General features: G+C 41.3%; 3 protein-coding genes across 3 annotated transcripts; 1 reads left to right on the forward strand and 2 right to left on the reverse strand.

Annotated features, from left to right (window-relative positions):
- The first annotated feature begins 19997 nt into the window (after nt 1–19997).
- Nucleotides 19998–55216, forward strand: LOC110535213 (microtubule-associated protein 4). The gene is made up of 11 exons (XM_036934764.1): nt 19998–20356; nt 22717–22959; nt 26535–26688; nt 27016–27078; nt 30208–30482; nt 32369–32431; nt 45244–45336; nt 48049–48130; nt 48395–48507; nt 50566–50713; nt 51231–55216. The coding sequence occupies exons 2-11, from the start codon at nt 22846–22848 to the stop codon at nt 51233–51235; spliced, it is 1110 nt and encodes a 369-aa protein (XP_036790659.1). The 5' UTR covers nt 19998–20356; nt 22717–22845; the 3' UTR covers nt 51236–55216.
- Nucleotides 55217–67257: 12041 nt separating this feature from the next.
- On the reverse strand, nt 67258–91467 carry LOC110535214 (myosin-7). Its single transcript, XM_021620083.2, has 37 exons — nt 91259–91467; nt 89734–89877; nt 89486–89642; nt 89369–89396; nt 89178–89283; nt 86411–86503; nt 85963–86026; nt 85776–85874; nt 85240–85343; nt 84487–84625; nt 84268–84386; nt 83913–84062; nt 83651–83821; nt 83213–83522; nt 83043–83116; nt 82662–82867; nt 82439–82562; nt 81791–81927; nt 81446–81701; nt 80976–81218; nt 80712–80888; nt 80472–80617; nt 80300–80390; nt 79397–79786; nt 79165–79291; nt 78949–79067; nt 78666–78862; nt 76749–76932; nt 76219–76384; nt 72392–72516; nt 71996–72304; nt 71685–71888; nt 71287–71583; nt 71031–71135; nt 70836–70931; nt 70604–70738; nt 67258–67306 (listed from the first exon to the last, which is right to left on the reverse strand). Exons 1-37 carry the CDS (start codon nt 91457–91459, stop codon nt 67286–67288), a joined length of 5814 nt encoding a protein of 1937 aa, XP_021475758.2. The 5' UTR covers nt 91460–91467; the 3' UTR covers nt 67258–67285.
- Nucleotides 91468–103244: 11777 nt separating this feature from the next.
- Nucleotides 103245–117934, reverse strand: LOC100135901 (myosin-7). Its single transcript, XM_021620081.2, has 40 exons — nt 117844–117934; nt 117672–117713; nt 116449–116657; nt 115959–116102; nt 115711–115867; nt 115594–115621; nt 115398–115503; nt 115156–115248; nt 114708–114771; nt 114521–114619; nt 114006–114109; nt 113679–113817; nt 113460–113578; nt 113106–113255; nt 112844–113014; nt 112369–112678; nt 112199–112272; nt 111821–112026; nt 111598–111721; nt 110923–111059; nt 110578–110833; nt 110110–110352; nt 109846–110022; nt 109606–109751; nt 109440–109530; nt 108958–109347; nt 108724–108850; nt 108508–108626; nt 108226–108422; nt 107261–107444; nt 106438–106603; nt 106045–106169; nt 105654–105962; nt 105343–105546; nt 104945–105241; nt 104689–104793; nt 104494–104589; nt 104241–104375; nt 103865–103913; nt 103245–103371 (listed from the first exon to the last, which is right to left on the reverse strand). Exons 3-39 carry the CDS (start codon nt 116647–116649, stop codon nt 103893–103895), a joined length of 5814 nt encoding a protein of 1937 aa, XP_021475756.1. The 5' UTR covers nt 116650–116657; nt 117672–117713; nt 117844–117934; the 3' UTR covers nt 103245–103371; nt 103865–103892.
- Nucleotides 117935–144179: the final 26245 nt, after the last annotated feature.

Genomic DNA, 144179 nt, shown 5'->3' on the forward strand with positions numbered 1-144179 from the left:
CTACCCTCTTTAGTGCCTTGCGGTCAGAGGCCGAGCAATTGCCGTACCAGGCAGCGATGCAACCGGTCAGGATGCTCTCGATGGTGCAGCTGTAGAAACTTTTGAGGATCTGAGGACCCATGCCAAATCTTTTCAGTCTCCTGAGGGGGAACAGGTTTTGTCGTGCCCTCTTCATGACTGTCTTGGTGTGTTTGGACCATTCTAGTTTGTTGGTGATGTGGACACCAAGGAACTTGAAGCTCCCAACCTGCTCCACTACAGCCCGTTGATGAGAATGGGGGCGTGCTCGGTCCTTCTTTTCCTGTAGTCCACAATCATCTCCTTAGTCTTGGTTACGTTGAGGGATAGGTTGTTATTCTGGCATCACCCGGCCAGGTCTCTGACCTCCTCCCTATAGGCTGTCTCGTCGTTGTCGGTGATCAGGCCTACCACTGTTGTGTCGTCTGCAAACTTAATGATGGTGTTGGAGTCGTGCCTGGCCATGCAGTCATGGGTGAACAGGGAGTACAGGAGGGGACTGAGCACGCACCCCTGGGGAGCTCCAGTGTTGAGGATCAGTGTGGCAGATGTGTTGCTACCTACCCTCACGACCTCAGGGCGGCCCGTCAGGACGTCCAGGATCCAGTTGCAGAGGGAGGTGTTTAGTCCCAGGATCGAAGGTGCTCCTGTGTAATGATCTGTTTAAGTATCTTCTGGATATGCCACACCTGTCAGGTGGATGTGGATTATCTTGGAAAAGGGAAAATAATAACAAAGGGATGGAAACAAATTTGCGCACAACATTTGAGAGAAACAAGCTTTTTGTGCCCATTGAATATTTCTGGGTACTTTTTATTTCATCTCATGAAACATGGGACCAACACTTTCCATGTTGCGTTTATATTTTTGTTCAGTGTAGTTTGCTTCATTCACCAGTAGGCAGCCATTTTGTTTATGGTAGCTACTCGGCTTGTGATTAGCATCTGAATTGTTTGTGTCCCACTGATCTGATCTGTCTCATTGTGTTCCTGTCTCTCCTGTCAGAGCACCGTACTGAAGCTAGTGTAACACGGCCTCATTACTGCTGGGGCACTGGAATACTGGTCGAGCCCTGTGTGTTCGTGTGTGTGTTTCTGTTTGTTGGTGTTTTTGTGGTGAGCAGCGAACACATGTTTGGTGGGAGAGACTTGTTCCTTTGGTAACCGGGGGCGACGGTCGCGATGGCGACCGAGATGCCATCAGGGTCGTCTCTTAAACCAAAGATGAAGGCTGTACAGAAACAGTCTCTCTCTGTGGACAATCTGTCTATTTTGTTCGAAGCCACAGAAGCTTCACACAATCCAAGGACGGAAATTTGTTCCAGTCAGAACTGTCATTTTGGCTGTAACTGTCACTCTGTGGCGCTACTGACCTAACCTTAACCGACTGGTATCTAATGTTTACGGGTATACAAACACATAATGGTATGTGTTAAATCAGGAAGTGGACTGATGTTGTGTACCGTACTCCAGTTTCTCATTTTGCCTTTAGTAATGCCGCAGACTGAAATTGAACCAGAATTAACCACACACATACCTAAACACGCCTACACACAGACACGTACATTCATAAATCTCTCCCCCTCTCTCTCTCACTCTAGACTTTGGCACTGCTCAACAGAGGCCTCTGTCAGGGTACACTACTGTCTGTCTGGCTCAGAGATACACAGTGAGGGTGTGTAAGTTTCAAAGCGGGAAAGTGAGGTGGAAAGACACAGAAAGAGGTCAAATAGATGTTACCCAGATATGGATCACTTTGCTGTTCTAGGCTCATACTCCCCTAAAGCAGCCGCCCCAGACCTCACTCACATCTCCCTAGGTGTGTGTGCCATACCCCTCACTATCACTGTAAGCGCAGGTTGCCTAGGGAGGAGTATGGAAGAGGGGGAGAGAGGTGGAGTGGGGGGTAGAAAGGGAAAAAAAGAGAGAAAAAAGAGAGGAGGGGGATGAATGCTCCACTACAGGGGCAGGGAGCTGTGAGTCGGCAGCAGCCAATGAGCACCCACACTAGTCACATGACCAATAGCCATGCAAAAGACTGAGAGAGAGAGAGAGAGGAGGGAGAGGAGGGAGAGAGATGGAAAGGGTGGAGGGCGAGCGAGATGGAGATTGAGGAGGGAAAGAGAGAGAGAGTGAGGGAGGAGAGAGAGAAAGGGCAGCACATCCAGTTTACAGTCTCAGTCTCCTCTTCCTCCTGGTCGATTGAGAGCGAAGAAGCACACACAGAGAGGCTCCACCACACACACACGCTCGCTCTCATCACTGCCCCTATTGCAGCCGAGACAGAACCCACCTGTGCATCTAACCAGCAGGAACAACAGACCCACAGAGGAAAGGAAACAAAGAGAGGACAAAGAATCGTACCCTGAGGAAAAAATCAAGAGTGAGAAAGGAGGAAAAGCATGTCTTCTCTCTCCAACCAGCCGCCTAGTTCTCCGTTTTCGGAGTACAGCGAACTGTGTAAGGTCCCCTCCGTGGCCCCTGCCACCCAGGCCTGGGACTGGCAGCATGGAGACATGGGCCCCCCCAGGAGTTTCGGAGGGGCCACAGGACTCACAGATGAGGACAAGCTGTGCTTCTTTGACCCTCCAGCAGGCGGTGGCATGGATGCGGATCGTAAGGTACCCGGCAGGGGGGGCTTTCCTGGGTTAGACAGTGCCGGGGAGAGTCCAGAAAGCCCAGTGTCTTCCTCCCCCTCCCCCATGGGCTATGGGAACAACGGTGTCCTACTGCCCCCCGTACCTGGTTCCCCAGCCAGACGCATGGACATACCCTCGCCCTCTAGCTCGCTAAAACCAGGCCCAGACAGCACCGGAGCGTGGAACCCCGAGACCCTTCCACCCCAGAATACTGGCGTCACTAATTATTGTGTCATCGGGGTTGTCAATGACAACTACCTGGAGAGGGAAGACGAGGACAGCATGTCAGCACTAGGTGGCCGTCAAATGGCCGAGGGCTCCTCGGAGGAGAACGAGGAAGAAGAGGAGGAGGTGAAACTTGCGCCGTGTTTCATGGGACGTGCTGAACAGCAGCGGAAGGCCATGCGTCGGACCATGTCTGAGTGTTCCCACCTCTCAGTACCTTCTAGCCTGGAGCTGCCTGACCATTACCCTGGTGCTGGGCTGGACGAGCTGACATCGTCCATGGGCGCCCCGCGCCGCTCCCCCCACTCCACCATGAAGCGCTCAATGACGGTGGCGGACGACCAGGCACCCCCCACCCTGTCCGCTGCAGGTGCCACTCGCTCCGACCTGAGGCAGGACCAAGACCCCACCTTAAACCTCTTGCCCTTCCCCCCAATGAGAGACTGTGGGGGCACCTCGCCTCTAGAGGGCATCATGGAGGGGATGGGGGCAGACAAGGAGCAGGACGTGCTGCTGCCTGTACCCCTCAGCAGTCAGGCCTTGAACGGGACAGGCCCCGGCCTGGGCATGGACACAAACCTGGGCACCGGCTTTGGAGCAGACATGAGTAACAACTCGGGCACTGGCTTTGGGGCGGGTAAGAGCACCAACCTTGGCACCGGCTTTGGTGAAAGCATGGGTACCAACCCTTTCACCACATTGGAGGTTAGGTGATGCTGTCTGGCACTGCAGATTGCAGATGGCCCAGATTGTGTGACCGATAAATCGGTTGACCAATATTATCAGCCAATATTATTCTTTCTACGAAAAATGTGTATCGGTCTTTATTCCACAGATAAATCGGCGATATTATATACATAGAATCATAAATACGTCTGTTTACATGACCTTTGACTGTTGTTAAGCACTGTATCGAACCTACTCAAATGTTGACGCTGACATCTAGTGGTGGCATTACGAACTGCAAGTTACTCCATTTCACTGCATGCAGTAGGTTGCGTACTTGTCAACAGTGCAGTTTCATATTTACTTTCAGACAAAGTTGAATTCATTCAGCCCTTCTGGTTTATTAGTGTGCTTGTGGCGCTTCAGCACAGACACATCTGGATTCTTATCCACTGCCTTAGATAGACATCTTTAAGTTGTACCTAAGAAGATAAACTGAACAGGTGTTTTGTATTTATAGAGAATATAGTTTCTTGTTGGTGGTTATCATGTAAACCAGAAATAAAATGTTCTTAAATAATGTTAATTAAGAAATCATAATTTATAATATATGTTCATCATTTGGAGCATAATTAGTGTTCAAAAGGTCTGTTTTTCATTCCACCTTTAAAAAACATTATATCGGCACATATATCCTTAATCGGTGACTTTTGCCTCACTAAAATCAGTGTCAGACCCAAAAATCCCATTTAGGTCAGGCTCTAATAATGTGTATGAGGAGATGGTGCATCACTGTCTGATTCACAACTGAGCTGATACCACCAGTCTGTCTGATTCACAACTGAGCTGATACCACCAGTCTGTCTGATTCACAACTGAGCTGATACCACCAGTCTGTCTGATTCACAACTGAGCTGATACCACCAGTCTGTCTGATTCACAACTGAGCTGATACCACCAGTCTGTCTGATTCACAACTGAGCTGATACCATCAGTCTGTCTGATTCACAACTGAGCTGATACCACCAGTCTGTCTGATTCACAACTGAGCTGATACAACCAGTCTGTCTGATTCACAACTGAGCTGATACCACCAGTCTGTCTGATTCACAACTGAGCTGATACCACCAGTCTGTCTGATTCACAACTGAGCTGATACCACCAGTCTGTCTGATTCACAACTGAGCTGATACCACCAGTCTGTCTGATTCACAACTGAGCTGATACCACCAGTCTGTCTGATTCACAACTGAGCTGATACCACCAGTCTGTCTGATTCACAACTGAGCTGATACCACCAGTCTGTCTGATTCAGTGTGTGCGTGTTACCTTGATTGAGTGTGCGCTGGCTTGACAAGGACCTTTCAAAGGCAGTTTGCGCACATAGGGTATTCATGTGGCGCATGCACTTTCATGAATTCACGCACATGCAGGCCGGCTAGCTCTGTTCAGGTATTCACCTTGGCTCCCCAACGGCAGTGTAGGGAATATCAATTAGCAGATTTGCCCTGTCTGGTCCTATGGAGAGTGAAACATGTGTCTGGCCCAGTCTAAGCATCTGCCTAGATGTATTTGTACTGGCTCCCTTGGTTCCCTCTCCCTCTCCCTCTCCCTGTTTGGAGAGAGCGATTAGGCGACGAGGCTGGAGGAGAGACAAAGGAACTTAAACACAAACAGTCATTTTACATGCTGCTGTCATTTTGAATTACTTCAGTGTCTTTCTTCATGACTTGGAGTCATACTGGGATGTTTACCCCCAGAACGAAGCAGATAATTGTCGTACAATGTTCCACTCATTATCTTCTACTAAACAGAATAATGACTGTGTCTCCTAATGTTTTAGGGAGCGCTCTGTAGCGTTTTGTAAACGCTTCTGTGCAAGGCTTTTTCGTGTAGATGTGTTTTTGTAAACGCTTCTGTTTGTTTATTTCTGGTCTTGTGTGTTTGCCAGTGTTCATTTCGTCAACAAAAATAGTGACTAAAATATTAGTCACACCTATTTTTTCAGTGGCAATTGACGAGACTATGGCTGACTAAATAGTCCCTAAAAAAAACTATAACTTAATAAGGAAAATTATTATTGATTTCAGTTGACGGAGACGAGACTATATTATCTCTGTGACTAAATTCTGACTACTAAGTGGACTGACCAAGAGTCTTGAAAAGATTGAGAGCTTTTCAGTGATAAGCACAATTAATATTAGCAGCACAGATGTTCTGTTCAGCAGTGGGAAGGACACGCCACACCCGGAACGCCCAGCCTACATCAGCTTGTGAGCTGCGGGGGAGCAAGCGATGAGTGTGGGCAGAAAGGCTCTGCTCCGGCTCCACCTCCGATTACACATCACACAGGCGACTCTCTTGCTTCCTCGTAGCTAACCAGTCCCCACCAGTCTTCTAGTTAGATACCATTCGCCTGGTTAAGAAACACAAGCTGCTTTACGAAATTAAAAACAATAACGGAATTGAGTTTAATAGTAAAACAACAGTCTACTGTAGCTATATTTTTCTCTCCCTTGAGTATAGACAAGTGTATGAATTTGTAGTCTCGTTCAACCCTCGCACTTTTCTCCACTACATTTCATAGCCAGGTTATGTAACCAATGTACTAGCAAAGTCTCCCTCTTTTCCTCAGAGAAATCGTTGAAAATATACAGTTTTTACTTTCTATCATGCATTGGTGGACCACATTTTACATTAATAAAACGTATCGGACCGGACCATTAACAGTTTGTTTAGGATAAACCTTGTTCAGTCATGTTACCTCATTCGCTGACTGTAGCTAACAACCTTGGGGTGCATTCAACAGGAATCAATGTTTTGGAACGTTCTGATAGAAATATGCTATGTAGAACAAACATGCCTCTCTAACATGTTGAATAAGGAACAACTTTGGCTCTCTTCAGGGCATTTCTATCTGCAACATTCTAGAACGTTTTTCAACTGAACGTAGCCATGGTAACATTACCAATGGTCTATATGCAAACACTTGCTGGCACATAAAGAAAGGAAAATGGATAGTAAACAATTTATTGACTAAATCCTCTTGGCATTACACTATATCTGACTGGGTTAATAACTCCTCTATATCTGACTGGGTTAATAACTCCTCTATATCTGACTGGGTTAATAACTCCTCTATATCTGACTGGGTTAATAACTCCTCTATATCTGACTGGGTTAATAACTCCTCTATATCTGACTGGGTTAATAACTCCTCTATATCTGACTGGGTAAATAACTCCTCTATATCTGACTGGGTAAATAACTCCTCTATATCTGACTGGGTTAATAACTCCTCTATATCTGACTGGGTGAATAAATCCTCTATATCTGACTGGGTGAATAACTCATCTATATCTGACTGGGTAAATAACTCCTCTATATCTGACTGGGTTAATAACTCCTCTATATCTGACTGGGTAAATAACACCTCTATATCTGACTGGGTAAATAACTCCTCTATATCTGACTGGGTAAATAACTCCTCTATATCTGACTGGGTTAATAACTCCTCTATATCTGACTGGGTGAATAAATCCTCTATATCTGACTGGGTGAATAACTCATCTATATCTGACTGGGTAAATAACTCCTCTATATCTGACTGGGTTAATAACTCCTCTATATCTAACTGGGTAAATAACACCTCTATATCTGACTGGGTAAATAACTCCTCTATATCTGACTGGGTTAATAACTCCTCTATATCTGACTGGGTAAATAACACCTCTATATCTGACTGGGTAAATAACTCCTCTATATCTTACTGGGTGAATAAATCCTCTATATCTGACTGGGTGAATAACTCCTCTTGTCATTACACTATATCTGACTGGGTGAATAACTCATCTATATCTGACTGGGTAAATAACTCCTCTATATCTGACTGGGTTAATAACTCCTCTATATCTGACTGGGTAAATAACACCTCTATATCTGACTGGGTAAATAACTCCTCTATATCTGACTGGGTGAATAACTCCTCTATATCTGACTGGGTGAATAACTCCTCTTGTCATTACACTATATCTGACTGGTAAATAACTCCTCTATATCTGACTGGGTAAATAACTCTTCTATATCTGACTGGGTGAATAACTCCTCTTGTCATTACACTATATCTGACTGGTAAATAACTCCTCTATATCTGACTGGGTAAATAACTCCTCTATATCTGACTGGGTGAATAACTCCTCTTGTCATTACACTATATCTGACTGGTAAATAACTCCTCTATATCTGACTGGGTAAATAACTCCTCTATATCTGACTGGGTGAATAACTCCTCTTGTCATTACACTATATCTGACTGGTAAATAACTCCTCTATATCTGACTGGGTAAATAACTCCTCTATATCTGACTGGGTTAATAACTCCTCTATATCTGACTGGGTAAATAACTCCTCTATATCTGACTGGGTAAATAACTCCTCTATATCTGACTGGGTAAATAACTCCTCTATATCTGACTGGGTGAATAACTCCTCTATATCTGACTGGGTGAATAACTCCTCTTGTCATTACACTATATCTGACTGGGTTAATAACTCCTCTATATCTGACTGGGTTAATAACTCCTCTATATCTGACTGGGTTAATAACTCCTCTATATCTGACTGGGTGAATAACTCCTCTATATCTGACTGGGTGAATAACTCCTCTTGTCATTACACTATATCTGACTTTATTTTGAGTTAATATGTTCCCAGTGACTCAGAGCACTTGGACCAGGACTCGAGCACAGGGGCTCGGACTTCAGCCATATGGACTCGTGACTCGACTATTGATGACTCGGACTCGAGCACAGGGGACTTTTGACTCAAGGTTTTGTGACTTGACTACATCACTGAGCAGAACAGCCATCAGCTCCCATTCAAAGTTATTATTGTAAAACTTCTGTACATCAGAGTGGTGTCTATGGAACGTTGATAACAAAGACTTTGTCCCTCTCTCTCTCTCTCTCTTTCTCTCTGTGTCTCTCCGTCTCGCTCTCTCTCTCTGTCGCTCTCTCGCTGTCTCTCTCTCTCTCTCTCTGTGTGTCTCTCTGTCTCTGTCTCTCTCCGTCTCGCTCTCTGTCGCTCTCTCTCGTTCTCTCTCTAGACTACATTTTTTTAAAGAGTGCCAAAATGAATGCTGGTGTGTGTTTCACTGTGTCACAGTGTTCCTATGTGTGCACATGTCTATATGTCTGAACGGTGTGGATGCTTATGCGTAAGAATCCTGTTGCCCAGGGGGACATAGAGTTGTAGAACCCTCCCGATCTCATCAGCACAGCTCAAATGGTTTTCCTCCCCGTGCTTGGTCATGCTTAAGTTGAGCCTCTCTATATTTATTTTATTTATTTATTTATCCATTATTTTACCAGGTAAGTTGACTGAGAACACGTTCTCATTTGCAGCAACGACCTGGGGAATAGTTACAGGGGATGAATGAACCAATTGTAAACTGGGGATTATTAGGTGACCATGATGGTTTGAGGGCCAGATTGGGAATTTAGCCAGGACACCGAGGTTAACACCCCTACTCTTAAGATAAGTGCCATGGGATCTTTAATGACCTCAGAGAGTCAGGACACCTGTTTAGCATCCCATCCGAAAGACGGCACCCTACACAGGGCAGTGTCCCCAATCACTGCCCTGGGGCATTGGGATCTTTTTTAGACCAGAGGAAAGAGTGCCTCCTACTGGCCCTCCAACACCACTTACAGCAGCATCTGGTCTCCCATCCAGGAACTGACCAGGACCAACCCTGCTTAGCTTCAGAAGCAAGTCAGCAGTGGTATGTAGGGTGGTATGCTGCTGGCATATATGGTCTATATGCTGTTACCAAGGCCACAGTGTACTACTACTATATGAGGGTGGCAGGTAGCCTAGTGGTTAGAGCGTTGGACTAGTAACTGAAAGGTTGAAAGATCGAATCCCTTTTTAGCTCCACAGATAAATTATTAGACTGTATTAGTAATTGAAATACTTGGATGGCTCACAACTTCCTCCAGCTAAATCAAGACAAGGACTTGTTGTTGGAGCCAAAAAACCAACAATTTTTCATTTTTTACATGTTTTATTTGACCTTTATTTCACTAGGCTTGTAACCGTGTAGCGTGTTATGTTGCATTCATGCCTGAAAGGTGCTCTATGAAGCTTGATTTGATCTGATGGAGGCCTGGATGTAATAGAGACTTTAGGTTCATATGTTATCAACGCTTACAGTGCATTCGGAGAGTATTCAGACCCCTTCACTTTTTCCACATTTTGTTAAGTTACAACTTTATTATAAAATGTATTAAATTGTTTTTCCCCACATCAACCAACACACAATACCCCATACTGACAAAGCAAAAGCAGGTTTACAGAATTTTGAGCAAATGTATAAAATTAAAAATAAAAATAAAACACATTTAAATAAGTATTCAGACCCTTTGCTCAGTACTTTGTTGAAGCATCTTTGGCAGAGATTACAGCCTCGAGTCTTCTTGGGTATGACGCTACAAGCTTGGCACACCTGTAACGTAACAAAATGTGGAAAAGGGGATGGGGTCTAAATTATTTCTGAATGCTTTTATCAACACTTTCCTGACCTTTCCTGATGTCTGTCACATCGTAGATTAGAAAAGTCCTATGCAATGACCTGTCTTGCCATCAAGGATGCGGTGCAGTAACTGTGCTGTGTGTGTGTGTGTGTGTGTGTGTGTGTGTGTGTGTGTGTGTGTGCGTGCGTGCGTGCGTGTGTGTGTCAGAGAGATAAATAACTCCAATCCAGAGGGCAGAGGACCCAGTAAGTCAGTGTTCCCCAACTGGCGGCCCACTAGTTGTATTTGGACCTTGGGTGATTTTATTTGGCCCCCTAAGTTTTCTGAGCAAATTGTTTTATTTATTGGACATATAAAAAAATATATATGTAAAAACACCAGCCAATCAGCTCCATGTGATTTTAATTTGGGAAATCTGTTCCCAAAGTATTCCCACACCCAATAGAGAGACGTGATCGTATAAAAATTGAGTTTTGGAAGGATGATGTTTCAGTGAAACATTTCATCTGTTTGAGCATTGTTGCAGTCGATTTATTTTGTAATTATGTTCCCGGGCCCCTGACCGCTCCAGAAAAAAAAAAATCTGAATTTAGTTGATGACGCCTGCAGTAAGCGTTGCCATGATGAATGTGGATCATCCTTGTGTGTGTATGTCTAGTGTCATGCCAGTATACAGTGTTCAGTAGATGATGCCTAAGTCCTTCCAAAAGCTGACGGTCCAGCCTGACACCATATGGAATTACGTTTGATTAATTGCCTGGGTTTTTTATTTATTTCTGCCTTTTTGAAGTTGCCTTGTTGAATATAAGCCTTTGTGGTGATCAGATCCACACTTGAGTCACACACCAAATGAGCAGCTTTTAGCATGAACAAGAATGGCTCCTTTCTTCGACAGCTGAGTGCAATGAAACTCCATGGCGTCCACTCTCACTAAATCACTCCAGACATTCTATGGATGGCCAGCAGCTTCCTTGATGTGTCGCTGAGGGGGATCATTCCTTTGGAAGGCTTTCCAGGTGAGCTGGAGGTGTAATGACTGTCTTTTAATGGGACTATGTTTGCCTTGAGGATCGATCTAGTCATCTGAGGAACCAGAAAGAAATAGCCAAGAAAGTAGTCAGGATATTCATTGGTAGTTTTGAGTGTCAGTGTTGTAGCGGGTAGTCAAGGATCCCGGTTTTGGGTTTCCTCATAGTTAACGTTGACATTTTCTGGTGGCAAGTGGGGTTTCCTCATCTGATGCAATGATGGTACTTGAAGAAGCCAATGGGCTCAACATCCACGTGAAGATGTTAGTATCTCTCTGTCATGTTATCACCTCTCATAACAAAAATGCAAGGGTCAGAAGATGGATTATATGCTGTTTAGCCACCTTAATAGAGCTTGAGGTGTGTCTAAGGGCTATTTGACCAATAAGGAGAGTGATGGAGTGCTGCATCAGATGACCTGGCTTCCACAATCACCCGACCTCAACCCAATTGAGATGGTTTGGGATGAGTTAGACCACAGAGTGAAGGAAAAGCAACCAACAAGTGCTCAGCATATGTGGGAACTCCTTCAAGACTGTTGGAATAGCATTCCAGGTGAAGCTGGTTGAGAGAATGCCAAGAGTGTGCAAAGCTGTCATCAAGGCAAAGGGTGGCTACTTTGAAGAATCTAAAATCTAAAATATATTTTGATTTGTTTAATTATTTTTGTAGGTTACTACATGATTCCATATGTGTTATTTCATAGTGTTGATTTCTCCACTATTATTCTACAATGTATAAAATAATAAAAATATAGAACAACCCTTTTGACTGGCTTCACACGTGACCGCCACAATGTCATCACATCTCCAGATAATGACTTCCCTCACAATGATATCAGCCTCATAGACCCTAGGAGTGATGGATGATTCTAATCAGATGCCCTATTCATGATTTATTAACGTCCTTCTACTGAAGGGTTTCAAAATGGCTGCCTGTTTTACCTTTTTACCCTTGCTGTTCAGTGAATGGGGAGACTGAGACACAGAGCTGGCTGTTGAGGAGTGTGTTGGCTTCAGCGGATTTCTAGGTCCCAACGTTCTCGTAGTACTCCACAGATCACCTCTGACATGAAAATGGAGCACAGTTGATGAGGTTGTTTAGAGAGGTGAGGGTGAAAGGAGCACATTGGATATCAAATATCTTCGCTGAGTAAGATATCAAGTTTATATGTGATTTATTCAGACATGTTCTTTAAAGCTCATCGTTGTTTGTGCTGTGGACTATAGAGACGAAGCCTCAAGTCGTCCTGCCTTGTCTACTTCAATTCTCTTTGTCTTGTCGTGGGTGGCAGGTAGCCTAGCAGTGTGTTGGGACAGTTATCGAAAGGTTGCTAGTTCGAATCCCCAAGGTGAAAAAGATCTGTTGATGTGCCACACTTCCAATCCACACATGTATGTATATAATACACACTGGTACATGTGTGAAGTAGAACAAATTTAAGCACCCGCCAAATTACTATATTGTGTAGTCTCACTGGATTTGGGTCTTAATCTTGATACTAGCCATCACGGATCCGGGATCGTGAATACAGCCTCAAGCTCATTACCATAACGCAACGTTAACTATTCATGAAAATCGCAAATGAAATGAAATAAATATAATAGCTCTCAAGCTTAGCCTTTTGTTAACAACACTGTCATCTCAGATTTTCAAAATATGCTTTTCAACCATAGCAAAACAAGCATTTGTGTAACAGTATTGATAGCTAGCGTAGCATTTAGCGTAGCATTTAGCGTAGCATTCAGCAGGCAACATTTTCACAAAAACAAGAAAAGCATTCAAATAAAATAATTTACCTTTGAAGAACTTCGGATGTTTTCAATGAGGAGACTCTCAGTTAGATAGCAAATGTTCAGTTTTTCCAAAAAGATTCTTTGTGTAGGAGAAATCTCTCCGTTTTGTTCAAAACCGAAAAAAATAAATAAATAAATAATAAATAAATTCTGTCATCAAAACGCCAAACTTTTTTCCAAATTAACTCCATAATATCGATAATATGTTTTTCACATATCTCTTCGATGATATATAGTTCGTGGAAGTCTGCTTTCTCCTCTGAATCCCATGGAAGAATGCTTGCAGCTGAAGATTACGCACCAATTTCGACAAAGGACACCGGGCGGACACCTGGTAAATGTAGTCTCTTATGGCCAATCTTCCAATGATATGCCTACAAATACGTCACAATGCTGCAGACACCTTAGGGAAACGGCAGAAAGTGTAGGCTCGTTCCTGGCGCATTCACAGCCATATAAGGAGACAATGGAAAACAGCGCCTCAAAAATTTTGCTCACTTCCTGTTTGAAGTTTCATCTTGGTTTCGCCTGTAGCATCAGTTCTGGGGCACTCACAGACAATATCTTTGCAGATTTGGAAACGTCAGAGTGTTTTCTTTCCAAAGCTGTCAATTATATGCATAGCCGAGCATCTTTTCGTGACAAAATATTGCGCTTAAAACGGGCACGTTTTTTTATCCAATAATGAAATAGCGCCCCCATATTTTCAAGAGGTTAATTAATTAGTCCACCTATTGGTTTCTCTGTTTTTCCTCAGTTCTCCTCTTCTGAAGTTTGTGGAGCACCATATATGGTCATGTAAGGCGTCTCCGCTAGCAATAGGTTTTTCTGTTGACTCAACATGGGTCTCCTCCCCCTCTCTATCCCCCCTTGCTCCAAGATCCCCCACTTCAGACAGCCCGTTGCTCTCTAATTGCTCATTTGGGTGCTTCGACAAAACAATTGGAGACGTATTACCAAAGGTAGGGGTTTCAGGTGTGCAGTAATTGAAGTAGGGTCAGGTGGTAAGTGGACCGTCCTGCTTCCTCTCACACAAATCATCTGGGCTTTGCTCTGGCTGATTATACTGAGACTTTTCAAAATGGCTAATTTCAGATCTCATAACAGTGTATGGAGCTAATAGACTTTTAAGCAAATGGGGGGGGGGGGGTTATAGGATGGAAATATGACAGTCAACGATATCTCATCCATGGTATGTAGTGGATGAGCTGTTTTACTGGGTTGTAGCTGACACTGCACAGCTGAAATAGTATGGGGGGGGGGTTATAGGATGGAAATATGACAGTCAACGATATCTCATCCATGGTATGTAGTGGATGAGCTGTTTTACTGGGTTGTAGCTGACACTGCACAGCTGAAATAGTATGGGGGGGGGGTTATAGGATGGAAATATGACAGTCAACGATATCTCATCCATGGTATGTAGTGGATGAGCTGTTTTACTGGGTTGTAGCTGACACACTGCACAGCTGAAATAGTATGGGGGGGGGGGGGTTATAGGATGGAAATATGACAGTCAACGATATCTCATCCATGGTATGTAGTGGATGAGCTGTTTTACTGGGTTGTAGCTGACACACTGCACAGCTGAAATAGTATGCATTTCTGTATTACTCCACAAACCCCTGGAATCATATTGATTTAGTTGGTTATTTAGCCATGAAGATACGGATCTATTTAAACATGAAGGAGCTATTTGCTCTTTGCATTTTAGATTTCTTGGTGTATTGGTTCCATTAGGTCATTCTCCTGTCCAACTGTGTAATGTCATCAGCCCTTTAGCTCTGTATCCTCAGGTCAGTAAACATACGATACACTAACACATGGCCTTTCTGTCACCTACTGGCAGTAACTATTGTTAGTCCTACAGCTAGAGCCTGAGGCATTGTGGGAACCTTAGGGGAGGTTAGGGCCTGACACATTGTGGGAACATTACGGAACGTTAGGGTTCAGGGCCTGAGGCGTTGTGGGAACATTAGGGAATGTTAGGGTTCAGGGCCTGAGGCATTGTGGGAACATTAGGGAATGTTAGGGTTCAGGGCCTGAGGCATTGCGGGAACATTAGGGAACGTTAGGGCCTGACACATTGTGGGAACATTAGAGAACGTTAGGGTTCAGGGCCTGAGACGTTGTGGGAACATTAGTGTTCAGGGACTGAGGTGTTGTGGGAAATCTCGGGAACGTTAGGGTTTAGGGCCCGAGGCGTTGTGGAAACGCTAGGGCCTGAGGCCACTAATTTCTCCTCTGGTGTGGAGCGGGCCAGTACCCCAGATGGCCTGCCCTGTAATGAGGGTGGGTGAGGGATGGGACCCGCTTCTGGAGAGGGGGGCGTTGCCAGTCAGGGGGATGGAAGGGGGCAGAGCTTCAGGGATATGTCCAGGAAAAAAGAGTGGTAAATGTGAGTTTGTGTGTTTCACATACTGCACATTGCTAGAACATTCTGTTGAGTTTGTTAGATTTGGGATATGGTGATTGTGTGTCCTCTTGATGACCTATTTCACCCATATTCTACCCAAGGCTTAGTCGGGTCTTGTCCCTCCATTGAAAGTGTCAAGGCTGCAGAGCTTGTTTCAGCTGATGTGACAATGCTAATTAGGCTTTCTCTGGGTGACTGTGCCGCCATATCTCAGTGTGTCCAGCCCTGGGTCTAATGCAGAAGGACAGACAGACAGACCGGCCTGCCTGCTTCACGCTCACAGCCATATTTTACTAGAAGACCATACTTAATTAGACAAGCCATATTTTACTAGAAGACAATACTTAATTAGACAAGCCATATTTTACTAGAAGATCATACTTAATTAGACAAGCCATATTTTACTAGAAGACCATACTTAATTAGACAAGCCATATTTTACTAGAAGACAATACTTAATTAGACAAGCCATATTTTACTAGAAGACCATACTTAATTAGACAAGCCATATTTTACTAGAAGACCATACTTAATTAGACAAGCCATATTTTACTAGAAGACCATACTTAATTAGACAAGCCATATTTTACTAGAAGACCATACTTAATTAGACAAGCCATATTTTACTAGAAGACCATACTTAATTAGACAAGCCATATTTTACTAGAAGACCATACTTAATTAGACAAGCCATATTTTACTAGAAGACCATACTTAATTAGACAAGCCATATTTTACTAGAAGACCATACTTAATTAGACAAGCCATATTTTACTAGAAGACCATACTTAATTAGACAAGCCATATTTTACTAGAAGACCATACTTAATTAGACAAGCCATATTTTACTAGAAGACCATACTTAAAATTAGACAAGCCATATTTTACTAGAATACCATACTTAATTAGACAAGCCATATTTTACTAGAAGACCATACTTAATTAGACAAGCCATATTTTACTAGAAGACAATACTTAATTAGACAAGCCATATTTTACTAGAATACCATACTTAATTAGACAAGCCATATTTTACTAGAATACCATACTTAATTAGACAAGCCATATTTTACTAGAAGACCATACTTAATTAGGCAAGCCATATTTTACTAGAAGACCATACTTAATTAGACAAGCCATATTTTACTAGAAGACCATACTTAATTAGACAAGCCATATTTTACTAGAAGACCATACTTAATTAGACAAGCCATATTTTACTAGAAGACCATACTTAATTAGACAAGCCATATTTTACTAGAAGACCATACTTAATTAGACAAGCCATATTTTACTAGAAGACCATACTTAATTAGACAAGCCATATTTTACTAGAAGACCATACTTAATTAGACAAGCCATATTTTACTAGAAGACCATACTTAATTAGACAAGCCATATTTTACTAGAAGACCATACTTAAAATTAGACAAGCCATATTTTACTAGAATACCATACTTAATTAGACAAGCCATATTTTACTAGAAGACCATACTTAATTAGACAAGCCATATTTTACTAGAAGACAATACTTAATTAGACAAGCCATATTTTACTAGAATACCATACTTAATTAGACAAGCCATATTTTACTAGAATACCATACTTAATTAGACAAGCCATATTTTACTAGAAGACCATACTTAATTAGACAAGCCATATTTTACTAGAAGACCATACTTAATTAGACAAGCCATATTTTACTAGAAGACCATACTTAATTAGACAAGCCATATTTTACTAGAAGACCATACTTAATTAGACAAGCCATATTTTACTAGAAGACCATACTTAATTAGACAAGCCATATTTTACTAGAAGACCATACTTAATTAGACAAGCCATATTTTACTAGAATACCATACTTAATTAGACAAGCCACATTTTACTAGAAGACCATACTTAATTAGACAAGCCATATTTTACTAGAAGACCATACTTAATTAGACAAGCCATATTTTACTAGAAGACCATACTTAATTAGACAAGCCATATTTTACTAGAAGACCATACTTAATTAGACAAGCCATATTTTACTAGAAGACCATACTTAATTAGACAAGCCATATTTTACTAGAAGACCATACTTAATTAGACAAGCAGAGCATCATAAAACATTTGCAGTGACCAAAGGGTCTTTAAAAACCACTGCCACTTTTTCCCCTGTGAAGATAAAGATTTTGTTCTTTACTCAGAACAAGATACTGTATGGTTTGTAGAATGAAGGTGACACTATGTACTGTACTAGTGCAATATGTAGCCTAAATGAAATGGAAGTAGTTGTGTGTCTTCGTGTAGGCTGGTATATGTGTAACTGCGTAGGTTTGTGTTGGTGCATACATACATGTTTTAGGAACGCAATAATTGTGTGTGAATTTTTCTGTCTGTCTGGGAGTCTGTCTCTCTGTCCATGACAATATTGAGAGATGGACCTTAAGAGATGGTCATGGTCATTTTGGTTGTGGTTTTGCCTCAGCTCTGCTGATTGGTTTGATTGCACATGACACCACAGCATGGTATTAACACAACATGACAACAAAATGGTGGCAAAGTAACAGCACAAAGGCAAGAAGGTAGAGACAACAATAAATCACGTGAAGCAGCCACAACTGTCAGTAAGTGTCCATGATTGAGTCCTGATTAAAGGATATTGTGTGTGTGTGTATTGTGGTTAATCACTTAAAATGTTTGTCATCCGGTTTGGTCATCGGCCCTGTTCTGTGGTGGTACTTGAGGTCAATATTTGAGGTCAGCAAGGCATTTGATGATAACTTCTGTCGTGACGTGACTGTCATTAATCTGATGACTGCTATTTATCGAATAATTACCTACTACTTTTAATTATCACTCGATTGAATTAATCATGTAACAATCAACTCATTAGGAATTTGGGGCACCACGGGAAAAGTTGTTTAACGAGTTACTGTCTCCCGACTTAAACTCTAAAGATATACAGATCTCTTACATCAATAACAGTCAATGATTAATTATTACCTCATCAGTCTCATTCTGAACGTTGCGTAATTGTTGGATATCTGCACGAACCCTAACCTAAGTGGTGAATCAGCAATACACAAATTGGCTTAATTATTTCTTTACAAACTAACTAAATCATCACACAGAATATGTAAACACACAGCATAGGTTATTGATTACATGCATAATACAATGAAAACATGTCCCTAGTGGACTAAAAAAAGTATGACCGTTTGGTTACGCAATGGAAAGAGCGGGGTATGTAAGGAGAGGGAGAGACAAAGAGTCATCTTATCGTACATACATTTGGAAACTACGCTCACCGTAACCAGAATACTTACACCCTAACAACCGATTATTCGAATTAGAAATGCAATATATATTTACACATAGATGTCTTTCTCTGTTGAAACTACTCTATCCGTCTATGGGAAGTGGTTCGATATAAGTCTCTGGTTGTCTACCAGAGGTCACAATGTCCTTCTTAGTTGTAGCCTTCTTCTGTCTTGGGGTGTTCGTTATAAAAGCTATCTGTCAGCCATGTGCCGAGCTGATCTGGCACCTTTAATCCTGATCTGGCACCTTTAATCCTCAGCAAGGAGAGAGAGTCATGACACTTCATTGACATGATCGGTATGGTTCTAAAATATGTTGTGTTTTCTCTCTCTCTCTCTCTCTCTCTCTCTTTCTCCCTCTCTCTCTCTCTCTCTCTTTCTCTCTCTCACACAGTAAAATCCAATAAGATGGACAAACCAGAGAAAGAGGAGAAGATGGACAACTTCGAGAAGTTGGACCAATTTAAGATGCTCGATAAACTAGACAAAGTGGAGAAGAAGGATACGACTGCGAAGACTGAAGCGTCAGTGAAGGTGGAGTACGCAGTCCCACTGGACAAAGAAGAGAAGATAGATCAAATGGACAAGGCAGAGAAAACAGAAAAGCTGGAGCCAACAGATAAGGCAGAAAACACAGATGAAGAAGAGAAATCAGAGAAGATGGATAAAATGGACAAGGACAAGAAGACTGACATGGTAGAGAAGATGGATATGGTGCAAAAGACCGAAAAAGAAGAAAAAACTGAGAAGATGGATAAGGATGAGAAGACTGACAAGGTAGAGAAGATGGATAAGGTGGAAACACCTGAGAAGACAGAACAGAAAGAACAGAGTATTGAAAAAGTGGAGAAGACCCCAGAAAAACAGGAGACATTGGTGAAGTCGAACACATTTGACAAGATGGAAACACAGTCTGACGAGGAGAAGACAGCCCATGTTGGAAAGGTAACAGTAACAACTGAGAAACAAACAGACAGAGCAGAGAAGCCCACAGACAAAGTGGAGGAGGAGAAGACAGAGAAAACAGACAAGGTGTGGGAGGAGGAGAAGAAGAAGACAGAGAAAACAGACAAGGTGGAGGAGGAGAAGAAGACAGAGAAAACAGACAAGCTGGAGGAGGAGGAGGAGAAGAAGAAGAAGACAGAGAAAACAGACAAGGTGTTGGAGGAGGAGGAGAAGAAGAAAAAGACAGAGAAAACAGACAAGGTGGAGGAGGAGAAGAAGACAGATAAAACAGACAGGGAGGAGGAGGAGAAGAAGACAGAGAAAACAGACAAGGTGGTGGAGGAGAAGAAGACAGAGAAAACAGACAGGGAGGAGGAGGAGAAGAAGACAGAGAAAACAGACAAGGTGGAGGAGGAGGAGAAGAAGAAAAAGACAGAGAAAACAGACAAGGTGGAGGAGGAGAAGAAGACAGAGAAAACAGACAGGGAGGAGGAGGAGAAGAAGACAGAGAAAACAGACAAGGTGGTGGAGGAGGAGAATAAGAAAAAGACAGAGAAAACAGACAAGGTGGAGGAGGAGGAGAATAAGAAAAAGTCAGAGAAAACAGACAAGGTGGAGGATGAGAAATCCGAGAAAAAAGAGCTTAAAAGTCCTGAGAGGAAAACGGACAAGATAGCAGAGACAGCTGATAAGGCCAAAAAAACTGCAAGTAAACCTTCAACCAATGGGAGCGGTGCTGCACCAAGCCGGGACCTGCCAAGTCCAGACAAGAAGACCAAGGTAGGCCAGAGTCAAGGTTTAAAGTGGAACATTATCAAATCTTACATCATTCTTGCTGCTAACGCTGCTGCTTCTTCTTCTTTATTTGTCCATATAGTAGTGGGATAAGACTAAAAGTAGTCCATGGAACTCACTTTCATTTAAGTAATATCAGTCATAACATTATTATCAGAACAATAAAAAGATTTTGGTCCTTGTTGTTTTAGTGCAGATTTGAACTCGATGTAACTTCTTCATTGAGTGTTTGTTTTTGTCAGGCACACAGTTCCATTTGTTGGTATTCTGTTGATTATGGTTAGGGCTGCGTCTGCTGCTGTTATCCTGCTGCTGTTATTCTGCTGTTGTTATCCTGCTGCTGTTATCCTGCTGCTGTTATCCTGCTGCTGTTATTCTGCTGTTGTTATCCTGCTGCTGTTATCCTGCTGCTGTTATCCTGTTATCCTGCTGCTGTTATCCTGCTGCTGTTATCCTGCTGCTGTTATTCTGCTGCTGTTATCCTGCTGTTGTTATCCTGCTGCTGTTATCCTGTTATCCTGCTGCTGTTATTCTGCTGCTGTTATCCTGTCATCCTGCTGTTGTTATCCTGCTGCTGTTATCCTGCTGCTGTTATTCTGCTGCTGTTATTCTGCTGCTGTTATCCTGTTGCTGTTATCCTGTTATCCTGCTGCTGTTATCCTGTTGCTTTTAACCTGCTGCTGTTATCCTGTTGTTGTTATCCTGTTGCTGTTATCCTGCTGCTGTTATCCTGCTGCTGTTATCCTGTTGTTGTTATCCTGTTGCTGTTATCCTGCTGCTGTTATCCTGCTGCTGTTATCCTGTTGATGTTAACATGCTGCTGTTATCCTGTTGCTGTTATCCTGTTTCTATTATCCTGCTGCTGTTATCCTGCTTATGTTGCTTTCTCCTGCTGTTATCCTGCTGCTGTTATCCTGTTGCTTTTAACCTGCTGCTGTTATCCTGCTGCTGTTATCCTGTTGCTGTTATCCTGTTGCTGTTATCCTGTTGCTGTTATCCTGCTGCTGTTATCCTGTTACTGTTAACATGCTGATGTTATCCTGCTGCTGTTATCCTGTTATCCTGTTGCTGTTATCCTGTTTCTATTATCCTGCTGCTGTTATCCTGCTTATGTTGCTTTCTCCTGCTGTTATCCTGCTGCTGGTATCCTGCTGCTATTATCCTGTTTCTGTTATCCTGCTGCTGTTATCCTGTTATCCTGTTGCTGTTATCCTGCTGCTGTTAACCTGCTGCTGTTATCCTGTTGCTGTTATCCTGTTGCTGTTATCCTGTTATCCTGTTGCTCTTTATCCTGTAGCTGTTATCCTGTTTTTGTTATCCTGTTGCTGTTATCCTGTTATCCTGTTGCTGTTATCCTGTTTCTGCTATCCTGTTTCTGTTATCCTGTTTCTGTTATCCTGCTGCTGTTATCCTGCTGCTGTTAACCTACTACTCTTAACCTGCTACTCTTAACCTGCTACTGTTAACCTGCTACTGTTAACCTGCTGCTGTTATCCTGTTGCTGCTATCCTGTTTCTGGTATCCTGCTGCTGTTATTCTGTTACTGTTAACCTGCTACTGTTACCCTGCTGCTGTTATCCTGTTGCTGTTATCCTGTTTCTGTTAACCTGTTGCTGTTATCCTGCTGCTGTTATCCTCCTGCTGTTAACCTGTTGCTGTTATGCTGTTTCTGGTATCCTGCTGCTGTTATCCTGTTGCTGTTATCCTGCTACTGTTAACCTGTTGCTGTTATCCTGCTACTGTTAACCTGCTGCTGTTAACCTGTTGCTGTTAACCTGTTGCTGTTATCCTGTTTCTGTTATCCTGCTGCTGTTAACCTGCTGCTGGTATCCTGTTATCCTGTTTATGTTATCCTGCTGCTGCTAACCTGCTGCTGGTGTCCTGTTGCTGTTATCCTGTTTATGTTATACTGCTGCTGTTAACCTGCTGCTGGTATCCTGTTATCCTGTTTATGTTATCCTGCTGCTGTTAACCTGCTGCTGGTATCCTGCTGCTGTTATCCTGTTTATGTTGTCCTGCTGCTGTTATCCTGTTTCTGTTATCCTGTTGCTGTTATCCTGTTTATGTTATACTGCTGCTGTTAACCTGCTGCTGGTATCCTGTTATCCTGTTTATGTTATCCTGCTGCTGTTAACCTGCTGCTGGTATCCTGCTGCTGTTATCCTGTTTATGTTGTCCTGCTGCTGTTAACCTGTTTCTGTTATCCTGTTGCTGTTATCCTGTTGCTGTTATCCTGTTTCTGTTATCCTGCTGCTGTTATCATGTGTTTTTTGTTATTTTCTTTCTCGCTTTCTTTTGTTCTTTCTTTTGCTCTCCATTTGTCTGGTGTGCCGTCCATCGCGCAGCCTGTTGCTGGGGCAACCAAACCGAGCGCTGCTAAGCCGCAGCGGAGCTCGGCAGCATCCGTCAGTGCTGCCGTCCCCAAACGCCCCACCCATTCCTCCACCTCAGCCACACTCAGCAAAAAAACGCCCATGCCCAAGGCCCCCACCCCCACCACTGCCCACAAGCGACCCTTGTCCGCAGCCAACCTCTCCACATCTGCCGCCGCCACCTCCACCACTGCGCCCCGTGAAGTCAAGTCTAAGGTGAGTGCCCCTGCCCTGCTTTAGGGACAGCCGCAGTCCCCTCCACCTCAGATATTGGCACCTCCATACCTTACCACTGTGTGGTGTCGGTCTGTCTAGGCAAAACTACTATCTACTTCTACTCTCCTAGCCTGTCTTTCAATCTCCTTCTCATCATCTTGTTGATCAGAAGAATGGGCATGTTCAGTTCTGTTTAGCAGAAGTGTTAGCTTAGTTAGCTACTATGTACATTTTTACAGGAGTTGTAAATTAGACACTGACTTCTGTGGTGCTCAGAGCATAATCTGCCTGTAAGGTGATCCACCTTTTTAAACTTGGCTCCCAGTAAGCCCCATAGGCTCCCAGTAAGTCCCGAGTGCTAGTTAGTCAGAGCAGGGTTCATAGAGGGGAGGGGGCCAGAGGTGAGGGGTCAGAGGAGCGGCCACAAGGGCATCCTGCATTCATCACTCCTTCTCTGGCATTTACTAGAGAGACCTACGGACAACCATCAGGGACAACCATCAGTCGCTCAAGGCTTCCCTCACCACACCTAAGTCTCTCACCTTCAACAGTTAATTGTATCAGATATACACTACAATGTACATGATGTACAGCCACTTCTCTAAACTGCTGGTGTAACATATTTGCCTTTAACTACAGTACCAGTCAAAAGTTTGGACACACCTACTCATTCCAGGGTGTTTCTTTATTTTGACTATTTTCTACATTGTAGAATAAAAGTGAAGACATCAAAACGATGAAATAACACAATATGGAATCATGTAGTAACCAAAAAAACAAATAAACAAATCAAAATATGGTAAACCATCAAATGGTAAACAAATCAAAATATATTTTACATTCTTCAAAGTAGCCATCCTCTTGGCATTCTCTCATCCAGCTTCAGGTGAGGTAGTCACCTGTAAAGCATTTCAGTTAACAGGTGTGTCTTGTTAAAAGTTCATTTGTGGAATTTCTTTCCTTCTTAATGCATTTGAGCCAATCAGTTGTGTTGTGACAAGGTAGTGGTGGTATACAGAAGATAGCCCTATTTGGTAAAAGACCAAGTCCATATTATGTTAAGAACAGAACAAATAAGAAAAGAGAAATGACAGTCCATCATTACTTTAAGATATGAAGGTCAGTCAATCTGGAAAATTTAAAGAACTTTGAAAGTTTCTTCAAGTGCAGTCGCAAAAACCATCAAGTGCTTTGATGAAACTAGCTCTCATGAGGACCGCCACAGGAAAGGAAGACCCAGAGTTACCTCTAATGCAGAGGATAAGTTCATTAGAAACCACTACTAAAGGACACCAATAGAAGAAGACTCACTTGCTTGGGCCAAGAAACACAAGCAATGGACATTAGATCAGTGGAAATCTGTCCAAATTTGAGATATTTGGTTCCAACCGCTGTGTCTTTGTGTGATGCAGAGTAGGTGAACGGATTATCTCCACATGTGTGGTTTCCACAATGAAGCATGGAGGAGGAGGTATGATGTGTTGGGGTTCTTTGCTAGTGACACTGTCAGTGATTTATTTATAATTCAAAGCACAGTTAAACAGCATGGCTACCACAGAATTCTGCAGAGGTACGCCATCACATCTGGTTTGCGCTTAGTGGGACAATAATTTGTTTGCTGTGTAAGGGCTATTTGACCAAGAAGAAGAGTGATGGAGTGCTGCATCAGATGACATGGCCTCCACAATCACCAGACCTCAACCCAATTGAGTGGTTTGGGATGAGTTGGACTGCAGAGTGAAGGAAAAGCAGCATATATGGGAACTCCTTCAAGACTGTTGGAATAGCATTCCAGGTGAAGCTGGTTGAGAGAATGCCAAGAGTGTGCAAAGCTGTCATCAAGGCAAAAGGGTGGCTACTTTGAAGAATCTAAAATATATTTTGATTTGTTTACCATGTTTTTGGTTACTACATGACTCCATATTGTGTTATTTCATAGTTGTAATGTCTTCACTATTATTCTACAATGTAGAAAATAGTCAAAATGAAATAAAGACCCTTGAATGAGTAGGTGTGTCCAAACGTTTGACTGGTACTGTATGTATGACACTAATGTTTATTGTAGTACGGTAATGACGTCTAGGGCAAAAGGTCCGGCAGCTCAAAGTATCGCAAGACATGAATGACAGAGGAATGAATGAGGAGGCTGTGGGGAAAACAAGGCCGGTTTCCATGTAAAGCCTCCCTCGGGCGGTGTGTCCACGCGTGGGGAAATCAGACAGGCATTGGCCTTCTTTTAATATCCCTGGTTCCCAGTGCAATCCTTACGTCAGCACCAAGGCAACACACATCCTATTGTGAAACCAGAGACCTGCCAACACCTGCCTCTCCTGTGTATTGAGGATTCCGTCGCATGCCATTCGATTCCTCCCAGTTCCGATGCGACACATTCCAGATGCTTCCGTGACAAGATTGTCTGGAGAGGAATAGGACATAAATGAGCACTTCTTTCCTGAAATCTTGAACGTATTAATCTGACCTGTGCTCTCTGAGGTGATAGATGGTGTAAAGCAGGGCCATCTGTTACCGTAGACCGTATTCAGTAAAAGAAGTGTCCAATCTTCTCGACAGCGGGCCAGTGTGAGTCCAGGTTGTTGTTCCAGACAAGCCAAAGCACACCTGATTTAGTTTGACTCTTGATTAGTTGAATGAATCACCTGTGTTACTGCTTGGTTGGAGCGAAGGTCTGGACAAACACCAGCCCTCTCTGGATGATAGTGCCCGCTACTGCTGTGTATGATGGCCCATAATTGTAACTAAGTCTGAACTAGGAGTTCCACACATGCTCCAGACAGTAATTATCTGCAATTGTCCTTTAGTGGTGGCCTCTTTAACTAGGAACAGGGACATTATCACAACTTTGTCTGAAAAACATCCCAGGGGCATGAGGGGTGAGGCAATTTAACGTGCCCACTGTTGTGAAAATACCCCATAGAGCAGTGCATTGTGAAAATGCTTCGAAAAACACCATGGGACCTGGCCCTTGTTCTGCTCTGCTCTGATTGCAGAGGACAGAGGACAGATGGCAATAAGAGTGATATCATGAATAATCCTACAAGGTGCAATTACATTATAAGGATTGTGTTTATATTTTTGTTGTACATCAAATAGTACATATTTATGGTAAGTGTTTTTTACGAATATGTCATTATCCAATGGTTTTTATGAATGTAACATGATGCCACGAGGAGGTTCTTTCCCACAGCTTAAGTTTTTTAGAGTGCTACGTAATACATTCAACCTTTTATTTGTATTGAATTCCAGTACTCCATTATTTGTGACTGAAGAGTGGAGCTCCTTTCTTCCTTCCTTCCTTCCTTCCTTCCTTCCTTCCTTCCTTCCTTCCTTCCTTCCTTCCTTCCTTCCTTCCTTCCTTCCTTCCTTCCTTCCTTCCTTCCTTCCTTCCTTCCTTCCTTCCTTCCTTCCTTCCTTCCTTCCTTCCTTCCTTCCTTCCTTCCTTCCCTCCCTCCCTTCCTTCCTTCCTTCCTTCCATCCTTCCTTCCTTCCTTCCTTTTTCCTTTCTTCCTTCCTTCCTCTCTGTTTACCACACATTCCCTGTCTCTCTCTCCCTCCAGACCACAGAGAGACGTCCTCTAGTACCAAAGGCGACCACCACCTCCACGGCTCCAAATGCTGCCCCCAAAAACGTCTCTGCTACCACGGCAACCAGTAAACCAGCCATGGCGCCCCGCACCGCCACAAGCACACCCGCAACCAGACGCCCCCTGGGTGAGTCTCTATACCACACACTTACACATCTTTGAACACGCATACAGTACACACCCGCGCACACCCACGCACACACACATCCGCACACACCCGTGCACACCCACACACACACACACGCATACACACACCCGCGCGCACACACACACTGCCACCAATTATTTTGGTGACTCAAAGTGTCTGATGTCGAGCCAGCAGGGTACAAAACTGTTTCTGCATTCCACAACCTGACTTCACTGCTTTGCCAAACAAACTTTGGCAAGTTTGTTTGGAGGAACAGGAACAGGCTGAGCTCTGATCATGAACGATCTCTTCTGTTTTGCCTCTCAGCATCAAAGACTGACAGCAAGCCAGGAGAGGAAAACAAGCCCAGCACTCTGAAGTCAACAACAGGTACAGAAACACTCCTCTCTTCCACTCTCTCTCTCTCTCTCTCCTCCTTTTAAAGGCAGCACGAGGTCCCTCAGCCAGACAGTACTGTAACTCTAGCTGGGGGATTAGAGGCGGCTGTTGCACAGAGTGGGACAGAAATGAAGAGTGACACAGTGGTCACGCAGGAACACATAGATGACGCATGCAGGCCGTGACAAAGAGGTGGTGAAGTCTCAGAGAAAAAAAAAGGAAAATGTATTTCTAAAAGCCGAAGAGAGGAAAACCTTGACACAGCACTCTAGGGATTACTTTCCCCTGCTGACACTACATCTCAACACTCTAGAGATTACCTTCCCCTGCTGACACTACATCTCAACACTCTAGAGATTACCTTCCCCTGCTGACACTACATCTCAACACTCTAGAGATTACCTTCCCCTGCTGACACTACATCTCAACACTCTAGAGATTACCTTCCCCTGCTGACACTACATCTCAACACTCTAGGGATTACTTTCCCCTGCTGACACTACATCTCAACACTCTAGAGATTACCTTCCCCTGCTGACACTACATCTCAACACTCTAGAGATTACCTTCCCCTGCTGACACTACATCTCAACACTCTAGAGATTACCTTCCCCTGCTGACACTACATCTCAACACTCTAGAGATTACCTTCCCCTGCTGACACTACATCTCAACACTCTAGAGATTACCTTCCCCTGCTGACACTACATCTCCATACTCTAGGGATTACTTTCCCCTGCTGACACTACATCTCAACACTCTAGAGATTACCTTCCCCTGCTGACACTACATCTCAACACTCTAGAGATTACCTTCCCCTGCTGACACTACATCTCAACACTCTAGAGATTACCTTCCCCTGCTGACACTACATCTCAACACTCTAGAGATTACCTTTCCCTGCTGACACTACATCTCAACACTCTAGAGATTACCTTCCCCTGCTGACACTACATCTCAACACTCTAGGGATTACTTTCCCCTGCTGACACTACATCTCAACACTCTAGGGATTACTTTCCCCTGCTGACACTACATCTCAACACTCTAGGGATTACTTTCCCCTGCTGACACTACATCTCAACACTCTAGGGATTACTTTCCCCTGCTGACACTACATCTCAACACTCTAGGGATTACTTTCCCCTGCTGACACTACATCTCTATACTCTAGGGATTACTTTCCCCTGCTGACACTACATCTCTATACTCTAGGGATTACTTTCCCCTGCTGACACTACATCTCAACACTCTAGGGATTACTTTCCCCTGCTGACACTACATCTCAACACTCTAGGGATTACTTTCCCCTGCTGACACTACATCTCAACACTCTATGGATTACTTTCCCCTGCTGACACTACATCTCAACACTCTAGGGATTACTTTCCCCTGCTGACACTACATCTCAACACTCTAGGGATTACTTTCCCCTGCTGTTGACATGAGTTTGTCACCCTGCTGACACTGACACTACATCTCAACGTTGCATAACCAGCAACGTAGGCAGAAGCCGTTTCCATACGCGTAAAGAGTGATGATTTTTATAAACCGAGCATGTCTTTCTGCTCAGAAATAAGACTCTTTCAGGGAGGATGTAAGGTTTAAGTCTCGGCAGGCAGGGCACATGTAGTTCATCATGCGATAACAGTTAGATATGAAGTGGGATAATACATGTAGCAGTTCATACTGGGGTTTACAGTGGTCCTGCCTGATTTATACTGGGGTTTACTGTGGTCCTGCCTGATTTATACTGGGGTTTACTGTGGTCCTGTCTGATTTATACTGGGGTTTACTGTGGTCCTGCCTGATTTATACTGGGGTTTACTGTGGTCCTGCCTGATTTATACTGGGGTTTACTGTTGTCCTGCCTGATTTATACTGGGGTTTACTGTGGTCCTGCCTGATTTATACTGGGGTTTACTGTGGTCCTGTCTGATTTATACTGGGGTTTACTGTGGTCCTGTCTGGTTTATACTGGGGTTTACTGTGGTCCTGTCTGATTTATACTGGGGTTTACTGTGGTCCTGCCTGATTTATACTGGGGTTTACTGTGGTCCTGCCTGATTTATACTGGGGTTTACTGTGGTCCTGTCTGATTTATACTGGGGTTTACTGTGGTCCTGTCTGGTTTATACTGGGGTTTACTGTGGTCCTGTCTGATTTATACTGGGGTTTACAGTGGTCCTGCCCGATTTATACTGGGGTTTATGGTGACCCTGCCTGATTTATACTGGGGTTTACTGTGGTCCTCTCTGATTTATACTGGGGTTTACTGTGGTCCTGTCTGATTTATACTGGGGTTTACTGTGGTCCTGTCTGATTTATACTGGGGTTTATGGTGGTCCTGTCTGGTTTATACTGGGGTTTACGGTGGTCCTGCCTGATTTATATTGGGGTTTACGGTGGTCCTGCCTGATTTATACTGGGGTTTACTGTGGTCCTGTCTAGTTTAGTATGGGGTTTACGGTGCTCCTGTCTGGTTTATACTGGGGTTTACTGTGGTCCTGTCTGGTTTATACTGGGGTTTATGGTGCGCCTGTCTGGTTTATACTCTGAGCTGACCTACAGTGCCCTCTGTAATTATTGGGCTGACAGTGACACATGTTTTCTGGTTTTCAAATGGTACAATGACTATGAGGTTAAAGTGCAGACGGTCAGCTTTCATTTGAGAGTATTTTCATCCATGTCAGGTGAGCCGTTCCGAAATTAAAATTATTTTTTGGACCAGAAGTTTTGGGTCAAATTCACTTATGTGTATTAAAGTAGTCAGAAGTTTAGTAATTGGTCCCATATATCTAGCACGCAATGATTACATCGAGCTTGTGACTCTACAAACTTGTTGGATTCATTTGCAGTTTGTTTTGGGTTGTGTTTCAGATAATTTTTTGCCCAATAGAAATGAATGGTAAATAATGTATTGTGTCATTTTGCAGTCACTTTTATTGTAAATAAGAATAGAATATGTCTCTAAACACATAAATGTGGATTCTACCATGATTTCATTCTTCCTCCTTTCTCTCCTCCTCCTCCTCCTCTTCCTCCTCCTGCTCCTCCTCCTCCTCTTCCTCCTCTCTCTCCTCCTCCTCCCTCCTCTTCCTCCTCTTCCTCATCCTCTAGCTGACTCCACCCGGCCCCGGACCAGCACCACCAATGCCACCCCCCGTGTCCGCCCCACCACCACCAAACCAGCCCCCGCCCCCTCCTCCACAGTACCAGAGAAGAAGGCCCCTGGGCCCCGTGTCCCCCGTCCCACCTCTAACACCACCTGGGGCAATGTCAGCGCCTCAGGGACCACCTCCCACCCAAGCACAGCCCCCGCACCTGACATCCGCAACGTGCGCTCCAAGATCGGCTCCACGGACAACATGAAGTACCAGCCCGGAGGGGGGAAGGTAGGGAGTCGTGCATCAGTGATGGAGGGGGTGCTTTTGGGGATTGGGGGGAGGATACCATGTTGATGAGCCAGGTTGGGTTTTATACATTAGGTATTCTGTTTCACAGATGGCCTTGCTTTACAGACACTGTTGTTCTAATATTCTGTAGGGTTCTCCATGTTGAGTCTCAGTGTTGACCATCTAATGGCTTTACCTACTACAGCCAGATTATGTTCAGTAGATGATGCCCCAGTTAACACGCTATTTTCCCATAGTACCCTGCTCCTAACGCCACGTCCCACATCAGAGCTTTCCCAGTTAACAACCCCCTCCTGCTGGTTTCTTCTCCCACCTAGTAACTGGTCTCACCTAGCAACTGGCCCCACCTAGTAACTGGTCCCACCTAGTAACTGGTCTCACCTAGTAACTGGTCCCACCTAGTAACTGGTCTCACCTAGTAACTGGCCCCACCTAGTAACTGGTCTCACCTAGTAACTGGCCCCACCTAGTAACTGGTCCCACCTAGTAGCTGGTTCCACCTAGTAACTGGTCCCACCTAGTAACTGGTCCCACCTAGTAACTGGTCCCACCTAGTAACTGGTCTCACCTAGTAACTGGCCCCAACTAGTAACTGGTCCCATCTAGTAACTGGTTCCACCTAGTAACTGGTCCCACCTAGTAACTGGTCCCACCTAGTAACTGGTCCCACCTAGTAACTGGTCCCACCTAGTAACTGGCCCCAACTAGTAACTGGTCCCACCTAGTAACTGGTCCCATCTAGTAACTGGTCCCACCTAGTAACTGGTCCCATCTAGTAACTGGTCCCATCTAGTAACTGGTCCCACCTAGTAACTGGTCCCATCTAGTAACTGGTCCCACCTAGTAACTGGTCCCATCTAGTAACTGGTCCCATCTAGTAACTGGTCCCACCTAGTAACTGGTCCCACCTAGTAACTGGTCCCACCTAGTAACTGGTCCCATCTAGTAACTGGTCCCACCTAGTAACTGGTCCCATCTAGTAACTGGTCCCACCTAGTAACTGGTCCCACCTAGTAACTGGTCCCATCTAGTAACTGGTCCAATCTAGTAACTGGTCCCACCTAGTAACTGGTCCAATCTAGTAACTGGTCCCACCTAGTAACTGGTCCAATCTAGTAACTGGTCCCATCTAGTAACTGGTCCAATCTAGTAACTGGTCCCACCTAGTAACTGGTCCCACCTAGTAACTGGTCCCATCTAGTAACTGGTCCCATCTAGTAACTGGTCCCACCTAGTAACTGGTCCCACCTAGTAACTGGTCCCACCTAGTAACTGGTCCCACCTAGTAACTGGTCCCATCTAGTAACTGGTCCAATCTAGTAACTGGTCCCACCTAGTAACTGGTCCCACCTAGTAACTGGTTCAAGCTTGTCTTCTATTTTAATTCAAAATGTTTCCCAGTTAACCTCAGTTAACTCTGTGACTTTCGCCATAAATCTCCATTTGATTCCATTGACCATCTTGCATCCATCCTGACATCTCACCCCATTCTCTGAATCTAACCTCTGTACAACTTCACCTCTCACTTTCTTTTTCCTGTCTGTCCCCTTATACTATACCTTTCACTTCTACTGTCAAGTGTCAACATGATGGAATGTCCAAGTCCAATGTTGGACTAACCAATAACCAACGTTGATAGAAATATGGTTCCACATGTTGAGCTATGGACCCCAAACTGCATGTGCCCAGTAACACAGGCTTGCACGTTCTCTGAAATAAACATAGCCCTGCTGTTTTGGATACATCCTCAAATTAGAGGAGGTAGTCCTGCAGCCCCCTCTCCTCCCTCCCTCCCTTCCTCTCTCCACCCCTCCGTTGGTTTTCCTGTGTGTAGTATTGACCCAAGGTGGGCCTTGTCTCCCCAGGTCTCTGGCAGGAGCGACGCCCTGGGCCAAGGCTCCTCCTCCAAAGAGACCAGACAGGCCAAAGTGAGTTCACCCCCATCTCTCACCCCCATCTCTCTTACCCTCTTTTTTATGACTCTCTATTTACTACTCTCTGTTTACTACTCTCTCTCTTACTCTCTATTTACTACTCTCTGTTTACTACTCTCTCTCTTACTCTCTATTTACTACTCTCTGTTTAGTACTCTGTCTCTTACTCTCTATTTACTACTCTCTGTTTACTACTCTCTCTCTCTCTTACTCTCTATTTACTACTCTCTGTTTAGTACTCTCTCTCACTTTCTATTTATTACTCTCTGTTTACTACGACTCTCTGTTTGCTACGACTCTCTGTTTACTACGACTCTGTTTACTACTCTCTCTCTCTTACTCTCTATTTACTACTCTATGTTTAGTACTCTGTCTCTTACTATCTATTTACTACTCTCTGTTTACTACTCTCTCTCTCTTACTCTCTATTTACTACTCTCTGTTTACTACTCTCTCTCTTACTCTCTATTTACTACTCTCTGTTTACTACTCTCTCTCTCTTACTCTCTATTTACTACTCTCTGTTTACTACTCTCTCTCTCTTACTCTCTATTTACTACTCTCTGTTTACTACTCTCTCTCTCTTACTATCTATTTACTACTCTCTGTTTACTACTCTCTCTCACTTCCTATTTATTACTCTCTGTTTGCTACGACTCTCTGTTTACTACGACTCTGTTTACTACGACTCTCTGTTTACTACTCACTGTTTAATATTCTCTCTCTTACTCTCTGTTTACTATCCTCTGTTTACTATCCTCTGTTTACTACTCTCTGTTTACTACTCTGTTTACTACTCTCTGTTTACTACTCTGTTTACTACTCTCTGTTTAATAGTCTCTCTCTTACTCTCTGTTTACTACTCTCTGTTTAATATTCTCTCTCTTACTCTCTGTTTACTACTCTCTGTTTACTATCCTCTGTTTACTACTCTCTGTTTACTACTCTCTGTTTAATAGTCTCTCTCTTACTCTCTGTTTACTACTCTCTGTTTAATATTCTCTCTCTTACTCTCTGTTTACTACTCTCTGTTTACTATCCTCTGTTTACTACTGTCTGTTTACTACTCTCTGTTTAATAGTCTCTCTCTTGCTCTCTGTTTACTACTCTCTGTTTAATATTCTCTCTCTTACTCTCTGTTTACTATCCTCTGTTTACTACTCTCTATATACTACTATCTGTTTACTACTCTCTGTTTAATAGTCTCTCTCTTACTCTCTGTTTACTACTCTCTGTTTACTACTCTCTGTTTACTACTCTCTGTTTAATATTCTCTCTCTTACTCTCTGTTTACTACTCTCTGTTTACTACTCTCTGTTTAATATTCTCTCTCTTACCCTCTGTTTACTACTCTCTGTTTACTACTCTTTCTCTTATCCTCTGTTTACTACTCTCTGTTTACTACCCTCTGTTTACTACTCTCTCTCTCTTACTTTCTGTTTACTACTCTCTGTTTACTACTCTCTGTTTACTGCTCTCTGTTTAATATTATCTATCTTACTCTCTTTTTACTACTCTCGCTCTTACTCTCTGTTTACCACTCTCTGTTTAATAGTCTCTCTTTTACTCTCTGTTTACTACTCTCTGTTTAATAGTCTCTCTCTTACTCTCTGTTTACTACTCTCTGTTTAATAGTCTCTCTCTTACTCTCTGTTTACTACTCTCTGTTTAATATTCTCTCTCTTACTCTCTGTTTACTATCCTCTGTTTACTACTCTCTATATACTACTATCTGTTTACTACTCTCTGTTTAATAGTCTCTCTCTTACTCTCTGTTTACTACTCTCTGTTTACTACTCTCTGTTTACTACTCTCTGTTTACTACTCTCGCTCTTACTCTCTGTTTACTACGCTCTGTTTACTACTCTCGGTTTACTACTCTCTCTTACTCTCTGTTTACTACTCTCTGTTTACTACTCTCTGTCTTACGCTCTGTTTACTACTCTCTGTTTACTACTCTGTTTACTACTCTCTGTTTACTACTCTCTCTCTTACTCTCTGTTTACTACTCTCTGTTTACTATCCTCTGTTTACTACTGTCTGTTTACTACTCTCTGTTTAATAGTCTCTCTCTTGCTCTCTGTTTACTACTCTCTGTTTAATATTCTCTCTCTTACTCTCTGTTTACTATCCTCTGTTTACTACTCTCTATATACTACTATCTGTTTACTACTCTCTGTTTAATAGTCTCTCTCTTACTCTCTGTTTACTACTCTCTGTTTACTACTCTCTGTTTACTACTCTCGCTCTTACTCTCTGTTTACTACTCTCTGTTTACTACTCTGTTTACTACTCTCTGTTTACTACTCTCTCTCTTACCCTCTGTTTACTACCCTATGTTTACTACTCTCTCTCTTACCCTCTGTTTACTACCCTCTGTTTACTAATCTCTGTTTACTACCCTTTGTTTACTACTCTCTGTTTACTACTCTCTCTCTTATCCTCTGTTTACTACCCTCTGTTTACTACTCTCTCTCTTATCCTCTGTTTACTACTCTCTGTTTACTACTCTCTGTTTACTACTCTCTCTCTCTTATCCTCTGTTTACTACTCTCTGTTTACTACTCTCTGTTTACTACCCTCTCTCATCCTATGTTTACTACCTTCTGTTTACTACTCTCTGTTTACTACCATCTCTCTTATCCTCTGTTTACTACTCTCTGTTTACTACTCTCTCTCTTATCCTCTGTTTACTACTCTCTGTTTACTACTCTCTCTCTTATCCTCTGTTTACTACTCTCTGTTTACTACTCTTTCTCTTATCCTCTGTTTACTACCCTCAGTTTACTAATCTCTGTTTACTACTCTCTGTTTACTACTCTCTCTCTTATCCTCTGTTTACTACTCTCTGTTTACTACTCTCTCTATTATCCTCTGTTTACTACTCTCTGTTTACTACTCTCTCTCTTATCCTCTGTTTACTACTCTCAGTTTACTATTCTCTGTTTACTACTCTCTCTCTCTTATCCTCTGTTTACTACTCTCTGTTTACTACTCTCTGTTTACTACTCTCTCTCTTATCCTCTGTTTACTACTCTCTGTTTACTACTCTCTCTCTTATCCTCTGTTTACTACTCTCTGTTTACTACTCTCTCTCTTATCCTCTGTTTACTACTCTCTGTTTACTATTCTCTGTTTACTACTCTCTCTCTTATCCTCTGTTTACTACTCTCTGTTTACTACTCTCTCTCTTATCCTCTGTTTACTACTCTCTGTTTACTACTCTCTCTCTCTTATCCTCTGTTTACTACTCTCTGTTTACTACTCTTTCTCTTATCCTCTGTTTACTACCCTCAGTTTACTACTCTCTGTTTACTACTCTCTCTCTTATCCTCTGTTTACTACTCTCTGTTTACTACTCTCTCTCTTATCCTCTGTTTACTACTCTCTCTCTTACTCTCTGTTTACTACTCTCTGTTTACTACTCTCTCTCTTATCCTCTGTTTACTACTCTCTCTCTTACTCTCTGTTTACTACTCTCTGTTTACTACTCTCTGTTTACTACCCTCTGTTTACTACCCTCTGTTTACTACTCTCTCTCTTTATTTGTCTCTATCCTCTTGTCATTGTCTTCTAAAGTGTCTCTTCATATCTCCTCCATTCTTCCCCAAGCTGCTCATATCTCCGCCTTCTGTTTGTTAATGAAAACATTGCGGATTTACAGTTTTTTTGTGACACATTTCATTCTTCACACACGGAAACACATGCACTCACTCATTGTCTGATTGTCCCTCATTCACTGCATGGACTGACAGACTGCTGTCTAAAAGTAGATGAACAAGTGACTGACCGACCGACTGACACTCTTCCTGACTTTTCCATTGTGAGAATGAAGCCTGAAAAGAGAGTCATGATTCACTGGTGTGACCTCACAGTGGACTGTACACCAGTGTGTTTACAGCCAGACAGCGCTCACAGTGGACTGCACACCAGTGTGTTTACAGCCAGACAGCGCTCACAGTGGACTACACACCAGTGTGTTTACAGCCAGACAGCGCTCACAGTGGACTGCACACCAGTGTGTTTACAGCCAGACAGCCCTCACAGTGGACTGCACACCAGTGTGTTTACAGCCAGACAGCGCTCACAGTGGACTACACACCAGTGTGTTTACAGCCAGACAGCACTCACAGTGGACTGCACCCCGGAGTGTTTACAGTCAGACAGCACTCACAGTGGACCTCACACCAGTGTGTTTACAGCCAGACAGCCCTCACAGTGGACTACACACCAGTGTGTTTACAGCCAGACAGCACTCACAGTGGACCTCACACCAGTGTGTTTACAGCCAGACAGCGCTCACAGTGGACTGCACCCCGGAGTGTTTACAGTCAGACAGCACTCACAGTGGACCTCACACCAGTGTGTTTACAGCCAGACAGCCCTCACAGTGGACTACACACCAGTGTGTTTACAGCCAGACAGCCCTCACAGTGGACCTCACACCAGTGTGTTTACAGCCAGACAGCCCTCACAGTGGACCTCACACCAGTGTGTTTACAGCCAGACAGCCCTCACAGTGGACTGCACACCAGTGTGTTTACAGCCAGACAGCCCTCACAGTGGACCTCACACCAGTGTGTTTACAGCCAGACAGCCCTCACAGTGGACGACACACCAGTGTATTTACAGCCAGACAGCACTCACAGTGGACCTCACACCAGTGTGTTTACAGCCAGACAGCTCTCATCTCTCTGGAGTTTATCATCAATGTGAGATTTCGTGGCAGCGGACCACAGAAAAGAAACAAGCGTTTAAAATACAACCGTTCTGATTCATGTTGTATTTCAGGTTTCACCTCAAAAACACAGTGATTATTGAGATATGGAAGAATGGTAAATGGGATACCAGATCGGATGGCGTACTCCTCACAGGACCTCGTACAGTAACACAAGGCTCAAACCAGAGCCAGAGAGACGGGAGTCCATATTGACAATGTTGCTTGACAGCAGTACGAATATATACAGTATATCCTGACTGATGGTTTTAACATGGGCCTGCCTGCCATACCGCATAGTGTTAAATGCCCTGAGACAGAGTCATTGCTGAGGGCTGTTCTCAGTCATTAAGTCATTATGTGTTTCTGAGTTCTGCTCAGTCACACTCTCCTAAATCTCTATAATTACCACATTGATACCCACCAGTCTCCTATGGCTGTCAAAGATCTGAGCTTAAACCTCCTACTGCTTAGTGTGTGTTTTTGTTTAACTACCTTTGTTACGGACCAGAATTCCTCACTAGAATAGTAAAACAAGAAACATTTAGACAAGTGGGGACATTTTTCCGGTCCCCACGAGGCAAAAAAAAAGCTATTTTAGGCTTAGGGGTTAGGTTTAGTTACAGTTAAAGTAGGGTTAGAATTAAGGTTAGATTTAGGATTTACAGCTAGGTTTAGGGTTAGGGTCAGGTGTAGTTTTAGGGTTAGGTTTAGAGTTAGATTTAGGGTTAGGGTTAGAATCAAGATTAGGGCAAGGAGTTACAGTAAGGTATAGTTTTAGGTTTAGGGTTACAATTAAGGTTCGGGTTATAATTAAGGTTCGGGTTAGATTTAGGGTTACGGGTTAGGGAAAATAGGATTTTGGATGGGAATCAATTATTTGGTTCCCACAAGGATAGCTGTGTGTGTGTGTGTGTGTGTGTGTGTGTGTGTGTGTGTGTGTGTGTGTGTGTGTGTGTGTGTGTGTGTGTGTGTGTGTGTGTGTGTGTGTGTGTGTGTGTGTGTGTGGTTCCTTTACTTAACTGTCAACACAAGGGTGGGTGCAGTGATTTCTAACAAAAATGTCTCGTGAACAGTATGACGTTTTGTCACGTTCCTGTCTAAATCCAAGTAGTGGGTTTGTGGGTTCGTAGCACTAATTTCATATTGTCACACTGTGATTATCGGTCTATGTGCTAACAAGTACGAATGTCTCAATATGGCTGGATATCATCAGAGTGACTATTAAACTAACAGTGACTTACTCCATCCACTTAAGACCATTAAAAGGGCATATCAAATCAAATGAAATTGTATTTGTCACATACGCCGAATACAACAGGTGTAGACAAGCATTTTGCTACACCCGCAATAACATCTGCCAATCACGTGTATGTGACCAATAACATATGATTTGACCTTACCGTGAAACGCATACGTACAAGTCCTTAACCAACAATGCGGTGCATAGCAATATACATAGCAATATGCATAGCAATATACATAGCAAAATGCATAGCAATATACATAGCAGTATACATAGCAATATACATAGTAATATACATAGTAATATACATAGCAATATACATAGTAATATAACATCTGCCAATCACGTGTATGTGACCAATAACATATGATTTGACCTTACCGTGAAACGCATACGTACAAGTCCTTAACCAACAATGCGGTGCATAGCAATATACATAGCAATATGCATAGCAATATACATAGCAAAATGCATAGCAATATACATAGCAGTATACATAGCAATATACATAGTAATATACATAGCAATATACATAGCAATATACATAGTAATATACATAGCAATATACATAGTAATATACATAGCAATATACATAGCAATATACATAGCAATATGCAATATACATAGCAATATACATAGCAATATACATAGTAATATACATAGCAATATGCATAGCAATATACATAGCAATATACATAGAAATATACATAGCAATATACATAGCAATATACATAGCAATATACATAGCAATATACAATATACATAGCAATATACATAGCAATATACATAGCAATATACATAGCAATATACATAGCAATATACAATATACATAGCAATATACATAGCAATATACATAGCAATATACATAGCAATATACATAGCAATATACATAGCAATATGCATAGTAATATACATAGCAATATACATAGCAATATACATAGCAATATACATAGCAATATACATAGCAATATACATAGCAATATACAATATACATAGCAATATACATAGCAATATACATAGCAATATACATAGCAATATACAATATACATAGCAATATACATAGCAATATACATAGCAATATACATAGCAATATACATAGCAATATGCAATATACATAGCAATATACATAGTAATATACATAGTAATATACATAGCAATATACATAGCAATATACATAGCAATATACATAGTAATATACATAGTAATATACATAGCAATATGCATAGCAATATGCAATATACATAGCAATATACATAGCAATATACATAGCAATATGCATAGCAATATACATAGCAATATACAATATACATAGCAATATACATAGCAATATACATAGCAATATGCATAGCAATATACATAGCAATATGCATAGCAATATGCATAGCAATATACAATATACATAGCAATATACATAGCAATATACAATATACATAGCAATATACATAGCAATATACATAGCAATATGCATAGCAATATACATAGTAATATACATAGCAATATGCATAGCAATATGCAATATACATAGCAATATGCATAGCAATATGCAATATACATAGCAATATACATAGCAGTATACATAGCAATATACATAGTAATATACATAGCAATATACATAGCAATATACATAGTAATATACATAGCAATATACATAGTAATATACATAGCAATATACATAGCAATATACATAGCAATATGCAATATACATAGCAATATGCATAGCAATATGCATAGCAATATGCAATATACATAGCAATATACATAGCAATATACATAGCAATATACATAGCAATATGCAATATACATAGCAATATACATAGCAATATCAAATCAAATCAAATCAAATTTTATTTGTCACATACACATGGTTAGCAGATGTTAATGCGAGTGTAGCGAAATGCTTGTGCTTCTAGTTCCGACAATGCAGTAATAACAAGTAATCTAACTAACAATTCCAAAACTACTGTCTTGTACACAGTGTAAGGGGATAAAGAATATGTACATAAGGATATATGAATGAGTGATGGTACAGAGCAGCATAGGCAAGATACAGTAGATGGTATCGGGTACAGTATGTACAAATGAGATGAGTATGTAAACAAAGTGGCATAGTATAGTATAAAGTGGCTAGTGATACATGTATTACATAAGGATACCGTCGATGATATAGAGTACAGTATATACGTATGCATATGAGATGAATAATGTAGGGTAAGTAACATTTATATAAGGTAGCATTGTTTAAAGTGGCTAGTGATATATTTACATCATTTCCCATCAATTCCCATTATTAAAGTGGCTGGAGTTGAGTCAGTGTCAGTATGTTGGCAGCAGCCACTCAGTGTTAGTGGTGGCTGTTTAACAGTCTGATGGCCTTGAGATAGAAGCTGTTTTTCAGTCTCTCGGTCCCAGCTTTGATGCACCTGTACTGACCTCGCCTTCTGGATGATAGCGGGGTGAACAGGCAGTGGCTCGGGTGGTTGATGTCCTTGATGATCTTTATGGCCTTCCTGTGACATCGGGTGGTGTAGGTGTCCTGGAGGGCAGGTAGTTTGCCCCCGGTGATGCGTTGTGCAGACCTCACTACCCTCTGGAGAGCCTTACGGTTGAGGGCGGTGCAGTTGCCATACCAGGCGGTGATACAGCCCGCCAGGATGCTCTCGATTGTGCATCTGTAGAAGTTTGTGAGTGCTTTTGGTGACAAGCCGAATTTCTTCAGCCTCCTGAGGTTGAAGAGGCGCTGCTGCGCCTTCTTCACGATGCTGTCTGTGTGAGTGGACCAATTCAGTTTGTCTGTGATGTGTATGCCGAGGAACTTAAAACTTGCTACCCTCTCCACTACTGTTCCATCGATGTGGATAGGGGGGTGTTCCCTCTGCTGTTTCCTGAAGTCCACAATCATCTCCTTAGTTTTGTTGACGTTGAGTGTGAGGTTGTTTTCCTGACACCACACTCCGAGGGCCCTCACCTCCTCCCTGTAGGCCGTCTCATCGTTGTTGGTAATCAAGCCTACCACTGTTGTGTCGTCCGCAAACTTGATGATTGAGTTGGAGGCGTGCGTGGCCACGCAGTCGTGGGTGAACAGGGAGTACAGGAGAGGGCTCAGAACGCAACCTTGTGGGGCCCCAGTGTTGAGGATCAGCGGGGAGGAGATGTTGTTGCCTACCCTCACCACCTGGGGGCGGCCCGTCAGGAAGTCCAGTACCCAGTTGCACAGGGCGGGGTCGAGACCCAGGGTCTCGAGCTTGATGACGAGCTTGGAGGGTACTATGGTGTTGAATGCCGAGCTGTAGTCGATGAACAGCATTCTCACATAGGTATTCCTCTTGTCCAGATGGGTTAGGGCAGTGTGCAGTGTGGTTGAGATTGCATCGTCTGTGGACCTATTTGGGCGGTAAGCAAATTGGAGTGGGTCTAGGGTGTCAGGTAGGGTGGAGGTGATATGGTCCTTGACTAGTCTCTCAAAGCACTTCATGATGACGGATGTGAGTGCTACGGGGCGGTAGTCATTTAGCTCAGTTACCTTAGCTTTCTTGGGAACAGGAACAATGGTGGCCCTCTTGAAGCATGTGGGAACAGCAGACTGGTATAGGGATTGATTGAATATGTCCGTAAACACACCGGCCAGCTGGTCTGCGCATGCTCTGAGGGCGCGGCTGGGGATGCCATCTGGGCCTGCAGCCTTGCGAGGGTTAACACGTTTAAATGTCTTACTCACCTCGGCTGCAGTGAAGGAGAGACCGCATGTTTTCGTTGCAGGCCGTGTCAGTGGCACTGTATTGTCCTCAAAGCGGGCAAAAAAGTTATTTAGTCTGCCTGGGAGCAAGACATCCTGGTCCGTGACTGGGCTGGGTTTCTTCCTGTAGTCCGTGATTGACTGTAGACCCTGCCACATGCCTCTTGTGTCTGAGCCGTTGAATTGAGATTCTACTTTGTCTCTGTACTGGCGCTTAGCTTGTTTGATAGCCTTGCGGAGGGAATAGCTGCACTGTTTGTATTCGGTCATGTTACCAGACACCTTGCCCTGATTAAAAGCAGTGGTTCGCGCTTTCAGTTTCACACGAATGCTGCCATCAATCCACGGTTTCTGGTTAGGGAATGTTTTAATCGTTGCTATGGGAACGACATCTTCAACGCACGTTCTAATGAACTCGCACACCGAATCAGCGTATTCGTCAATGTTGTTATCTGACGCAATACGAAACATCTCCCAGTCCACGTGATGGAAGCAGTCTTGGAGTGTGGAGTCAGCTTGGTCGGACCAGCGTTGGACAGACCTCAGCGTGGGAGCCTCTTGTTTTAGTTTCTGTCTGTAGGCAGGGATCAACAAAATGGAGTCGTGGTCAGCTTTTCCGAAAGGGGGGCGGGGCAGGGCCTTATATGCGTCGCGGAAGTTAGAGTAACAATGGTCCAAGGTCTTTCCTCCCCTGGTTGCGCAATCGATATGCTGATAAAATTTGGGGAGTCTTGTTTTCAGATTAGCCTTGTTAAAATCCCCAGCTACAATGAATGCAGCCTCCGGATAAATTGTTTCCAGTTTGCAGAGAGTTAAATAAAGTTCGTTCAGAGCCATCGATGTGTCTGCTTGGGGGGGGATATATACGGCTGTGATTATAATCGAAGAGAATTCTCTTGGTAGATAATGCGGTCTACATTTGATTGTGAGGAATTCTAAATCAGGCGAACAGAAGGATTTGAGTTCCTGTATGTTTCTTTCATCGCACCATGTCACGTTAGTCATAAGGCATACGCCCCCGCCCCTCTTTTTACCAGAAAGATGTTTTTTCCTGTCTGCGCGATGCGTGGAGAAACCTGTTGGCTGCACCGCTTCGGATAGCGTCTCTCCAGTAAGCCACGTTTCCGTGAAGCAAAGAACGTTACAGTCTCTGATGTCCCTCTGGAATGCTACCCTTGCTCGGATTTCATCAACCTTGTTGTCAAGAGACTGGACATTGGCAAGAAGAATGCTAGGGAGTGGTGCACGCTGTGCCCGTCTCCGGAGTCTGACCAGAAGACCGCCTCGTTTCCCTCTCTTTCGGAGTCGTTTTTTTGGGTCGCTGCATAGGATCCACTCCGTTGTCCTGTTTGTAAGGCAGAACACAGGATCCGCGTCGCGAAAAACATATTCTTGGTCGTACTGATGGTGAGTTGATGCTGATCTTATATTCAGTAGTTCTTCTCGACTGTATGTAATGAAACCTAAGATGACCTGGGGTACTAATGTAAGAAATAACACGTAAAAAAACAAAAAACTGCATAGTTTCCTAGGAACGCGAAGCGAGGCGGCCATCTCTGTCGGCGCCGGAAGTACTATTGCTATGCAATATACATAGCAATATACATAGCAATATGCAATATACATAGCAATATACATAGTAATATACATAGCAATATACATAGCAATATACATAGCAATATGCAATATACATAGCAATATACATAGCAATATACATAGCAATATGCATAGCAATATATATACATAGCAATATACATAGCAATATACATAGCAATATATATATATAGCAATATACATAGTAATATACATAGCAATATACATAGCAATATACATAGTAATATACATAGCAATATACATAGCAATATACATAGTAATATACATAGCAATATGCAATATACATAGCAATATGCATAGTAATATACATAGCAATATACATAGTAATATACATAGCAATATACATAGCAATATACATAGTAATATACATAGCAATATACATAGTAATATACATAGCAATATGCAATATACATAGCAATATACATAGCAATATGTAATATACATAGCAATATACATAGCAATATACATAGTAATATACATAGCAATATACATAGCAATATACATAGTAATATACATAGCAATATGCAATATACATAGCAATATACATAGCAATATACATAGTAATATACATAGCAATATACATAGTAATATACATAGCAATATACATAGCAATATACATAGTAATATACATAGCAATATGCAATATACATAGCAATATACATAGCAATATGTAATATACATAGCAATATGCATAGTAATATACATAGCAATATACATAGTAATATACATAGCAATATACATAGTAATATACATAGCAATATACATAGCAATATACATAGCAATATACAATATGCATAGCAATATACATAGCAATATACATAGCAATATACATAGCAATATACAATATGCATAGCAATATACATAGCAATATACATAGCAATATACATAGCAATATACAATATGCATAGCAATATACATAGCAATATACATAGCAATATACATAGCAATATACAATATACATAGTAATATACATAGTAATATACATAGCAATATACATAGCAATATACAATATACATAGCAATATGCAATATACATAGCAATATACATAGCAATATACATAGCAATATACATAGTAATATACATAGCAATATACAATATACATAGCAATATACATAGCAATATGCATAGCAATATGCATAGTAATATGCATAGCAATATACATAGCAATATCACCACAGTTCTTGTAATTAGCACTCGTAACAACACAAGTATATTAGCAACAACATACAATACACAACAGGAGGAAGCATCACTATCATAATACAATCCCATTTAAAGAGGGGCCTGTTTCAATACGGCAGCAATTGAGCGTCCTCAAAGGGCAGGTGTGGATGTGGGACCCGCATGTGTGACTTAATACACCTCTCTGTCTGTGGCCTCTCGATGTTTCTGCACACTTCTCTTCCTTCCTTGTCACAGCACTATCCCAACCTTCTAACCTTAACCCCCACGGTGACCCTTACTCTTCCTCTCTGCCTGCTATGCTGTGTTTGTAGGTTCAGATAGTCTCCAAAAAGCTGGACTTCAGCCACGTCACCTCACGCTTGGGTTCCAAGGACAATATCAAGCATGTTCCTGGTGGAGGGAAGGTTAGTACCGGATTGCAGCTTAGCTTCAATGGCCCCCAACCCCATACGACCGACCGCACGTCATGACCAATAAATACCACGGGGGGTTTTATTTATTAGTCTACTGAAGCCTCCGCTGGAACAGGTTTGAGACAGGTTGAACTAGACTGATACAAAAAAGAATAACTCCCGCCCGTTTATTGGAGACTTTTCGGTTGGAGACCTTTTTCAAGAACCTGACTCGAATGATCTGAGTCACTGTCCTGCAATTTACAATTATTTTCAGGATTCTGTTCCAGTCTAGGAAATGCTACAGTGCTGCCCCCTTTTGGCACTGGCACGTCATTGCCTGAACGCAATTATATATTTATTTTTTCGATTAAATTTATATATACAGTGGGGCAAAAAAGTATTTAGTCAGCCACCAATTGTGCAAGTTCTCCCACTTAAAAAGATGAGAGAGGCTTGTAATTTTCATCATAGGTACACTTCAACTATGACAGACAAAATTAGAAAAAAATCCAGAATTTTTAATGAATTTATTTGCAAATTTATGGTGGAAAATAAGTATTTGGTCACCTACAAACAAGCAAGATTTCTGGCTCTCACAGACCTGTAACTTCTTCTTTAAGAGGCTCCTCTGTCCTCCGCTCGTTACCTGTATTAATGGCACCTGTTTGATCTTGTTATCAGTATAAAAGACACCTGTCCACAACCTCAAACAGTCACACTCCAAAGAGCTGTCAATGGACACCAGAAACAAAATTGTAGACCTGCACCAGGCTGGGAAGACTGAATCTGCAATAGGTAAGCAGCTTGGTTTGAAGAAATCAACTGTGGGAGCAATTATTAGGAAATGGAAGACATACAAGACCACAGATAATCTCCCTCGATCTGGGGCTCCACGCAAGATCTCACCCCGTGGGGTCAAAATGATCACAAGAACGGTGAGCAAAAATCCCAGAACCACACGCGGGGACCTAGTGAATGACTTGCAGAGAGCTGGGACCAAAGTAACAAAGCCTACCATCAGTAACACACTACGCCGCCAGGGACTCAAATCCTGCAGTGCCAGACGTGTCCTCCTGCTTAAGCCAGTACATGTCCAGGCCCGTCTGAAGTTTGCTAGAGAGCATTTGGATGATCCAGAAGAAGATTGGGAGAATGTCATATGGTCAGATTAAACCAAAATAGAACTTTTTGGTTAAAAACTCAACTCGTCGTGTTTGGAGGACAAAGAATGCTGAGTTGCATCCAAAGAACACCATACCTACTGTGAAGCATGGGGGTGGAAACATCATGCTTTGGGGCTGTTTTTCTGCAAAGGGACCAGGACGAATGATCCGTGTAAAGGAAAGAATGAATGGGGCCATGTATCGTGAGATTTTGAGTGAAAACCTCCTTCCATCAGCAAGGGCATTGAAGATGAAACATGGCTGGGTCTTTCAGCATGACAATGATCCCAAACACACCGCCCGGGCAACAAAGGAGTGGCTTCGTAAGAAGCATTTCAAGGTCCTGGAGTCGCCTAGCCAGTCTCCAGATCTCAACCCCATAGAAAATCTTTGGAGGGAGTTGAAAGTCCGTGTTGCCCAGCAACAGCCCCAAAACATCACTGCTCTAGAGGAGATCTGTATGGAGGAATGGGCCAAAATACCAGCAACAGTGTGTGAAAACCTTGTGAAGACTTACAGAAAACGTTTGACCTCTGTCATTGCCAACAAAGGGTATATAACAAAGTATTAAGATACACTTTTGTTGATGACCAAATACTTATTTTCCACCATAATTTGCAAATAAATTCATAAAAAATCCTACAATTTAATTTTCTGGATTTTTTTTCTCATTTTGTCTGTCATAGTTGAAGTGTACCTATGATGAAAATTACAGGCCTCTCTCATCTTTTTAAGTGGGAGAACTTGCACAATTGGTGGCTGACTAAATACTTTTTTGCCCCACTGTATTTTGGTGGCCCCAATTTTCAATCTTTCCTCACCGCTGCAACTCCCCAACGGGCTCAGGAGAGGCGAAGGTGGGGTCATGCGTCCTCCAAAACATGACCCACCTAACCACGCCCCTTAACATCCGCCAGCTTAACCTAGAAGCCAGCCGCACCAATGTGTCGGAGGAAACACCGTTCAACTGGCGACTCTCCCCTAACCCGAACAGCGCTGGGCCAATTGTGCTCCGTCCTACGGGACTCCCGGCCACGGCCGGTTGTGGCACAGCCCCGGAATGAACTCCCGGGTCTGTAGTAACGCCTTAGACTGCTGGTCCAAGCGAGAGGCCCAGCGACACGTCACTCAATCACAGTTTTTTTCTTTCTGTTGTTTTTGGACCTTGGCGACAAGAGGCTGTTGTGTGATATATTTTTTTCAGCCAGCATGGTAGCTCTAGATAACCCTCCTCCGTAGTGCCTGCTACTGCCCTTGGCTTAGACTTCCCCTGTCTATGTCTCTCTAACTCACTCAACACCAAACACCACCCTTCCCTGTCTGACCTCTGACCTGCACAGACCCTCAACTCTGATTGGCTCTCCATGTATACTTCCTCCTTTGATTGATTGTGCTCTTATTGCTACTGTATGCGCTGGACACATTGGTAGAAGGGGCAGTACAGAACAGATGGCTGATGATAAAGGTAAATAGATTCAACTGTACGGCGAAGAAGATGGCTGCCGTGGCTCTTTGACCTCTTCGGTGTGTGTAACTGGGTCTGTTGTACGGTTTGCAGGTTCAGATACTCAACAAAAAGGTGGACTTAAGCAAAGTGACATCAAAGTGTGGCTCCAAGGCCAACATCAAACACAAGCCTGGTAAGGTTTTCTTGGGTAGACCTGTTGAGTTGTCATCCTGTATGTACACAGTAATTCATGTATCTCTATGGGTTTGATTGACCACAGCACCTTACTGTCATTATATTCTCAACTCTATACAAGTATTGATAGATGAAATCCAAAAGTAATCAAGGAACATTCAAACATGACTACCAAAGATGATTATAAAGATTAAACAAAACATCCATAATCACCAACTGATATATTCCTCAGACCTATGCAGTGACTGTGTGTTTCCTGCAGGGGGCGGCGATGTGAAGATCGAGTCCCAGAAAGTGAACTTCAAGGATAAGGCTAAATCCAAAGTGGGTTCAATGGACAACCTGTGTCACGGGCCCGGCGGTGGCAACATCGAGGTGAGGTCACCAGACAGAGGAACCTCATACTGAGTAACTTTGTACTCCTATTTACATACACATTACAGTTTAGTCTGCTGCATGTCAGATGTTCAGCCTAGTTTAGTCTCGTAGGTTTACTGCATGTCAGATGTTCAGCCTGGTTTAGTCTCGTAGGTTTACTGCATGTCAGATGTTCAGCCTGGTTTAGTCTCGTAGGTTTACTGCATGTCAGATGTTCAGCCTGGTTTAGTCTCGTAGGTTTACTGCATGTCAGATGTTCAGCCTGGTTTAGTCTCGTAGGTTTACTGCATGTCAGATGTTCAGCCTGGTTTAGTCTCGTAGGTTTACTGCATGTCAGATGTTCAGCCTGTATCAAATGGCATAGTCGAGATAACAACTTGGAAATGTGATCAACACAATGATAGCATTCTGAAAAACATTTAAGGGAAGATAGCCAAGATAGCCAATGGCACAGGTACGGTAAGTACTATCTGGCCCTGTTTACTGACTGATAATCAAGTCACGTTATTACACTGTGGACAATATCGGCTGTGGAATGTGTCGCTCCCCACTATTTTGCTTGTTTGTGTGTGTGCGTATGTGTGTGTGTGTGTGATAGAGAGAGACAGAGAGACAAAGAGAGAGAGACAGAAAGAGAGAAACAGAGAGAGAAACAAAGAGAGACAGAGAGAGAGAACGTGAGAGAGAGAAACAGAGAGAGAGACAAAGAGAGACAGAGAAAGTGAGAGAGAGAGAGAGAGACAGAGGGAGAGAGAGAGAGAGATAAAGTGAGAGAGACAGAGAGAGAGAGACAGAGGGAGAGAGAGAGATAGATAAAGTGAGAGGCAGATAGAAAGTGAGAGAGACAGACACAGAGAGAGAGACAGAGGGAGAGAGAGAGATAAAGAGAGAGAGGGAGAGAGAGAGATAAAGTGAGAGAGACAGAGAGAGAGATAAAGTGAGAGAGACAGAGAGAGAGAGAGAGAGAGAGAGAGACAGAGGAGGGGAATGTGCACCCTTACAGTGGGGAGATGAGGGGGAATGAGGGTCAGACTGATTCCCCCATAAGAGGACATGTGTGAGGGGAGTGAGGATGACCAAGAGGAGAGGCTGGTAATACAGGAAGGAACTACTATGGTTCCTCTCCTAGGGACCCTCCATCTTTTTACAACCATCTAGGTGGGTAGGGGATGTCTGTGCATCAGCCAGTCCTATCTAGTGTGATGTCGCCTGTCCCCTCAGCCTATCACAGCCCATAATATAAGTCACATGACCACCATCTCAATGGCTGCACCATTCATCTCCTCTGACACTGGGAATGAACTTGATCTTTCTACAATGCATAGAGAGTACATAGTTGATCATAAACACACACGACGGGACATGTTCTCAGTTGGTCCTCCATCACATTCTTTAGGATTTCATCTCATCAATACTTGTATACAGTTGAGAATATAATGACAGTAATGTGCTATAGGTCTGTTTCAGAGATGTTGTAGTATGCCTACACATACCTATCATCTTACACAACACTTGACCAGTCCATGTTTACATCATAGTTGTTCTGGTACTCTCTATGGTTTCGGTAGGAACATTTCCTTTGAATGAAAATGGTCAAAAAAAAAACAAGGGTTTAATGGGTTTGAAATATATTGAAATACAAACACATTTACCAAACGATCTAAATTCCCCTGGATTTTGTCATTGATCTCTTCAATTGTAGTCTTTTTGTGAAATAGAGACACATGATTTATGGACCCTGACATACCGTACTCCTAAACCCCAGTCTAAAGATTCCGATTATAATTATTCCAATTGTTAAATATAGCTGAAAGTTATATTCCTCATCTAATATTTTTGATTTAATACATATTTTATTTTCCACATGATTTGATTTAAACCACTCACCCTGGTACTGTAATAGCTTTAATGAGTTTCTTACCATTTGAAGACAACGTCAGCGCCTGTTTTCTTTGAGTACTCTTTTTGTTATTATCCCACTTGTCCTACTGTACACACACTGAAACCCCTGTTCCATTGCCCCAACTGACACCCTGCCACTGTGTTTGTTTCTAGGCTGAGGGGGCCCAGGAGATAGCAGAGGGGAATGAGGTTCCCCCCAGTGATACCCCAGTTCCAGACCGGGAGAATGGGGTAAAGGAGGATGCCCCTTGCCAGGGCCTCCATGACCCACAGGGCCTGGACTCAAGCATCCCTGAGACAAGTAAGTAGAGAGTCTGGTCTGGAGAGGGGCCTATTGAAGTTGGGATACAAAGTCCCTGACCTCCACATTACCTTTGACTTCTTATTCTACAGGCTTCTAATTCTTCTTTGTGTTATCCCTCTACCCTCTTCATCTCAACATCTCCTGTCCCACACTCCTCTCTCCTTCTCTCCTCTCTCACCTTCTCTCGTCTCTCTCTTCTCTCTCTCCTTCTCTCCTCTCTTCTTCTCCTCTCCTCTCTCCTTCTCTCCTCTCTCATCTTCTCTCCTCTCTCTCTTCTCTCACTCCTCTCTCCTTCCCTCCTTTCTCACTTTCTCCCCTCTCTCTCTTCTCTCTCTCCTCTCTCTCCTCTCTCTCCTTCTCTCCTCTCTTCTTCTCCTCTCTATCCTTCTCTCCCCTTCTCTCCTCCCTCTCCTCTCTTCTTCTCCTCTCTATTCTTCTCTCCTCTCCATTTCTCTCCTTCTCTCCTCTATCCTTCTCTCAACTTCTCTCCTCTTTCCTTTTCTTCCTGCTACAGATTGAGTCTTTCAAGCTCAACTTCTGCTAGAACGCCTGCTCTCGCACGGATCACGGCGCCGACATCATAACCTGGCCAGCCCCAGACAACAGCCCCTCACACCTGCAACCCAGTGTCTCTCTCAATGACTTCCTGGCCTCTGCCGGCTACCCCCATCCCCCTCCCTCTTCCCCCCGCCAGGGCATGGGGCAACGGCACACTAGCAGGACTCGGATCATGACCCTCAACCCCACACCCCAGTTCCAAACACCTCACCCTTCCTATGATCTAATTCATGTATCATGTTATTACGCCTACCCTGCGCTACCTACCTACCGCTGTCCTGTTCCCATTGGCTGAGCTGACATTGTACATACAGTAGACCAAGCTTCAGGCAGGGTGGGATATCAATGGGAGGGTAACGGAGGCTTGCCATGTTCTCTCTGATTTGTCTGGTTGTGCTAATCTTGTATTAATGTGCTCGGAGGACTTTCCTAGGATCATGGTTTTCCGTTGGTCCCTCTGATCAGGTGATGGCTTTCTGACAACAGCACTCATTTTAGATCATGTTTCCTGGTCTCTACAAGAGCAGAACATGGCAGTCACAGTAGCAGACGCCAGTCATGTCCAGTATTACAGTACGTACTAGTGCCGTTTTAGTGAGAGCGTAATCTACCAGGCAACAGCGGCCTTGAACAAACCTGCTTGCTTCGTACAGACACCCCCATAGACACTACCCAATGGGAAACCCTCCTAGACTCACCTGTGGGTTACGTGCGGAGAGTAATATGTGTGTAGCACCCCTTTACTTGTGAGCATGTAGGGCTGCCGTGTGTTCCCAATAACCATTGATTATTCACTCAGTATTCACTAACCATCGACTCACTCACTGGTTCACCTCCTTCCTCTCTTCACTGTCCATCATCAGAGCATTTGAAACTGGTAGCCTGTTTGAACAGTAGGCTATTTAACTCTCTTTAATCTATGTGTTTGTGATGGTGTGTTTGAGTGAATTCTGCTGTTACAATGAGCTGTGGTGTTCTGTTCCGTTTACTCTCTCTCTCTCTCTCTCTCTCTCTCTCTCTCTCTCTCTCTCTCTCGACTTTGGTTTGTTTTCCTCATCTGTTTTGCTGTTTTGGTAGAAGGTTTTTCTCATCGTTTCCTTCTTTATTAGTATTCTTTCTCGTACAAGCAATACGCTGGATGGTCTATTTACCGTTAGGACTCAGAGAGCTTCTTGAATACACGCAAACGTTGTTATTTTTTTTTTTCTTGAAACAAAGGCTCACAGTCATGAAGACGCAACTCTGTTTAGGGCTTTGAGACCGAGGAAGCATGTTGGGAATGTGAGGAGGGACATAAAGACGGATAAGAACAGAGAGACAACGAACACTGAGGCTTAGTGAAAGACGTGTCCACTTCAGTGTGTTAAAACAACAATGTGATGGCAGTGGAACATTCGATGTTTAAAACAGTCTGCGTATATAATATGTACAAACTGTTCTGAACGTTGAATATTCCACTGTCAGAATAGTAGTCTGGGAAAGTTGAAGAAAGTAGAGTTTGGAAACTTTTATTTTGAATACAATACAAGGGACTTGTGTGAAGATTAGTTATTTGAAGGGAAGGGTCTTGGAAATTGGTGGAGCTGCGTGTCTTGTACGTGCCTCCTGTCCTGTTTACCTGAAACGGGGATGGAACTCGGGCTGGAAGCTCAAGTTGATGGGCCCTTGTCCCTGGAGAGTAACAGACCCGTAAAGCCGCCTGGTGGCTCTGTAGTCTGATTAGGATTTACAATAATTCTATTTTGTAACTAATCCTTGTTGTTGTTCCATTTCAGCTCTTTTCTGAGGGTTCTGTTTTTTGACAGTTATAAGTGGACTAGCTGAAGGACTTCTTTTGTCAGGCTATTGGCAGTGGAACATTCGATGTGGCTTATTGTACATGTAGTAATGTATCCAATGATTGCCTCCAATTGCTTAATTTTAGTGCATGGCCAGGTAATATCATGCCCAGAGCAGAAAGCCTATGTGCATTATGACTTGCAGTGTTGTGGTTCAATATATTTGTCCTTGGGGGGCAAATCATAGTCAGTGGTTTATCTTTCCTTATTATTGCATTATTTGCTTTAGACAGTGGGCAGGAAGAGAGTCAGAGGCTGTCATTTTGCCTGAAAATTATATTGCAGTTTGGTATATAAATCAGCTATACGTTCATCGGGTTCATTTGTGTTGTACTCAAAATGAGGACAGTACATCAAGTAATGTTTTTGAGTAATGATCTGTTCCCCCCCCCCCCCCCCCCCCCCCACGCCCCGCTAATTCAAGTCAAAATGTAGACCTCCTAAAAGTAGCACCAACACTCCAAAATGTGCAAGAATAATACAACTGACATTTTTAATATGCTCTTAAATCAGAGGTATGGAAACTATTAAAAGCACCTTAAAGGCTTGAATATATCAAAGAGGGTTCACCGTGATGGAAATGTGTATGTGATTGAAGCTATCCCTGGATATGTCTGCAATGCATAAGGGCCACTTAACAAACACTGTTAAGGAGCTTAGCACACTCCTGTACAGCATAGAACTGTGTTTCATCTTGATGGCCTCCCATTTTGCTCCTAGGACCACCATGAAATATTGTTTGAGGGTAACAATCTTTTGAGATGTGTGGAATAATCCCCAGAGCCAAATGTTTTAAGAAAATAGATTTTATTGTTATCGACAATATTTTAGTTTTAAATTCGATAGGTTTGTAGATATTGATATTTGAGAGGTTTGTCGTGCATCAGAGGAGCGCCTGCTGAGGTGGATCGTAGTATGGCCTCTGGTGCCACGTTCCTCGTCTGATGGGGACATGTCCTCCTTGTGCCTGTCCACAACCACTTTTACTATCACTTTCACCCCTGGTCTTCATGTACTCTTTGAGATCTCACGCGTTTTTTTTTTTTTTGAAATATAGATTTGGACTGTTTATACACTATTTCACCACAGCAACAACAACAATATGAAAACAACAATTGTGGGAGGTGGGGGGGGGGGGGGTGTAATAAGGATGTTAAGTATAGGTTTTATGTTCATCTACCTTTAACAGATTTAATGGTAATGAGTAATATTAATTATTATTATTATTGAGCAAGTCTACCTTTTTTCCAAGAAAAGGGCTGCTAAAGTGAAAGAATGTTCTGGAGATTTAGTGTACTAAAGAAACAACACTTTTTCTATGTGTATTTATCTTGTGTATTTATCTTGTGTTCCCATTGGTGTGTGGTTGTGTCAGTGGGGGGGAGTGTTAGAGGGCTTATGGAAGGCATAGTGGGATCTGGTCCAGTTTGTGCATTGCTGTCTATTGAACAGCCTTTCTTTCACAAATTGTAAGAGTTTTGTTAACTTTCACACAACCTTTGTCCATCCCCACAACCCCAGTCTTAAGAAATTTAAATACTGTTATTTACAGGAAGGTCTTTTTAGATGTGATTTTGACATTGTAGGATACAGTGGACGACCTCGCGTTGATTTGAAAACAAGATACATGTAACACGAAAGGGATTGAAACTAATATGTATGAATTGCACTGTATAACATACAAAATGCGTGGAAGAGGGATTAGAAATCAGAGTTTGTATCGGGTCATTTAGTAACATTGTTCTGCCCTGGAGTATCATGGAAAGCTCCACGTCCTAACACACCTTTGTGTAAGACTAACAGCAGCTGTCAGGTTTGGCTTGTGTTATACTTAGAGTTCTCCAGTGATGCAACAATGAGCTCCATAGATCTGCTTCTAGCTGTTAGCTCACACAAAGTGTACTGATAGAAAACACCTACTCAAGAGCAGAAACAATTGGGATGTGTTAGGATGACTTATGTCAATTTATTTTATTTTTGATTTTTGTTTTTTCATTCATTTAGAATTTATTTTTTTGGGTTTTGAAAGAAGTGTTTGTTGTGGTTAATTGTTCATTAGTGATGTGATGATTAAAAATGTAATAAAATACAAACGTTTAAGATATTGTGCTTGCCTTTTGATTAATTGCGTAATCCTCTCTGCCACAGATGAGCCATACGTACAGGATGTAGATTTACATTGCAAATAGAAAGCAGGAAACATTTTGACACATTCCCTTTGGAGAATTACTTCATGAGGCATGATAACATTGTTGATTATGACTGCAATTGATTAGTGAAGAGCAACGAAATGGTATTGTAGAAGTGAGTCCTATCTGTCGGAAGACAATCTCACATTAACTATTTGGGGGCTTGGTGCTGAGGAGTATTTTCCATGTTAATACAGGCGTAATAAAGGCCTAGTTCACAAATCACTATAACTTTTTTTTTAATCAGGGTGCTGCACCCTCAGCACCGCAACTTCCCGCGGCTATACATAAGAGGAATCAATTCAAGTCACGTAGTGACAGTGAACTGTAGATTTAAACAAGCTACACACATTTCATCACTTCCTGGTCCACTTCCTGATATTTACTGACCCTGGCCATGACCCCACTCTCTGAGGGTCTCAGGGGGAGTTGGGATATGCAACTAAATACATGTCCAATTCAAATGTGTCTAATACACACTTGTACAAGTGTGAAATAGGACAAATGTTTGCACCCACCAAAATGATTATTAGGCCAAATAGTTTGTGCAGAAGTCAAAGCATTGTCCATTCAGGGTGGACATGGGGAAATCTGCTTATTTAAAAAGAAATTGGACAGGCATTTTATAATCCCCATTGAGTGTATGCTAGTGCATGACAGAAATATTTGGAGTTGACTGGAGCTGATCAATCTTATTTTTGTGTGTGTCCGCAAAGAAACATTATTGGCTTTGGGTGGGAAACTGTTGGCCTATAATCGGCCAATAAATCTCAGCTATAGTCTCATATAGCCTACTCTTGTATTTTTGACAAGCAAATCTCCCTATGAGACAATAAATTATGAATTCACTCCTCCACCAAGCAACCTGGATGGCAACGAGGATGATGGGACTAGGCCTCACATGAGAAAAGTCTACCCTCTATTTCCTTTTATAAAAATCTGTCTGGTGCACATATAATAAGTCCTTTGTAGTTTTTCGCTTCGGTGTAAGCCTAACCCATACGGAAAAAATATTGGAATATATTTAAAAACAATTGAAACATATGTAAATATATTTGGTAATGTATTTATCAAATACATAAAGAAATTGACATTAAAATATGTGTGTAAAATACACAGTCACATCTTATAACCTTCTCTAACCTGATGGTAATGCTATTGACCTTTGGCATTAGGTTCACAAAGTGGGCGTTGCATGCAAAAGTTGGATCAGAAAGTGAATTACGTAGCTAGCCTATTATCATATTCCTTGAGGTATATCTGCTACTTATTAAACATAATGAGATGAACGAGACATGTGAATCTATAACATTTCTGTAAATATATTTTTCAGTGAGCTGTCAATCACAATTTCAAATTTTCCCAAGCCCTATGGAGCGAGACAAATTTCACGTAAATGTGAAATTTGTGAACATACTAACACCATGTTACAACAGTGGTAGGCCTGATCACCGACAACGACGAGACAGCCTATAGGGAGGAAGTCAGAGACCTGGCCGGGTGGTGCCAGAATAACAACCTATCCCTCAACGTAACCAAGACTAAGGAGATTATTGTGGACTACAGGAAAAGGAGGACCGAGCACCTACCTATTGTTCACCTAGTACCTTTTTTGCACTATTGGTTAGAGCCTGTAAGTAGGCATTTCACTGTAAGATCTACACCTGTTATATTCAGCGCACGTGACAAATAAACTTTGATTAGATTTTTAGTATCTTCCAGGAATAATTAATCATAACCAGTAGTATCTATCTTTGATAATGAATCATAATCAGCATTATCTACCAGGTAGCCTAGTGGTTAGGGCATTTGACTAGTAACCGAAAGGTGGCAATATCAAATCCCCGAGCTGTCAAGGTAAAAATCTGTCCTTCTGCCCCTGAACAAGGCCATTAACCCACTGTTCCTAGGCCGTCATTGAAAATAAGAATTTGTTCTTAACTGACTTGCCTAGTTAAATACATTTAAAAAAAATAATGAATCATAATCAGTATCTATCAAGAATAATGAAACAGAATAATAATAGATGTTTTGTGAATCTATTAATTATGACCACTTTTGTGTAGAATATTTAGACATTTCATTCCTCAAAATCTGGCCAATGCATATCCTGTAGGTTAATATGAATAAAAAATTATTTTACATTATTTATATGAATCGAGTCATGAACATATTGACTTTGAAATTAACAAGGGAGAGGTTAAACGTCGGCTAAATCTGGCATAAGCTCATTCCCACTCTTTACAATAACTCTGTTGCAGTGGTCTTAGGTAGTCTCCGTGTCGGCTCTTCCCTCCATCACGACACTGCTGCCCAGTTGAAGAGCTTGTGATCTCCATGCTGCACCGCGCATCTTCGGAAAAGCAGCCCTCAGAAGATGCCCTTCTGGAGGCATGCAGCCATATAGAGTCTTTATACCTTAATGTAGGCCTATTTGCCTACTAGCCAAATAAAGTGCAGGGCATGCATGACGCGTGCAACTCGTCATTCCAACATATTTGAACATTTAATTCATCATTCATTCAGTTCAGTCAGTCAGTATGGCATCCATTCAGTCATGTGTCTGAGTTGCAATAGGAACTAAATAAAAGACAATAGAACAGTCTTATCTAGTTGTTTATTTAAATCCATGTGTGTATTCAAAATTATCTAAACTCTCCAAAGTTCTTTAGCCTATCACTTGAATAATTCTGTGTTTAATTTAGGCCTATCCAAATTTTTAACAATAGGCCTTCAACTTGTAGGCATTGCAATTTAGACCATCATTCTGGGGACTGGTGTCTTGAGGAATAATTTCAAATTAAATGTAATTGTGTTTTATAACTGTTTTTATTATAGGGCTCCCATTAAAAAGAGACCCTAGCTCACAGTCTTCTAAATATCTTCTCTAAATAAATGTTAAACAAAATAGTTGTATATGTATTTATTATGGATCCCCATTAGCTGCTGAAAAGGCAGCTTCACAGTCCCCTCTGTTCCCTAAGGTGTTTATCTAATTTTACTGATGGCATCGGTTTCTTCATGTGGAATAGAGTTCCATGTAGTCATGGCTCTATATAGTACTGTGTGCCTCCCATAGTCTGTTCTGGACTTGTCATCTGCAATTATCCTCAGTAATTTTCCATCCAGATTGTCAGACCCCGGTGGCTTGTCATTGTTGATAGAGAACAATCAAATTATGCAATTATATGGCCTTTAAATAACGCACAACAGCATGGCATTTGTAGATGGCAGAATAGGCCTAGCCTAAATCACATTTACTTTCTATTTTGCAGCTCAGGTGGCTATTCTAGACAAGACTATTCTGTGTCTTTATCATTCTCACACAAGTCATTTGCTGAAGGCCCAAGCCTATACTAAGTCATCTACTGGTGTAACATTCTAAAATAAGCTCTAGACTTTTATTTTGGAAATTAAACCAGAAGCTGCAAAAATGACTCTAATATCTGAGCTAGAGTTGCTTGATTGACTAGCTAACTCCAACTAGCTACATTTGGTTCATGTCCACTGCAGACGCCACATTACCTACAAAAGTTTGTAGGTATAAAAAGTATCTATAACCGAGTAAAGGGTAAAGTAAGAAAAATAAAAAAAATCTCTCTCTCTCTCTCTCTCTCTCTCTCTCTCTCTCTCTATATATATATATATATATATATATATATATATATATATATATATATATATATATATATATATATATATATACCCCAAAAATGTAAATGACAAAAAATGGTACTTGTAAATGTTAAATTGTAGTCGTAATTTAAAGTTTACATTTCACGTTTCACATGGCTTCTCTTATGATCCTAACAATTTACACATGGATTTTATTACAATCCTAACGATAAGTACATTCAACCTTTTGGCAGCTATCTCCCTCCATAGAGGATCCCCATTAACTGACAGAGCGACCGTTACTATTTAGAAAAATAAAAAAAATACATCTGACGAAGGAGAAGACCAGTCATTACCAAAAGTTTTCTCATGGAAAATTACATTTTATTTAATTACATATGTATAACATTGATTTAAAATATATTTCCACCTGACAGAGGAAGAAAATAAATACATTCGGAACTGCTTGCAAGCAAGAGTTTTCATCGAGCTGGTAACGTTAATGTTAGTTAAAACAGCTAACGTTAGCTTTAGCTTGCCAGTTGCCACCAACTGCCACTTACTGACCAAGGTAAGAATAATTGTTCTGGAAATGTACGTGTTTAGTTAATATGATATAGGTAATAAATACAATGTAATTGTCAAAGCTAGCTAGTTCATGTTAAATGTTCTTGGTTTGCTAGTTAGTTAACGTTACATAACATACTGGCAGGACTATAGTGCCCAGGTGGGCCAGTAACGTTAACCGAAAGATTGCTAAATCAAATCCACGAGTTGACAAGGTAAAAATCTGTCTTTCTGCGGAAGACACATTTAAAAACATGTTTTCGCTTTGTCATTATGGGGTATTGTGTGTAGATTGATGAGGATTTTTTGTTTAAAAAAAGAAATCAATTTTAGAATGAGGCTGTAAGGTAACAAACTGTGGAAATAGTCAAGGGGACTGAGTACTTTCAGAAAGCACTGTATACGTTAATGAAGCAATTGTACAATCATACAATCAATTTGACTTTATTTTTTTTACCAATCTAACGCCATAACATCATAATGGTAATAAATTATTTGAATGGTATATCTCTATTGATAAACAGGGTAAATCAAGATGTAGCCTAGGCCTATTAACAGTACAGGTGAATGCATATGTGACCAGATGCCTCCATTCGGTTTAATGTAGCAACATTTTAAATAGTGTTTTTTACATTTGATAAAAGTAGAGACCCAGAACTAGAAAATGGTATATCATACACTGCAGTTGAGGAACAATGGGAAAGTAATTCTGCTATAAAAGTGTATTAACTTGTAACCCCACAGAAGAGCTACTGGAGAGCATTTGTGTGTCTACACCCATTCAGAATCAAAAACTGAAAGTGTCCAGATAAAAATATTTTATCAATATTTTATTATTATTAGATGATTCTTACCCAGACACACTTGTATGGGTAAATGTATGGGTCATGTGAAGGAAATGGTCACTTTTGTCTAGACATGTACACATGATCATGAAAAAAAATAGATGGCCTTAATCACTCTCAGACACACCAGGCTAACTTGATGGGTCATGTAATCATCAGGGATGGAAACTACTCACCTTTCAGCGAAATTTGGCGTTTTGATTCCAAAATAGGTGACCTACGTGATTCGTGTAGCTCCGATGAGAAAAGTTTAGGCGGGGGGGTCTTCGGATCACTACTGGTTGTATGCGAACAAGACAGCATCAGCGCGTGTTGAAAGGGCGGTGAGTGGAATGGCATGGCAGTTGACACCTATAGCAGCGCGTCCTCTGAGCAATAACGAAGAGGAAGGTGAGAAGCCTGACCACGGAGACAGGAGTGAGGAAGCGTACTTCATGAGCTGTAACCGAAAAACAACTGGCATTTGGAAAGTTTGAGGTGAGGGAGAAAGTGTGGTGGAACAAGTATTGTTAGCATTGTTAAGGATCTTGCCACAGTAGCTGGGTCGAATTCTCTGTTAGCTAGCCAGAGAAATGTTGAGCAACATTAGCCAATTTAACTGATCAAATAATTGAGTTTATGGTGTGAAAATGAGCAAACAGCTAACGTTAGTAACCTAACCATTCTCTAAAGTATTAACTGGTATACGACTCCTTGCCGTTCCTCAAGTTATGACGCGTTAGTTGCTTACTTGATCTGTGTGAAATGTTAACAAGTTAACAAACTAACTAGAGTACTATCGGTGAACTAATGTTTTCCCTCTACAGTATGTGGTTAATTTTCAGAATGAGAGAATTACGTGAAAATGAGGCGTTGCTCGTTAAACAAGTGGATTCAGGGATGAAGTGTAGCTGGAGCTGGGCCTGGCTTAAGCTGGATGCCACCATAGAGTTGAAAGGAGCACCACACACTTTCCTTCCTTCTCACTTTTTCAATACAGTGGATACAAAGGGGTATGTATGCCAGGTGTACTCTCTGCCTGAAAGAGATCAATTATGCCAACAAAGGGTATCATGCCCTGCTGGCACATTGTAGAACAGATGTCCACAGGCAGAACGTGAACGATGTAATAATGTGCAGAGTAGCCCAAGTATATTGTTTTTGTTAGGTTGAACTAGACAGTAACACGTGAGTGAGAGGGGATTATTACATTTTTTACTCTGTGAATGTTATTTTTGCACACATGTAGCATTGTGCACTTGATCTACATCTACTATAGTGGCCACTATAATAGAGCAAAAATAGAATGCCTGTTTGTTTCATTCTATTTCTACTTTAAGATGTTTATTTCACAAATGCAATATTTAGATGTGTGTGGTCACAAGCGTTCTATTATACAGGCTGTCATGGCTAACTGCAAAATTAGTGTATTGTTTTTTCTCAAGACTTGAGTGTCATTTGCAGGAAAGTCTAGGCAACAATTGGATTGCTTTCTTTACATTTTTTTTAGCTGTAAGTTAGGTTCACATTAACCACTTGTTATTTTACACATAGAGACTCATCATGTAGATCATATTCTTTGTTGTTTAATTAGTTAAAACCTGCATTTCCCCCTGGCGGGGATTTTCTTTGCATGTTTCAGTGCAAAACAAAAAGTGTCACTTTTTTGGGCCCTCACAAGTTTGCATCCCTGTATCATCTGGCGAAGTGGAGTCTTTTGTTTGGCCTTGTACCTATCCAGCAAAACAATGAACTGGCATAATCCCAACTCATACTACTACCAGTACAAACATTGTCATAGCTGTAATATGAATCTGCAGGTAGCTAAAGCTAACAACTAGGTCCAGTGTTAGCTAGCTAACATTAGGCTATACAGTGCCTTGCGAAAGTATTCGGCCCCCTTGAACTTTGCGACCTTTTGCCGGAGATTTGTCTTCCAACAAGACAATGATCCAAAACATAAAGCAAAATCTACAATGGAATGGTTCAAAAATAAACATATCCAGGTGTTAGAATGGCCAAGTCAAAGTCCAGACCTGAATCCAATCGAGAATCTGTGGAAAGAACTGAAAACTGCTGTTCACAAATGCTCTTCATCCAACCTCACTGAGCTCGAGCTGTTTTGCAAGTTGGAATGGGAAAAAATGTCAGTCTCTCGATATGCAAAACTGATAGAGACATACCCCAAGCGACTTACAGCTGTAATCGCAGCAAAAGGTGGCGCTACAAAGTATTAACTTAAGGGTGCTGAATAATTTTGCACGCCCAATTTTTCAGTTTTTGATTTGTTAAAAAAGTTTGAAATATCCAATAAATGTCGTTCCACTTCATGATTGTGTCCCACTTGTTGTTGATTCTTCACAAAAAAATACAGTTTTATATCTTTATGTTTGAAGCCTGAAATGTGGCAAAAGGTCGCAAAGTTCAAGGGGGCCGAATACTTTCGCAAGGCACTGTAACTAGCAATGCAAATGGACTTCTGATTCATACACGTAAATGTTAGCTAGCGAGCCAGCAATCTAACGTTCGCTAGCTAGTGAACAGTATGCTTTGACTTGCAATGAAAAGGACTTTCTGACCAAATTAGAAATTTTTAATATCTGCAAATGTAGCTAGACTCTTACCCGTACACATGGATGAACACTTCACAGCAGACTGAAACCATTTAACTGATTTTTTTTTGTAGCCAATTATTACATATTTTTTGGCCAGCGTTGTGTCAAGTCATCTGGTTCACACTGACCGTGGCTAGTGCAGAAGGTAGCCCGTCACTTTTTCCAACTGATCTAATGATAGCGCCTGATAATTTCAGGTTATCAATGTTGTTGAGAAAAGTAGCAAAACTTTTGTAGTTCTTGGTGGCTAATTTTATGTCTTTCAAAAACAGCGCGGTAGAAAGGTCTATCAACACATAACGAGCAAGCTCACGTTATAGACAGATGCTACAGACCAATCCAAATTCATCTCCAGACAAATCCAGCCCACCCATTATCTCACCCAATCATGGCTAGCGGGAAAATTCCTGGTTTTTGGTTCCTGGTGTCTAAACCAACTAGGCTCATAATTTAACTATTTTATTTGTATTTACAGATGGAATACAAGGTTGTTATTAAGGCACATGAAAGTCCACATGTTCCAGAAGGCATTTCTCCCAAAAAATGAATTTTGCTGAAAAAAAAAAAATGAAATGCCTCTCCTTTGAAGTAGTGACGTGTGACATATGCCTAGTTATCTGAAATGAGTCACATATTCAATAGGAGTGCATGCATGCATTGGGTTATTGAGCTTGTTTTGCTGATTTCACAGGGCAACAGATGATAACAACATTTGCGTTAAAGTAGCTTATTTGATTAAGAAGTGCGCTGTCTCTTGAACCTTTTTGGGATAGGGGGCAGCATTTTCACTTTTTGGATGAATAGCGTGCCCAGTGAACTGCCTCCTACTCTGGCCCAGATGCTAATATATGCATATTAGTATTATTATTGGATATAAAACACTCTGAAGTTTCTAAAACAGTTTGAATGATGTCTGTGAGTATAACAGAACTCATATGGCAGGCGAAAACCTGAAAAAAATCCAACCAGGAAGTGGGATATCTGAGGTTTGTAGTTTGTCAAAGCTTGGCCTACCGAATACACAGTGTTCATGGAGTCAAGTTGCACTTCCTACGGCTTCCACTAGATGTCAACCGCCTTTAGAAACTGGTTTGAGGATTCTACTATAAAGGAGGGGCTCATGAGACCTGTTTGAGTCAGTGGTCTGGCAGAGTGTCTCAGGCTCGTGACGCGTGCCCCCGACAGAGTTAGCTCTGGTTCCAGTGCTTTTCTTCAGACAAAGGAATTCTCCGGTTGGAAGCTTATTGATGTTTTATGTTAAAAACATCCTAAATATTGATTCCATACATCGTTTGACTTGTTTCTACGACTTGTAACGGAACTTTTCGAGTTTTTGTCTGGATGAAGTGCTCGCTCCTCATGAAGATGGATTACTGGGCTGAACACGCTAACAACAAGTGGCTATTTGGACATAAATGATGGACTTTATGGAACAAATCAGTCATTTATTGTCGAACTGGGATTCCTGGGAGTGCCTTCTGATGAAGATCATCAAAGGTAAGTGAATATTTATAGTGTTATTTCTAACTTCTGTTGACTCCAAAATGGCGGATATTTCTCTGGCTGGATTGGGCTCTGAGCGCCGTTCTCAGATTATGCTTTTTCCGTAAAGTTTTTTAAAATCTGACACAGCGGTTGCATTAACTTAAGGAGAAGTCTATCTTTAATTCTGTGAATAACAGTTGTATCTTTTATCAATGTTTATTATGAGTATTTCTGCAAAATCACCGGATGTTTTGGAATCAAAACATTACTGCACGTAACGCGCCAATGTAAACTGAGATTTTTGGCTATAAATATGCACATTATCGAACAAAACATACATGTATTGTGTAACATGATGTCCTATGAGTGTCATCTGGTGAAGATCATCAAAGGTTAGTGATTAATTTTAATAATATTTCTGCTTTTTGTGACTCCTATCTTTGGCTGGGAAAATGTCTGTGTGTTTTTTTGACTTGGCTATGACCTAATATAATCAATCATATGTTGTGCTTTCGCTGTTAAGCATTTTCGAAATCGGACACGATGGGTAGATTAACAAGAAGTGTATCTTTCATTTGCTGTATTGGACTTGTTAATGTGTGAAAGTTACATATTTATAAAAAATATTTTTTAATTTCGCGCACTGCCTTTTCAGCGGAATGTTGTTGAGGGGTTCCGCTAGAGGAACGCCTGCGCTAGAAAGGTTAAGTTAAAATAAGTGTTCATTCAGTATTGTTGTAATTGTCATTATTACAAATAAATAAATAAATAGAAATTGGCCGATTAATCGGTATCGGCTTCTTTGACCCTCCAATAATCGGTATCGGCGTTGAAAAATCATAATCGGTCGACCTCTAATGTGTAGTAGGAAACACTGTATACCAGGCGACCGTGTCAGTGTGCATGCGTCCGGCCCGCCACACGAGTCACTAGAACGCGATGGGACAAGGACATCCCTGCCTGGCCAAACAAAAAGTGTGGTTAAGAGAATGCCATGAGTGTGCAAAGCTGGCATCAAGGCAAAGGGTGGCTACTTTGAAGAATCTCAAATATAATACATTTGTATTTGTTTACACTTTTTTGGTTACTACATGATTCCATATGTGTTATTTCATAGTTTTGATGTCTTCACTATTATTCTACAATGTAAAAAATAGTAAAAATAAAGAAAAACCCTGGAATGAGTAGGTGTGTCCAAACTTTTGTTTGGTACTATATGTCAATAGATAGATAAACCATTTTTATATAATGTGAGTGCTAGTGGGAAAGTCACTTTCTGTCCAGCATGCCACTGGGCCATGTGATTAGAAGTCAATTTGAATTAAACAACCAAATTAGATTATAGAACGTACCAGAAATATTGAAATGGAATCAACACCAACCCTGACAGATGTCTATACCAGTGTCACGACTTCCACCGAAGTCGGCTCCTCTCCTTGTTCGGGCGGCGTTCGGCTATCGCTGTCACCGGCTTTCTAGCCATCGCCGATCCATTTCTCATATTCCATTGGTTTTGTCTTGTTCCATTACACACCTGGTTTTCATTCTATAATTACTGCATGTATTTATCCTCTGTTTTCCCTCCATGTCTTTGTGTGTATTGTTTGTTTGTGATGTGGATTATTGTCGGGCGCTTTACTTTTGCCATGTTCCGTGTTTTTGGCACGTTATTGTTTTTATGTGCTGTATTTTGTGGAATGGAATTAAAGTGCGCATGTTCACTACACTCTGCTCTCCTGCACCTGACTTCGCCTCCCGTACACACCTTCGACAACCAGATATGAAAAACCGTTGTCATACAGGTAACATGTTACAAGGAATACACAGAGGGGCCATTTTCAATTTAGTTTATTCTTTATTCTGCTCATGTTACATGGAGAATATAGAAAACTAAAGCACGACAGTCAGGACATTTTCAGAAAGGTCCATCTGAGAGCTTCACTCTTCATCATGTTCTTTCTGTGGCAAAGAAGATAAAGGTTGAGAAAATGTGCTTCTGAAAACGTTATTATTAAATACTGTTCTTCATTTATTTTTAAATCTTACAATCAAATCTTATAATAAATAATTTACAAAAACAGTTTTGCTTGCCATTGTACAGAAAGTGACCACTGAAACCATTATGCTTTAGAAATAATGTTTAAAAATGTTTTTTTAAGTAAACAATAATCCAATTCATATTTGATTCAGTTTTATAATGAGTGTACATAACATTAGGAATACTTCATAATATTTAGTTGCAACCCCTTTTGCCCTCAGAACAGCCTCAATTAATCTCATTCCACAGGGATGCTGGACCATGTTGACTCCAATGCTTCCCGCAGTTGTGACAAGTTGGCTCGATGTCCTTTGGGTGGTGGACAATTCTCAATACACACAGGAAACTGTTGAGCGTGAAAAACCCAGCGTCGTTGCAGTTCTTGACAAACTCAAACTGGTGCGCCTGGCACCTACTACCATACCCCGTTCAAAGGTACTTAAATTTCCGTCTTGCCTATTCACCCTCTGAATGGCACACATACACAATCCATGTCTCAACTGTCTCAAGGCTTTAAAATGATTCTTTAACTGGGCTCCTCCCCTTCCTCTACACTGATTGAAGTGGATTTAACAAGTGACATAAATAAGGGATCATAGCTTTCACCTGGATTCACCTGCTTAGCCTATGTCATGGAAAGCGCTGGTGTTCCTAATGTTTTGTACACTCAGTGAGTATAAAAATATGTCATGTCAATGATAGTATAGCTGTTTGACATCAAATAATTACAAAGCTATTGAGGTGGAAGCTGTTGACATGAGGGAATTTGAAAATTCTAATCAATATAATTATTTTTGATGGAAAGAACTGACCTGAGAGCTGGCATCACAACTCTTGGCCTCACTCTTCATCCTTTCCTTTCTGTGACAGAGAAGATGGATTGATCATTAGCATTTTTTTTATATTACTGTGTGAAGGAAAACATTTGATACTGCCATATACTGTGTGCTTCAAATTATATGGTTGGAAACTTCAACAGTATGTACAGTGCCTTGCGAAAGTATTCGGCCCCCTTGAACTTTGCGACCTTTTGCCACATTTCAGGCTTCAAACATAAAGATATAAAACTGTATTTTTTTGTGAAGAATCAACAACAAGTGGGACACAATCATGAAGTGGAACGACATTTATTGGATATTTCAAACTTTTTTAACAAATCAAAAACTGAAAAATTGGGCGTGCAAAATTATTCAGCCCCCTTAAGTTAATACTTTGTAGCGCCACCTTTTGCTGCGATTACAGCTGTAAGTCGCTTGGGGTATGTCTCTATCAGTTTTGCACATCGAGAGACTGACATTTTTTCCCATTCCTCCTTGCAAAACAGCTCGAGCTCAGTGAGGTTGGATGGAGAGCATTTGTGAACAGCAGTTTTCAGTTCTTTCCACAGATTCTCGATTGGATTCAGGTCTGGACTTTGACTTGGCCATTCTAACACCTGGATATGTTTATTTTTGAATCATTCCATTGTATTTTATGTTTTATGCATTTGTGAACAGCAGTTTTCAGTTCTTTCCACAGATTCTCGATTGGATTCAGGTCTGGACTTTGACTTGGCCATTCTAACACCTGGATATGTTTATTTTTGAATCATTCCATTTTGCTTTATGTTTTGGATCATTGTCTTGTTGGAAGACAAATCTCCGTCCCAGTCTAAGGTCTTTTGCAGACTCCATCAGGTTTTCTTCCAGAATGGTCCTGTATTTGGCTCCATCCATCTTCCCATCAATTTTAACCATCTTCCCTGTCCCTGCTGAAGAAAAGCAGGCCCAAACCATGATGCTGCCACCACCATGTTTGACAGTGGGGATGGTGTGTTCAGCTGTGTTGCTTTTACGCCAAACATAACGTTTTGCATTGTTGCCAAAAAGTTCAATTTTGGTTTCATCTGACCAGAGCACCTTCTTCCACATGTTTGTTGTGTCTCCCAGGTGGCTTGTGGCAAACTTTAAACAACACTTTTTATGGATATCTTTAAGAAATGGCTTTCTTCTTGCCACTCTTCCATAAAGGCCAGATTTGTGCAATATACGACTGATTGTTGTCCTATGGACAGAGTATCCCACCTCAGCTGTAGATCTCTGCAGTTCATCCAGAGTGATCATGGGCCTCTTGGCTGCATCTCTGATCAGTCTTCTCCTTGTATGAGCTGAAAGTTTAGAGGGACGGCCAGGTCTTGGTAGATTTGCAGTGGTCTGATACTCCTTCCATTTCAATATTATCGCTTGCACAGTGCTCCTTGGGATGTTTAAAGCTTGGGAAATCTTTTTGTATCCAAATCCGGCTTTAAACTTCTTCACAACAGTATCTCGGACCTGCCTGGTGTGTTCCTTGTTCTTCATGATGCTCTCTGCGCTTTTAACGGACCTCTGAGACTATCACAGTGCAGGTGCATTTATACGGAGACTTGATTACACACAGGTGGATTGTATTTATCATCATTAGTCATTTAGGTCAACATTAGATCATTCAGAGATCCTCACTGAACTTCTGGAGAGAGTTTGCTGCACTGAAAGTAAAGGGGCTGAATAATTTTGCACGCCCAATTTTTCAGTTTTTGATTTGTTAAAAAAGTTTGAAATATCCAATAAATGTCGTTCCACTTCATGATTGTGTCCCACTTGTTGTTGATTCTTCACAAAAAAATACAGTTTTATATCTTTATGTTTGAAGCCTGAAATGTGGCAAAAGGTCGCAAAGTTCAAGGGGGCCGAATACTTTCGCAAGGCACTGTATATTATGGTAAATGGTTTGTGTTAGTTTTTAGAAATCTATATTTTTAAAACCATCAGACCATCAAAAAAATGTTTTAAACCATTTAGTTTTGCGTTTTATATTGAAAGTCCACAGGTTTCTTTTGCTTCAATAGAGTGATCAGGGGCATGCGACTATAGTTTTCCTTTCCTACACATTCAGCGGAAAAAAAGCTTAATTTTCAAGCTCCCGAGTGGCACAGGGGTCTAAGGCTCTGCATCTCAGTGCTAGAGTTGTCACAACATACGCTGGTTCGATTCCAGGCTGTATCACAACCGGCCGTGTTTGGGAGTCCCATAGGGTGGCGCACAATTGGCCCAGTGTTGTTAGGGTTTGGCTTGTGTAGGCCGTCATTGTAAATAAGAATTTGTTAACTGACTTGCCTAGCTAAATAAAGGTAAATAAAAAAATGATGATGACAACAGAAGTGCAATGCTATTTTAGAGCAATTATGTGCAATTAAATAATTCAATGGTCCCAAAAAAATAAGTTATGAAATCTGTTAAATTTTTTGCCTAATTCAGTTTTTTTCCAAATTCATTTTTTCCCATTTTGTCAATCCAGGTTTCTGTTTTTTGCCCAGTTTTTTCTGTTTTTTGCTCTCAAAATTGCACATTTTTAATAGAAAAACAACTAAATTGGATGTTCTAAGTCCACAGCAATGGTTTAACTACATCAGGAGACCACTTTTGAGGTCTGGGAAAAATCTAATACATTTTCATTTTTGGGTTCAGATACCATTTAATTAAACTGGGCACCAGCAAGAGACTTGTTTGGTTAGTGGTGTTTCTGTACCACACATGTAATTACGGAGTTTGCTAAAAAAAAATCGCCACTGGATTGATGCAAATTATCATGATACCAGGTAGGCTTACTTTGTAGTTAACATTTAATTGAGAACGCTTTTGGGAAACCCTTTCCATCTACCAGATGACGGTTATCATTATTAGCATCATCGCTAACAGCTACACAAAGTGGTAAACAAACACGCACACAAAGAAAGGGGCATTCCTGCGTTGCCTCTTCAGAAAGTTTAAGGAAAATACGAATCACTGATGGATTTTGTTAATGTATTATGATAATCTTGGGCAATACATTTATTTGATTTCCTACTAAGTTCAATAGATTGCTGCTCTTCAACTACAGGATGTACTGCAGAAAATTGTTAAACCTGTTTGTGGCACAAATTCAAGGAGTAATCTAAAACAATTTTAGGATGAGACACAATTAAATTAAAGGGGAATTCCTCTAAAAAAAACAGGAATATAAATAACGATAATGCGAATAGCTATTTGATGTAATATGCCTTAAAGCTATTCCAAGTTTAGTTTTTTGCCATCTACACTACAGTACATGGGATGTTTGCAAATGATCCTTTTAGACTCTTGAAAAAGTAACTTTACTGACCTTGGAGCCGGAATCACGACTCTTGGCTCTCATCTTGTTAACCTGAGACTCAGCAATATCAGCCCTCTCCTCTGCCTCATCCAGTTCATGCTGAATCTTGCGGAACTTGCCCAAATTAGAATTGGCTTGTTCTTCCTGTGAAATGTTTTAAGCATGATTTAAGTTTTTAGAAAACACAACAATTTGAGAATTACAGATGTATTAGTTGGGTGATGGAACATTTTCTACTTACAGCCTCCTCTGAAGTTCTCTTGTAGGATTTGACCTTCAGCTGCAGTTTGTCCACCAGGTCTTGAAGACGGGACAAATTCTTACGGTCTTCCTCAGTCTGTCCCCAAAAATAAAGGAAATAATTGTCATTGGTGTGTCTTACATTTGATTCTTAGCGTGTTAATAATGCACTGTCAAATTAAAATATATGATGTACCTGGTAGGTGAGCTCCTTGATGCGTCTCTCATATTTACGGACACCTTTCACAGAATCACTGCTCCTCCTTTGCTCCATTTCCACTTCACTCTCTAGCTCCCTCACCTAGAAAGAAATTATGAATGTTAACACATTAATTCCATTTACGTTGTTAGTTACCACTGCTTTTAATATTAAAGCTAGAAATATGACTATAAATATGAAAAAATTATTTAGAATTAATAGAAGATTATGTAGCTGGGCCTCAGACACTTACTCTGGACTCCAGCTTCTGGATCTGCTTCTTGCCACCTTTCATGGCAATTTGTTCAGCTTCATCCAGGCGGTGCTGCAGGTCCTTGATGGTCTGCTCCATGTTCTTTTTCATGCGCTCCAGATGAGAACTGGTGTCTTGCTCCTTCTTCAGCTCCTCTGCCATCATGGCAGCATCAGTAATGGCCTTTTTGGCCTTTTCCTCAGCATTTCTGCACTCCTGCACAGCCTCCTCCACTTCATTCTGAAGCTGGGATGTGTCACCCTCTAGCTTCTTCTTCTGGCTCAACAGGCTGGTGTTCTACACATATATATGACAAATTCCTTTTAATATAACCTCAGCAAATCTCAAATCGCAGACATTTTAAGGAGAACACGAATTGTTATCTATTACCGTCTTACCTGTGAGTGCAGCAGCTGAACTCTCTCACTAACATCCAGCAGTTCCTGCTCAGCCAGTTTGCGGCCTCTCTCAGTCTGCTCCACCATGGCTCTCAGCTCATCCAGTTCAGCCTGCATCAGGTTGTTGCGTCTCTCTACAATAGCAATGTTCTCCTTCAGATCATCATTGCCACGAAGAGCATCATCCAGCTGCATTTGAGAATCCTGTAGAGAGAATTTATGATTTTACTATATTTTGTTTCACAGTGTGGTTTGGCTTTTTGTGAAGGCACAAGCAATGTTTTTAATTCACAATGGTGTGGAGGTGTTACCTTCAGATGGGAATGAAGACCCTTAAGTTGCTTCTGGGCCTCTGCTGCCTGCCTGTTGGCCTGGCTGAGCTGGATCTCCATCTCATTGAGATCTCCCTCCATCTTCTTCTTCAGCCTGAGAGCTTCATTCCTGCTGCGAGTCTCTGACTCCAGGGAGCTTTGCAGGGTATCCACCACTCTCTGCTGGTTCCTCTTATTCATCTCCATCTCCTCATCCTTCTCCACCAGCTTCCGTTCAATGTCAGCTTTGACCTGATTGAACTCCAGCTGTGCTCTCAGGATCTTGCCCTCCTCATGCTCTAGGGAGCCCTATGAGACCACAGCCACCCATAGTTTAGAAGATTTTACAATTCAATTCTGGAACTTTCACTATCAGTAAATATTTTCTATTCTTACCTCAGCTTCCTCTAGAGCAGACTGTATCTCAGCCTTCTCCTGCTCCAGCTGTTTACGGATTTTCTCCAGCTCATGGATGCTCTTTCCTCCCTCACCAAGTTGCTCAGTCAGGTCAGAAATTTCCTCTGTGGAAAAATGTAATTGTTCATCAGAATATTTGTTATCTCTGATGTTGTTGTATTTTCCATCTTTAATTGTCTAGGTTATGCTATTTAGTGATAAGAAGAAGGAGAAGAAGACGAAGGATAATAAAAATAAGAAGAAGGATAATAAATTGACCCAGTTTCCCCAAGTGTTATTCCGCTACCAAATATGTTTTATTATGATAATTTATATAAACTCAATTTAATTATACATATTCTCTTTTTCAGAAAGTGAATAGATTTGATAGTGACAGAGTCACATTGTATAAGATACAGGGATGCAAACTAGTCACCTTTAGGCGAAATTAGTTTTGAATCCAAAATAGGTAACATACTTGATTCGTATAGATCCGATGATAATTTTTTATAAATGTTTTTGTCTAATATGGACGTTTTGATCACTACTGACTAGAGGTCGACCGATTATGATTTTTCAATGCCGATACCGATTATTGGAGGACCGAAAAAGGCCCATACCGATTAATCAACCAATTTTTATTTATTTATTTATTTGTAGTAATGACAATTACAAGAATACTGAATGAACACTTTTATTTTAACTTAATATAATATATCAATAAAATCTATTTAGCCTCAAATAAATAATGATACATGTTCAATTTGGTTTAAATAATGCAAAATCAAAGTGTTGGAGAAGAAAGTAAAAGTGCAATATGTGCCATGTAGAAAAGCTAACGTTTAAGTTCCTTGCTCAGAACATGAGAACATACGAAAGCTGGTGGTTCCTTTTAACATGAGTCTTCAATATTCCCAGGTAAGAAGTTTTAGGTTGTAGGAATTATAGGACTATTTTTCTCTTTACCATTTGTATTTCATATACCTTTGACTTTTGGATGTTCTTAGAGGCACTTTAGTATTGCCAGTGTAACAGTATAGCTTCTGTCCCTCTCCTCGCCCCTACCTGGGCTCGAACCAGGAACACATCGAAAACAGCCACCCTCGAAGCATTGTTATCCATTGCTCCACAAATGCCGCAGCCCTTGCAGAGCAAGGGGAACAACTACTTCAAGGTCTCAGAGCGAGTGCCGTCACCGATTGAAACGTTATTAGCTTGCACCCCACTAACTAGCTAGCCATTTCACATCGGTTACACCAGCCTAATCTCGGGAGTTGATAGGCTTGAAGTCATAAACAGCACAATGCTTGAAGGACAGCGAAGAGCTGCTGGCAAAACGCACGAAAGTGCTGTTTGAATGAACGCTTACGAGCCTGCTGCTGCCTACCACCGCTCAGTCAAACTGCTCTATCAAATATCAAATCATAGACTTAATTACAACATAATAAAACACAGAAATACAAGCCCTAGGTCATTAATATGGTCAAATCCGGAAACTATCATTTCGAAAACAAAACGTTTATTCTTTTAGTGAAATACGGAACCGTTCTGTATTTTATCTAACGGGTGGCATCCCAAAGTCTAAATATTGCTGTTACATTGTACAACCTTCAATGTTATGTCATAATAATGTACAATTCTGGCAAATTAATTACGGTCTTTGTTAGGAATAAATGGTTTTCACACACTTCGCAACGAGCCAGGTGGCCCTAACTGCTGCATATACCCTGACTGCTTGCACGGAACACAATTTGACACAATTTCCCTAGTTAAAAGAAAGTCATGTTAGCAGGCAATATTAACTAAATATGCAGGTTTAAAAACATATACTTGTGTATTGATTTTAAAGAAAGGCATTGATGTTTATGGTTAGGTACACATTGGTGCAACAACAGAGCTTTTTTCACGAATGCGCTTGTTAAATCATCACCCATTTGGAGAGGTAGGCTGTGAATCGATGAGAAATGAACAGGCATCGCATCTATTATATGCTACTCAGGACACGCTAGATAAACTAGTAATACCATCAACCATGTGTAGTTAACTAGTGATTATGTTAAGGTAGATTTTTTTTTATAAGATAAGTTTAATGCTAGCTAGCAACTTTCCTTGGCTTCTTGCTGCACTCGCGTAACAGGTAGTCAGCCTGCCACGCAGGCTCCTCATGGAGTGCAATGTAAGGCAGGTGGTTAGAGCGTTGGACTAGTAACCGGAAGGTTGCAATATCGAATCCCCGAGCTGACGAGGTAAAAATCTGTCGTTCTTCCCCTAAACAAGCAGTTAACCCACAGTTCCTAGGCCGTCATTGTTTTTTAACTGACTTGCCTAGTTAAATATAGGTTAAAAAAAATTATACATTTGGCCACAATCGGTGGCCAAAAATAGATATAGATATAAACTAATGTTTTCCCTCTATGTGGTTAATTTTCAGAATGAAAGAATTTGGTGAAAATGAGGCGTTGCTTGTTAAACAAGTGGTTTCAGGAATCAAGTGTAGCTGGAGCTGGGCCTGGCTTAAGTTGGATGCCACTATAGTGGTGAAAGGAACACCATACACTTTCCCTTTTTCTCACATTTTGTTGTGTTGAACTTCACATACTGTAACATTTTGTGATTATTTTACTTTTTACTCAGTGAATGTTATATATTTCTTTTGTTTTGACTTTTTACCCCTTTTTCGAGATATCCAATTGGTAGTTAGAGTACCGTCCCAACGCTGCAACTCCCATATGGACTCGGGAGAGGCGAAGGTCGAGAGCCATGCGTGCTCAAGCAATGCGAAACTGCACTGCTTCTTGACACACTGCTCGCTTAACCCGGAAGCTAGCCGCTCCAATGTGTCAGAGGAAACACCATACAACTGGCGACCAAAGTCAGCATGCATGTACCCAGCCCGCAACAAGGAGTCGCTAGAGCGCGATGGGACAAGGACATCCCGGCTAGCCAATCCCTCCAAATAAACCCAGACGACGCAGGGCCAATTGTGCGCCGCATCATGGGTCTCCCTGTCGCGGCTGGCTACGACACAGCCTGGGATCAAACCAGGGTCTGTAGTGACACCTCTAGCACTGCGATGCAGTATCTTAGACCACTGCGACTATAATCGTAGTCACTGTAATAGAGCAGAAATAGAATGGATGTTTGTTTGTACTTTACAATGTTTTTTTCCCAAGTGCAATATTTAGTGTGTGTTTGTGGTCACATGCGTTCTATTATAAAGGCTGTCATGGCTAACTGCAGTATCAGTTGTTTATTCTGTGGACTTGAGTGTCATTTGCAGTAAAGCCTAGGCAACAAATAACATTTGATAGCTTTCCTTAACATTTTTAGCTATGAGTTAGGTTCACATTAACCAGTTTTTAGTTTACACAGAGACTGATCATGTCGATAATAATCCTTGTGGTTTAATTAGTACACAGTTTAAACCTGCATTTCAAGAAGGGATCAAGCCTGAAAGTCACTAGAAATGTTCACTTTAAAGCAGCAAGTTTCTGTGCAAAAAAAAACGTGTCACCTTTTTGGGCCCTCACTGAAGATGACTTCCCAAACAAAGTACAATTTTTTTAACTCCTCGACTTTAGAAGGTCATGGCTCAGCTTCTGAATGTCATAGAGACAACCAAATACATTCCCATGTTCATCAGAGTTTTGCCTTTCTCTGTCAGTTTGCTGCTTGTTTTCTATCCTAAAGCATCGCGGATGTATGCATTGTTTTAGATCAGTGTAACAATTGTGAATTGTGCCCTTCAAATCAAGGAAGGTCCCGTGTCCCCCCATGAAACGTGGGCTCCCCCTATGCCATGCATCTAATAATGCATATCCTCTGACCTTGAAGGTTCTTGTTCTCCCTTTTCATGGACTCCAGATGATCCAGAGATTCCTCATAAGAGTTCTTGAGTTTGAAGAGTTCAGTGCTGAGAGATCTGGCCTCTTTCTGGGAGCTCTCCAGCTCAGTCTGAGCCTCTTCAAACTTCTGCTTCCACTCAGCCAGGACCTAGAAAGATAAGTGGTTTCAGTACAGTATATGATTAGGACAAGATGTACTTTATCGTCCATTAACTTACAGAGGAAAGACGGTCACAACCCAAGCCCTCGAGACACACAGTTGCAAGAAGCAATGGGTCAGCCGCAGTTCTGTGCCCCTGAAGCAATTATAGGGGGTTAAGTGCCTTGCTCAAGGGCACACCTGCAGGCGATGGTAGGATGATGTCAGCAAACCTCCGGTTACTGGCTTACTCTGCACCAGGTTTTCCAGTCTGAAGTTGCTGGCCTACTTCTCTAACCACTAGGCTACCTGCTGCCCCTATCATGTACTATAATGAAGGCTAATTGGACTTGTCTACAATTAATTGTCTTACCTTGTCGAAGTTCCTTTGCTTTTTGTCCAGAGCGGCAGCAGCTGCATTGGATCTCTCCACATCCACCATGAGATCTTCAATCTCATTCTGGAGTCTGTGTTTCGTCTTCTCCAGGGAGGAGCATTTAGCATTAACAGCTTCCACAGCCTCCTCTGCATCCTGCAGACGCTGAGCCAGCTTCTTCCTGGATTAACATAGATGAGAAATATTTAAGACATCTGCCTTTTTTGTACGGTGCATTCGGAAAGTATTCAGACCACTTGACTTTTTCTACATTTTGTTACGTTACAGACTTATTCAAAAATGTATTCAATTATATATTTTTCTCATCAATCTACTCAATACACAATAATCAATCCACACAATAACCCATAACGACAAAACAAAAACAGGTTTTTATCAATTTTAGCAAATTTCTTTAAAAAAAAACAACCTTATTTACATAAGTATTCAGACACTTTGCTATGAGACTCGAAATTGAGCTCAGGTGCATCCTGTTTCCATTGATCATCCTTGAGATGTTTCTACAACTTGACTGGAGTCCACTTGTGGTAAATTCAATTGTTTGGATGTAATTTGGAAAGACACACACCTGTCTATATAAGGTCCAACAGTTGACAGTGCATGTCAGAGCTGAAACCAAGCCATGAGGTCGAAGGAATTGTTTGTAGAGCCCTGAGAGAGGATTGTGTCGAGGGACAGATCTGGGGAAGGGTACCAAATAATATCTGCAGCATTGAAGGATGCCAAGACCACTGTAGCCTCCATCATTCTTAAATGAAAGACGTTTGGAACCACCAAGACTCTTCCTAGAGCTGGCCGCCTGGCCAAACTGAGCAATCGGGGGAGAAGGGCCTTTTGTAGGGAGGTAACCAATAACCCTGTGGTCACTCTGACAGAGCTCCAGAGTTCCTCTGTGGAGATGGGAGAACCTTCCAGAAGGACAACAATCTCTGCAGCACTCCACCAACCAGGCCTTTATGGTAGAATTTCCAGACGGATGCCACTCCTCAGTAAAAGGCACATGGCAGCCTGCTTGGAGTTTGCCAAGAGGCACTTAAAGGACTCTCAAACCATGAGTATAAGATGCTCTGGTCTGATGAAACAAAGATTGAACTCTTTGGCCTGAATGCCAAGCGTCATGTCTGGAGAAAACCTGGCACCATCCCTACGGTGAAGCATCGTGGTGGGATGTTTTTCAGCGGCAGGGACTGGGAGACTAGTCAGGATTGAGGGATAGATGAACGGAGCAAAGTACAGAGAGATCCTTGATGAAAACCTGCTCAAGAGCACTCTGACCTAAAACTGGTGCAAAGGTTCACCTTCCAACAGGACAATGACCCTAAGCACACAGCCTAGACAACACAGGAGTTGCTTCGGAACAAGTCTCTGAATGTCCTTGATTTGCCCAGCCAGAGCCCGGACTTGAACCTGATCGAACATTTCTGGAGAGACCTGAATATAACTGTGCAGCGACGCTCCCCACCCAAGCTTGAGAGGATCTACAGAGAAGAATGGGAGACACTTCCCAAATGCAGGTGTGTCAAGCTTGTAGCGTCATACCGAAGAATACTCAAGGCTGTAATCGCTGCCAAAGGTGTTTCAACGAAGTACTGAGTAAAGGGTCTGAATATTAATGTAAATCGGATGTTTCAATAATTTTTTTGCTATTCATTTCTAAAAACCTGTTTTTGCTTTGTCGTTATGGGGTATTGTGTGTAAATTGATTAGGGAAAAATACAATTTAATCCATCTTAGAATAAGGCTGTAACGTAACAAAATGTGGAAAAAGTCAAGGGGTCTGAATAATTTCCGAATGCACTCTATGTCAGGTAATACAAGTATCATTCATGTACATTTGTGTGTCACTAATTCAGCCAAGGTTGAATAGCCTTAAAAGTAAGAAAACGTCCTTACTTTGCATCTTCAAGCTCCTCGGTCTTCTGGATGGCATCAGTTTCATACTTGGTTCTCCACTGAGCCACTTCAGCATTAGCCTTGGACATGCCACGCTGCAGCTCAGACTTGGCCTCCTGCTCCTCCTCATACTGCTCCCTCAGCAGATCTGAGTCATGGCGAGCAGACTGCACTGCATGGGCAAGTGCGTTCTTTGCCTGGTAAGGACATTTTTGTAAAGAATCAAATTATGCCGGAGGTTAAATGAAGTCGATTATTGACACTGCATTTTTAGTATAAATACCTTGACTTCCTCCTCCAGTTGTCTCTTGAGGTCTTCAATCTGCTGAACGTTGGACTGCTTACCTCTGGTCAGTTGGGAGACCAGAGAGTCCTTTTCCTCCAGCTGTCTGGCAAGTTCACCTGTTTTAATGCAATTCTAATTATTTCAAATTATATTACTTATTTGGTTATTTGTTGTTGCTGTTCATGTGAATGTCCAGATTTTTAGTTAATATACCATTCTCAGTTTGAAGCTTTGCTTTCTGCATGGTGAAATCATTGATGGATCGCTGTCCTTCCTCAGCTTTCGTCCTGTATTCACTCATCTGGTCCTCGAGAGTGCGGCACATTTTCTCCAAGTTTGTCTAAAAACAGATTTGTTTTTTGAATGACAGAACACCGTCACTAGATTGCATCATTTAAAAGCATGTGCAGATAACACGTTTTGATTGCTTAGTGATACCGCATACTTTAGACTTGACAATCTGCTCCATGTTGGAGGCCACATCGTCCAACTCCAGCCTGAGCTCACTCTTCTCCTTCTCCAGCTTCTGCTTCACTCTCTGAAGGTTGTCAATCTGCTCTCCCAGGTCAGCCACACTGTCAGCATTTTTCTTCCTCAGAGCGGCAGCTGTAGCCTCATGCTGCAGAGTAGCCTCTTCAAGGTCTCTGCGCACCTTCTGAAACTCAGCCTCCCTCTTCTTGTTCATCTCAATCTGGGCAGCAGTGGCTCCACCTGCTTCCTCCAGTCTCTCACTGATCTCTTCCAGCTCTCTGGCCAAGTCTGCCCTCTGTTTCTCCACCTTGGCACGGGCAGCCCTCTCAGCCTCAAGCTCTTCCTCCAACTCCTCAATGCGGGCCTGCAATGGAGGGAATTACGATTTACAGAACAAGTGTCAAGTGTACTATGCTGGAAAGAGTACTGAAATATCCTTCTCAAGTAAACGTAAACGGTAGATCATTTTAAAAGTACTCTGGGTACTTCATTAAGCTTGATAACCTTAGCAAAATGAGCTAATTATCTGAATGTTGTTCCACATATTTTCCATGCATTAAATTGAAAAAGTACTCTAGGAAATGAATGTACAGTAGGATCTAAGTTAGTTTATTTTATGAATTTCAACAAGGCAATATTTTAAAATAAATTAAACATACAAAGCAATTAAAATCAGGGGTGCAAGGATTACTGAAATATTTTCCTTAAGTAGAATACTGTTACAAAACATTTTCCTCAACTAGAATAAAATGACTGACTTTGAAAAATACTCGGAAAAGCTACTAAATTACATTAACGAGAGTAGTTGTAATTCGTTACTTTACAACTCTGCAAGTGTAACAGAAAGATTCCCTTTTCAATAATGCTATTGAAATACCTGCAGCTCCTTCAGTTTTTTCTGGAGTTGGGCACCCATGGCCTGCTCATCCTCAATCTTGCTGTTGAGTTGGCTCATCTCAAAGTCCTTCCTATTGAGAAGAACATGCTTATTGAGAAAGCATTTTCTACTGAATAATATTAAATAAGCATTTTTTTATTTGTGATCTTACTTCTTCATTCTCTCCTCCATTTGCTGCTTGTCATTCTCCAGGTCCATTAGGCTCTCCTGGGTCAACTTCAAGTCTCCTTCCAGCTTTCTTTTGGCTCTCTCAAGGTCCATCCTGACCTTCTTCTCTTGCTCCAGAGACCCTTCAAGCTGATAAAGGATATATTAAACAATATTGTGCAGTAGGCTATTTTAGGATTTTACTTATTTTGTTGTAATTTTTTATTTCCTATTTGGTACTCACATCATCAACTTGCTGTTCCAGTTTGGCTTTGGCCTTGGTCAGCGTGTTGACCTTGTCCTCCTCACTCTGCAGGTCATCCAACGTTTGCTGATGAGCCTCCTGCAGAGCCTTCTTCTCCTTGGTCAGCTTAGCAATGATTTCGTCCAGAGCTGCCATCTCTTCAGTAAGATTTTTAACCTAAGGAAACGGATCAATGTCTTTACGTTTTCATCCAAAACAATCAATTGGAGTTTTAACAATACAATAATGAAGAACAACTTTTACCTTGTTCTCTGTGGCATGCTTTTCCTTCTCCACTTTAGCCAGAGTGAGCTCCAGATCATCAATGTCCTTCTTGAGTTCTGAGCACTCATCTTCCAGCTTCCTCTTCTTAGCAGTCAGCTCTGAATTCATCTCCTCCTCATCCTCCAGTCTTTCTGTCAGCTCTTTGGCTTTGGCCTCAAGCTGGATTTTGCTCTTGATCAGACCCTCGCATCTCTCTTCAGCATCACCAATAGTGTCTTCTGACTGTCAATGTGTCAATATATTTTAAGTATATCAAATTCTCCAAAGCTCAGAAGTTTGTTTGGTGGCAAAATATTTGGAGACTACAAATGCTCCGCTGATTGTACATACCTATTTAGCAAATTATGTCTCCTCTTTCTCTGTTTTTACATTTCTCTAGTTAGCTAAGGCAATTTTGACAAAGGATGTGAGTGCAGAAACGTAACTGTGGTGCAGTTAAAGTTACTCACAGTTTGGACAGCGATCTGCAGGTCATTCTTCTCTTGGATAAGGGAGACCATCTTCTCTTCCAGCTCCTTTCTACGGGCTTCACTTTTAGCATAAGCCTCTTTAAGCTTCAGGAATTCTTCCTTCATGTTCGCCATCTCCTTCTCAGTCTCTGCTGACTTCAGCAGAGGTTTAATCTTGAAGTACATCTTCATCCAGGGCCAATTCTTGACACCCATGAAGGCACGAATGTTCCATTGGATCACAAGCAAGGCGTCCCTGTGAAATGGAACAGAAGTAGCTTCTTATACACCCTTTTCCACCTCCACCATATTGTCTGCAGAAGTTTTATTTACTCTTATTCCAACCTGCGTTCAACAATTTTCTGGAACTCAATTCTGGCAAGTAGACCACGTGATCGGGCCTGCATTCCAGTGATGATAAGAGCGAGACGGTCATCTCTCATCTCCTCAAGGGTACCCAGGAGACCAGCCTTGAAGAACACCTAATGAGACACAAAGGCCATAATGTGGTGGTTGGATCATCTTGTATTCGGTAGGATTGTATTTTTCTGCCAGTTGACCACAAATAACTTGAATGTGTTATCCCCCATGTTTATAGTCATGTTTAGATTGTTGATGTCTTGCCTCTGTGCGAAAAAGGCACAAATTAACCACAAGGTGGCCTTAGAATGAGAAATGTATTTTACAACCAGCATGTTGACCAAGATTTAAAACATTTGGCACGGTCTATCTCAACCAGTATGTGCACAATGCTTTTAATATCTTATATGTAGCCAGATCTGGATTTACTACATGGTGGCGCTACACCAAGTATATATTTGTATCTCTTGACTTGATCCATTTGGCCTAGAGACAGATGATATGTAGTAAGCATGATCAGTGGTATATCAGCAAGTGGCATTGCGCCGGTCGACCTGATGGTGTTGTATTCTTAATGTCATGCTTGGACCCCATAATTGCTGCTGTTGTTTTTCATCTATTTAGAGAACGTACCTTCGTGTGTCCTAATCTGTACTGGGTGTGGTCAATGTCCAGAGAGCCCAGCAGTTTTTCTGCTGCCTTCATGTTGTCCATGAACTGACCCTCAGGGATAGCATTTGGATTGAGGATGCGGTATCTGAATTTAAATCAGAAAGCAATTATCTTCAAAAATGGAACACTTGAATAGGTAAACAGTTGAATTTATTTTGGACAGGAAATGCATAATGGTTTGTACCTTTGTTTGAAGTCAGCATACAGGATCCTGTTGGGGAAGCCCTTTCTGCAGATCCTGATGCCTTCCAGCACACCGTTACAGCGCAGCTGGTGCATGACCAGAGGATTCTCCATGGCCCCAGGAGTCTTGGTCTCGTTGGGGATGAGGCAACGCACAAAGTGAGGGTGAGTAGACCTCAAGTTGGTCATGAGTTTACCCAAGTTCTCCTGTAAGTATGACAAATGTAGAATTTTCCATAAATGACTCCCAGTACTCCCTCACGAGTCATAATGGCATTTAATGCTAACATGCCAATCCACAACAAACTGACAAATATAATACATTTGTTATTTTCTGCCATTTGAAAACATCAGAAGTATATTGATTTAAAGTCAGATCTACCCTGTGCAATGCAGACACAGTCTGGAAGGAAGAGCCTTTCTTCTTCTTTCCTCCAGCTGCTTTTTCTTCAGGTGCTGTATGATAATGACATCAATTAAATATACGATTGTCATGTACATTTGTATTTATTTTAGTGATTTGTAGTCTTTGCCGATAAAAACACATCGTACCTCCTTCTGCACCAGCATAGCCCACAAAGAGGTTGGCCAGGAACTTAAGACTTGACTTCTGGAACAGTCCGACCACAGTCTCATTCAGCGGGTCCTTGTTCTTCACCAGCCAGTTACCAATGTTGTAATCAACAGTGCCAGCATAGTGAACCAGGGAGAAATGTGCCTCTGGTCTACCCTTAATAATCCTAGGCTTCTGGAAGCATGCATTTTTTCCCAGATGGGTGTCATACAGCTTAGCTTTGAATGTAGAATCACTGGCCTTGGGGAACATGCACTCCTCTTCAAGGATGGACATGATACCCATGGGCTGGAAGGGGAAAATAAATTAGAATCATTTGTTGTTGAAGCACTTTTATGAAGATTGCCCGTGTAATGTTTGAAATCCTAAAGATTCAATCATATAAATTAAACTACTGCAAAACTGAAGACACCAACCCTTTCAATGAGGTCAATGCAGGCAGCCAAGTCCATGCCGAAGTCAATGAACTCCCAGACGATACCCTCTTTCTTATATTCTTCCTGCTCCAGCACAAACATGTGGTGGTTGAAGAACTGTTGCAGCTTCTCATTAGTGAAGTTGATGCACAGCTGCTCAAAGGTGTTGAACTGAAATAGAAGTTTACAGTTACTTTATTTTGTCAGCTGTAATGTTTTAGATGAATTGTTTCATGACGTGGCCTTTTGTCAAATCACTCACATCAAAGATCTCAAAGCCGGCAATGTCCAGCACACCAATGAAGTGCTGGCGAGCGTTCTTCGTGTCCAGTGAAAGGTTGATTCTTATCACCATCCAGAGGAACATGTTCTCGTAAATTTTCTTTGCCAGTGCACCAATGGAGTAGTTAACCTAAAAAAATATTGAGAAAATAATTTACCAAAACATAGACTCCACATAAACGCATAGGGACAGTTTCCCAGATGTATATCAGGCCTTGGACTAAAAGGCATCATCAATGGGGAATCACAGGCATGAACATTTTAGCAACTCTAGACAGAAGTTTTATGCTCAAAATCATTATCTCCTGGAAATGTAAAACTTTTTTGAGACTCACCTGGTCGACACTCTGACCTTTGGTGACCCACTCATTTCCTACTTTGACCCTTGGGTGACACAGCCCCTTGACCAGGTCAGCAGAGTTCAGGCCCATCAGATATGCAGCTTTGTCAATATCTGGAAAGGCAAAGTTTTATGGTTGGAGGAGGCACTCTGAGCGTCAGATTTTTCAGATATGACTTTATGTTAAAGTGAGAGGTTTTTAATCAGTGCTCACCCTCAGTGCCATCTGCCTCTGCTTGCTCCTCCCGCTGCTTATTCTTGAACTTCAGGTTGCCGTAGTGCATGATGGCCCCAGTCAGCTTATAAATGCCATTAATCTCTTCTTGGGAGAATCCAAGCACATTAAAGGCATCCTAGTTCCGAAATAAAAGCCATTGTTTTGTATTGGAGAGAGAGTTGGATACAACTGGATTATTACCACAAACAGTGAGTGTACAAAACATTAGCGCCTGCTCTTTCCATGAAATAGACTGACCTGGTGAGTTCAGTGAATTATTTCATCCCTTATTAATGTCACCTTCAATCGGTGTAGATGAAGGGGAGGGTATAGGTTAAAGAAGGATTTTTAAGCCTTGAGACAGTTGAGACATGGATTGTGTATGTGTGTCATTCAGAGGTTGAATGGGCAATACAAAATATTTAAGTGCGTTTAGAACGGGGTATGGTAGTAGGTTCCAGGAGCACTGGTTTGAGTATCAAGAACTTCAACTGCTGCTGGGTTTTTCACGCTCAGCAGTCTTCCGTGTTTGTCGAGAATACCCAAAGGACATCCAGCCAATTTGACACAATTTTCAGAAGCATTGGATTCAACATGGGCCAGCATCCCTGTGGAAAGCTTTTGACACCTTGTTGAGTCCATCCTCCAATGAATTGTAGGCTGTTCTGAAGGCAAAAGGGCATGCAACTCAATATTTGGAAGGTGTTCCTAAGGGTTTGACGCTCAGTGTATACAGTATGTTTTACTCACATCAGTAGCCATTAGCTCATCTGCATCATTAATGGAAGTTACAGCAATCTCTCCTTGGGAGATGAAGGCGTAGTCATAGGGATTGCTGGTGATGAGTAGCATCTCTGAAAATGTTTGAACAGCACAGTTTAATTGTGTTCAGGCTGTGGAATAGGCCATAACATACTATTAGGAAAATTGGCATTGTACAAAAATAACAAGACAACAGTAATATTAGAAATAGACAGGACGCCAAATTAGTCTTAATCAAGTTTAGAAAAACTGCACCTGGAGATAGTTTTTCGTGCATCAAAATGTCAATGTTGTGTGCTTAAATGGCATTTAAATAATTGCAACTTTCTCATAGACAAAGGAAATATTAAGGCATAAATCACAATACATTATGTGGTGAGTTTTACGGTTGGGAATGAGGGGTAGCACACTGCATGCGCTGGCTGCACCATAAGAATTTAATTGGAATTGATCAGAAATGTTCAGTTTAATTCAGAATGGACCTCCAGCCTGCTCAGTACACAGTTTGATGATTTAATACTCACCCAGCAGTTCTGGTTTCTTTTGGGACAGGATCTGGTAGAAGATGTGATAATCTCTCTCAGCCTTGAGCTGGAAAGTTACACGTGACTTCTCCAGTAGATCTGATCAGTATGGAAAAGTGCTTTTGGTATTAATGTGTTTCCTGTCAAAGAGACCTTCAATTCTGAGCAAATATACTATTGTACTCACAAGTCTCAATGTCAGCAGACGAAAGCTTCCCACTGACTCCAAAATGAATTCGGATGAATTTACCCTGTAAGTTATTGTCAAAAGCAGAAATGAATGAGCACACCAGATCTGGGAGTAGTAATTGTTTTCTTTTTGAATACCTTCGGTGTGCTTGATTGAGCTTGAATGGGTTTAAATCCCACCTATCTGGTAGGCTCAATTAAACACTGAAAGTATTTTAAATAAAACAAATAGTATTTAAACCCAGGTCTGTTGCACACATACAGTCCCAAAAGGGAAGATTAGCTGATGGACCCGAGGAAGATTAGCTGACGTCATGACATCAACTAATGGGGATCCTAATAAAATTCTTATCCTTATAAAATTCAAATACAGAAGATAGTAGATCAGATGAACATTTATGATAAGATTTGAATGTTCTTTGACTGCACACAAAGACCAAACTTACGAATCGAGAGGAGTTGTCATTCCTGATGGTCTTGGCATTACCAAAAGCCTCCAGGGCAGGATTGGCCTGGATGATTTGATCTTCCAGTGTCCCCTAGAAACCAACATCCATACAGTGTGAAAATGCTGCAATGAACACCAATACTACATTAATAAAATGGGATCTAATCAAATGGCTTTTTTTGCATTGCCCCTTTTACAACCCTGCTACTCTCTGTTATCATCTATGTATAGTCACTAATAACTACCTACATGTACATATTACCACAACTAACCAGTGCCCCCGCTAATTGACTCTGTACCGGTAACCACTGTATATTGTCTCGCTATTGTTATTTTACAGCTGCTCTTTAATTACTTGTTACTTTTATTTCTTATTTTTATCTGTATTTTTTATTTAACTACATTATTTGTTAGGGGGCTCGTCAGTAAGCATTTCACTGTAAAGTGTTGGATTCTGCGCATGTGACTAATTACATTTAATTTTATTTGATATGCTCAACCAGCCATTAATTTTTTAACATTTAGGATAGATATTGATGATCACAGGGCTCGACATTAACGTTTGGAAAAGAAGAATGTAGATTTAAGTTGACCGACTGGACAAGTAAAAATAATCACAGAATAACCGCAATGTGTGTCATCAGTGGATCAGTGTCCTCTGGATGCAATGTGTTTCACACTGTTCTCCCAATTTCTGCAGAGCAAATCAGAGTGTAATTATTGTAGGCCTTCATTGACGAGCATGAGCGGTCTTTCAATCATGCAGTCGCGAGAAAGCCACATTGCTAGTTAGTGAGTTATTTCCGCAATTATACCAACATTTTGATCAGCAATGAAAATCCTGGAAAGGTCACCTACATGTGCCAGTGGGCCTTTGCCAGAGGAGAGAGAGAGACAACAACAGACAGTGGCAACCCATCATTCAATGCAGGTGGGGCAGAGACCCACCTGTTTTGAGCCCTACATGTTTAGCTAATGTATTTATTTATTTGCCCATTTTGAATGTCATTTTGGAATTAATTAACGTTACATATCAGTTTGCAAACAATGTTAAAAATAAAATAAATAATTTAGTTAATAAAGCCGGATACAAACATGTTCTCTTGAGTAAGACAGGTCCAAATTGTTTCAGCCTAGCTCAGTGCTTCCTGTGGTGGAGGGGCAGCCAGCGAAAGCACAGAGCATAGTTGGTCATTTTCTCTAGTTGCGCTGTGATTGGCTGTGTTCTGTCACTCATGGGGACACTAGCTCATCGCAGAATCTTCAGGGAGAGCTAGGTAGTTCAAGCCCCCTAGGGTGCTGCCATAGATTTACATTAGATGTGCCTGTCCAAGAAGGCTCAAGGTCAGGATAAAATGATGTCAAATCACGTTATATCTACAGTAGCTTTGATTGGACTGTTGTCAACATCATGTCAACATCATACTTTCAAAATCTTAGCTAGCTAGCTAGGCAAGCAGTCATCATCATGAATCACGTCGACAATCTTTTCAATCTCTGTCATATGAAGATAAATTATACACAAAACGTATTGGTGCTCATCGGTCATTGGACATAAACATTACACAAAAGTCATACATCGCAAATTCAACAATGGAAGGAATGAATTGGAAGGAATGAGTGGCTAATTGCGATGCAAAACAACAACTATTTTGCTTCCCCTGCCTGCAATTCGGTGGAGAGGGTGTGTGGTCCAAGTCTGGGTTTAAGGGTTGAAAACATCTGTCTGAAATGGTCTCTTTTCCGAGCTTAAAAGGATAAACATTCACAAGCAACACCATGGGCCAGAAATGGTTGAATACATTGGCCACTCTGTCAATCCATCATGGATTCTGCCTGGTTCAAAACCACTCGGAACTCAGAACTGGGAAATCTCCGACTTCAGTGTGTTCAAGACAACTGGGAACTCTGGGGGGGGGGGAATTAATTCTGACTGGGTTATTGTGTTTTGAACGGTCGTCAAACTCAGAATTCCAGTCAGGAACTTGGATCTCTTTCTAGAGCGCTGACTTCCAGACCTAAAGATCCCTGATATCATGATTCAACCCTGTTTTTTCAGAGTTCCCAGTTGTCTTGAAAGCACCGTAAATCCAGAGAATGACAGTCTTTGATGACAATCTACAGAACAAAAATGTAATAATGTTCAATAATGGCTAAAAAGTCAAAACGGCATTTGTCATTATTGAAGAAGAATGCTTTTTATCGAGTTACACAAATCCACAAGGAGTCAGTAGAAACCACATTTATTTAAGCAAGTCAGCCATATCAGCTATGTTTTTTTTTAAATGAGGCTAAATGTAAGAAACCTTCGCTCTCGGGACAGCTTTATGTAGGCCCTAACAGTTTGTGGGCACTGTTTGTCACCGTTTTAGTGCAATTAATGTATTGTGTTGTGTAGTGGCTTTGCTGGCATATATCCCAAACATTTTTATAGAGTTTGCCCACCAAGATTTACATGCTAACTAGATAACCAGCCAAACTACACAATATGTTTTGAATTGGCTATCTCGCTAGTTAACTATTTAGCAGGTATTAATGACATTGTCATGTCCGATATCCTAAAATAACTTTCCACCGGCACTCCTGTGTCACCGCAACTGGCTCGACAGGTCATAACCTGTACCCGCGCACATTGACTCGGTACTGGTACACCCTGTATATAGCCTCGTTCTAGTTATTTTATTGTTACTCTTTTCAAGGACAAGTGACTTGAGCTTTCCGACAAGTAAAACAAAAGTTTTACTTGCATTCTATTTTCTGTTTACCTTTTTTTCTTCTGCAGCACTTTTCTTTCCACTGACAGCAGCAATGCTGGCAAAATACTGGATGACCCTCTTGGTGTTCACAGTCTTTCCAGCACCGGATTCTCCGCTGGGATTGAAAATACAAACGTCTCAGAATTTATCTTAATTTTAAATAGCCTCAAATCAATATAACCTTTGGTTGATGTACTTACGTGATAAGAACAGACTGATTTTCCCTGTCTGTTGAAAGAGAAGTATCAGTAAATGTGTCATTATACAAAAATGATTTGATATGCCAATGTAGATGAAAAGGAAAAGTGATATTTTACCTGACAACATGTACTGGTAGGCATTGTCAGAGATGGAGAAGATGTGAGGAGGAGCTTCTGTCCTCTTCTTGCCTCTGTATGCATTGACAACAGACTGATCGTACACTGGCAGCCACTTGTAGGGGTTGACAGTGACACAGAACAACCCTGAGTAGGTCTGTGGAAGACGAGGGAGATGCAGATTTAGTTTCATTCATTTGAATGAATGTTTGATTTAATGGAGATATTAGCAGTCAGGCTTGACTTACGTAGATCATCCAGGCTGCGTAACGCTCTTTGAGGTTAAACAGCACAGCAGGCTCGTGCAGGAAGGTGAACATCGCCATGTCCTCAATTTTATCAAACTTTGGCGGGTTCTGGGGGTGAACGTCATCCTCCTTCACAGTAACAGTCTGAAAGATGGGCAAATTAAATGATTTTGTTTCATTTTCAAGGTGAAGAGGTATTCACTTTTGAGACAAATCCTATCTTGATTTTTCACAAATTATCAATTGACATGTAATCCCTGATTTGCATGAAAGTTAAAGATCTCAAGTCTGCTCTTAGTTTTATATATATAGTGTACAACAATGTGGACACCCCTTCAAATTAGTCGATTCTGCTATTTCAGCCATACCCGTTGCTGACAGGTATATAAAATCGAGCACACGGCCATGCAATCTCCAGTAGAGCTCTGTGACTTTAAACTTGGCACTGTCGTAGGGGATGCCACCTTTCCAACAAGTCACATTTTTGCCCTGCTAAAGCAGCCCTGGTCAACTGTAAGTGCTGTTATTGGGAATTGGAAACGTTTAGGAGCAACAACAGCTCATCGCGGAGTGGTAGGCCACACAAGCTTACAGAACGGGACCGGCGAATGCTGATGAGGGTAGCTCGTAAAAATGGTCTGTCCTCGGTTGTAACACTCACTACCGAGTTCCAATCTGCCTCTGGAAGCAACATCAGCACAAGAACTGTTCGTTGGGAACTTCATGAAATAGGTTTCCATGGCTGAGCAGCCGCACACAAGCCTAAGATCACTATGCATCTCCAAGCGTCAGCTGTAATGGTGTAAGGCTTGCCGCCATTGGACTCTGGAGCAGTGGAAACACATTCTCTGGAGTGATAAATCAGGATTCACCACCTGGCAGTCCAACTGACGAATCTGGATACCAGGAGAATGCATTGTGCCAACTGTAAAATTTGGTGAAGGAGGAATAATGGCCCGGGGCTGTTTTTCATGGTTTGGGGTAGGCCCCTTAGTTCTAGTGACTGGAAAACTTAACGGTACAGCAAACAATGTCATTCTAGACAATTCGGCGCTTCCAACTTTGTGGCAACAGTTTGGGGAAGGCCCTTTTCTGTTTCAGCTTGACAATACCCCCGTGCACAAAGCGAGGTCCATACAGAAATTGTTTGTCAAGATTGGTGTGGAAGAACTTGGCTGGCCTGCACAGAGCCCTGGTCTCAACCCCGTTGAACACATTTGGGATGAATTGGAACACTGACTGCAAGCCAGGCCTAATCGCCCAATATCAGTGCCTGATTTCACTAATGAGTGCCCGACCTCACTAATGCTCTTGTGGCTGAATGGAAGCATGTCTCCGCAGCAATGTTTCAACATCTAGTGGAATGCCTTCCCAGTGGACTGGAGGCTGTTATAGCAGCAAAGGGGGGACTAACTCCATATTAATGCCAATGATTTTGGAATGAGATGTTCGACAAACAGGTGTCCACATACACTACATGACCAAAAGTATATTTTAAGAAGATTTTTAATAGTAAAATATTTACCTTTCCAAACTCAGTATCAACGGTGACTTTAGCCCCATCTCTGCTGGTGATTGTGGCCTTGACGTACTCAACCTCAGGGTCTGGCACATAGCACTCTCTCTTTATGTCAAAGGGTCTAGTCTGGCATTCCATACGCTCCTTGTCTGACTTACGCAGATAGGAAGCTGCGGCACCAAACTCTGCCATCAAACTGTCCCCCATTCTTAAACCTGTGCAGACAGAAACAGAGTGCAGTATGGATATTATTTACACACAGTACCAGGTTGAAATTAATGCCAACCCCAAACTCTGCCATCAACATGTCACACATTCTTAAATTTGTAAAACAGAGCTTTGAATGCGTACAGTGGGGTTCAAAATGATTGACACCCTTGACTGTAGAAAATAAATTGTATTATTTTATACTAATACAATTGCATAGAGATTTTTGTTTTTTTTCCTCAAAAAGGTAGGGATCAAAATGATTGACACCTAAAGATTCTTATAAATGAAGTAGTCAAAAGTTTAGTAATTGGTCCCATATTCCTAGCATGCAATGATTAAATCAAGCTTTTGACTCTACAAACTTGCTGGACGCATTTGCAGTTCGTTTGGGTTGTGTTTCAGATAATTTTTTGCCCAATAGAAATTAATGGTAAATAATGCATTGTGTCATTTTGGAGTCACTTTTATTTACAATAAGAATAGAATATGTTTCTAAACACGTCAACATGAATGTGGATGTTTTACAGCCCTTTGATTTTGCCTTAATACTTCACTAAATTAATTTTAAAAAGTTGGTCCCAAACATTTCCCCCAAAGACCTAAATTAATTGGAATATTGGATATTAGTATCACTTTATGTCTGTTTTGTATATGAACAGTATACTGTACCAGCATGGCAGACCAATAGAACTTTAAAATATATGGAGTGGCTGTGGATCCGACCTTTTCTGGATTTTTTGTCCGCTGTGCTAAAACATCCGGAGCTTCCCGAAGCCTCTGCGCGAATGGTCACGGTGCTTGTTATGTGATCTTGCAGACACTGGTTCTGCTTTGATCTAACTTTATTATTAAACAAGCGCCATTCGCTTGAGTAGCCTGTTCTCTGCTCATAAAGTAGAGAATATACACTTTCGCAGAACGGGATCTGCGCATAAGCTTCGGAAAGCTCTGCATCTTTGAGTGAGGCCGAAAAAGTTGGATTCGCAGCCACGGCCCAAAATAATAGCCTAAAAAAGACATGAGGGTCGAGGCAGAACACCGGTGGGCTACCAGATTTAGAACCCTAGATTGATAAGACTATCTGAACAATATGAAGGTCAGCAAACCAATAACATTGAAAATAAACCAAAACATGTGAGGTTCACAGCAGACCAAAAGTAGCTAGGTCCACTGTAGCTCAAACCTACAGCTTGTGTTAGTGATGACACTGACTACATGTAATTACTATACGGAAAGACGTATTATGCATCATATACAAGTTGACTAGATTGATGAGTAGACAACAAAATAAAACATTAGTATAGTAATATATAGTTGTCATGGAACACATTGAAAGTCTTCATGCAAACCACTAAGAGGCGGGTTGTAAAACCTATATTTAAAAACCTATATACCTATATACTAATAGAAGACTATTAGTCTTACCTGTCCTTGGTCACACCTTGAATACGTTTGGTGGAAAGGATCTCGACTGAGAATGAAATAGACAAATACAAAGACAATATCAATCAACTGAACACATATGTGTGGTAATGACAATTGTTTGGTCCTGTGATGATTATTTTTGCCCTCCTCAGCAGACTGCCTCTATATGCTTACCTTCAGGATGTCCAGTGCCTTGTGTCTCCCCCTAGTCTGTCTCCCCTGGTCTCCATCACTCTATATAAAGAGTGTTACTCAGCCCTATATGGAGATGGGCCATCTATTGTAATAAATGAGTCTGATTATTTTAGAAGATCTGTATTTGGAAGTAGAGGGTGTGTTTCTCAGACCAATGAGGTGGGAGGAGGGGAGCAAAATCCCAAGGTACATGTACAGCATCACCCTTTGCTGTAACTCCTTTTTTGGATTGTCACTTTACGAGATGGCTACATGACGACGTTAGGACATTTCAGAGACTATTTTAGCACCCTCCTTTATAGAGCAGTTTCAGGCACGATGTATATCCAACACTTATCAATCTGGTATGTTTGAGCATTGGAAATCCCTTGCATTTAATGTTTTGGTGCAATATGTCAGCAATGCCAGTAAGGGGGAGTAGTCATTTTTTGAGTTTTGCATTTTATGTTCTAGTAAATGTTTGGCAACAAACTTGGATGTCTCTTATGAACACTTTTGTTGTTTGCGTGTTGTGATCGCTTAAGGTCATTGAGATGACATGATAGTCTTCTTGCATGGTGTGAAATCATTGCAAGACAACTGCAGCTGTCCTCATTTGTTCACAAAGGCAAGGTCACTGTCCTATGCATTGTCGCCGAGATTCCCATCTACTGTAAGCATAACCCTAGGCCCCATCTTGTTGACGTGGCATTGTCTACTTTTTATCCTTGAGGACAAATATAAACCTGTGAAATTCTTATTGGATTCCTTCTCCTGTGGCCCTCACCATGTGACATTGTAATAGCTGCAACCTTTTCATGTAAATATTTCCAGGCCACAAATGGAAGAACACAAGCCACCTTCCTCAAGCAACTCATGTTGGGGGACTCAACATCAAATAAAATGTTATTTATCACATGCTTCGTAAACAACAGGTGTGGACTAACAGTGAAATACTTACTTACATGAGTTGTTAACAAAACGTACACCCAGGGCGTCAAACTTACACCCAGGGCGTCATACCTAAGTTTGAAAGAAAGAAAGATATTTTTTTATTTTACAAATAATTATTTAGTGCTCCTTCAAGAAAAAATGTGTCCAACAGGCCAGGTACTCGTAAAGCTTTCACTTTCAAAGACAATATCACATTTAAATGTTGGAAAATAGCCTTTTATAGTTTTACCCCCTTATTTATTAGCATCTTTCGTGTAAATTATGGTTCAACTCAGTCTTAATACAATTCTATTCTCACAAAAACATTTCATTCTATTCCACTCTCTCCCTTTAAATTTCCATTAGACTAAGTGGATATCTGATAAGGTGCTGAGACAAGGGGCATGGGGTCTTAGATTTGTAAGTGCCACACTGTTAAAGATCAAGATAGCTGTCAGGGCATCATGTACAATATGGGGAAAGTCAAGCTGTTAAGGTGATGCTGTAGGGGTGACATAGCTGGAAAGTGTGTTACCTCCTTCAAGACCTGTGCATTATAGTATACTGGAGGCCTTTAGACTCAACTTCACACCTTGTGCCTCACTTCAGCCTTGAGGTTCTGCAATAGCTTCCAAAGCTGAACATACCATCTCCTGCCCTTCAATGACTTGCTAAGGGTCCCATTCCCAGCTGTCGTGTGTTTGTGTGGAGGGGAGAAGGGGTGGCTGTGCCCTCCACTATTGTCTCAGTGTGTGTGGTGTGGGGCCTGGTGGCTGGGTAAGTGTGTGTGTGTGTGTGTGTGTGTGTGTGTGTGTGTGTGTGTGTGTGTGTGTGTGTGTGTGTGTGTGTGTGTGTGTGTGTGTGTGTGTGTGTGTGTGTGTGTGTGTGTGTGTGTGTGTGTGTGTGTGTGTGTGTGTGTGTGTGTGTGTGTGCGTGCGTGCGTGCGTGCGTGCGTGCGTGCGTGCGTGCGTGCGTGCGTGCGTGCGTGTGTGTGTGAGGTCTCGCTATATGGTGTCAATTCCTGAATGGGTTTTAAGGGGGTTTATTTGAGTCTTGCTTGATGTACTTGAAAACATGAACTCACCTCAACCTATTCTCCTGTCATCCTTTTTCTCCATAGAATGACAGACTGCCAGTCCATCTCCATGGCTCCCCCAGGCTGACACCATCTCTTTCCTCACCAAGGCACGTGGGCTCCCTGACAGGGAGTGAGTGAAGGAGGTAGGCTAGTAATACAGGAGCAGCCTCCAAAAACCTTCCTCTAGCACTGACCACGGTAAGTCATAATGACATTATCTGTAACTCGTACATAACTGTCAGTATGTGGTATTCAATGTGTAGGTGCAGTGATTTCATCTTTTAAGAAATAAGTGTGGCTATTATTATCAAATTGGAAATGAGTGAGTGACATGGTCTGTATCCCGAAGACGGAACGAAAAGCCTTTATTTTACAGGACCTTACTCCCATTTAGTTTTTGGTATAGATCATTTCTTGTGAGTTCTGATAACTTACCAGTAGTGGCATTAGAAGCCAGTAAAGAGGTGGATAATAGTTCAGTTTATTTTCTACCTTCCCCAAGTTGACAAAATTGGAAGTACAGGGAGAACTGCAGCCCAGGAGGTCACTTCACAGTCCCTGTACTTTCACCCTTACTGTAGGAAGGGTAACAGATGAAATATGACCTTCTTTTAGTTATTCTTTTTTAAAGATTTTTTATTAAAGGGAAGTATAACACTTTTCAAAACTATACTGAACAAGAATATAAACGCAACATGCAACAATGTCAATGGTTTTGTTGAGTTAAAGTTCATATAAGGAAATCAGTCAATTTAAATAAATTCATTAGACCCTAATCTATGACATGACTGGGCAGGGGTACAGCCCACCCAGTGGGGAGCCAGGCCCAGCCAACCAAAATGAGTTTTCTCCAAACAAAAGGGCTTTATTACAGACGGAAATACTCCTCCTTTTTATCAGCTGTCCGGGTGGCTGGTTTCAGATGATCCCGCTGGTGAAGAAGCCGGATGTGGAGGTCCTGGGCTGGTGTGGTTACACCTGGTCTGGGGTTGTGAGGCCGGTTGGACATACTACCAAATTCTCTAAAACGATGTTGGAGGTGGCTTATGGTAGAGAAATTAACATCAAATGATCTGTCAACAGCTCTGGTGGACATTCCTGCAATCAGCATACAAATGGTACGCTCCCTCAAAACTTGAGACATCTGTAGCATTGTGTTGTGTGACACAAGTACACATTTTAGGGTTGCCTTTTATTGTACCCAGCACAAGGTGCAACTGTGTATTGATCATGCTGTTTAATCTGTTTCTTGATATGCCACACCTGTTAGGTGGATGGAATTTCTTGACAAAGGAGAAACGCTCTCTAATATGAATGTAAACAAATTTGTGCACAACATTTCAGAGAAATACGTTTTTTGTGCGAATGGAACATTTCTGGGACGTTTTATTTCAGCTCTTGAAACATGGGACCAACGCTTTACATGTGGTGTTTGTATTTTTGTTCAGTATATTTCATGTCAAATAAATTGTATATGAATTATCAAAACATTTACTACCATGAAAGTCCTTAAAATATGGTTAAACATACACGCAGAACCAAGGCTACTATAAAATAATCAATTACTTAACAGCTTTCCAAAATACAGGGTATTCATCAGAACTGCTCTGTGATGTAGTGATATTATCCTGTGATTACATTATTGGTGGATTATTAAACAAACTAATTGGTCAATTAAACTTTTGCAGTTCACCGTCAATAATAAAGTTATTGAATACCAAAACTGTTTTCAGTGAGAAGTTAGGGCTGGTCAAAAGCCAAAAAAGCCAGGAAATTAAAATAAACATCACAGTTCAACCTCACCCATGCAATACCAAGGTTTTCCAGCACACAGCTGTGATACTTGCTACATTAAAGTGTAGAATACTACTACTAAACTATTAGAGTAGGGGTATTCAAATCCATCCTTCCCTGGAGGTCTGCTGGTTTTATGTTGTACCTGATAATTAATTGCACCCACCTGATGTCCCAAGTTAAAGGGAAGAATATATATATATATATATTTTTTTTAAGTAGAGGATCTGGCTATGAAGTCCAGATTTGAATTAGAATGTACTAGAGCAGACTACATAAAGAAGGAATATTACATTAATAGACATGCATAATAAGTTTAAAGGTCCAGTGCAGACATTTTTATATCGCAATATCAAGTCATTTCTGGGTAACAGTTAATGTAACGCTTTTCTTCCGTTGAAGGAGAGGACCAAAGCTCAGCGTGGTTAGTGTTCATCTTATTTAATAATAAATTCAAACTGAACACTTCAAGTTACAAAAACAACAGCTGACAAGGTACAAATCTGTCGTTCTGCCCCTGAACAGGCAGTTAACCCACCGTTCCTAGGCCGTCATTGAAAATAAGAATTTGTTCTTAACTGACTTGCCTAGTTAAATAAAGGTTAAATAAAAAATCAGAGACAACTAACGACACCTGCCTCTGATTGAGAACCATACAAGGCCGAACATAGAAAAACAACCTAGACACACAAAACATAGAATGCCCACCCAGCTCACGTCCTGACTAAAACAAGGAAAACACAAAAGAACTATGGTCATAATGTGACAGTTAAACAAACACCTTTTGATTGTTTTCAATTAAAATGGTCAAAAATAGACAAATAAAGCTTAGAAAATAGTAATTTAAATGGACAGATTCTGAGGTACATTGATATCTGAGATAAATAAAGCAATTTAAGATCATTAGTAATAATAATTACTACAATGTTCGTCCTTGAACGAAAGCATCACTAAAGGTGAATGGAGGGAATGTATTCATTATTTCAAGTTTACTATAACCAAATGCATGCTTGTCAAGGCCATAGAGAGTAAACATTTCTGAGAAGCATTCACTTGGAGAACCAGCTGGTGCGTGTGATTGAACCGTAGTTGAGGATGGGAATGCGGATGCTATGCTTGAGGGCAGGAGGCTACAACAGAAAGCAAATAGTTAAGTTTTAGGTCAGGGGTCAATAGCTGCGTTGCCACCTTTTAGCACCATCTAAAAGGAGGGACTGCTCCAAAGTAAGTCGTTGAAGCCTTAGAAAGGGAAAGGGGGATACCTAGTCAGTTGTACAACTGAATGCGTCTTGTGTCTCTCTGAATCAGAGAGGTGTGGGGAACATCCACGTTAACTGCCTTGTTCAGGGGCAGAACGACAGATTTTTACCTTGTCAGCTCGGGGATTGGATCCAGCAACCTTTCGGTGACTGGCCCAACGCTCTAACCACTAAAAGACCTCTTCACTGAGTAAATGTTGTTGTTTAAAAACAAAAACAACTTGGTCTTGTAATGTATGAAAAAGAGACTGTAGTTTCAATGGGACCCCGGCTTAAATAAAGGTTAAATTAGGTCCCTTGCCTTGTTTGAACCTACTGTAAGAATGTCTTAATATATCTTAAGTCATTAATGGTGCTGTCTAAAGTGTTCACGCAACAGTAGTATACGGCTTAGGGAATTGGGAACAGCCCCCAGCTGTTCAGACCAGACTCGTCTTCCAATCAAACTGCCTTACCACACACACTAGTCACACTCTGTTGCAGCGCTCCGTAACTTCATGCTTGTGTGGCCTTATTCATCTGTGCTTCCCTTATTGAAGGAGCAAGATGGCCTGCTGCCCCACTCTCACCTTTCTTTTAATGAATATGTCTGATCTGATTCCATTCCTGTAGGTGCAGCTCCACTGAGGACCGGAATTCTTATTGAAATCCTTATCATGAGGTGGGTCAACTTTACAAATCCTGTATTAGCCTGTTAATATGGATAGTAATACATAATGTGTGTTATTCCCTTTTTTGCTCATAAGGAAGGCTAATACATGGTATCCGAAATTACATTTTTTATTGAATTCTGGGTGGGATTAATTCGGATTGCTTTGGCTGGACTGACAGAATTATTAAAGTACCTTTTTCCATTACTTCCATGCATCTCTCTACTAGTGTTACAGTGTACACTGGTAGCACGGTAATATCACGGTACCAAAAAGTCATGATACTTCAAACATCGCAGAATACCTTAGTACCATTTCATATTTTTCAGCCCTACCGATCTAAAGAACATTATTTATAGAACAATATTTATAAAATATTTACAAAGTCAGTTTTGTTTATAAATTCTGTTGAATTTAAGCAATAGCCACTAGTCCCCCGCACATTGACTCGGTAGCGGTAACCCCTGTATATAGCCTCGCTATTGTTATTTTACGGCTGCTCTTTAATTATTTGCTACTTTAATTTCTTATTTTTTTACTTATCTGTTTTTTACTTAGCACATGTTTTTCTCAAAACTGCATTATTGGTTAAGGGCATTTATTTATTTATTGGTTAAGTAAGTATTTAATTGTAAGGGCCACACCTGTTGTATTTGGCGCATGTGACAAATAATGCACAGGTCGCATTCCCTACCAGCCCTCACTCACCTGCTTCTCTCCACTCTTCGTGCGCATTTATTCCTCCGTCAGTTAAAAAAATATTTAATTTAGCAGCGGGGATGCAGATCCAGACCCTGCTGAGTTTTCTGCTGTTAGATTTGTACATGTGTTACATTGGAGCAGCGTGCAAAGCAAGCAATGTTGATACATTGTATAATTTCATCGCCTGTTTTAACCTAGAGCACAGGCCAATCTGAGTAGACTTTGCAAGTTCACTGTCGTGCAGCCTCTGAGTGCCAGAGAAGGACAATGGAGCACTGCTTCACAACAGCCATGCTTTACAGCAAAGAAGATGGCTTGTCTCTAGTCTAAACAGTTAAAGAAATATGACCCATATGACAAAAATATGCCCCATAATAGCGGAGATAACTCTTTTTTTTTTTTATCTAGCGGCATTTGCACGCATTTATGAACATTTCACAAACCATGTTGCGGGCCGTTTTAAACTAATCCCGGGTAGATAATTATGGGCTTAATAACAAACAACGTTGTTCAGTCATGTTACCTAGCTAACAACCTGGTAACTTGTTGGTTGACACAGGAAGAAAGGAAAAGTGTCTGCTAGTCATGAGATGTGCTTCAAAGGTAGGATTCATATACAGTGCATTTGGAAAGTATTCAGACCCCTTGACTTTTTCCCCAAAAAATTACATTACAGCCTTATTCTCAAATTGATTAAATACATTATTTTACTCATTAATCTACACACAATACCCCATAATGATAATGCAAAAAAAGGATTTTAGACAACAGAAATGCCTTATTTACATAAGTATTCAGACCCTTTGCTATGAAACTCAAAAAAATTGAGCTCAGGTGCATCCTGTTTCCATTGATCATCCTTGAGATGTTTTTACAACTTGAAAGGCACACACCTGTCTATATAAGGTCCCACAGTTGACAGTGCATGTCAGAGCAAAAACCAAGCCATGAGGTCGAAGGAATTGTCCGTAGAGCTCTGACACAGATCTGGGATAGGGTACGAAAAAATGTCTGCAGCATTGAAGGTCCCCAAGAACACAGTGACCTCCATCATTCTTACATGGAAGAAGTTTGGAACCACCAAAATTCTTCCTAGAGCTGGCCGCCCGGCCAAACTGAGCAATCTGGGGAGAAGGGTTTTGGTCAGGGAGGTGACCAAGAAACCGATTGTCACTCTGACAGAGCTCCAGAGTTCCTCTGTGGAGATGGGAGAAACTTCCGGAAGGACAACCATCTCTGCAGCACTCCACCAACCAGGCCTTTATAGTAGAATGGCCAGGCGGAAGCCACTCTTCAGTAAAAGGTACATGACAGCCTGCTTGGAGAACAAGATTCTCTGGTCTGATGAAACCAAAATTGAACTCTTTGGCCTGAATGCCAAGTGTCACGTCTGGAGGAAACGTGTCACCATCCCAAAGGTGAAGCATGGTGGTGGCAGAATCATGCTTTGGGGATGTTTTTCAGCGGCAGGGACTGGGAAACTAGTCAGGATTGAGGGAAAGATGAATGGAGCAAAGTACACAGAGATCATTGATGAAAACCTGCTCCGGAGCAGGGTGAAGGTTCACCTTCCAACAGGACAACGATCCTAAGCACACAGCCAAGACAACGCAGAAGTGGCTTCGGGATGTCCTTGAGTAGCCCAGCCAGAGCCCGGACTTGAACCCGAATGTACATCTCTGGAGAAACCTGAAAATAGTTGTCCAGCGACGCTCTCCATCCAACCTGACAGAGCTTAAGAGGATCTGCAGAGAAGAATTGGAGAAACTCCCCAAATACAGGTGTGCCAAGCTTGTAGCCCAAGAAGACTTGAGGCTGTAATCGCTGCCAAAAGTGCTTCAAAAAAGTACTAAGTAAAGTATCTGAATACTTATGTAAATGTACAATTTTAATACGATTGCAAAAACTTATAGAAATCTGGTTTTGCTTTGTCATTATGGGGTATTGTGTGTAGATTGAGGGAAAAAAAATATTGAATCCATTTTAGAATAAGGCTGTAACGTAACAAAATGTGGAAAAGATCAAGGGGTCTGAATACTTTACAAATGCACTATAGGCCTAATGTAAACCTAAACAAAATAACAATTATAAATATATACATTTGTTTCTTGTGCTCCTTAAATTCTGTTTGTTGCTTAATGTTTTAAAAGTTTGGAGTTGAGTAATGTCATTGTTGTGTGTGTGGGAGAGAGAGAGTGGTGTGGGTGTTTGGGAGGGAGAGAGAGAGAGAGTGGTGTGTGTGTTTATGAGAGGGAGGGAGGAAGAGAGAGTGGTGTGTGTGTTTATAAGAGGGAGAGAGAGAGAGTGTTGTGTGTTTATAAGAGGGAGAGAGAGAGAGTGGTGTGTGTGTGTTTATAAGAGGGAGAGAGAGAGTGGTGTGTGTGTTTATGAGAGGGAGGGAGAGAGAGAGAGTGGTGTGTGTGTGTTTATGAGAGGGAGGGAGGGAGGGAGGGTGGTGTGTGTGTTTATAAGAGGGAGAGAGAGAGTGGTGTGTGTGTTTATGAGAGGGAGGGAGAGAGAGAGAGTGGTGTGTGTGTGTTTATGAGAGGGAGGGAGGGAGGGAGGGAGGGAGGGTGGTGTGTGTGTTTATGAGGGGGAGGGAGAGAGAGTGCGTAAGGTAAGGAGGGGAAGTGTGTGTCTGAAGAGAAAATAAGCTTTCATGCAATTTTCCCTTACTGACAATGACATGCAGATCATGATGCATATATATTCATTTCTCCAGCCAAATGTTTTTTTTTTTTTTTAACCTTTATTTAAATAGGCAAGTCAGATGAGGACAAATTCTTATTTACAATGACGGCCTACCCCGGCCAAACCCGGACGATGCTGGGCCAATTGTGCGCCGCCCTATGGGACTCCTAATCACGGCCGGATGAGATTCAGCCTGGATCACAGGTAGGCCTTTGCAAATATGAGCAAATCAGCCATTCTATGCTGCATTCTATTACACAGTGAACAGTGGGAAGTTAAATTAAATGTGTTGTATTGAGTAGAAGTGTGAATTTCAGTGACAGATTTTTTGAGAACGTTTAGAAAACAGGAACAAGTGTCAGGGGACGTAGCCAACAGGATGCTAAGCCACTGATCTTTCATGATTTTATGTTGTGTAAATTCACTTGCCACATAATTGTCGCTGTGTTGATTTCTTTCAAGAGAAAATCAACAAATGCCTAAAACTCTAGCGCCTTTTTGTCAGTAGATAAAGATACTCCATGGATGTAATGTTGGGTCACATACAAATATGATCTAATATTAATCAAATTCTCATGAAGCCTAACAAATCCTAAGTTTTAGGCAAACAAAATACATTGTTCATCGGTGTGGGTAGTAGTTTCACTTTCTGTCTAATTAGGTATTTTCTGAACAATGTGCCTGTCCATTTAGGGCAGTTCCCAACCTTTTTCGATTACTGTACGACAAACTGAATTTTGCTCTGCCAGAATACCACTGAAGTACCTGCTCCTGCATTTGAAAAGTAGGCCTATGGTCTCATGAGTCTTCCCAAGTACCCACTGTGGATGGGCTAAGTACCCCCAGGGGTCCTAGTACCCCTGGTTGGAAGCCACTGATTTAGGGGACACAATTTGGCCCAGGAGCACAACCAGAGATGTTTGTCTATTTTCCTGATTCTCTGTGGGGTCCCCTAAATCTCATTATATTCTATGAAAACCAGTGTTTACTTAATTTTGTTAAATAACAGTTGATTTCATGCTAATAAAATGTCTATAATTCCTGTTTGTAATAGAAACAAGCAAAACACAGAAGGCCTATTTTAAATTGACTTTATTCTTTATTCTGCTCATGTTACATGGAGAATATAGAAAACTAAAGCACTACAGTCAGGAGATTTTCAGTAAGGTCCATCCAAGAGCTTCACTCTTCATCATGACATTTCTGTGACAGAAGATGGATAAAGGTTCAAATTGAATTAACTATCGTGAACACTAAAAACATTCTTAGAATATTCTGTGGATCATCAACTATAAATTAAACAATGGGGCACCTTGTTTGAGTTTACAGAGTACACTACAAACATCATGCATTACACAAACTGTTTACTAGTAAATTAAAGATTTTACAAAAATAATTAAAGAAGCAACGATGTCTAGTGTTTATCTAAGTAAATGTCTAGTATTTATAAGTAAATAAAAATGCGTTGCTTGCCATCACAGTAAGTCACCACTTAAACCAATAAATATTATGCTTTTGAAAAAACATTTTTTAAACCAATGACAGGAAATATTATTCAAATGTATAGAATATAATAGAATAAGACTTTCTTTATAGGTAGTTGTATGGTTATTGGACATCAAATAGTTACATACAAAGATATTGATGTTGGGGCCGTCGTCATACATGACAAATGAAAACCAATAAAAGAACTGACCTGGGAGCCGACATCACAACTCTTGACCTCACTCTTCCTCCTTTCCTTTCTGTGATGGAGAAGATGGATTGATTATGAGAAAAGGTTTTATACTGCCATTTTGTACTGTAACCTCTGGTTGAAATGTTACAGTTGGGAACTTCAACAGGTATAGTTACTTAGTAACAATTTAACAAATAATGAATGTATTACTTCTTTTCTTCAGGAATCAATGGGTGAATATAGAGAATTGAAATGACCATTAAACAGAGTCCCAGATCCCAGACTTTAGTATTGAAGCTATTTAAGGTTGAGGATTTTGCCATACATTACAACTGGGAATCTGCTTAATTATAACCATTACAACTATGTACATTGAAACAGCAACTTCACTGACCTTGGAGCCGGAATCACGACTCTTGGCTCTCATCTTGTTAACCTGAGACTCAGCAATATCAGCCCTCTCCTCTGCCTCATCCAGTTCATGCTGAATCTTGCGGAACTTGCCCAAACTGGAATTGGCTTGTTCCTCCTGTGAATAATGTTAAATATGAATGTTAAAAATCCTGTGAATAATGTTAAGTTTCTTGCAAACAACAATTTGAGAATTACAGCTGTATTAGTTGGATGATGGAACATTTTCTACTTACAGCCTCCTCTGAAGTTCTCTTGTAGGATTTGACCTTCAGCTGCAGTTTGTCCACCAGGTCTTGAAGACGGGACAAATTCTTACGGTCTTCCTCAGTCTGTCCCCAAAAAGAAAGGAAATAATTGTCATTGGTGTGTCTTACATTTGATTCTTAGCGTGTTAATAATGCACTGTCAAATTAAAATATATGATGTACCTGGTAGGTGAGCTCCTTGATGCGTCTCTCATATTTACGGACACCTTTCACAGCATCACTGCTCCTCCTTTGCTCCATTTCCACTTCACTCTCTAGCTCCCTCACCTAGAAAGAAATGATGGATGTTAACACATTAATTCAATTTACGTTGTTAGTTACCACTGCTTTTAATATTAAAGCTAGAAATATGACTATAAATATGAAAAAATGATTTAGAATTAATAGAAGATTATGTAGCTGGGCCTCCGACACTTACTCTGGACTCCAGCTTCTGGATCTGCTTCTTGCCACCTTTCATGGCAATTTGTTCAGCTTCATCCAGGCGGTGCTGCAGGTCCTTGATGGTCTGCTCCATGTTCTTTTTCATGCGCTCCAGATGAGAACTGGTGTCCTGCTCCTTCTTCAGCTCCTCTGCCATCATGGCAGCATCAGTAATGGCCTTTTTGGCCTTTTCCTCAGCATTTCTGCACTCCTGCACAGCCTCCTCCACTTCATTCTGAAGCTGGGATGTGTCACCCTCTAGCTTCTTCTTCTGGCTCAACAGGCTGGTGTTCTACACATATATATGACAAATTCCTTTTAATATAACCTCAGCAAATCTCAAATCGCAGACATTTTAAGGAGAACACGAATTGTTATCTATTACCGTCTTACCTGTGAGTGCAGCAGCTGAACTCTCTCACTAACATCCAGCAGTTCCTGCTCAGCCAGTTTGCGACCTCTCTCAGTCTGCTCCACCATGGCTCTCAGCTCATCCAGTTCAGCCTGCATCAGGTTGTTGCGTCTCTCTACAATAGCAATGTTCTCCTTCAGATCATCATTGCCACGAAGAGCATCATCCAGCTGCATTTGAGAATCCTGTAGAGAGAATTTATGATTTTACTATATTTTGTTTCACAGTGTGGTTTGGCTTTTTGTGAAGGCACAAGCAATGTTTTTAATTCACAATGGTGTGGAGGTGTTACCTTCAGATGGGAATGAAGACCCTTAAGTTGCTTCTGGGCCTCTGCTGCCTGCCTGTTGGCCTGGCTGAGCTGGATCTCCATCTCATTGAGATCTCCCTCCATCTTCTTCTTCAGCCTGAGAGCTTCATTCCTGCTGCGAGTCTCTGACTCCAGGGAGCTTTGCAGGGTATCCACCACTCTCTGCTGGTTCCTCTTATTCATCTCCATCTCCTCATCCTTCTCCACCAGCTTCCGTTCAATGTCAGCTTTGACCTGATTGAACTCCAGCTGTGCTCTCATGATCTTGCCCTCCTCATGCTCTAGGGAGCCCTATGAGACCACAGCCACCCATAGTTTAGAAGATTTTACAATTCAATTCTGGTACTTTCACTATCAGTAAATGTTTTCTTACCTCAGCTTCCTCTAAAGCAGACTGTATCTCAGCCTTCTCCTGCTCCAGCTGTTTACGGATCTTCTCCAGCTCATGGATGCTCTTTCCTCCCTCACCAAGTTGCTCAGTCAGGTCAGAAATTTCCTCTGTGGAAAAATGTAATTTTACATAGAATCTTTTTGTGACAACTAGTAGGGTTGGGCTGTATCCAGATGTTCATACCGGAGTATACGGTATTACCGTTGGTGCATATTTATTTGGAACATCTTAGATAGTTACATTTACAGTATTGAAAATCATACCATCGGTATGAAAAAACACGCAAGCCTAATAACTACAATATTTTTGTGATCTCTATAACCTATCAATCTTTAATTAACTAAGTTATATAGGCAATCATGCACATTCTCTGACCTTGAAGGTTCTTGTTCTCTCTCTTCATCGTCTCTAGGTGATCCAGAGATTCCTCATAAGAGTTCTTGAGTTTGAAGAGTTCAGTGCTGAGAGATCTGGCCTCTTTCTGGGAGCTCTCTAGCTCCGTCTGAGACTCTTCAAACTTCTGCTTCCACTCAGCCAGGACCTGGACACGTAAGGGGTTTCAATACAGTATATGATTAGGATAATATGTACTTTATTGTCCATTAACTTACAGAAGAACGATGCTCACAACCTAAGCCCCCGAGAAAACACGGGCAGAATGCAATGAGTCAGCCGCAGTGCAACTCCCCTGGAGCAATTATAGGGGTGAAGTGCCTTGCTCAAGGGTATGTAGGATGATGACAGCAACCTTCTGGTTGTCGGCGAATTCAACGCCAGATTTTCTCATCTGAGCTGGGATTCAAGGCCTGCTTCTCTAACCACTAGTCTACATGCTGTCCCTATTATGTACTATAATCAATAAAATGTATTTATAAAGCCCTTCTTACATCAGCTGATGTCACAAAGTGCTGTACAGAAACCCAGCCTAAAACCCCAAACAGCAAGCAATGCAGGTGTAGAAGCAGGGTGGCTAGGAAAAACTCCCTAGAAAGGCCAGAACATAGGAAGAAACCTAGAGAGGAACCAGGCTATGAGGGGTGGCCAGTCCTCTTCTGGCTGTGCCGGGTGGAGATTATAACAGAACATTGCCAAGATGTTCAAATGTTCATAGATGACCAGCAGGGTTAAATAATAATCACAGTGGTAATGAAGACTAATAGGAAGGCTAATTGGACTTGTCTACAATTAATTGTCTTACCTTGTCGAAGTTCCTTTGCTTTTTGTCCAGAGCGGCAGCAGATGCATTGGATCTCTCCACATCCACCATGAGATCTTCAATCTCATTCTGGAGTCTGTGTTTAGTCTTCTCCAGGGAGGAGCATTTAGCATTAACAGCTTCCACAGCCTCCTCTGCATCCTGCAGACGCTGAGCCAGCTTCTTCCTGGATTAACATAGATGAGAAATATTTAAGACATCTGCCTTTTTTCTGTCTGATATTTAATGGTTCTATATCAGGTCATCTATGTATCATTCATCATGTACTTTTGTGTGTCACTAATTCAGCCAAGGTTGAATAGCCTTAAATGTAAGACAGAAACCTTGCTTTTTTTTGTAAGCTTCAATATTGCAAATAAATTGTGGCTTCTATCAATGTAATTGTCTGCATACTTTCCAATCCCCCATAAATATTTTTTTTAAAGATATATTATTAAATGTATATATTTTTTAAATATGTGTTTGTTTATTATTTTCCCCCAACCCTACCATCCCTCCTCTTATTGGAGTAAACTAATGGACGACAACAACAAGACTTAGGCTCCTACTTCCATCTTATACATACTATATACATTTTACAGACACAGTATATTTTACATTAGTTATCTTTTGTTTGTTTTCAGTCCCATCTTTCAGCTACCCTCAACCCCACCCATCTATCTCTGAACACCATACAGTTGTGAAGTTTCACAAAAGTTCTGAACCTTTCTTTCTATTCTCTTAGTTCCTACAGATTGTAAATTAAATATAAAAATTTTTGCTAAGTGTGTTATTATTTTATTGATCGATTGACTATGACTTTTCAGATCACCCAGTAGTGCTATTTGCAGAGTTAACCGGGTAAATGTTGCAATCCTTCAGCCATTCCTGAATCTGTATCCCCCATATATATAACATTCTATTGGTTACAATAATTTTGTATAATAATTTAAATTAAGCGTCCTTACTTTGCATCTTCAAGCTCCTCGGTCTTCTGGATGGCATCAGTTTCATACTTGGTTCTCCACTGAGCCACTTCAGCATTAGCCTTGGACATGCCACGCTGCAGCTCAGACTTGGCCTCCTGCTCCTCCTCATACTGCTCCCTCAGCAGATCTGAGTCATGGCGAGCAGACTGCACTGCATGGGCAAGTGCGTTCTTTGCCTGGTAAGGACATTTTGTAAAGAATCAAATTATGCCGGAGGTTAAATGAAGTTGATTATTGACACTGCATTTTTAGTATAAATACCTTGACTTCCTCCTCCAGTTGTCTCTTGAGGTCTTCAATCTGCTGAACGTTGGACTGCTTACCTCTGGTCAGTTGGGAGACCAGAGAGTCCTTCTCCTCCAGCTGTCTGGCAAGTTCACCTGTTTTAATGCAATTCTAATTATTTCAAATTATATTACTTATTTGGTTATTTGTTGTTGCTGTTCATGTGAATGTCCAGATTTTTAGTTAATATACCATTCTCAGTTTGAAGCTTTGCTTTCTGCATGGTGAAATCATTGATGGATCGCTGTCCTTCCTCAGCTTTCGTCCTGTATTCACTCATCTGGTCCTCGAGAGTGCGGCACATTTTCTCCAAGTTTGTCTAAAAACAGATTTGTTTTTTGAATGACAGAACATCGTCACTAGATTCCATCATTAAAAAGCATGTACCGATAACGCATTTTATGATTGCTCAGTGATACCACATACTTTAGACTTGACAATCTGCTCCATGTTGGAGACCACATCGTCCAACTCCAGCCTGAGCTCACTCTTCTCCTTCTCCAGCTTCTGCTTCACTCTCTGAAGGTTGTCAATCTGCTCTCCCAGGTCAGCCACACTGTCAGCATTTTTCTTCCTCAGAGTGGCAGCTGTAGCCTCATGCTGCAGAGTAGCCTCTTCAAGGTCTCTGCGCACCTTCTGAAACTCAGCCTCCCTTTTCTTGTTCATCTCAATCTGGGCAGCAGTGGCTCCACCTGCTTCCTCCAGTCTCTCACTGATCTCTTCCAGCTCTCTGGACAAGTCTGCCCTCTGTTTCTCCACCTTGGCACGGGCAGCTCTCTCAGCCTCAAGCTCTTCCTCCAGCTCTTCAATGCGGGCCTGAAATGGTTAGAATTGAAATGTTTTGGTAAGAACAGAACATAAACAAGTGTAACACAATGATTACCTTTTCAACAATACTATTAAAATACCTGCAGCTCCTTCAGTTTCTTCTGAAGTTGGGCACTCATGGCCTGCTCATCCTCAATCTTGCTGTTGAGTTGGCTCGTCTCAAAATCCTTCCTGATAAGTAAAGCACACATTTTAGAGCTTTCTGTAAAGGAATTATTCATTAGATTTTGTGGGTTGTGATCTTACTTCTTCATTCTCTCCTCCAGTTGCTGCTTGTCGTTCTCCAGGTCCATTAGGCTCTCCTGGGTCAACTTCAAGTCTCCTTCCAGCTTTCTTTTGGCTCTCTCAAGGTCCATCCTGACCTTCTTTTCTTGCTCCAGAGACCCTTCAAGCTGATAAAGGATATATTAAACAATATTGTGCAGTAGGCTATTTTAGGATTTTACTTATTTTGTTGTAATTTTTTATTTCCTATTTGGTACTCACATCATCAACTTGCTGTTCCAGTTTGGCTTTGGCCTTGGTCAGCGTGTTGACCTTGTCCTCCTCACTCTGCAGGTCATCCAACGTTTGCTGATGAGCCTCCTGCAGAGCCTTCTTCTCCTTGGTCAGCTTGGCAATGATTTCGTCCAGAGCTGCCATCTCTTCAGTAAGATTTTTAACCTAAGGAAACGGATCAATGTCTTTACGTTTTCATCCAAAACAATCAATTGGAGTTTTAACAATACAATAATGAAGAACAACTTTTACCTTGTTCTCTGTGGCATGCTTTTCCTTCTCCACTTTAGCCAGAGTGAGCTCCAGATCATCAATGTCCTTCTTGAGTTCTGAGCACTCATCTTCCAGCTTCCTCTTCTTGGCAGTCAGCTCTGAATTCATCTCCTCCTCATCCTCCAGTCTTTCTGTCAGCTCTTTGGATTTGGCCTCAAGCTGGATTTTGCTCTTGATCAGACCCTCGCATCTCTCTTCAGCATCACCAATAGTGTCTTCTGACTGTCAATGTGTCAATATATTGTAAGTATATCAAATTCTCCAAAGCTCAGAAGTTTGTTTGGTGGCAAAATTTGGAGACTACAAATGCTACGCTGATTGTACATACCTATTTAGCAAATCATGTCTCCTCTTTCTCTGTTTTTACATTTCTCTAGTTAGCTAAGGCAATTTTGACAAAGGATTTGAGTGCAGCAATGTAACGGTAGTTGGGTTAAAGTTACTCACAGTTTGGACAGCGATCTGCAGGTCATTCTTCTCTTGGATAAGGGAGACCATCTTCTCTTCCAGCTCCTTTCTACGGGCTTCACTTTTAGCATAAGCCTCTTTAAGCTTCAGGAATTCTTCCTTCATGTTCGCCATCTCCTTCTCAGTCTCTGCTGACTTCAGCAGAGGTTTAATCTTAAAGAACATCTTCATCCAGGGCCAATTCTTGACACCCATGAAGGCACGAATGTTCCATTGGATCACAAGCAAGGCGTCCCTGTGAAATGGAACAGAAGTAGCTTCTTATACACCCTTTTCCACCTCCACCATATTGTCTGCAGAAGTTTTATTTACTCTTATTCCAACCTGCGGTCAACAATTTTCTGGAACTCAATTCTGGCAAGTAGACCACGTGATCGGGCCTGCATTCCAGTGATGATAAGAGCGAGACGGTCATCTCTCATCTCCTCAAGGGTACCCAGGAGACCAGCCTTGAAGAACACCTAATGATAAACCAAGGCCATACTTTGGTGCATGGATTGTCTTGTATTTGTACGATTGTATTTTTCTGCCAGTTGACCATAAATAACTTGAATGTGGTATCTCCCAGATTTACAAAACGTAGTAGTCATATTTAGATGGCTAATTTCTTGCCTCTGTGAAAATGGCACAAATTGACCACAAGTTGGCCTTGTAATGTGCAATTGATTTTACAACTTCTGTCCCAGCATGACCGAGAGTGAAAAAAATGTGCACGTTTTTAAAAAACATGTACAGTATCTCAAACAGTATGGCCACAATGCTTTTGATATCTTATATATAGCCAGATATGGATCTACTACATGGTAAATATTTGAATTTCTTGACTTGATCCATTTCCCCTAGAGACAGATGATGTGTAGAAAGCATGCTCAGTGGTATATCATCAGTTATTTCAACAGGCATTTCTCAGGTAAACTAAGTGGTAATATACTGCTTGGACCCCGTAATTGCTGCTGGTCCAACAGGTCTTATTGCTTTTCATCTATTTAGGGAACTTACCTTAGTGTGTCCTAATCTGTACTGGGTGTGGTCAATGTCCAGAGAGCCTAGCAGTTTTTCTGCTGCCTTCATGTTGTCAATGAACTGACCCTCAGGGATAGCATTTGGATTGAGGATGCGGTATCTGAATTTAAATCAGAAAGCAATTATCTTCAAAAATGGAACACCTGAATAGTTAAACAGTTTAATTTATTTTGGACAGGAAATGCATATTGATTTGTACCTTTGTTTGAAGTCAGCATACAGGATCCTGTTGGGGAAGCCCTTTCTGCAGATCCTGATGCCTTCCAGCACACCGTTACAGCGCAGCTGGTGCATGACCAGAGGATTCTCCATGGCCCCAGGAGTCTTGGTCTCGTTGGGGATGAGGCAACGCACAAAGTGAGGGTGAGTAGACCTCAAGTTGGTCATGAGTTTACCCAAGTTCTCCTGTAAGTATGACAAATGTAGAATTTTCCATAAATGACTCCCAGTACCTCACGAGTCATAATGGCATTTAATGCTAACATGCCAATCCACAACAAACTGACAAATATAATACATTTGTTATTTTCTGCCATTTGAAAACATCAGAAGTATATTGATTTAAAGTCAGATCTACCCTGTGCAATGCAGACACAGTCTGGAAGGAAGAGCCTTTCTTCTTCTTTCCTCCAGCCGCTTTTTCTTCAGGTGCTGTATGATAATGACATCAATTAAATATACGATTGTCATGTACATTTGTATTTATTTGAGTGATTTGTAGTCTTTGCCGATAAAAACACATCGTACCTCCTTCTGCACCAGCATAGCTCACAAAGAGGTTGGCCAGGAACTTAAGACTTGACTTCTGGAACAGTCCGACCACAGTCTCATTCAGCGGGTCCTTGTTCTTCACCAGCCAGTTACCAATGTTGTAGTCAACAATGCCAGCATAGTGAACCAGGGAGAAATGTGCCTCTGGTCTACCCTTAATAATCCTAGGCTTCTGGAAGCATGCATTTTTGCCCAGATGGTTCTCATACAGCTTAGCTTTGAATGTAGAATCACTGGCCTTGGGGAACATGCACTCCTCTTCAAGGATGGACATGATACCCATGGGCTGAAAGGGGAAAATGAATGAAAATAAATGAATACTAAGGCAAAATAATAAATATGAGAATAATTTGTTGTTGAAGCACATTTATGAAGATTGCCCTTGTAATGTTTGAAATCTCAAAAGATTCAATCATATAAATTCAACTTATGTGAAACTGAAGACACCAACCCTTTCAATGAGGTCAATGCAGGCAGCCAAGTCCATGCCGAAGTCAATGAACTCCCAGACGATACCCTCTTTCTTATATTCTTCCTGCTCCAGCACAAACATGTGGTGGTTGAAGAACTGTTGCAGCTTCTCATTAGTGAAGTTGATGCACAGCTGCTCAAAGGTGTTGAACTGAAATAGAAGTTTACAGTTACTTTATTTTGTCAGCTGTAATGTTTTAGATGAATTGTTTCATGACGTGGCCTTTTGTCAAATCACTCACATCAAAGATCTCAAAGCCAGCAATGTCCAGCACACCAATGTAGTGCTGGCGAGCGTTCTTTGTGTCCAGTGTAAGGTTGATTCTTATCACCATCCAGAGGAACATGTTCTCGTAAATTTTCTTTGCCAGTGCACCAATGGAGTAGTAAACCTTCAAAATATTGAGAAAATAATTTACCAAAACATAGACTCCACATAAACGCATAGGGACAGTTTCCCAGATGTATATCAGGCCTTGGACTAAAAGGCATCATCAATGGGGAATCACAGGCATGAACATTTTAGCAACTCTAGACAGAAGTGTTATGCTCAAAATTATTATCTCCTGGAAATGTACAACTTTTTTGAGACTCACCTGGTCGACACTCTGACCTTTGGTGACCCACTCATTTCCTACTTTGACCCTTGGGTGACACAGCCCCTTGACCAGGTCAGCAGAGTTCAGGCCCATCAGATATGCAGCTTTGTCAATATCTGGAAAGGCAAAGTTTTATGGTTGGAGGAGGCACTCTGAGCGTCAGATTTTTCAGATATGACTTTATGTTAAAGTGAGAGGTTTTTAATCAGTGCTCACCCTCAGTGCCATCTGCCTCTGCTTGCTCCTCCCGCTGCTTATTCTTGAACTTCAGGTTGCCGTAGTGCATGATGGCCCCAGTCAGCTTATAAATGCCATTAATCTCTTCTTGGGAGAATCCAAGCACATTAAAGGCATCCTAGTTTTCGAAATAAAAGCAATTTTTTTGTATTGGAAAGAGAGTTGGATATAAGTGGATTAAATCAAAATCAAATCACATTTTATTTGTTCACATGCCCTGAATATAACAGATGTAGACCTTGCTGTGAAATGCTTACTTCCAAGCACATACAGTGTTCAATATGTTCATGAACATATTTTACTCACATCAGTAGCCATTAGCTCATCTGCATCATTGATGGAAGTTACAGCAATCTCTCCTTGGGAGATGAAGGCGTAGTCATAGGGATTGCTGGTGATGAGAAGCATCTCTGAAAATAATCGAACAGCACAGTTTGATTTGTGTTCAGGCTGTGGTATAGGCCATAACATAATATAGTGTAAGGGCCCCCCCCTACCGACCAGGGCGCACCCAACAGTTTGGGAACCGCTGGTCTAAGATCCCTCCCAATGTGTTATCCAATGTCATTTTAGAAAAACGCTCAGTGTCGTTGTCCTCACAAGGATTTTGTTTAACAAAATCTCTTTCTCTGAGCAATTGAATTAGTATAAAATGTATATAATAAAAAAATGTAGCTAAGTATTTGTATTACAGTATTTGTTTTGCTCATCTTTATCATGGGATCCAATAAATCTGTACCCCACTGTAATCAGTAGTTCTCAGTTGAATTCAGAATTAGACCTTAAGCCTGCTCAGTAGTGTTTGATGATTTAATACTCACCCAGCAGTTCTGGTTTCTTTTGGGACAGGATCTGGTAGAAGATGTGATAATCTCTCTCAGCCTTGAGCTGGAAAGTTACACGTGACTTCTCCAGTAGATCTGATCAGTATGGAAAAGTGCTTTTGGTATTAATGTGTTTCCTGTCAAAGAGACCTTCAATTCTGAGCAAATATACTATTGTACTCACAAGTCTCAATGTCAGCAGACGAAAGCTTCCCAGTGACTCCAAAATGAATTCGGATGAATTTACCCTGTAAGTTATTGTCAAAAGCAGAAATGAATGAGCACACCAGATCTGGGAGTAGTAATTGTTTTCTTTTTGAATACCTTCGGTGTGCTTGATTGAGCTTGAATGGGTTTAAATCCCACCTATCTGGTAGGCTCAATTAAACACTGAAAGTATTTGAAATAAAACAAATAGTATTTAAACCCAGGTCTGTTGCACACATACAGTCCCAAAAGGGAAGATTAGCTGATGGACCCGAGGAAGATTAGCTGACGTCATGACATCAACTAATGGGGATCCTAATAAAATTCTTATCTTTATAAAATTCAAATACAGAAGATGGTAGATCAGATGAACATTTATGATAAGATTTGAATGTTCTTTGACTGCAAACAAAGACCAAACTTACGAATCGAGAGGAGTTGTCATTCCTGATGGTCTTGGCATTACCAAAAGCCTCCAGGGCAGGATTGGCCTGGATGATTTGATCTTCCAGTGTCCCCTAGAAACCAACATCCATACAGTGTGAAAATGCTGCAATGAACACCAATACTACATGAATAAAAATGGATTTTGTCAACATATGCTCATCCAGCCATGAAGAATGTTTCATTTGGGATTGATAATGATGAACATTTGCATTCTATTGACCTTTTTTTCTTCTGCAGCGCTCTTCTTTCCGCCGACAGCAGCAATGCTGGCAAAATACTGGATGACCCTCTTGGTGTTCACAGTCTTTCCAGCACCGGATTCTCCACTGGGATTGAAATACAAATGTTGATGTCTCAGAATTTATTGTAATCATAAATAGCCTCAAATCAATATAACCTTTGGTTGATGTACTTACGTGATAAGAACAGACTGATTTTCCCTGTCTGTTGAAAGAGAAGTATCAGTAAATGTGTCATTACACAAAAATGATTTGATATGCCAATGTAGATGAAAAGGAAAAGTTATATTTTACCTGACAACATGTACTGGTAGGCATTGTCAGAGATGGAGAAGATGTGAGGAGGAGCTTCTGTCCTCTTCTTGCCTCTGTATGCATTGACAACAGACTGATCGTACACTGGCAGCCACTTGTAGGGGTTGACAGTGACACAGAACAACCCTGAGTAGGTCTGTGGAAGACGAGGGAGATGCAGATTTAGTTTCATTCATTTGAATGAATGTTTGATTTAATGGAGATATTAGCAGTCAGGCTTGACTTACGTAGATCATCCAGGCTGCGTAACGCTCTTTGAGGTTAAACAGCACAGCAGGCTCGTGCAGGAAGGTGAACATCGCCATGTCCTCAATTTTATCAAACTTTGGCGGGTTCTGGGGGTGAACGTCATCCTCCTTCACAGTAACAGTCTGAAAGATGGGCAAATGAAATGATTTTGTTTCATTTTCAGGTGAAGAGGTATTCACTTTTGAGACAAATCCTATCTTGAGATTGCACACAATGTTGAATTTTCACAAATCAACCATTTACATGTAATGCCTGATTTGCATAAAAGATAAAGATCTCAAGTCAGGATTCTGCTCCTTGTTATCTCTTGTGAGAAGAATGTTTATAGTCAACAGTAAAGCGCATAACTCAATTCAGTTTATAACTAACTGTTCATCAATCCTAGAGTTATCCTAGTAGAAAATGTATTATCTTGTGATTTTCTCCAGGTCATATATTTTCAGAAATGCTTTTCATCAAAATATTTACCTTTCCAAACTCAGTATCAACGGTGACTTTAGCCCCATCTCTGCTGGTGATTGTGGCCTTGACGTACTCAACCTCAGGGTCTGGCACATAGCACTCTCTCTTTATGTCAAAGGGTCTAGTCTGGCATTCCATACGCTCCTTGTCTGACTTACGCAGATAGGAAGCTGCGCCCCCAAACTCTGCCATCAATGCGTCCCCCATTCTTAAATCTGTGCAGGCAGGAAAAGAGCATTGGACACATACATATGTATATATTACACACAGTACCAGGTTTGAGTTGGAATAATATAATGTATTTGTTGTAGATATGTATGTATTTGTGTATATAGTATTAGGTTACATTTACTAAACTATAGATTTACATGTGGCTGTCTTCTCACTGATGCCAAGGTGTGTTGTATGCTAGGATTCTCATAACAAACTGTTCTCAAACTTAAAGCTGCAATATGTCACTTTTTGGGCGACCCAACCAAATGAACATAGAAATATGTGTTATAGATATGTCATGATCATTGAAAGCAAGGCTAGGAAGCTGTTCTATATGCACTATTTCTATGCTTTCCGTTCTTAAGTTTTGTTTTTGTGTATTATACTTTCAGTTTTTTACAGCTTCAAAAAGCTGAAAATATAAAGTTATTTCACATCGTTTTAGATAGTACAATGATTCTCTACACTATACTTGTAAATTAGCCTTAATACTTAAATTATTATTATTTTAAAGACCTAAATCAATTGAAATATTAGTATCACTGTATGTATATACTGTTTATGTGAGTAGTATTCTGTAGCATGGCAGACCAATAGAACTTTTAAATAATAGCTTTAAAAAATGGTGTCGTGTCAGAACACCAGTAGGCTACCCGATTTAGAACCCTAGATTGATTGATAAGACTTTATCTGAACAATATGAAGGTCAGCAAACCAATAGCACATTGAAAATAAACCAAAACATGTGAGGTTCACAGCAGACCAAAAGTAGCTAGGTCCACTGTAGCTCAAATCTACAGCTTGTGTTAGTGATGACATTGACTACATGTAATTACTATACGGAAAGACGTATTGTGCATCATATACAAGTTGACTAGATTGATGAGTAGACAACAAAATAAAACAAATGGCATTTGAATAAGAATTTGGCAAACTGTCAATAGTTTTCATGAAACACATTAAACCACTAGGAGGCATGTAGTAGAACCTCTACTTTAGAGGATTATGATTCTTACCTGTTGTTGGTCACACCCTGGATACGTTGGAAAGGATCTCTACTGAGAATGAAATAGACAAATATAAAGACCAATATCAATCAACTTGCCAGTTTAAATGTGGTAATGACAATTGTTTGGTCCTGTGATGATTATTTTTGCCCTCCTCAGCAGACTGCCTCTATATGCTTACCTTCAGGATGTCCAGTGCCTTGTGTCTCCCCTGGTCTGTCTCCTCTGGTCTCCATCACTCTTTATAGAGTGTTGATCAGCCCTATATGGAGATGGGCCATGTCAGGACATGAATTAGACTGATTATTTCAAAAGATCTGTATTTGGGGCTAGAGGTGTATACCTCTTTTGACCTATCAGGCTCGTTCTAACAACAGGCTATTCCAGGGTGGACAGAGGAGGGGAGAAATTGGCTGCATTGAAAGCCCACTTGATCATAGGGCAGTCTCAGGCACTGTAGTCATCTAAAAATGCCAAGCATGTATATTTGACCAATGGGAATTAATCCAATTATATATTTTAACGTGCACTGACACAAAGTAAGTTAGCTCCAAAAACAGTTTGAAACGTTGAAACCATAAGTAATGTATGTCCGTTTTTGGTTTTTGAAATACCCCGTTATACTTTGCTCATTGTGAACACTTGGGGGTGACACAAGAAAGTGTTGTTGCAGTGCGTAAACTCACAATAGGGTTCTTATGACAAGTGCAGCTGTCTTTTGTTCACCAAGACAAGGTCACTCTTCTATGCATTTTAACAGCTACTGAAGTATTAAACTAGACCTCATCTTGTTGACGTGACATAGTTTCTTTCCCTTTGTCCTTGATGACAAAAATAACCCTGTGAAATTGTTCTTTGGGTGTACAGTTTACGAAGAGCCCATAATTCAATTAATTTAAGCCACAAATGGAGCAAAGTATGAAAATGTATGAACTCACTACTGTAAGTCGTTCTGGATGAGAGCGTCTGATAAAATGTAAACTGCCTAAATAAAGGAAAGGCCAACATAAAGTGTCCTAATAGGAGCGTTGGGCCACAACAACCTGCCAGAACATAGATTCTACAAGTCTCTGGAACACTCTTGGAGGGATACGACACTATTTCTTCCAGGACAAATTACATCATTTGGTGTTTAGTTGACGGTAGTGATAAACTCTGTCTCCGGCGCTGCTCCAGAATCTCACATAAGTGTTCAGTTGGGGTTGAGATCTGGTGACTGAGACACACACAACCTTTATACCCCCCATGCTCCTTTGAGAACCCTCTTTCAAAGTCACTGACATGTTTTCTTCTAGCCATGGTAGTCAAAAAAAAAATGGGCAACTGGGCATTTTTATACATGACCCTAAGCATGATAGGGTTTTAATTGCTTAACTAACTTAGGAAACACACCTATGTGGAAGCACCTATACTTTGTATCCCTCATTTATTCAAGTGTTTCCTTTATTTTGGCAGTTAGATGTACATGTCACTTTCAAGAAACTCATGCTAGTTTTAACAAGGGGGACTCAAAATGTAAAAATGTTTTAAATAACTTGTGTAAGGTGCTGACTAATCAGGTTAGAAACGTCTCTGTAGAGTAGTATGTAAGGTGCTGACTAATCAGGTTAGAAACGTCTCTGTAGAGTAGTATGTAAGGTGCTGACTAATCAGGTTAGAAACGTCTCTGTAGAGTAGTAGTATGTAAGGTGCTGACTAATCAGGTTAGAAACGTCTCTGTAGAGTAGTATGTAAGGTGCTGACCCAAGGGACATAATAAGGTCTTAGATTTGTAGTAACGTGCTGTTAAAGGTCAAGATGGCTGTCAGTGCATTAGTGTGAAGCTGTCTACAAGTTGTCTATGAGGTGATAATACTATATAAGTGGTTGTCATCACCAGAGTGTTTCCCTCCTTAGACCTCTTCAGGAGCACCTTTGACTCCTACAATTTCACACCTTGGGCATTCAGCCTTGAGGTTCCTTACTTTACTTCCACATGCTACTCCTCAATGACACTGTTAGGTGTCCAATTCCCAGCTGTCGGGAAATTAATTCCTGTCACTACAGGAGGGAACACATACTGATCATGACAAAACAGCAACCCATCAGCTAATACATTTATTTATTTTCTTATTTTTTACCCCCTTTTTCTCCCCAATTTCATGGTATCCAGTTGTTAGTAGTTACTATCTTGTCTCATCGCTACAACTCCCATACGGGCTCGGGAGAGACGAAGGTCGAAAGCCATGCGTCCTCCGAAACACAACCCAACCAAGCCGCACTGCTTCTTAACACAGCGCACATCCAACCCGGAAGCCAGCCGCACCAATGTGTCGGAGGAAACACCGTGCCCCTAGCGACCTGGTCAGCGTGCACTGCACCCCGCCCGCCATAGGAGTCGCTAGTGCGCGATGAGACAAGGATATCCCTACTGGCCAAACCCTCCCTAACCCGGACGACGCTAGGCCAATTGTGCGTCGCCCGGCTGCGAAAAAGCCAGGGCTCGAACCCAGAGTCTCTGGTGGCACACAGCTAATACATTTCAAACCTATAAAATTGACCATGACCCACAACCCTCAAATGTTTGAATTAAGCAGTTAGCCCCAAGGAGGTGTGGTATATTGGCCATATACCGCAAACCCCCGAGGTGTCTTATTGCTATTATAAACTGGTTACCAACATAATTAGAACAGTAAACAAGTAATTTTGTGTCATACACGTGGTATATTTAAGCAAAAAGGCCCAGGGGTGTGTAGTATATGGATAATGTACCACAGCTAAGGGCTGTTCTTACGCAGTGCCGTGGTATATTGGCCATATACTACAAGATCCTTATGGCTATTATAAACTGGTTACCAATGTAATCCGCACTAAAATCAGTAAAAATACATGTTTTGTCAAACATGTAGTATACATTCTGATATACCACGGCTGTCAGCCAGTCAGCATTCAGGGCTCGAACCACCCAGTTTATAATGTCTAATATACCATGGCCTTCAGCATCTAGGACCCAAACTACCTGGTTTATAATATAAAATATATGCAATTTAACAGATGCTTTTATCTACAGCGACTCAACGTGCTTATGCTCCCGGGAATCTAATCACTCATTCTGGTGTTGCAAGTGCCATGCTCTACCAACTGAGCAACAAAGGACCACACTCTCTCTCATCAAGCTCCTTACTTAGTCTCAATACTTGAGCAGTCTATTCTAGGCTCAACCTTTCTTTATATGTCCTCATTCTCAGCTGTCCAGTCTTCTCGTGTTATCAACACTGTGTTCTGTCTGTCAGATAGAAGGAATGATGGCTGGACACCTTACCACTGTTCTGCTGTGTAACCTGATTCTCCTTTGCATTTCAAGGACTGCACTATCTTTAGGATGTCCATGCATCTGTTGTGACACAAAGGTCGTTGAAAACTCACATCTCAGTGTTTGTCTTTGTCCTTGGCATTGCTGTTAACGCTCTGATGCTATTGGGCTTGTGCTATTCCCATACTGTAGATGCTTTAACAGAACAAACTGTCATCGAAATGTGTTGCACTATAAATGTAACTGATTGTTGGTTTTAGAATGATTTTGAAAGCTGAGTTTAAAGTGAAGGTTGCAAGAAAGATTGTTGTTTGTCACTTGCATTTCTGTGTAAACCCAATACAATGGTGAGCCTCCTTGTACAGTAAAGTAGCTATCTACATTTGTTCATTGACTGGCAAATTGTTTACTCTGTCACCTCGCAGATATTGAATATTAGACCGTTTTGCCGAATTTTTAATCACACTTTAGTTTTTTATTTGTGGGGTAACTGAAGACTCCCTTTGGAACTGCTGGCTGTTTTAAAGTGTTGTACTGCAGTATGGCTTACTAACAACTAACAGGATAACAGACGTGTCCTGTTTGGACTCAGGCAGTTACGGTGTAGTATTAACCTTATCTGTATCAGATGTAGAAGGTGTTTCTTACAACCTTCATTTGAAACTCAGCTTGCAAAATCATTCTAAAACCAACAATCAGTTACATTTATAGTACAACACATTTCGATGACAGTTTGTTCTGTTAAAGCATCTACAGTATGGGATGTGACTCTCCTCCATGTGACTCACAGATGCAGGTCCAGCCTCTTGCATTGGGAGACCTCCTGTCAGAGACACCAAACATGACCACACACAAGAGATGGTAAGAAGTTAACAATCTTTGGTAGCATTCAATTGTACACTGTTACAGTGTCTATGGTTTTATTTACTTTTAATTAGATTTGTTATGCCTTTAATTTCTGTCTTTAGATACCATGAACATACAGATCCACTGGTTAACAAGTTACCTTTTCTGCTCACGACACGCTGCGGCAGCAAGCACAATTGCTAGTTTTATCTCCATCTATCGTTGCAAGCTAGTTTTGAAGAAAATACCCAGATGTATTTTTGATAGGATTTACCGTAGAACGTTTACCGTAGAACGTTTACCGTAGAACGTTAGATATTTATTGAATTCCCATCGGGACGGAGGGTAACTTTTAAACCAGCTGATTTGTGTGATAAACTTTTTTTTATTTTCTCAATTTGATCTTACTGTCACGCCCTGACCATAGAGAGCCATTGTTTCTCTATGGTGTAGTAGGTCAGGGTGTGAATAGGGAGTGTTCTAGTATATATATGTCTATGTTGTGTTCTAGTTTATTTTTCTATGTTAGTGTTCTGTATGATTCCCAATTAGAGGCAGCTGGTAATCGTTGTCTCTAAATGGGGTTCATATTTAAGTAGTTATTTTTCCCACCTGTGTTTGTGGGATCTTGTTTATGTGTAGTTGCCTGTGAGCACTTCATTGTCTTCACGTTTCGTTCATTCTTTATTGTTTTGTGCGTTTCAGTTAATAAACATGTGGTAACCATATCACGCTGCACCTTGGTCCGATAATTCTTACGACAAACGTGACACTTGCATTTCACTTTTCATCTCTTTCAGCTAATTCATTTTGCTTTTAAGTTCCTTCTACATCTGTACATCAGCTCATTAGCTCATTTCAAGTTCCTTCTACATCTGTACATCAGCTCATTTCAAGTTCCTTCTTCCCTCTACATCTGTACATCAGCTAATTTCTAAATATTCTATCTGATTGTTGTCTCCATGTCTTCTAAACTTTAGATTGGACCCTTATAAATGTACTTTTTGTAACCGAATACAGTTCAGGTACCGTTAACAGTTTTTAATGGGTCGGCCTCTAAGTAGCCTATGGAAACAAGTGCTCTTGTTTAGATTTTAAAAAATAAATAAAATGTATTACTTTCTATTTTCTTACTTTATCCATGCATTTCTCCATATAATTTGTAGGTTTTTCTCTCTTCAAGCTGTTGCACTACTTTGCTCATTTATATTTGCTGTAAGACTTTCCTCTATCAATAATTATTCTATTTGATATACTGTATGCATTCATTATCATTTAATTTTTAAAAATGATTTTGTATTTAACTAGGCAAGTAAGTTAAGAACAAATGATTATTTACAATGATGGCCTACACTGGCCAAACCTGGACAACACTGGACCAATTGTGAACCGCACTATGGGACTTTAAGTCCCACAGCCGGTTGTGATACAGCTTGGCTTCAATCTTCTTTTTAAATAGTGAGCCAATATGTTTTCAGCACCTTTATTTCCACGACTGATCCCCCAGAAATGTGACATGCTCTGTTGTCTTGTCTCTCTGCAGCAGACATACTGTATGGTGAGCAATATGTTTGGAACATTAAATCACAATAAAATCACAGTATCGCATCAAATCATGAGAATTGCAGTACATTTCATATCGGCACCTAAGTATTGTGATGATATAATATCATGAGGTCTCTGGCAATTCCCAGCGGTATTAAGCTTGTATTTGCACAAAATCACAGTGAAAATAAATACGTAAAAAATCAAATGAATGTTAGACAATGTAATACTTTTCATATACATGTAACACTGAAATATTAAGGTCAAAACACCCCACTCGTGTAGCCCTATTGCAAAAGTTCAGTCAGCCATGATGGAAGATGTTCAGCCAGCGATGATGGCATACGTTCAGCCAGCCATGATGGCATACGTTCAGCCAGCCATGATGGAAGATGTTCAGCCAGCGATGATGGCATACGTTCAGCCAGCCATGATGGTATATGTTCAGCCAGCCATGATACATACGTTCGGCCAGCCATGATACATACGTTCGGCCAGCCATGATGGAAGATGTTCAGCCAGCCATGATGACATACGTTCAGCCAGCCATGATGGAAGATGTTCAGCCAGCCATGATGACATACGTTCAGCCAGCCATGATGGTATATGTTCAGCCAGCCATGATACATACGTTCGGCCAGCCATGATACATACGTTCGGCCAGCCATGATGGAAGATGTTCAGCCAGCCATGATGACATACGTTCAGCCAGCCATGATACATACGTTCGGCCAGCCATGATGGAAGATGTTCAGCCAGCCATGATGACATACGTTCAGCCAGCCATGATGGAAGATGTTCAGCCAGCCATGATGACATACGTTCAGCCAGCCATGATGGTATATGTTCAGCCAGCCATGATACATACGTTCGGCCAGCCATGATACATACGTTCAGCCAGCCATGATGGAAGATGTTCAGCCAGCCATGATGGTATATGTTCAGCCAGCCATGATACATACGTTCGGCCAGCCATGATGGAAGATGTTCAGCCAGCCATGATGACATACGTTCAGCCAGCCATGATGGAAGATGTTCAGCCAGCCATGATGACATACGTTCAGCCAGCCATGATGGTATATGTTCAGCCAGCCATGATACATACGTTCGGCCAGCCATGATACATACGTTCGGCCAGCCATGATGGAAGATGTTCAGCCAGCGATGATGGCATACGTTCAGCCAGCCATGATGGCATACGTTCAGCCAGCCATGATGGAAGATGTTCAGCCAGCGATGATGGCATACGTTCAGTCAGCCATGATGGAAGATGTTCAGCCAGCCATGATACATACGTTCGGCCAGCCATGATACATACGTTCGGCCAGCCATGATGGAAGATGTTCAGCCAGCGATGATGGCATACGTTCGGTCAGCCATGATGGTATACTTTCGGCCAGCCATGATGGTATACGTTCAGCCAGCCATGATACATACGTTCAGCCAGCCATGATGACATATGTTCAGCCAGCCATGATGGAAGATGTTCAGCCAGCCATGATGGCATACGTTCAGCCAGCCATGATGGAAGATGTTCAGCCAGCCATGATGGCATACGTTCAGCCAGTCATGATGGCATACGTTCAGCCAGTCATGATGGAAGATGTTCAGCCAGCGATGATGGCATACGTTCAGCCAGCCATGATGGAAGATGTTCAGCCAGCCATGATGGCATACGTTCAGCCAGCCATGATGGAAGATGTTCAGCCAGCCATGATGGCATACGTTCGGCCAACATTGATGGCATACGTTCAGCCAGCCATGAATATCTTCATAGAAGTATGTTGTCGTCTGTATTCAAGGCTGTCAACAAGACACTGTTCGAATACAGTGGTCCAAATACTATGTACATCTAGGATAATGCAGATATGGAGACTAAATTGTAATTACACAGAAAAGGCTGCAAGAGTGTTGAAGACGATGTATAGATACATATTTGGTCACCTTTAAGTTGTTGATGACAAGAATACAGATTTTCCCTTCCTCATATTCTTAGTGTGGTCTTTGTTTTGTATATAACAGTGCTTCCCCTAGGACATATCCTGTCTTGTATAGTTTTAGGACACAAAAGATGCCAGAGAATGATTTAATATGAAAATAAATATTATTGATATTATGGCTATTGGATGTCATATGCCTTATGAGGATTCAACGTTAAGGCTTCAGCCATACATTACATGGGGTAATCTTCAAATTCTAATTGAAGATACACTATGCAGAAATCGCTCCGTCATTACCTGGTTGCTAAAATTCTAATTGTTCTCCTATTCAGGAAAAACAAGCACTGTACCATTGTACCATCTAAACAGCTGAAATATATTTTCCACAATGAACGTTTTTATATTTTCAGCTGTTTGAAGCTGGTGTACAAAACCCAAAGTAAAAGACACAAAAAAGGAACATCTAAATAGCGCACCTAGAACCAATCTACTGCTTCTTAGATTTGCTTTCAATGAGAATGAGAGATCTATAATCCACATTTCTATGTGATTTTTCTGGGGGGTTGCCCAAAAGGTTACATACATATTGCAGCTTTAATAGAAAATTGAAACAGTACCTACTGACCTTGGAACCGGTATCACGACTCTTGGCTCTCATCTTGTTGACCTGAGTCTCAGCAATATCAGCCCTCTCCTCTGCCTCATCCAGGTCATACTGAATCTTGCAAAACTTTCCCAAATTGGAATTGGCTTGAAAAATATTAATGATTTAATCTTTAGCAAACACAACATTCCGTAGGTTACAGATACATCAGTTAATCAGGGGTCCCTTTTCCCCCCAGGGACCCATATTTTTTAAGTTGCACTATGCATTAATCGCTCCGCCATTTCCTTGTTGCTAAAATTCTAATAGTTTGCCTAATTTCAGTTTATGTGACAAAATAGTGTATAAAATCATTGTACCATCTAAACCGCTGTGAAATATATTTTACATAACCAAAAATATTGCTGTTTCAGCTGTTTGAAGTAGAAAACCGAATGCAAAAGACCAAAAAACAACATTTAAGAACGGGAAGCATAGAAATAGCTTATATAGAACAGATCTACTGCTTTTTAGACTTTCAAGCAGAATGATAGATCTATAAAAATGTGAATTTGGTCAGGTCGGGGAAAAAGTTACATATTTCCACTTTAAGACCAACTGAAGATATCCCCATGTGCAGCAGGGTAGCGTGTTTTTTTTTTGGGGGGGGGGGGGGGGTTTACCCCTCAAATCAAGTAAGGGCCTGCGACACCCCCCCCCCCCCAGGAAACTTTGGTGCCCCCCTGTGGGGGCCACATTTACATTTTAGTAATTTAGCCGCCCTGGGTTAGGAACCACTGAGTTATATGATGAAAGGTTTTCCAATCAATGTTTGATTTAATTGAGATTTCAGCGGGCAGGTCATTACTTACGTAGATCATCCAGGCTGTGTACAGTAAATCTCTCTGCGGTTAAACAGCTCAGCGGGCTCATGCAGGAAGGTGAACATCGCCATTATCAAACTGTGGCGGGTTCTGGGGGTGGCAGTCAATCTCCTTCACAGTAACATTCTAAAAGAAGAGTAAATTATGTTTCCACAGTTTATGTTGTCTCCAGCTTTAGCCACCTATTATTTTAAATTATATTATCAATTCAATCAACAAATGTTTTGTTTCATTTTTAAAAGTGCATAACTCATTATACAGTGCCTTCAGAAAGTATTCATACTCTGACTTATTTCACATTTTGTTGTTTTACAGCCTGAATTCAAAATGGATTACATTGTTTTCTCTCACTCATCTACACAGAATTCCCCATAATGACAAAGTGAAAATGTATATATCTAATTTACATAAGTATTCACACCTGAGTCAATACATGTTAGAATCACCTTTGACAGTTGTTACAGCTGTGAGTCTTTCTGGCTAAATCTAAGATCTTTGCACACCTGGATTGTATAATATTTGCATTATTTTTTTTTACATTTCTTTAAGCTCTGTCAAGTTGGTTGCTGATCATTGCTAGACAGTCATTTTTAAGTCTTGTCGTAGATTTACAAGCCGATTTAAGTCAAAACTGTAACTAGGCAACTCAGGAACATTCACTGTCGTCTTGGTAAGCAACTCCAGTATATATTTGACCTTTTGTTTTAGGTGTGTTGTGTTGGATTTGCCCCAAATATAACATTTTGTATTCAGGACATAAAGTTAATTTCTTTGCCACATTTCTTTGCAGTTTTACTTTAGTGCCTTTATTGCAAACGCAGATGCATGTTTCGGAATATTCTTATTCTACAGGCTTTTTCTAAGTCCCTTTTTGTGGCAGCTGACCACACAACTGAACAGTAGTCCAGGTTCAACAAAACTAGGGCCTGTAGGACCTAGATCAGACCTTGTTGATAGTGCTGTTAAGAAGGTAAAGCAGTGCTTTATTATGGACAGACTTCTCCCCATCTTAGCTACTGTTGTATCAATATGTTTTGACCATGACAGTTTACAATCCAGGGTTACTCCAGGCAGTTTAGTCAATTTGCTCAATTTCCACATAATTTATTACAAGATTTAGTTGAGGTTTAAGATTTACACACTTTCTAGTAGGCTTAAATTGAAAATATGGCAAATAGGAGTGGCAACATCATCTGCTATTATCCTCAGTCATTTTCCATCCAAGTTGTCAGACCCCGGTGGCTTGTCATTGTTTATAGACAACAATAATTTTTTCACCCTTTCCACACTCACTTTACGGAATTCAAAATTACAATGCTTGTCTTTCATAATTTGGTCAGATATACTTGGATGTGTAGTGTCAGCTGCTGGCATGTCATGCCTAAGTTTGCTAATCTTGCCAATGAAAGAATCATTAAAGTAGTTGGCAATATCAGTCGGTTTTGTGATGAATGAGCCATCTGATTCAATGAGTTAGCTTTTTTCCAAAGATGTCATTTGAGGTGCGACAGTTTTTTACTATCATTCTTTATGTAATTCATCTTTGTTTCATAGTGTAGTTTATTCTTCTTTTTGTTCAGTTTAGTCACATGATTTCTCAATTTGCAGTACGTGTGCCAATCGGTTGTGCAGCCAGACTTGTTTGTCATTCCTTTATCCTAATCCCTCTCAACCATACAATTTTTCAATTACTCATCAATCCACAGGGATTTAACAGTTTTTACAGTTATTTTCTTAATAGGTGCATGCTTATTAGTAACTGCAATAAGCAATTTCATAAATGTGTCAGGTGCAGCGTCTGTTTGCGCCTCATTACAGAGGCGCAAACCAACAAATATTCTTTACATCAACATGATGTACATGATTGTCTGTTAATTGAATGATTAGAATATTCCGCCCTGAAACATATAATTGTATGGAATTGATTAGAATGTATAAAATCATAATCAATAAATGTGTAGTCCTAGTCAGAATTAGGGTAAAACAACATGTCTTTATGGTATTTTAAACACAGACTGTCTGAGCTTGGTGCCGACCTTACTCGAGATTTGGGAGAGAACGGGGAGTATGTCTCAAGGACAACGTCACTATCTCTGTCGGCTGGGAAGTGAGACAGACAGTGTGTGCGTAGCAGGACATGTGTGTGCGTATGTTTGTGTATGTATGTGCGTCTGTTTGTGTGTGTGTGTGTGTGTATGATCTAAGCTTTACAGGAATGTGGTTCTCAATATAAACAGCAACACCACCACTGGCATTTCAGTATTTTCTGTAAATGTTATAACCTTGTATTGCTACCAGTGTATTATCTAAGTGAGTTTCAGAGATAGTCATAATATGAATGTCATCTGTTACTAGAAAATTATTGATTTCATGAACCTTGTTTCTTAATAACCTCAATGGGATCGGTGTCCCCCCGCAGGACGGTTGAGCTAACGTAGGCTTTGATAAGCATGAGGTTGTAAGTAACAAAAAAAAATCCCAGGACATAGACATATCTGATATGAGCAGAAAGCTTCAATTATTGTTAATCTAACTGCACTGTCCATTTTACAGTAAAATAATACAATGCTATTGTTTGAGGAGAGTGCACAATAAATTAACTTTGCACAATTATGAAATGTATTACTAAACAAATTAGGCACATTTGGGCAATCTTGATATAACATTTTGAACAGATATGCAATGGTTCATTGGATCAGTCTATAGCTTTGCACATACCCTGCTGCCATCTAGTGGCCAAAATCTAAATTGCGCCTGGGCTGGAATAATACATTATGGCCTTTCTTTTGCATTTCAAAGATGATGGTTCTTTGTATTATCTTTTACCAGATCTAATGTGTTATATTTTCCTACATTAATTTCACATTCCCACAAACTTCAAAGTGTTTCCTTTCAAATGGTATCAAGAATATGCATATCCTCAGTTCCTGAGCTACAGGCAGTTAGATTTGGGTATGTCATCTTAGATGAGAATTGAAAAAAGGGTCAGATCCTTAAGAGGTGTTAACGTGGGCTATTTTGAGAACTTTTCTACTGGGATGCTTACTTGTTTTCATTGCTTTACTGGGAAGCTTAGCAGAGGTAGATATGTTCATGTTATTTATGTTAGTGTAGGGTGAGCTGCACACAGTGGACTTCCTACTAGGGCATACCGCCTCAGTGCTAACAGTATACATCTGGTTCATAGGCACATCATTACTGCATACAAAAGCTGTAGGATCAACAGAGTTACTTACATTGTGTCTACCAACTTCCCTGGTATAATGTACATTTGCTGAAGCATTATGACAACTCAGCGACACAATGGTAAGTATTAACTGAGCTGGGCTTGGGTCATTGATAAGTAATTGTCTCAACGCAGCCTTATAATGCTGTGAAAGGATCCAGGATCCCACATGATTTGGGTGGATCCCAACCTCCATATAAAATGTGTTTTGTTTCCAAAAGGTATCAAAATTGTCAACAAAAAGTTACACCCATTGTGCTGCAATAATCACATAGCCAGTTGTGAAGAGAAAGAATCCTGCTAAAGCATTCAATGCCACGATTCAGAGGGCACAGTGCCAGATATGATGGGTATTTTATTAGTATAGCAGAGAGTCAATCAGCTCTTTAAAATCCAGTTTCAACTCTTCAGAGCTGCCCTTGATAATATCATTAAAACCCACATAGACTACGATACAATCGATTTCCATGTAACGACATAGTACATTCGTGAGCAGCTTAGTAATGTAATTTACTCGAGCTCTAGGATAGGACATTGTTTTTGCACCAGGAATGGTCACATTTCTTACCATGGAGCTGCCCAAAATCACGGCTGGCGAGCAGTACGAGGAAATCCACCCACTCCCACGCTTCACAGGATTTGGAGAACCCTTTATGGACGGGCGAGAGGCAGGATAACTTGAGCCTGTTGCTCTCTGCGCCTGGTGCAGGCCTCCGACAGATGTAGAAGCCCTGCTCGATCCAGGGCAGGAAGGTTGCTGACTTCAAAATCGTAAGAGTAGGCACTGCGACCGCAGACACAGGTACCCCCAGTGACGAAGGTGCAGGAAAATCAGGCTCCAGGACGGCGAAATGATTTGTCGTTTGTATCTCGTTGGGAGTGTAGACTGCTTTGTGGGAGGCCGCTGTCTTCGGCTTCCACCGCTCGTGACATGCGACCATCGTTGAGTGTCGTGCTCCTCTTGCTGTGCTCCTTCGACTCCGCTATCAGATGGGGAAGCTCCGGGCAACACCGCCCAGTCGCACAACGACAAACGACAAGGCGGAGATGCATCCAACAACCGCAAATGCTGTCCCGCCACCGGCGTAGAAAAGGTAAACATTCCACTCTGCGTTTTCCCCAGTTTCTTACGTAGGTTTGCGACCTGCGTGATCAAGGAAGGCACCTCAAAGCCTATAATCCTCGGCAAGTAAACAATTGCCACATTGGAACTCTGCGTGATCCGGTTTATCCCGTGACAAAGTGTAGTAGTGTCCTGCCTTCTATTTCACTGAATAGATTGAATTGGGGCCATTGTCAAGAGTGTGTGCCTACGCGACAACCTTAGGGTGGAAGTTTACGATTCTTACCTGTTGTTGGTCACCCCTTGTTTGGTGGAACAGATCTCTACCGAGGATGAAATAGACAAATACTTCAGACCAACATCAGTCAACTGACAAGCTACGTATTTTCTGATTTTGAGCCTAGTGATGATGTGTCAATGATAGTTGTTAGGTACTTTAATGTTTATCTTCGTCTGCATACTTCTTCTACCTTCAGGATGTCCAGTGCATTGTCTATCTCCAGGCCTTCATCCCTCTTTATAAAGAGTGTTGTTCAGCCCTATATGGAGAGGCCCATTAAAAAGTAGTCCTCCTCCCATCTTGTTTACATGTCATTGTTCCTTCCTTTTATCCTTGAGGACAAAGATAAACCTGTGAAATTGCTCTTGGATTCCTTCAACTGACCATGAGGCACTTCAATGTGCGTGACTGTCTGGGCCTCACCATCTGACATTGTAATAGCTGGGGCCTGTTTGCAAAGGACTCACATAAATACATCTTGGCCATACATGAAAGAACACTTGTCACCTTCCTCAAGCAACTCATGTTTAGACTCCATTTACCTTATGAGATGTTAACAAAACGTCCACCCCAGGGCATCATGCCCTGGAAAATATAGAAAATATAGTATATTTTACACATAATTACATCAAATTTGGTCAAATTTACTATCAGTGGTTCCTTTAAAAAAATTGGGTGGATTCCACCTCTGCTTCCACCATGACAGATATCATTAGGGCTGGGCAATATGGCAAATAAATTATCATGATATCTCTATATTTTTTCATTCAATAACGATAATTATCACGATATTAATCAAATCATGTCTAAAAGGTGCATGCATGTCTGCTTCAAACTCAAGAATGCCTGAACAAACCGTGGTTAGAGTGTTGGGCCAGTAGCCAAAAGCTGACAAGGTAAAAAATCTTGTCTTTCTACTCCTGAACAAGGCAGTTAACCCACTGTTCCCCGATAGGCCTTCATTGTAAATAAGTTGTTCTTAGCTGACTTGCCTAGTTAAATAAAGGTTACATTTTTTTATTTTATTATGTGAGCTACACACAAAATTATACTTGAAGGAAAATTGTTCCATGTTTGCGGCCTGGAAGCACGTACCTGGGGTCAATTAAATTGATAAGCCTCTTGAAACCTTCCCTTTCGGCTGCTAATTGGTAGCATGTCCTTAGCAATGCAATGCATACTAGCATTTGTGATGTCTTTGTTTTTTGCCACTGTTTTCGCCTACATGACACATTTTTCATGGTTAATAGTGGTTACTCCATCACTCGAGGTGCTAAGGGGTTTTTAGTGGGCGTATACCTCTCCACGTGCATATTGTCACTTCTCTGCACGTTCCTGCTGCGTCACAGAGGTGAAATGGACTGTTGTACCTAATTATTCTATATCGACATTATCGAAAATTAATCTAACCGTTTTATATCGTTATTGAGTGAAGTAATTACCTCGACAATTACTGATATTGATTTATTGCCCAGCCCTAGATTACCATTCACCCTCAAAAGACAATATCCCATTAAAACCTTGTTAAATAGCCTTTTATATCGTTTTTCTCTTTATTAGCATCCTCTGATTAATGTATGCATTAACTCAATCTTGGTTACACCACTGATATTAACAAGTTATAGATGATCATTCTATCTCTGGAGATAGGTGGGGACGTGCTAAATAACTTACAAGCGTAGATAAATCTGGACATTCATAAATTGGGCCAAAGTCAACATTATCCGGCCATATGACAATGGATAACATATTTTATAAAGTAATATAACTGTATGTAACTGCTTCCCGGGTAATGTACATTATACATTATGGTGAGTAACTATTTTACCTTTTTGATAAGGAAATACTTTTTTTGGGGGGGGGGGGGGGGGGGTCTCGAGTGACAACTACCCAGGTTAAGTGCAACAGACATTGTGACTGAGACACGGTGGCTGTGGTAAGACATTAGTGAAGGTGTGAAGCTGTCTACAAATGGATAATGTAGTGGTTGACACAGCTGGAAAGAGCCTTATACACTTTTAGAAAAAAGGGTATTAACTATAACTAAAAATGATTATTCGGCTGTCCCCATATGAGAACCCTTTGGGTAACCCTTTTTGGTTCCAGGTAGAAGCTTTTTGGTTTTAGGTAGAAGCTTTTTGGTTCTAGATAGAGCCTTTTTGGTTCTAGATAGAGCCTTTTTGGTTCTAGATAGAGCCTTTTTGGTTCCAGGTAGAAGCTTTTTGGGTTTCATGCGAAACTGTTTTCACAAGAGGGTTCTATGTGGAACCAAAAATGGGTTCTCCTATGAGGACTGCCGAAGAACCCTTTTGGAACCCTTTTTTCTAAGAGTGTACCTCCTTCAAAACGTGTGTGCAGGCGGCAAGTGCTCTGTTTCGTCTTAAGTAAACCATAAAGGCCATTTTGACAACTTCACACCTTGCACATACCAGTCTGTGTCCCTCAACGATTTGTTACGGGTCCCATTCCCAGCTGTCGTGTGTGGAGGGCATTTGAGTCTTGCTTAGTACACTTGAACAAATGTTCACTTACACTTATGGAAGGGGGTAAAGGGATTGTCCACCCAAATTAGGTTTCCTTAACTGGTAAGTGGTGATTGGACGAGGTAAAACCATGCTTTGGTTTTGTTTAACTAGCCATTGTCTCAAAATGCTTTTCTGGACCAAAATGCAAGTAAATATTAGGAAACCAATATGTAAATTTGTAATTTGGGTGAACTATCCCTTTTTGGGGTTATTTGAGCCTTGCTTGATGTACTTGAACACATGGACTCACCTTAAACTATTCTCCTGTCATCCATTGTCTTCATAGAATGACAACTGGCAGAGATCTCTTTCCTAACCAAGGCACGTGGGATCCCTGACAGAGGGTGAGTGAAAAAGGAGAGGATGTGTAGTTGGCTAGCGTAGTGATGCAGGAGTAGCCTCCAATCCACACCAGGGTGCTGTGTGGGCTCTTAAAATGAGTTCCAACAAGATAATGTATTGGTTAAGCATTTTTATCTCACTGAGACTTTCACCAGATTGAAAAACAAACAGAATTTATTGAGGTACTATTCAGCATGCACTTGCTTTCCAGAAGCATAGATTATTCCTCAGTTATCATATGAAGATACTTTTGGCCATGTAGTGTATGTGGACACCTGCTCGTCGAGCATCTCATTCCAAAATCATGGCCATTAATATGGAGTTGGTCCCCCCTTTGCTGCTATAACAGCCTCAACTCTTCTGGTAAGGCTTTCGACTAGATGTTGTAACATTGCTGTGGGGACATGCTTCCATTCAGCCACGAGCATTAGTGAGGCAGTGCACTGATGTTGGCCGATTAGGCCTGGCTTGCAGATGGTGTTCCAATTCATCCCAAAGGTGTTTGATTGGGTTTGCGTCAGGGCTCTGGGCAGGCCAGTCAAGTTCTTCCACACCAATCTTGACAAAGCATTTCTGTATGGACCTCGCTTCCTGCACAGGGCCATTGTCATGCTGAAACAGGAAAGGGCCTTCCCCAAACTGTTGCCACAAATTTGGAAGCACAGAATCGTCTAAAATGTATGCTGTAGAGTTCAGATTTCCCTTCACTGGAGCTAAGGGGCTTTGCCCGAACCATGAAAACATTCCCAGACCATTATTCCTCCTCCACCAAATGTTTCAGTTGGCACTATGCATTGGGGCAGGTAGCGTTCTCCTGGCATCCGCCAAACCCAGATTCGTCCATCGGACGGCCAGATGGTGAAGGATGATTAGTCACTCCACAGAACGTGTTTCCACTTCTCCAGAGTCCAATGGCGGCTAGCTTTACACCACTACCACCGACGCTTGGCATTGGGCATGGTGACCTTAAGCTTGTGTGCGGCTGCTCGGCCATGGAAACCTATTTCATTAAGTTCCTGACTAACAGTTCTTGTGCTGACGTTGCTTCCAGAAACAGTTTGGAACTCGGTAGTGAGTGTTGCAACCGAGAACGGACAATATTTTACACGCTTCAGCACTCTGCGGTCCCGTTCTGTGAGCTTGTGTGGCCTACCACGTCGCGGCTGAGCCGTTGTTGCTCCTAGACGTTTCCACTTCACAATAATCACACTTACAGTTGACTGGAGCAGTTCTAGCAGGGCAGAAATTTGACGAACTGACTTGCTGGAAAGGTGGCATCCTATGACGGTGCCATGATGAAAGCACTGAGCTCTTCAGTAAGGCCATTCTGCCAATGTTTGTCTGTGGAGATTGCATGGCTGTGTGCTCAATTTTGTCACTGACTAAAATACAGTAGAATAGAATACAGTTTTTACATATGAGATGAGTAAAGTAGTATGTAAACAGTATATTAACATTATTAAAGTGACTCGTGTTCCATTATTAAAGTGAACAGGGATTCCAAGTCTATGTATATAGGGCAGCAGCCTTTAAGGTGCAGGGTTGCGTAACCGGGTGGTAACCGGCTAGTGATGGCTATTTAACAGTTGTATGGCCTTGAGACAGAAGCTGGTTTTCAATCTCTTGGTCCCAGCTTTGATGCACCTGTACTGACCTCGACTTCTGGATGGGAGCAGGGTGAACAGGCCGTGGCTCGGGTGGTTGATGTCCTTGATGATCTTTTTGGCCATCCTGTGACATCGGGTGCTGTAGGTGTCCTGGAGGGCAGGTAGTTTGCCCCGGGTGATAAGTTGGGCAGACCGCACCACCCTCTGGAGAGCCCTGCGGTTGTGGGCAGTGCAGTTGCTGTACCAGGCGGTGATACAGCCTGACAGGATGCTCTCAATTATGCATCTGTAAAAGTTTGAGAGTTTTAGGGGCCAAGCCAAATTTCTTCAGCCTCCTAAAGGTTGAAGAGGCGGTATTGCGCCTTCTTCATCACACTGTCTGTGTGGGTGAACCATTTCAGATCGGCAGTGATGTGTACGCTGAGGAACTTGAAGCATTGCACCTTCTCCACTGCGGTCCTGTCGATGTGGATAGGGGCGTGCTCCCTCTGCTGTTTCCTGAAGTCCGCGATCAGCTCCTTTGTTTTGTTGAGTGTCAGGTTATTTTCCTGGCACCACTCTCCCAGGGCCCTGACCTCATCCATGTAGGCTGTCTTGTCATTGTTGGTAATCAGGCCTACTAGTGTTGTGTCATCTGCAAACTTAATGATTGAGTTGAAGGTGTGCCTGGTCACGCAGTCATGGATGAACAGGGAGTACAGGAAGGGGCTGAGCACACACCCTTGTGGGGCCCCTGTGTTGAGGATTAGCAAAGTGGAGGTGTTGTTGCCTACCTTCAACACCTGGGGTGGCCCGTCAGGAAGTCTAGGACCCAGTTGCACAGAGCGGGGTTCAGACCAGGGCCAAGAGCTTAACGATGAGCTTGGAGGGTACAGTACTATGATGTTAAATGCTGAGCTATAGTCAAAGAACAGCATTCTTACATAGGTATTCCTCATCCAGATATTCTTAGGTAGAGGAATTACTTTTGCTTCCATCCAGGCCTGGGGACACACACTTTCTAGTAGGCTTAAATTGAAAATATTGCAAATAGGAGTGCCAATATAGTACGCTATTATCCTCAGTAATTTTCCATCCAAGTTGGCTTGTCATTGATGACAACAATCATTTGTTCACCTCTTCCACACTCACTTTACGGAATTCAAAATTACAATGTCTTTCATAATTTGGTCAGATATACTTGGATGTGTAGTGTCAGCGTTTGTTGCTGGCATGTCATGCTTAAGTTTGCGAATCTTGCCATTGAAAAAAATCATTAAAGAAGTTGGCAATATCAGTCGGTTTTGTGATGAATGAGCCATCTGATGGTGGTATATAGCAGCTTCCTACAAGAATGGGCATTAGGTGAGGCAGATGAACCTGTAGCCATATTACTTCAACAGTATTTAACATGAGATCCTCTCTAATCTTTACAGGGATGTGGTTCTGAATATAAACAGCAACACCTCCACCATTGGCATTTCTGTCTTTTCTGTAGATGTTATAACCTTGTATTGCTACCACTGTATCATCAAAGGTATTGTCTAGGTGAGTTTCAGAGATAGTCAGAATATGAATGTCATATGTTACTAGCAAATTATTGATTTCATGAACCTTGTTTCTTAAGCTACATATGTTAACGTGGGCTATTTTGGGCACTTTTCTTCTAGGATGCTTACTTGTTTTCATTGCTTTACTGGGAAGCTTAGCAGAGGTAGATATGTTCATGTTATTTATGTTAGTGCAGGGTAAGCTACACACAGTGGACTTCCTACTAGGGCACACCGCCTCAGTGCTAACAGTATGAATCTGGTTCATAGGCACATGATTACTGCATACAATATCTGTAGGATCAGCAGAGGCATTCAGGGCAGTTAGAGGGACATAAATTAGTCTACTTACATTTAGTTTACCAATGCCCCTAGTATAATGTATATTTGCTAAAGCTTTATGACCACTCAGTATCACAATGGTAGAGATTAACTGAGCTGGGCTTGGGTCATTGATAAGTCATTGTCTCCACGCAGCCTTATAATGCTTTGAAAGGATCCAGGAACCTAAATGATTTGGGTGTATTCCATCCTCCTTATAAAACGTGTTTTATTTCTAAAAGGTAGACGTTTTCAACAAAAGTTACACCCATTGAGCTGCAATAATCACGTAGCCAGTTGTGAAGAGAGAGAATCCTGCTAAAGCGTTCAATGCCACGATTCAGAGAAGGCTCAGGGGAGCATCGCTGGGGAGTTTCTCCCATTATTTTCTGCAAATTCTCTCAGGCTCTGTCAGGTTGGATGGGAGTGTCGCTGCACAGCTATTTTCAGGTCTCTCCAGAAATGTTTGTTGAAGTCGGGCTCTGGCTGGGCCACTCGAGGACATTCAGAGACTTGTCCTGAAGCCACTCCTGCGTTGTCTTGGCTGTGTGCTTTGGGTCATTGTCCTGTTGGAAGATGAACCTTCTAGTCCGGTCTGAGGTCCTGAGCACACTGAAAAACATCCCCACAGCAGGATGCTGTCACCCCTATGCTTCATCGTAGGGATGGTGGCAGGTTTTTTCCAGGTGTGACGCTTGGCATTTGGGACAAAGAGTTCAATCTTGGTTTCATCAGACCAGAGAATATTGTTTCTCATGGTCAGAGTCCTTTAGGTGTCTTTTGGCAAACTCCAAGCGAGCTGTCATGTGCCTTTTACTGAGGAGTGGCTTCCGTCTGGCCACTCTACCATAAAGGCCTGATTGGTGGAGTTCTACAGAGATGGTTGTCTTTCTGGAAGATTCTCCCATCTTCACAGAGGAACTCTGGAGCTCGGTCAGAGTCACCTCCCTGACCAAGGACTTTCTCCCCCGATTGCTCACTTCTTCCATTTAAGAATATTTTGGGACCTTAAATGCTGCAAAAATGTTTTGGTACCCTTCCCCAGATCTGTGCTTCGACACCATCCTGTATTGGAGCTCTATCTCAATTTTGAGTCTCTTAGCAAAGGGTCTGAATACTTATGTAAATAATATTTCTGTTTTTATGTTTAATAGATTTGCAAACATTTCTAAAAACCTATTTTCGCATTGTCATTATGGTGTACTGTGTGTAGATTGATGATAATTATTTTTAAAATTAATTTTAGAATAAGGCTGTAATGTAACAAAATGTGGGAAAAGGGAAGGGGTCTGAATACTTTCCAAATACACTTCTAATTGAGCTGTTCTTGTATATTAATGTTCTGTATTATGTCATGTTTTGTGTGGGACCCCAGGAAGAGTAGCTGCTGCTTTTGCAGCTGCTAATTGGGATCCTAATAAAATACCAAATATGTCTGGAGAAAACCAGGCACCACTCATCACCCGTCTAACACCACACATACCGTGAAGCATGGTGGTGGCAGCATCATGCAATGGGGATTCTTTTCAGCAGCCGGGACTGAGAGATTGGTATGGATAAAGGGAACAATGAATGGAGCCAAATACAGGAAAATCCTTAATGAGAACCTGCTTCAGAGGTCAAACGACAGACTGGGGTCAAAGATTTACGTTCCAACAGGACAATGACTGTAAGCATACAGTCAAAGCAACGCCGAAATGGCTTCAGAACATGAAAGTCCTTGAGTGGCCCAGCCAAAGCCCAGACTTGAATTCCATTGACAATCTGTGGAAAGACTTGAAGATTGCTGTTTACCGCCGCTCCCCATCTAACTTAACAGAGAATGAGAAAATCTTTGATCCAGATGTGCAAAGCTTATACAGACATAACAAAGAGGTGTCAAAGCTGTAAATGCCGCAAAAAGGTGCTTCTTCAAAGTATTGACTCAAGGGTGATAGTTCTATTTTTCATTTTCAATACATTTGCAAACATTTCTAAAAACATGTTTTCACTTAGTCATTATGAGGTATTCTGTGTAGATGGGTGAGAAGAAACAAAATATTGAATCCATTTTGAGTTCAGGCTGTAACACAACAAAATGTGAAATAAGTCAAAAGGGTATGAATACTTTCTGAAGGCTCTGTACATCGAAAAGTACTATACTTCCTAAAAATACTATTTAAAATTGAATTAAAATATCTTAATTTATTTTGCCTTTAGGTAGAATAAAGTGTAAACTATATTGTGTTTTAATCCTACAGAATAAAGATACTTGAAGCATAATATAATAGCTTACTGCTATGGTGTCTACTGCTTAATGTACGTTAGATCCAAGTCATGTTTATAATTTCACCCAGGTTGAACTAATACACTATTACCAGATTGCCCAAACATGGTTAGTTGGATTCCTAGGTATTCTATAGGGAATGAGTGGGTATCATGGTCTGTGTCTCAAAGACTGAGAGAAAAAAGCCTTGATTTTACAGGCTTTTACTTCAATATTTATGTTTTATCTCTTGTGTGTTTTTATTTCAATATACAACATAGTGTATGTTATCAGTTGAAGACATTCAGTTGTACAACTGGCTGGGTATCCCCCTTTCCCTATCTTAATGCTTACACAATGCATTAGTTCTCACAATTGACCAGTAGGGGGATTAGAAGCCAGTAAAGAGGTGGGTAATGGTACAGCTTATTTTCTACCTTCCCCAAGTGGACAACATTGGAAGTACCTAGGAGGTCACACACAGTTTTCACCCTTACTGTAGGCAGAGGCAAACAAGACATGGAAAGGGGGATACCTAGTCAGTTGTCCAACTGAATGTAATTCAACTGAAATGTGTCTTCCGCATTTAACCCAACCCCTCTGAATCAGAGAGGTGCGGGGGGCTGCCATAATCGACAATCCACGTCTTCGGGACCCGGGGGAACAGTGGGTTTAATGCCTTGCTCAGGGGTGGACGACAGATTACCTTGTCAGCTCGGAAGTGTTTCCTTTTTTAAAAATGTAATTTTGAATTACAGGTAAATATAATATTTTACTCCTTAGTGGGAAATGGAGGTTCCTGTATTTACCATCTGCAATAATTTTTGGTTGATCAGTACAGTAATGTAATTAATTCCAAATATTAATAAAGCAGAGAACTGTTTCAGTAGCCTACATGTCTCATTAATATGTGTGCATTGATGTGACCCACAAAATGAAAACATGCATGGTGTCTTTATACAGTAAGATATGTAGCCATGACCTCTTGCTTAGGTTAGTTGTCCATCATTTATAATTATAAACCTCCCATTGACATTGACACGCCTAAAACAGTTGGTCTTTATGTTGTAACAGACGTCATGTGTTTGAAAGGGTAGCAGGGCTCTTCCGAGACACTTGTTCCATGCTTTGACACTCCCTCCAGTGTTATGGCAAGGTACAGCAATATGGCAAGACAAAAATGATTTTTATTTTACTAAGCAAGTGACGGCCTACACCGGCCAACGTTGGGCCAATTGTGCGCCGCCCTATGGGACTCCCAATCACGGCAGGTTGTGATACAGCCTGGAATTTAACCAGGCTGTCTGTTTTGACGCCTCAAGCACTGAGATGCAGTGCCTTAGACCACTGCGCCACACGGGAGAATTCACCTTGATATTTCTGCAGTGACGCATGGGAGTGAAGTAGCCCAGGTTTGGGCTAATTATATACAGTGGTAATAATTACATTGGAGGAAATCCCTTGCAAGTAGAACTTGTGTTTTGCATGCAGCAAAGCAAGCACAACTTCAAAGGATCAATGCAAATAGGAGACGTGTCCACACACACGACTGTCAAAATATGCTTTTGAAATTGACAGAATTCCCCAGCCCCAACTGGTGGCGGAGCTGCAGGTTTTAACGAATGATCCTTTAGGATCGTTTAAAGAGCAAGTTAAGATTCAGCTTCGTCCTAGTACTGAATCAAAGCATTTTCAATTGAACTGCTTTTGATTATTGGCAGAAAAAATAACCGTTTCTACATTTACATTTATGTTATAAAATCTGAGAGAAAAAAAATGTCATCTGATGTCAGAATCCTAAAATAGTCAAAACAATTGAATATAGATAAGGGCACCTTACCTCCAGCGGCTAACGAGAGCAGCCTAGCTTGTTCTGAGTAGCCTACTTGCTGTGGAGAAGTATTTTTATTTGCTGTAGAGGAGCCTGCTAATTATAGGACCTGATGCACGTCACGTCTGCAAGTGAAGACAATAATCAAACACTCCCATGAAAGTCCACAATTCCTCATAATATGATAAATACACACAGAACCTGCTACAATGTTATTTGTTTAACATTATGTTAAGACTTTTCAAAATGCCGGTTATTCATTAGAAATCTGTGCTAGATAATATCCTGATGTATCAATGCAGTTTTGTGCCGTTTCACTCATTTCAACATTAAACTTAAGTTATAAAAAAATATATTCAAAGAATTGTATTCATGTATTTATTTCCAGATCAGATTTATCCTTGTCTGACCAAGTAGAGAGATGTTATTGTGAGTGGACACACTACAGATATTACAGTATACCCTCTTAACATGTTGAGGATGTATCTGTCGCAAAGATTGTGTAACGTAAATAAATAACATGTCCAAAATGCTTTATTGTTGCGAGTAGTTTAGGCTTATATTGTTTGCGCTTGTCCAATTCATTGAAGGTTATTAAGAAGATATGATTAGCGAACTCATTAGGGAAGGTATTTTGTAATTAATGTGGCTAGATTTCGTTAGCTGAGGAATGCAGAAATCCAACATGTCCTGAACAATCCTTTCCTTCTTAATCACGATGTGTTGACAGATACTGTGCTCAGAGCTGTGGCCTCTCTTTATAAAGACCGGTGACACTTTTAGTGCTGATATCTCAGGAATCCCACTGCCTCAGTTATTGCAGTTGAGTGACTTTGATTTTTATTCATTATTGCTTAACAGTTTACAGAAAAACTGATGAAATGCAGAATTTACATTAATAAAAAAATTGCATAGAAAATAGTGTGTGTAAGCCAAAGGTGGGATGTTAAAGAATAATGAGACGTAGGCCTAGCTGTTGCTGTCTCACAAAGTTGATGTGTAACCTTAGCCGGAACGTTCCACAATCTTTATAGAGGGTGCCAATAATTTTGTACCTGACTATGTGTAGGAGGTGTCTTTAATAATGGGGATGTAGCTGTTGCTGTCTCTCAACTTGATGGTTTGTGAGGCGTAACCTTAACTCTGTCGTATTTACACCACATTGTTTCCCTTCCTTTGTCCTTCAGTACAAATATAACCCAGTGAAATTCCTGCCGAGTGCCTTTCTCTGATTGAGGTGGACAGTGTGTGAAGTACATTGATATCTGATCTAGATTAGGTGCTATAAGTGTTTTATCAGAGATTAATCCTACCACATGCCTGATTGTCCAGGTCATGGAAATGAAACTCTTGTTGAGAAGCATTCACTACAAGTGAAGGGATTTGGGGGAATGACAAGTAGCTGAGAATGTCGATGCTGATCTTCAGTTAATTTGGGGGTAATAGGTCGATTTCAATAACATACCACAGTGAGGTGTAGAGCGTTTGATTTGCCTGCTCAAAATGTTTAGAATGACAGGAAATTAGCTTTTAAAATGGGAAAATATTCTCTCAGCTTCATGTCAAAATGTGTAGCATAGCAGGGGGGGGGGGCTTGCTCGAACCTTTCGGGGGGGCTCGTGAAACGCCACGGTCTCCGATGACTAAATTACGGTAGATAACGTTAGCTAGCATTTGCATTTACGAAAAACATAACATTACATACATAGCTACCGGTAGGAAACGTTCAAAGACACAGCTCACAGTGAGTGAATATATTTTTTTTGTGCATAATTTAAATTCCTTACTGTCATCTCTGCAGACCATGACTAACGTCCGATAACTATACAACGTCTTGAGTAGCACCTTTCGAAACCGCCATTTCTCATTGGTTCCTTTCGAAACCCCCATTTCTCATTGGTTCCTTTTGAAACCCCCATTTCTTATTGGTTCATTTTGAAACCCCAATTTCTCATTGGTTCCTTTTGAAACCCCCATTTCTCATTGGTTCCTTTCGAAACCCCCATTTCTCATTGGTTCCTTTTGAAACCCCCATTTCTTATTGGTTAATTTTTAAACCCCCACTTTTCCTGAGATATGTTTGATCTGGACCCCAATCTGGGTTTTAAAGAGACCTACATCTCCGCTAAAACCGTTGACACCTGCGTGCCGTTTTCAAGGGATTGTTAAATGTTAACTATTTGGTTGTAATATAACCTCTTGAAGCGCATTGTCAGACCTACACTATTCAGTTTATTCCATGCAAAAAATTATTGCGCACATTGAGCTCTATCAGAGTTATACAGCAAGTAACTGCATGCTATTCGTGATGAGTAAACATCAATGATCATGTAATTTCAGATACGGATATCTCTCAATATTGGCCATCATTAATTGGATATTTGAGTGAAATAAAAAGTGAACTATACTTGACAACTATGAGTGATTTTGCTAAATGTCCCATCTTTTTTTAATCTCT

The sequence above is a fragment of the Oncorhynchus mykiss genome, chromosome 11 (assembly GCF_013265735.2).
Source record: "Oncorhynchus mykiss isolate Arlee chromosome 11, USDA_OmykA_1.1, whole genome shotgun sequence".
Lineage (NCBI taxonomy): Eukaryota > Metazoa > Chordata > Actinopteri > Salmoniformes > Salmonidae > Oncorhynchus > Oncorhynchus mykiss.

Coding starts and splice junctions, on each gene's coding strand:
- LOC110535213 (XM_036934764.1), top strand. CDS start 22,846: ATGCCCAAGGCCCCCACCCCCACCACTGCCCACAAGCGACCCTTGTCC. Junction 27,079..30,207: donor CACTCTGAAGTCAACAACAG/GTACAGAAACAC, acceptor CTCATCCTCTAG/CTGACTCCACCCGGCCCCGG. Junction 48,508..50,565: donor CCGGCGGTGGCAACATCGAG/GTGAGGTCACCA, acceptor GTTTGTTTCTAG/GCTGAGGGGGCCCAGGAGAT.
- LOC100135901 (XM_021620081.2), bottom strand. CDS start 116,649: ATGGGGGACGCATTGATGGCAGAGTTTGGGGGCGCAGCTTCCTATCTG. Junction 114,620..114,707: donor GTCTGCTGACATTGAGACTT/GTGAGTACAATA, acceptor CATACTGATCAG/ATCTACTGGAGAAGTCACGT. Junction 105,963..106,044: donor CTGCTTTAGAGGAAGCTGAG/GTAAGAAAACAT, acceptor GTGGTCTCATAG/GGCTCCCTAGAGCATGAGGA.
- LOC110535214 (XM_021620083.2), bottom strand. CDS start 91,459: ATGGGGGACAGTTTGATGGCAGAGTTTGGTGCCGCAGCTTCCTATCTG. Junction 89,284..89,368: donor AATCAGTCTGTTCTTATCAC/GTAAGTACATCA, acceptor TTTCAATCCCAG/CGGAGAATCCGGTGCTGGAA. Junction 82,563..82,661: donor TATGCTGACTTCAAACAAAG/GTACAAACCATT, acceptor ATTTAAATTCAG/ATACCGCATCCTCAATCCAA.